The sequence below is a fragment of the Pelophylax lessonae genome (assembly GCF_965119305.1).
Source record: "Pelophylax lessonae genome assembly, chromosome: 4".
Lineage (NCBI taxonomy): Eukaryota > Metazoa > Chordata > Amphibia > Anura > Ranidae > Pelophylax > Pelophylax lessonae.
In genome coordinates this window covers 225,750,459-225,894,637 of record NC_138771.1, presented here as the reverse complement: position 1 = coordinate 225,894,637, position 144,179 = coordinate 225,750,459, and positions in this window count along the sequence as shown.

The following is a 144,179-nucleotide window of genomic DNA, read 5'->3' as shown; positions in this document are numbered from 1 at the left end:
AGAGGAGCTCAGTCAAGGGTGCCTTTTTTCAATCAAAAATGTTTGCTTGAAAAGGACACAGGTAGCCTGTATAAGATTCTGATAGTGGTGGTGAGAGGAGTACTGTACTATCGGGACAAAAAGAGGAATGCAGAATCTTGGAAATGGTAACTATTACATCCTAACCTTTATTTCAGACAAAAGCAAGTAAATATCACCACTGAAAAAATGGGCTTTAAAAGGAAATCAGCGGTGGTAGTCTTTATGGTTTTCTAAGAACAGGTTTCCTTTAAAGAAAAGCCTGAATTTTTATCATTGTTATTTCCTGTATGATTCATAATGCTGATGGTGCTCTTTAATTATTATGATGCTGAGGTTGGAAGTCCATGATGCTTTCATGTGGAACTGCAGTTCATAAGAAAATCAATAAAATAAATATTTATTTTTTCAGTTCTTCACTATATCATCACTCTCAGCTCCCTTGCCTGGTTCGAGATACTAATAGTGAAAATTTTACTGCGCTGTGGCGCTGAAACAACCTAAAAAAAGTATAAAATGATTCTTTATTTTTGTTTGATTCTTCATTATTAGCCTCCCTGGCTGGTCAGATGCTGATAGTGCTGATGTTGCTAGCTGACCCAAAGCTGTTAGCAAAAACCCCTTCCTGTAGGACATTATCTATATCTAGACACATATACATGTGTGTTCAGGTCAAACATAATGTAGCTATATAGGATAGGAACTTAGTGGGTAGCACTTTTTCCTCTGCCATTCCACACAAAAAGATTTTTAAGGATTCATGCATTTTTATTGCACTTCTTAGGACCCCCTTCCCTAGCACTTAGAATATACTTTATGGCTGTGTGCTATAATTATGTGAAATGCAGATTCCTAGACATCTTCATTAGGCAGTTTGCCACTCACTGCAGAAGTTCCAAATCTTTCCATTCCTTCATCTTGTCCTCAGTGTATGTGCAGCCAAATGCCCCAAATGTGTGTTATCATCTATAGCTGAAATGTTGTTAAATTATTAAAAAATTGTAGAAGGGGGTGGAGTCCAGAGCAGGATGTGTACACCAAAAGAAAGTTCCCCAAACTGCAGTGAAAACCTTTACGAACGGTTTAGACCTAAACCTTTAACCAAAAAAGGTTTAGAATAATTGTACTTATGGAAATGAATGTATTGCTGTCAATATTAATTACAACTAATTACTATGAATTGAAATTAGTAAAAGTTGTAATAATAGTGATACTTAGACATGTATTAAAGAGGAACTAGCAGGCCTCTCTGATTCCTACTGTATTAACCACTTAAGCCCCGGAAGATTTTACCCCCTTCCTGACCAGGGGGTATTTCGCGATTCAGCACTGCGTGACTTTAACGGACAATTGCGCGGTCGTGCGATGCTGTACCTTAACGAATTTGACGTCCTTTTTTTCCCACAAACAGAGCTTTCTTTTGGTGGTATTTGATCACCTGTGCGATTTTTTGATCACGCGCTATAAACAAAAAAAGAGCGTCAATTTTGCAAAAATAAGAATATTTTTCACGTTTTTTTATATGAAATTCCCCCCCAAAAAAAAGTAAAAATCAAAATTTTTTAAAATTTTCGGCCAATTTGTTTTATGCTACATATGTTTGGTAAAGAAAATCGCAAAAAGCGTATTTTGATTGGTTTGCGCAAAAGTTATCGCGTTTACTAACAAAGGGAAAGATTTTTGTCATTTTTGTTGTTTTTTTTTAACGAGTAATGGCGGCGATCTGCGATTTTTTTTGCGGTACTGCGACATTGCGGCGGACAGATCGGACCCATGACTGACATTTTTGACACTTTTGGGGTTACCAGTGACATTTCTACAGTAATCAGTGCTATATATATGCACTGTTACTGTAAAAATACACTGGCAGTGAAGGGGTTAACTTTATTTGAGAGGGAGGGGCTGTGTGTGTCCCTAGGGGCGTGATTCTAACTGTGATTGGCTGTGGCTTGAGGTGTAGTTACACTGATCAACGGTTCTACATAGTAGAACCGTATGATAAGTGTTTCTACACAGGGAGAACTGACAGGCAGCTTGTTTACACGAGCTGCCTGCTTTTCTCCCTCTCCCCCGCCGATCGCCGAGTGACCAGCGGACATCGGGTCCGCCGGTCACACGCGCGGGGGGGTCCGCGCCCGTGCGGGAGCGCGCCGGCGGCGGCGCGCGCTCGCTCCCCAGACCCTCCCAGGCTAGTGACGTACCGATACGTCACTCTGCCTGTGAGGGGCTGACCGCCGCAGTATATAGTCGTGCGGCGGTCGGCAAGTGGTTAAAGTGTATTGTAGTTGTACTGCCTACCCTCAGGTTGTAAAGCGCTGCGCAAACTGTTGGCACTAATAAATCCTGTATAATTATAATAATAATAATAACTAGATTGCATCTGAGCACCACAAACCAAAAACTCTATTTAATTCCTTAAAGCAAACTCACCCCTCCATCCATGTCTATTTTGCTTACCAATCACTTTGAAAAACACTCCCCAGCATTTCTGGTCATATCCATCTTGAGTAAGGGCAGATGATTCGTGTAGCATTTACGTCCTGGAATCCATCTGTTCTAGCCTTAGAAAAGCACCTCTAAGTGCAATATTTAATAAAACATGGGACCAGGAACAGACCAGTGAACACTAACATGGAGGAGAATTAATATAGGCTCATATGTCAAGTTTAGCTCTTGGTGAACATAGTCCTCAGCACCCCACATCTGGGTGTGTGGAGACCGCGGTGTAACAGGGAAATGCCAGCAATGATCCCTGTTGTTGGGTGTGCCTTGATGGACAGCAGCGTGGAGTGTAGCGCCGAAGATGGCGTGTGACTTCACCGGGAAGAAGGAAAACACATTACACGCCATCTTCGGCACTGCAGTGTTTCCCTTCCTCCTGGTGACATTATAACATTATTATTATTATTATTAGTCTTTATGGACTTTGTATGAACTATTTGGTTTGGCCCTTTATAGCAATGCTTTAAATGGTTGTTTAGCCCTGTGTGTTAGCAATTTTATGCATTTCTGCCTTAGTTTAGGCATGCAGGCAGGAGGGTGTGCTTAGCTGAGAAAGCTCCTCCTCCCCTCCTGAAGACTCCTGTATGACATTGTTTGCCTAGGCATGGGAATCAGGAAGCAAATGAAGAAATGTAAAAAAGATTAAAACAAGGAAATATGATGAACTTTCCGATCATTTTACTAATGCTAGCAGCATAAGGATTAAAATGAGTCAAAGAGCAGTATCTGCACTGATGGTTTACATTTCGGTCGGTCCCTTCTTTATGACATTGTGGCTCCAATCTATATGAAAGCTGTGGCATATGTAGATTTGGCATGTACTATAACATATTATATAACATATACAAGGAACAGCAGGGAATTTCGATAGATTTCTTCTACCATACACTATGTCTGTGGCTGCATTTGGATGACATTTATCGATCGCACAAGGCAATAGGGTCTGATGTTTGTTCCATGTCAGGCAACTCTGCATGGCTGGCTATTCCATGGTCATATTGTCATGTATTGTGGTAATCATATTTTATTGATTTATTTGCATAAGCATTGGTTCTATATATATTTATATTTTTTATGCTTTTATTGTCATTAGTAATATGCTTCTTTACATTTATATTGTTCTTGACCCACCCACAAAGGGTGGAGCTTTGGGACTTGATCATGTGACCTTTTGGAATATACAAAAACCCTACCACTAATTCCCCCAACTAGCTCTGATGAAGTTGGAAAAAAGTCCAATTGAAATGGTGGATTAATCCACATTGGGGGCTTTTCTGACCATAAAGTTTGGGGCCCTTCAAATGATGACCTGTGGAGCATTTGGTAAGATTTTATTAAGGGTGTAATCCTGTTTTAAAATACTCCAATGATGCTTAATAATGTGTTTAATCTGCCAGTGTTGAGCCGAGAAGTTTTTTATAAAGAGAAAAGGTGTCTGTGAGGGCCTCTCTCTATCCTAATTTTTAAGAACAAAGAGGGCCCGTCTATGTCCATGTGGTTAATCCACCATTTAAATTGAAGTTTTTTTTCAACATTGGAGGTTTTCACCCATGTTATAGGTGTGTGATCTATGGGGTGAGTGGCCATACATGCAGGAGATTGAATAACTTTACTTCACAGAGCACTGGTAGAAAATATGATGTAGAAACATGCATTTCATGTAATTCCACATTTGTTGTTTACCTTCTCCAATCTACATGCCGAAACCAATATGTAGGTAGATCTACAAGGCGTTTGAGAGAACACATATATAACATCAAGCAGGGATTTAAAAATCTTAGTCTCTTAGCTAATTTTAGGGAATTCTATGGGAAAGATCCTAGAGGGCTTAGCTTCATCGATACTGATGAACCTAAACCACATTGGAGAGGATGCGACAGAACTCTAGAGATTTCAAAACTAGAAATGGGATTAATTTACAAGCTCAAGACCTATGTCCCTTTTGGGCTCAATAATGATTGGGTCATTAATTGTTTCATTGACACAAAGTAGGTTTTTGTGGCATTTTAGACATTCTAGTACACCCTTTTTTGATACTTACCTAGAATAACTCATGACTCCACCATTTTGCGATAGAAGACTTCCATTAATACTATCTTTTCCCCTTTTGTATTATGAACAAATGTCTTACACATATGAATATGATATAATCGTTAGTAGGGGGGAGATGGGGTTATGGTGTGGGGTTATTTTTCAGGGGTTGGGCTTGGCCCCTTAGTTCCAGTGAAGGGAACTCTTAAGGCATCAGCATACCAAGACATTTTGGACAATTTCATGCTTCCAACTTTGTAGGAACAGTTTGGGAATGGCCCTTACTGTTTTAACATGACTGTGCACCAGTGCACAAAGCGAGGTCCATAAAGACATGGATGAGAAAGTTTGGGTCCTGACCTCAACCCAATAGAACACCTTTGGGATGAATTAGAGCGCAGTCTGCGAGCCAGGCCTTCTCTCCATCATCAGTGCCTGACCCCACAAATGCGCTTCTGGAAGAATGGTCAAACATTCCCATAGCCACACTCCTAAACCTTGTGTACAGCCTTCCCAGATGAGTTAAAGCTGTTAAAGCTGCAAAGGAAGGGCCAACTCAATATTGAACCCTACGGACCAAGACTGGAATGCCATTAAAGTTCATGTGGGGGGACGTCTAGGAGAATAGCTCTCCCTCAGCCTGTTGCTACATCCATCTACATCAAACTATTCTGCACTGCTGCATGGGCAGATCCAGGTCCACCTGATCCACTAAAGCTCGGGGATTCTCTCAGTCGCCTCCCGGACCTTCAGCTTCCCTCCACACCTTTTTTACAGTGGCAGACATGCTGCCATGTGGTGCAGACAAAATGGCACCAGAGGCCTCCTCGTCCCGCTCATACGCTTCACTGCAGCTCTCTCCAGCAGCCCCACTGAGTGATCAGGCTCCTTCTGGCTCTCTAACACCGCCTATGCATGGCAGATGTCTCCAGCTTGCATCGGGGAGTGTCTCTCCTCTGACAACTCCATCAGCAGACCTACTGCATGGAGTGCAGGCCTCACATCTTCCGGCTCCCGACCCCTACACAGAATCCTCCGATGCCTTCCCAGGGCTGCTGAGACCCGCATCTGCTCCATCGATTCCCTCCCTGATGGCGAACAGATGCAGCCTAAGGTACGGCAAAGGGAGATCTGGGGGATCATGCCACCCCTCGAACTGCCAACTCAGCACCTGTCTCCCCCCAAGTCGCAAAGTTTACCACGGTCTAGTGATCCAAGCTACTCCAGGCCTACCATGGGGGCCCCCTCTCCTGACACACCAGCTCCATCCCATAGAGGAGGATTTGGTCCCCCTGCCTCTTAACCCTTTAATGCCACAGCATGGTATGAACCCTGGGACCAACACCTGGTGCCTACACCCCAAGCCCAGACTGGTGCCAGGTTGTTGCCTCACAGGCTGCCTTTTCCTCACCACCAGCCCATGCAAATAGTGGCAACTGGTTCTCCCCCTCAGATGCCCCCCACCTGGCATTCCTGTTGGCAGTTCACAATACTCAACTTCAGGGAGCCGATCATCGCCTCTTGCCACGGGACATGCAACGCCATCTCGAAGACCTCAATAACACAGGTCGCAGGAACAACATATGAGTGAGAGGCCTGCCTGAGCCTGACGGCTCTGAGGACCTCTAATCTACCTTACAGATCCTATTCAACAACTTGCTGGGCGAACCCTCCACTAAACACATCAAGATGGACTGCGTTCACCATGCTCTCAGGCCTTAAGGCTCTCAACCACGAGATATTATCTGCAGAATTCACTCGTTCCTGTTGAAAGAGGACATTATGCGAAAAGCTCACCCCACCTGCAAGGTGATCTTTGAGGGTGCCCAGGTTCAACTATACCCTGACCTCTCCTGGATCACCCTTCAAAAACGTAGGCTCCTCCAACCTCTTCTGCGTACCCTACAAGAGACAGACACTACCTATTGTTGGGGATTCCCCTTCAGCCTTACTGACAAATGACAGGGCAAATCGGAAGTTTTGTGTTATCCAGAAGATCTACCTGCATTCTGCAATACGCTGGAGCTACTTGTCCTCCAACTCCCTGAATGGGTCCTGGTGTCATCCACACCTGCTCCACCCACGGTCTGTCAGAAGGTTTCCCCAGCTAAACGCTTGAGGGACCAGGACACACCCTGCATGTCTACAAGATTAAAACCCGGTTGAACTGTATCCTGCATAGATCTCATCTCTATCTTCTTTATTTTTTTTCCTGGATCTATCTACATGAAAGGGCTAACCTCGGGTGAGATATGAAAGTGGTTGGCTTTCTCTCATTACCCCCATCAAGCTAATTGGCTAATGTTCCTCTCTATTTCCCTCCTTATTGACTCCCCTCCCAAACTGCTTTATGTCCCCTTGATCCTTTTTTCAATCAGGCGGACATATAGGAACTTGCATAGTTTTTGGTTTTGACGGCCTGTTTTATCCTGTTAGTATTGTATGTTGTATTGAATTATTTTTGATACATTGTTTCCTTGTCTCCATTCTAACCTTTTCTTTTCTTCTCCCACCTCTGTCCATTGCGAGGCTGCCACCTCCCATCACGTTCCCTCCACGGAGATTGTGTCCTTCTAGCTTTCAAGCTGTACCTATCCTACCACTGGATCAGATAAGTGCTGTTTTCTCTGCTTTCATACAGCGCTATGGTTAAGGTCTTATCTATGAATGTTCATGGTCTAAACTCTAACAGAAAGAGGTATCTGGCACTCGGGGAGTTTCGCCAGTCTGGGGCTGATGTCATTATGATCCAAGAGACCCACTTAGACAAGAAGGGTTCCCTCACGTTCACATCCAAACATTATCCCCAGGCTTATCAGGCCTTCAATCCTCGTAAAAGGGCTGGAGTAGCTATACTTTTCAAACGTGGCTCCCCATTCACCTACTCCGAATCTTATATCGACCCACAGGGCCATTTTTATCATCCTCCGTGGCACCTGGCAGACACAAGCAATTACCTTCTGCACTCTATATGCCCCGAATGCTTGACAAATTAATTTTCTGACTAGAGTTTTTACTCAGCTCTTTCGTTCAGATCATGAATACCTTCTTATTGGAGGTGATTTTAATCTATCTCTTTCTGCTGCTCTCTATTGCCATGTGGTGGAACCCTGGAGCTCACAGTCCCGAACTCTCAGGGACTCGCAGCTTTTTTGCCAGCTCACTAGGAGATACGTAGTGACAGTGTTGCAGCGCTGCTAGGAAAATCTGTGCAAAAAGTGCAAAAAAATAGACGTGCAAAATGTGCGACAAAGTGCAAATATCAGAAGTATAAAATGACAATCATGCTAAAATTCATAATGATGACGCCGTGATTGGACGGCGAAACGCGTCTAGCGATTGGCTGAGCAGGACCTGACGTCATTTCCGGCCGGTGAGGCGCACGCTGCGGGAGCAGCGATCCACCGAGCCGTGGTCACATATCGCTCGTATTTGTTCGATGTTTGAAACCGGAAGTATATAGCAAAGGAACCAAGCACAAAGAATTTATCCAGCATATTTGGTGTATTCAAGCTGCCCAGAAAAGCCTTCATCAGATGCATAACCGCTGACGATCGAGCTATCTGTGGTGAGTAGATTACCACAGGGGGGTGCAAACCTGAATTAACCCAGCGAAACATCAGTGTTTTACATCTTGCAAAACATATATGGACTTTTTATCACTTTGATTAATATCACTGAATATTTATTGATTTTTACTCTGAGCACAGCTATTACAAGTAGTTTTTAGCACTGGATTTATGGTTTTAAACATTATGAATTTTAGCATGATTGTCATTTTATACTTCTGATATTTGCACTTTGTCGCACATTTTGCACATATCTATTTTTTTTGCACTTTTTGCACAGATTTCCCTAGCAGCGCTGCAACACTGTCACTACATATTCATTTAAAGGCACATGCACTTTAATTTGCAGCTAGCAGCTAGCACATTAACACTTTGGAGTGTAAAATTTTGTTTATATTAATTCATTTATTTATCACGCCATAAGCGCGAGGTCTTCCCACCAGTTCACTAGGAGATACGCTTCTTTTGACACCTGGCAGGTTTCTCACCCAGGGGATTGATAGTACACATTTCACTTTGCCCCCATCTCACACATTCTCGCATAGATTACTTTTTCGTTAACAACCCAACCCAACAGATCCAGTCATTGGGTCTGCGGGTATACTCCCGATCTCCTTGTCTGATCATGCTCCCATTTTGATCACCCTTTCCCTTGGCACTCCAAATCACAAACCTTGTCATTGGCAATTGAACAGCTTTCTGCTCCAACACCCTTTGTCCAAGTCCAAACTGGAATCCACTTTGAAACTCTAATTCACTGAAAACACCACCCTTGATGTAGCTCTGTCAAGCATCTGGGAAGCCCATAAGGTGGTCATTCGGGGGCGGTGTATCGCTATTTCCTCGGCCATGAAAAAAGATGCTCTGGCCACTAAATTACAAACTGAAAAACAGCTAAGGGCCCATGAACATTAGTTGCATTCCACCCCCTCCCTATCCTTGCTCAAAAAAATCATTCAATTACGTGTGATTCTCAAGGATCTCGCTCTCAGCCAAGTAGAGAGGGCTTTGACTCGTTTGAAGCAGCTGTACTATGATTAAGGTAATAAAGCCCATTCCTCACTAGCTAGAAAGTTGCACGACCGCACCCACTTGACAGCCACACACCAGATTAAAAACAGATCAGGCTGTTTACTCTTGTTCACTCATTTGCAGACTTTTACACAAACCTTTACAACGACCCCAATATACCCCATAATTCCCCCTCCCATGATCTAATGGACCGCATGTATCAATGCCTTGCACAAGGTGGTGTCTCCTTACTTCAGCCATCGGACTTATTACCCCCAATGCACCTATTATAACCGAGGAACTTCACTTTGACTATGAAATCCTTACCTGCCCATAGGTCCCCCAGGCCCTAGCGGCCTTCCATATGAATACTTTAAGGCCTTTCTCCCTGTGCTGCTCCCCCATATGAGCTCCCTTTATAATGCTTTCCTTCAGACTACCCCTATCCTGACAGACATGTAGAGGTCCTTTGTCACATTGACTCCAAAGACAGATAAGGACCCATCTATATGCACCAGTTATAGGCCCATAGCCCTATTGAATTCGGACCTGAAAATCCTTACTAAACTTCTCTACGTCAGACTGAATGCTGTTCTCCCATCTCTAATCCACAAAGATCAAGTAGGCTTTGTCCTGCTACTTCCCGCTATGTCAGGCTGGGGACAACACCAGGAAGGTCATTGACCTTATCGATGTGGCAAACCGGGAGGGCTCAGCATCTCTGATACTTAGCTTGGACGCGGAAAAGACCTTAGATTGCATAGGCTGACCCTTCCTTTTTGCCACGTTATGCCATATCGGATTCAAGGGAGCATTTGTGCGAGTACTTGAACATCTGTACTGCAATCCTACTTCTCAGATGAAAACCCCTTATGCTCTTTCTTCTTCATTCCAAGTAACTAACGGCACCCGGCAAGGCTGTTCGCTCTCGCCTTTATTATTTGCACTATGTGTTGAGCCTTTATCGGCGCCTACCTGCAATACCCATAACATTTGGAGCATATCGGTTAGGGGGAGAGAATTTAAACTTTCCCTGTTCACAGACAATATTATTCTCACCCTGACCCACCCTAGAACCTTCCTACCTAACCTCTCTTGGGCTGTAAAACAAATGCAACCAAATTGGAGGCCCTCCCTGTTAATAACTCAAAAGACGAAATCAAGCATCTATCATCTTGCTTTCCTTACTCCTGGAAAACCACTGCCCTAAAATATTTGGGAGTTCATATTATGCCAACCTCTGCTATAAAAAGAAACCCCCCCCCCCCCGTTTTAACAGATTAGGTCAACCCTACAACAGTGGAAGAAATATCACATCTTCCTACTGGGCCGCATTGCCTCGATAAAGATATCCATTCTCCCCAAGCTGCTGTATTTGTTCCAAACGCTACCTGTTCCCTCTGCACACCTTAAAAAGCTGCAAGTTGACCTCCTGCAATTTGTTTGTTTAGCGTGCCTAGCTCGGTGCTTATGGCTTCATGGTCAGATGGGGGTTTAGAAATCCCCAATCTTATTAAATATTGCCAAGCAACCCAACTGCGCGCAGTGGCCTCATGGTTGAAAAACTCTGGCTAGCACCCGTACACTCTAACAATCTTTTGTGGATTGTGAACGTGGGGGTAGACCCAAATTGGATGTCCCAACTTAGGTTGACCTGGCATATATTGGCTCGCCAATACCACCCAGGGTCTGAAGCTTCGCTTTTGACCTCCTTCCTCTATAACCCCAGGATGCCGGATAGATAGCCCCACTTTTCCGATGTCCCATCTTTGGGCGTTAAGGAATCTATTTCATTTTGCCCATCTAGGGGACCATAGATCTCATAAAATGCTATCATTTAAAGAACTTCAGGATAAATTTGACCTACCTCGCCAGGTGTTTTATAGGTATCTGCAGATTGGCCACTACGCACAAACTATTACCCCCAGCACTACAATTCTCCCCTTTCCCCTTTTGGAGGGCACCGCGAGAAGAGGCCTGATCTCCGATATCTCCCGGATATTAAATCCCTACTCCATCCAAACCCAGGGCAAACACTCCTATATGCTCAGATGGGAGAGGGTACTAGGTGAGGAAATTCCCCTCGAGACGTAGCAGAGGATCTGGTCTTGGGCAGCTAAGAGCGCCCTATGTACTCTTTATAAGGAAAATACCTATACAATTCTCTACTTCTGGTACCTGACGCCGGATGTACTCCACGCTATCTATCCCACTGGTTCCGACCGCTGTTGGCGTTGCTACAGGGATAGAGGTACTCTCTTTCACATATTTTGGACATGTCCTTTGCTTACCCCTTTTTGGCGATCATTACAAAAGCTACTGAGTGACCTGTTTGGGTTACCTATCCCATGCTCACCAAAATTCTTCCTCTGGGCCTCTCCTTTTAAAAACTCCCCAAACCCTATAAGAAGCTGTTGCACCATATTCTCACGGCAGCACGCTGCCTTGTTTCAGTGCATTGGAAAAAACGCTCTCCTCCTTCTCCTGATGCTCTGTATGTCAGGATTAAGGATTTGGAACTGATGGAGAAACTGACAACCAGAATACAGGACAAATTATAATTCCACAACTGTGTATGGGAACTGTGGCACCTTCGGGAGGACTCGCCCTGAAACCCCCCCCCACATCCTCATGGGAGGAATATAGTGATGACACCCATTTCCCTTCCCCTCTTTCCCCTTTCTTTTTTTTCCACCTAACCCTTTCTTTTTTTCTGTTCCTTTTTGAATCTTGATGTGATTGCTTGTTTACATACTCAAGATGAGATGGCTCCTTCAACTGTCTTCACCGCTCTTTTGGGCGCTATGTACTGTATCTAATTTGAGTATTGTACCCATATCTTTAAATTTCTTTCTACTTATTTAAAAAAAATTATTATTTGAAAAAAAAGTTAATTTGCGTGTAAAGGCAGACGTCCCAATACTTTTGGTAATATAGTGTACATTAATGGTTTATTTAACAGACCAATAGAAAGCAAATATGAGAAGTTCATTATTAGGGTTAGCATACACTTTAAATCTCTAAATGGGCATATTTGCATCAGTAAGTAGACCTTTCTAATATTGCTATTTTCTTGCTTTCTCTAGTGAGCAGGTTCTAAGTTTGGTAAAGAGCGAAAAATTCTAATTTTGACACGTTTTACAGACTACAGCTCCCGTTCTCTGCTGATTGCAAAGCTTGAGCTGTGACTCAGCAGGGAAGGTTTCAGACCACTGCAGGGGAGCTCCTGCTCTCACGCAGACAAGCAGCTTAATCTGCAGACTACTGCCTGGGGAAAATGAAAAAAAAAAAAAAAAAAAAACTATTGGTTTTAAAATGCACCCACACTATTAAAAATATGGTTACTCACACTGATACCTTGGTTTTACATGTGTAAACTCCACAGTTGTCATCCTTATCCTAGCAAGTTAGCAAGACTTTTCAGATATCACTAGCTGCATGCTTGTTCCAAGTAAATTAATTCAAGTGGTTGTAAACCCTTACATATACCCACTAAAGTGACTTGCCTCAGGAGTTACACAGAAATTAAACAAGTCCTCCTATTTAAATTGTACCTGTTTATCTGCAGCCCTTTCTCTTCTATAGCCTTCTAAAGCACACAATTTACACAGCATTTATTAGCTGCAGAAGGCAGTGGGTAGGGATCTGATAACACACACTATGCAGTAAAAAACAGGGAGCTCATGTATTATGAGACCCGAGTAAAGGAAATTAATACACCCACCTCTATATAATCTCACAGGAAATCATGAACAGCTAAGGATTGTTTGGTGTCCAAATAGACTGTGAAAAGTGACTCATGCAGATAACAGAGAAATGAGAGAGGAGACATAAATCACACTATTTTCTTTGGATCGAGGCAAAAACACACTATAGAAGGATATGCTTTTGTTCATTTTTCATTTCAGGGGTTTACAACCACCGTAAAGTAGTGCAGCTAGGATCACAATCATTGCCCCGTCTTTATTATGAAGAGCAATAAATGGGCACTAATATTTGTATTATTCCCAGTTAACTTTAGTATGAATATATCATTGTAATAAACAATGTACAAAAAGTGTTATAAATGTTAAATATAAAAAGTTAAAGTTTGGTATTTAGTACTAGTCACATTCAACAGGACTTATTCTGTAATGTTGAAGACATTGTGTAGCTTGTCTAAGCCACTTGTTCAGTTCTAATGAGTATCAGCAAGATACCCAGCATTTATATCCAAACAGATAGCATCAACACCTTGATCCAATCACCATGGAAAGATTGCAGATTTTATTGTCTAAGTAGTATTTTCGAATTTTCCTGACACTCATTAGAACTGAACAAGTGGCTAGAACAAGCTATGAAATGTCTTCAACATTATAGAACAAGTCCAGTTGAATGCAACTAACTACTACTAGATATACCATGACCTGGATAAATGAGAACCCTCACAGACACAAAAGTTTGATATTTTCTGTTTTCTGTAACATTAAATTGTAATCTTTTTGTCAATTAATTTAAGATGATCGAACACTGCTTAAAAACAGCCTGCATGTCTCAGAAAAAACAGACCTGAAACTATTTGTGCACTGCTTTACAAAACATAGACTTCCTGGATTAGGCTATACTGCCAACATGACAAAAATTGGTTGGAATGAGTGAAATGGGGAAATACATATTTTATGTTGTACAGGTTAGTAGGCATAGAGAAAGAATATCCTATAAAATATCAATGAGACGCTCAAGACAAGAAACTCAGCTTATGTCAAATGAGATACAGCTGTGGCTATTTTTATCAATAAGCTCAAATATGAATTAAAACTTCATATTAACCACTTGCCGACCGCCGCAAGTACATATACTGCGGCGGTCAGCCCCTCACAGGCAAAGTGACGTATGGGTACGTCACTAGCCTGTGAAGCTCTGGGGAGCGACCCGAGCACTTGCGATCGTCCGTTAGAGCGGGAGAAAGGCAGGCGGCCGATGTAAACAAGCCGCCTGTCATTCTCCCCTGTGTAAGAATGGTGATCAAACGGTTCTACTATGTAGGACCGTTGATCACTGTTCCTACACTTCAAGCCACAGCCAATAACAATAAGAATCACGCCCCTAGGGACACACACCACCCCTCCCTCTCGAATAAAGTTAACCCCTTCACTACCAGTGTCATTTTACAGTAACAGTGCATATGTATAGCACTGATTACTGTAGTAATGTCACTGGTAACCCCAAAAGTGTCAAAAATGTCAGTCAAGGGTCCGATCTGTCCGCCGCAATGTCGCAGTCCCGCAAAAAAAATCACAGATCGCCGCCATTACGCGTTAAAAAAAAAACAACAAAAATGACAAAAATCTTTCCCTTAGTTAGTAAACTTTTGCGCAAACCAATCAAAATATGCTTTTTGCAATTTTTTTTTACCAAAAATATATAGTATAAAACAAATTGGCCTAAAATGTTAAAAAATTTTGATTTTTACATTTTTTGGGGGAATTTTAAAAAAAAAAGTGAAAAATATTGTTATTTTTGCAAAATTGACGCTCTTTTTTGTTTATAGCGCATGATCAAAAAATCGCACAGGTGATCAAATACCACCAAAAGAAAGCTCTGTTTGTGGGGAAAAAAAAGGACGTCAAATTAATTTAGGTACAGCATCGCACAACCGCGCAATTGTCCGTTAAAATCACGCAGTGCCGAATCGCAAAATACCCCCTGGTCAGGAAGGGGGTAAAATCTTCCGGGGCTTAAGTGGTTAAGGATTTATTTAAGTTTAATATCGCCTGGAGAAACAAAACAATTTTACTTAGTTTTGTTTAAATGGATCTCATTCAGTAGTTTATGGCTGTTACAGCCATAGTGTACTAATCGATGTACAGTAAGAATTATATGGTACTAAAAAATTATGTTACTTTGCTATAACAGAGGAATGTAAGAAAATAATAGAGAGGGAATGCATAGGGATGAGTAAATTGCAGAGTATATTGGTGATCTACCATTCCACCAGCAAATCTCTGCCATGTGTTTGCCAAAATCTGTGCGCTGAAGGCCAATAAGGAAGCATTTTTTCAAACATTTCTCTCTGGTGCTGTTCGCTGTTGCAATCAAGTCCTCCATCTCAATGATTTTCATAATTCTTGACAGACAAACAGTGATTGAAGGTACTTGCTGTTGTTTCCAGAAAACTGGGATGCAACCTTTTGCTGCACTCATCAACAATGGTACAATGGTGCGTCTATAGGTTTTACCAGGGATGGTGTGGTGATGAATCAGAAAGAAGGCCCGATCCCAAGGGATCTCATAGTCTGTAAATTTCCGGGTTATGCCCAGAAATAAGTGTTTAATTGGAGTTTGAACCTCATGGTTTTATGGTATGTCTTTTGGCTTAATGTCTTTTTTAATTTCAATAAATTTTTATTCGAAAATATCAAGTACAAACAGTAACTGGAATGGTACAGAAATGAAAACTGTAACACAACATGCGGTAGTAGAAACATGAAGTACAGCAATATGGGGAGGATGTGCAGCAAGCAACACGTATATATATAAACACCAGGAATAAGTCAGTGTAAGTGGGACCAAAACTTGACCCAGAAAAGCCTAAAAAGTGGGATACCAGCTAGCGGATAACAGGGGCGACCCCCCAATGGCAGAGCTCCACCCCCGAGACACCCCAAAAGGGAACATACTGTGCCCCGAGGTGGGAGCACCCAGCCAATATTATTGAAACGAGTGGAATCCCAATCACCAGGACTCCAAAGGAGAACCAGGTATAGGTAAGCAAATCCCAGTCCCTAGCTCAAACAGAGATGGACCTGTATTCCCGATCATAGAGAAGAACAGAAAAATAAGAAATTATCGTTATCAAAGACCCATTCCAAACATTTGGCAGGGGCTCTGGGCTTAAACCAAGAGACCCCACCAAGCGGGGTTAGTAACCAAACACTCTGAGTACAACATAAACCAAATGTGAGCAATCAAGAGGAAGAAAAGAAAAAAGAAAAGGAAAAAGAAGAAGGCAGAATAGATAGGATAGGAAACTGACAGGCATCAAGAGAAGAGAGGAAAGAAAGAGAGGAAGAGCAAGAGGGAGTAGAAGGTTCCAGCGGCCCGACGCCGGTCAAATAGTAACGTTAACATAAGCTGCCCAGGGTTCCCAGATCTGCTCGAATTTTGCTCTGGAGTCGTCAAGAATGCTATACATCTTCTCCTGTGCCATCATCCACAAAATCTTACGCTTAGCCAGCTGCAACGGAACCGAAGGCATTTTCCACTGCCTGGCTATCGCCATTTTTGCACCGAGGAAGATGTAGAAAATGAGGGCCTGGGTGTGTTTGGGAATTGTAGGAATGCGCTGACCCAAAAGAGCATGCGAAGGGGACGGATGTACCGCAAGACCAGTGATTCGCCTGATCATACCATAAATGCGTCCCCAGAACGTCCGCAGCCTTGGGTATTCCCAGAAGATATGGAGGACCGTTCCCGTCAGGGTACAATCACGAAAGCAAGTGGGTGGCATGGAGGGGTAGATGGCAGCCAGCCTAGCCGGCACCATGTACCATCTCATAATTACTTTTAGGTTAGCCTCCATGAGCCCAACATTGTGAATACCCCGAAAAGAACGTCCTACACATGTGTGCCAATTAGGGAGGTCCCATTCTATATTGAGGTCCTGTTCCCATTTAAGCATGTAGGCCGGTTTAGTTTGAGCGTCAGTCAGTGAAGCATAAATTAGGGAAATACCCCCCTTAACATCAGTAATTTGGGCACACCATTGTTCATAAGGCGACACCCGCAGGGGCTCAGGAGAACGGAGCCTGAGGAAGTGAATATAGTGCGAAATTTGAGTAAGACGGAACTTCTCCGCAGATGGCATCTTCAGCTTAGAAGTACAATGTGAGAATGTTATGGGACCCAAGCTATCAACAAAGTGTCCGATCCTATACATGCCCTTGTCAGTCCACCACTTAAAAGCCCCTATGTTTTCCCCTGGAGGGAAGGCTTGATTGTGAAATAGATGAGTGAGCGGAGCCCAATGTGAGGTCACTTTGTGCGTCTTGTGAATGCGATCACAAATGGAGAATGAATGTGAAAGGGTTGGAGACAATATTGGAGGACGGGTAGGGGCAGGACTCCAAACCAAATAATCAATAGTGTGTCTGGGGACAGCCTGACGTTCCATATGGCACCAGTCGGGTTTCCCCCCCCTGGAATATATAACAGAAAACTGTGTCAGCTGTGCTGCTAGATAGTAGTTCCAGAGGTCAGGTACACCCAAGCCCTCCTGTTTCCGGGAGCGTAGAAGCGTATGTTTATTGATTCTATGTCCCTTCTGTCCCCAGATAAATTTAAAGATGTGGCCTTGTAAACTCTGAACATGGGATTTACGCACAAGGATCGGGAGAGACCGAAATAAATAGAGAATCCGGGGCAAAAGAGTCATTTTAACTGCGTTGACTTTCCCCATCCAGGAGATGTGATAGCGCGACCAATCAGAAAGTTCCCGCTTCAGTCGTCGGAACATGGGCGGGTAATTGGATGGGTAGAGTTTATCTATAGAGGGGGTTAACGACACCCCTAGGTAGGGGATGGAATCCGAGTGGCAAGAGAAAGAGAAATGGTCCTTCAACCGATCCACAAGAGAAGAGGGGAGGTTGACATTAAGGGCCAGAGATTTGGACATATTGACTCGTAATCCAGACGCTGCCTCGAAGGCGTTAAGGAGGGAGACGATATTGGGGAGAGAGATCAAAGGGGAGGTGACAAAAAGCATAATGTCGTCCGCGAACAGCGCACATTTGTGGGTCGTGGGTCCACACTGTATACCATGAATATCAGGATGGAGGCGGATGGCTGTTGCTAAAAATTCGAGAGCCACCGCAAAAAGGAGCGGAGAGAGGGGGCATCCCTGTCTCGTGCCTCTCCGGATGAGTATGTGCGCCGAGTAGTAACCCTGCATCCGGACCTGAGCTACCGGATGCAAGTAAAGGGCCCAAAGAGTGGTGTGGAAAGAGGGGCCAAAGCCCCAACATTCCAGAGTGCGGAAGAGGAACGGCCAAGAGAGGGAATCAAAGGCCTTTTGGAGATCAAGGGACAGGAGGAAACCATGTTGGGGAGGGCCACCGTCCCACCGTCCCACCCAGAATTCAACAAAGAGATGACGTCAATCACCCTCCTTACCTGGTCGGCTTAATGTCTTTTTTAGAGGACTACAATGTCCTGATTTGTTACAGCACATGCCGTTTCCAATCCAAAGAATAATATTTTAATTATTAGTGTTCCTTTAACTGAGGATCTGTGGATCCGGAAGTTTTATTGAATATTTCTGTTTTTTGGACATGTATATATGCTCCATTTCACTGCCCAGTCAACTGCCCAGATAGAGAAATCAACATATTTCTCATATAATAAAACCTGTTGAAGGTGCCACTCCAACAAAAAATATTCACATACTGCCGCCCCTTTAAATGTGAAACACATTAAACTCAGTGAAAAAATAATAATAAAGTAAGGCGCTGTAGGAGTGATAGGTAAATAAAACTGCGCTACCCCTGTGAGAAAAAATATTGTATAGTGCTAATATGGCAATATGTATCTTTAAAACAAATTATAAGTGTCATCCATAATTAAATTGATTTAAAAGTGCAATAAGTGAGTGAAACAGTAAGATATTACCATACATATAGTATAAAAGTGCAACGTGCTATTATTAATTGCTCAATAAATAATACAATTATAAAAATAGAAAAATAGATGAATAAAAAAACAGTCCAATATACTATAAATGGTGTTTTTCAATCGTGGTAAAAACGTGAAAAAACCTTGATGTAAAGTAAATATTAAAGTGCAAGGAAGGACAGTGATGTACTACAAATCAATCATGCATACAAAACATAAAGTCCGTATTGCAATGGTGCTAGTACAAGATAGTGCAAATGTGCAGTGAATAGAAGTCTTTTCATGTGACTCAAAGTGATTCAAAGTGCCGGTGCATGCATATGTGCAGCAATGGTGTGACCCTCCGCTTCGGTGTTAGATGGTAAGAATTCCCACTTACCAGATGTGGTGGATTCCAGGTGGCATACGCCAGCGGGAATCGCTAAAAGCTTAATCCCAGTGATTCCGGGTTCCTGCTGAGGAGTGGGGGTCCGCGGCTCTTTCGCCTGTGTACTCAGGATATAAAAGGAAGAAGACTCCTCATAGGGTAGACGGTAAAAAAATCCTCTTTGTTTTAAAAAACATCACGCCAAACACGTAGGAAAAAAAATATATAACATAGGTACGCTGGATAAGGTAAAAAAGCTGGTGCACCTTTAGCAGACTTGTAAGTCTCGTGGCTGTCTTCCAAGTCCGCTCGTTTGAACATGCTCCATACCCGGAAGTGGGGAAACGGCGTGCGGTTCACAGTAAGGGCCCAGATCGAGGCAGCATGCGTGTCAACTTGACGCGTTTCGTCATAGAAATGACTTCTTCAGAAGTTGTGCGTACGCTGCGTCGGTCACATTATGTAGAAGAGTGAAGGGCTAAGTCCTCCCTCCTAAAGGTCCGCCCCCATTTAACACATATCATTGCCGGATACACCTTACAGTGTCCTCTATCCATGGAAGGCCAATATATTTGCCGACATCTACCCAAACGATTATAGTTAAAAAATATTTTTATATTATATACATATAAAAAATATTATCTTATTCATTATATCTACAATTTTTTGAAAAAAAGTCAGCCCAAAAAAACTGGTAAGTATCTCGTGTTAGAATGTATTGTGAAATACATCTATCCCTGTGCATGTACAGGCTCTTTATGCCCAGAAGATGGCGATATTAATATTATTATATGATATTCGCAGAGAGAACCAGCAAAATTTATTAAAAATTGCTAGTATCTTATAAAATACAATAGGACCAAAATAAATTGACTATATGGTAAAGGTTAAAATACAATAAATAATTTTATCTCACTAAAGGGCTGTACAATAGTGTGAAGCAAAGGACAGGGGTATTTAGGGCTGTGCAATAGTATTGAGCAAAAACAGGGGGATTTTAATACTACTTGTTATCGCATAGATATGTATTGTATTTTATTGGGGAATATAGTAAAATTGCAAATATTAATATATTGTGTAATTAATATTAACCACTTTGCCACCGGAGGATTTTGCTGTCTTACGTCTGGGCCACTTTTTGCGATTCGGCACTGTGCAACTTTAACTGACAATTAATAGAAGTATGATAGGGTAATTGGCGCTACCAATAGTTTTAAAGAATGTGTATATATATATATATACAGGGGAATGGTATATCTAACAAATGCAAAGACCATGTATAAAAATGTGATAACGATGGTGTAAATAAAGGTCCTTATATATACCCAATGGTTTCAATGTAATATCACAGTATGTATTCTAATCAACAAAGGATATATTTATATCATTAATAAATAATTAATCATAAACCAGTAAAATGAAACAACATAAATAAATAAAATGTGTGCAGTGCCAACAAGCAATAAATATATTTCAACCGGTGGAAAATAAGTGAATCTAAAAGTAAATAAATAATTGTCGTGACTGGTGTAAAAAATAATTTAAACACTAGGTGGCAGTATTGATAAAAAATGTAAAGTGTGGATATCCAAGTAAAAAACAGTTGTAAAGTGATAAAATGTGCCAAGTGGTATGTTAATATCAGAAGAAAACAGTCAATACAAAAAAAGTGAGATAATGGATATCCAGGTGAAAAATCAATATATAAAATAAATGCTGAAAATTAAATATCGTGCCAAGTGAAAGTAAAATAGTTTGAAATCTATAAAAACACTTATAGAAATTCCAAGAATAAATATACACAGATAATTAAATAGTCCATAATAAAAGTGAAAGAAGTCCACAAATATTGATCAATATAATGATCTTCCAAAGTGGTGCAATGATAATGTGCTATAAAGTGCCAAAGAAGGTTTTCATGGATGGAGGGGGTGCTTCCCAGTGATGGATCAGGTTGTGGGTGTCGGGTGAGGAAATTTCCGTGCTCCCCTTCCTATATAGCCCGCACTCACCAGAGAGCAGCACCCCTACAGGGGTAACCAGCGTTGGATTAATGGGGTGTTCCCCGAAAAACTGCGGTGAGCCTCTCCACTCCTTCTGGGATCAAATGCACTTCCTCCTTCCAGTAATAAGGTAATTAGGCAAGCGATGTAGTATGGGATCTTGGGCAGCACTCCAGAGTGTTATCAATGATGTCCGAGATTATATGGATAGAAAACACTAATATAGTGATGTACTGCAAAATGTGTCTGTTTATTAAACATATAACATGAAGTACTCACATTTAAAATAACGATACAGTGTCCGTAAGCAGGTAGGGACCGCGAACCCCTCGTATAGCGGTACTTCCGGACGCCGTGCGTATCAGCAACCGGATATGCGTTTCAAAGGGCGGAACTGACGTGCCTACGCTCTACGCGTTTCGTCATCAAGCTGACGTCATCAGGAGCAGCGTGAGGCTACGTGAGTCCCGCTTGTATAAATCCTAGTAGGTTGCCCGGCAACCGGAACGAGCGCCCAATCGGAGAATTCATACTAGCGCGTCATCAGTTGTTGGGCAGTATTTAATAGTCTAAATTTAAATGAAGTGTGGAACTCCCCGAAGGATTTGTGATGACCAATGAATTTTATTCGGGAGCCAGAGTCAGCAGTTGCTAGGGTAATGTGTTTAAAATGGATTAGTTTATACTATAACCACGGATGATAAAACTAAATTTAAATTAGTAACAAAGGGATATAAAAGAGCGCCCAAGCTAATTTGTCTATATTTTGAAGATTCTGCAATCCCAAATGTAAGAACATAAATTAAATTTGCGACAAATATGATTAAATAATTAAATATAATCATGTGTAAAAATATTTAAATTAGCATCATAGACTATATTCCTCAAGAGTAGATTAAATAAAAATGTGTTTGGATAAAAATTACTATAACATGGTATAAAAACATGTACACTCTCAATATAAATAAAAAATATTTTAAAAATTATTATTAGAAAACCTGTTAAGAGTATAAGAGGATTCTGGCAAAACAGCCCGGAACAGATTATTAGTTATAAAATAATTCCAGTAAGGTCTACATCATATTTATGGAACTGATATGTAGATGAAGTTATTGTAAAAAATTATATATATATTATTTGAAATAAAAAATGTCTAATAAATAATGTATATATAGAAATGTGAGGATTTATATGTATAGATAATGTTATATCTTATTCATTACTTTGTACTTTATGGGAAAAGGAAAGGCATTCATTTCCTGTGGACAGGCAACCCACTGGGTGGTATATACATATACAGGGTATATATTATTTAGCAAACCTCTAATAAAAAACATATATCAATAAGCATCCTATATGTGATCATATATATAACCTTGTAGATCCATATGGTATACTATAAGGACCAAAACATAAATTATCACCAAATAAATTGGAAGTGTGTATCAAAATCAAAGTAATCATTCCTAGTATATATAGGTATCTGCATCGAGTGACCAGCCATAGTATGTCTATAAACAAAAAGAAGGTCATGTAATTAAATGATAGTCATAATAAGTATTCTAGTCAGAGGAGAATGTATGGGTAACTTTCCATATTTGAATGTAGAAGAAACTGTACAGAGAAATAACTTGGCTTATTCGGAGATGATATATTGCATCCATGGGAACTTGGTGTCAAATTTGTTGATAAAAAGAAAAGAGAAGGCGCCTGGCCCTTTAAATAAAAGATTGTTGAACCTGCTGCCCTTTTAATTGTAATAAAACAATAAATAGGTATATATCATAGGTAAAAAGGCGCTGGTAATCTTAATATATCACGTGTTATAAAAATTAATAGGTGATTTAAAGTGTAATATATGTGATTAAAAATTGCTACAAATATATATATGATCTACTATTGGTGCAATTAGCAAAGAAAAGTGCATACCAGTGCAATTTCAATTCAGAAGTGTTTGTGCTTCTCAAAGTAAATTAATCCACAAAGGTGTGGATCAGTGAACCAATAAATAGATATATAAAGAATTCCATACAAAAATCACATAAGAATATATAAAAATATAAATATATAAATGTGCTCCAAGTAGTGTTTAAAAGTCCAGGCAATAGCATGCAATCAAAATTGTGCTTGGTGGATTCTTATTAATCCCTTCACAGTGCTCCAGGTGCTGGGATGTGACAACCGTCAATTAAGAAGTGCTTGTGCTTCTCAAAGTAAATTAATCCACAAAGGTGTGGATCAGTGAACCAATAAATAAATATATAAAGAATTCCATACAAAAATCACATAAGGATATATAAAAAAATCACATAAGAATATATAAAAAAGTATAAATATATAAATGTGCTCCAAGTAGTGTTTAAAAGTCCAAGCAATAGCATGCAATCAAAATTGTGCTTGGTGAATTCTTATTAATCCATTCACAGTGCTCCAGGTGCTGGGATGTGACAACCGTGGCCTCTTACCAGCTAGCAGCAGGTCACAAGGACCCCCAACGCCTGTGATCCCTTTATTGGGTGGATCAGACCTCTCCTCGATTGCTTGGATCTCTGGCTCCTATATTACTCGAGTTGGACCATGTAGTCCCCCCATACACATAAAGATATAGAAGAACAAATAGCCTCCAATAGTGAAATACTGTTTTATTCTCCAAAAAACATACACTATAAGGTGACAATTAGCCTCTTACTATTTGTTGTGCCCTCCTGGCACTGGGCAATTCGGCAGTACAAAATCGTTTTTTTGGGTCTTAGGAAGATATTCTCCGGGGATCTGCAGCACCCTGTATCTCCTTTCCCCCTTTCTTTGTATTGCAGCAGTGGATGTGTATCCCAGCCTCTGTTCCGAATGCCTCTGTGTGTTACTTCCGGGTTAGCATTGACCACAATGCATTTCGCTTAACGAGCGTCCTCAGGCAGTCTATGCTGGCCCTGTCAGTCACATCTTAAGTATCGCTATCTCTATTATGATTGGCCGGTGTTTAATTTTGCTTTTGTAGCGCCATTCATTTATTTTTATTGACATTAAGTGCCGATCTGTATATTTAACAAGATGGTATCGATTTATTACGTGACCCTTTTATTTTATGTGTATTTGACATTTGCTGCAAATCACCCGGGTATATTCCTATTCCCCGCATTATACAAACAGCAATTCACATCCAATAATTCTTAAAAACACATAATGTATTTCCCACAATTATAAAACTATTTATATCTAGTATTAAATCTTTATTAATAAAACATTATAAATTAAAATTGAAATTAGACATTATAAAATAAAAAAATATATATCTTTAATTGACGCCATCTAGTGGTCATCTAATTTTTCCTACATTCTTTTTAGTGTAATTCGGGACTATAACTCCATCTAGTGGCCATATATAGGAACAATTATTTTTTATTTTATCATTCTTATGGACATAGATATTAATTTATAGGGACATATGCGTATTAAAAGGTACAGTGTACATTATAAATTTTTTTAAAATAATATTATCTATATAAAAATCCATAATTTGTATTAAAAAATATATATATAAAATGGATATATAAAATATAAATATGAGATATATTATCTAAAGGCAAGGGATATATTCAATTAAATTCCTAAAAATTATTTAAAAAGCAATTAAGGTCTATGTCTGCATTTAACCCCATGGGTTTTAATGTTTTTAGTCTATGGATCCATGCGGTTTCGTTCTGCGATATCATTTTTCGCATATCTGAGCCTCTCCAATGACTGAATATTTTGTCAATTCCACAGAACCAAAGGAGGGAGGGATCTTGGTTGTGGAAAATTCTGAAGTGATTGGACAGGCTGTGCTTTTTGAAGCCTTTCTTTATGTTATCGACATGTTCTCCTATCCTAATTGCTAAAGTGCGGGTCGTGCGTCCGATGTATTTTAATCCGCAAGGGCAAGTACACATGTATGTAACAAATCTAGTATCGCAGGTGATGAATTTTTTAATCTCAAATTCCCGATTATCCGCGGAGAAGAACTTGTGTTCAATCCTTTTCTTAAATCTGCTTGTCCTGCATGCTTTACATCTTCTGCACCTATAGAAGCCATTTTTTGCAAAAAACATTTGTGGTTTTTTTGGTGGGTCTGGAACATTTTTTGATAGGATATTCCGTAGTCCCGGGGCTCTTTTATAAATAAATTTTGGATTCTTTGGGAGGAGTGTTTTTAAAGTGTCATCCCTTAATAGGATGTGCCAATTTTTCTTTATGCATTTTTCAACCTCTTTGTATTGGGTGTTGAATCCCGTAATAAAAGCTAGTTCAAAGTTTGGGTTTTCTTTCTTCTTTTTCTTCTTATTCTTTAGGAGGTCTTCTCTCTTCAATTCGGATATTTTCTTTTGTGTGATTCTCAGGTCTTTCTCTTTGTATCCCTTTTCTCTGAATCTTTCTATTAATTTATCTGTCTGTGTATTGTAGTCTTTTAAATCTGTACAATTCCTTCTAATTCGGGTGAATTGCCCTTTTGGTATCGCTTGTATCCAAGCCGGGTGATGGCAACTCCTCTTAGAGATGTAGCCATTAGTATCCACCTTTTTAAAGAAGGTTCTGGTGTTTAAAGTGCCGTTGTGCTTAAAGATCTCCAAGTCGAGAAATTGCACTGTATTTTTGTCCATATTACCTGTAAATTTGATCTGATATTTGTTTTTATTCATTTTCTTTTCAGAGAAAAGGGATACAAAGAGAAAGACCTGAGAATCACACAAAAGAAAATATCCGAATTGAAGAGAGAAGACCTCCTAAAGAATAAGAAGAAAAAGAAGAAAGAAAACCCAAACTTTGAACTAGCTTTTATTACGGGATTCAACACCCAATACAAAGAGGTTGAAAAATGCATAAAGAAAAATTGGCACATCCTATTAAGGGATGACACTTTAAAAACACTCCTCCCAAAGAATCCAAAATTTATTTATAAAAGAGCCCCGGGACTACGGAATATCCTATCAAAAAATGTTCCAGACCCACCAAAAAAACCACAAATGTTTTTTGCAAAAAATGGCTTCTATAGGTGCAGAAGATGTAAAGCATGCAGGACAAGCAGATTTAAGAAAAGGATTGAACACAAGTTCTTCTCCGCGGATAATCGGGAATTTGAGATTAAAAAATTCATCACCTGCGATACTAGATTTGTTACATACATGTGTACTTGCCCTTGCGGATTAAAATACATCGGACGCACGACCCGCACTTTAGCAATTAGGATAGGAGAACATGTCGATAACATAAAGAAAGGCTTCAAAAAGCACAGCCTGTCCAATCACTTCAGAATTTTCCACAACCAAGATCCCTCCCTCCTTTGGTTCTGTGGAATTGACAAAATATTCAGTCATTGGAGAGGCTCAGATATGCGAAAAATGATATCGCAGAACGAAACCGCATGGATCCATAGACTAAAAACATTAAAACCCATGGGGTTAAATGCAGACATAGACCTTAATTGCTTTTTAAATAATTTTTAGGAATTTAATTGAATATATCCCTTGCCTTTAGATAATATATCTCATATTTATATTTTATATATCCATTTTATATATATATTTTTTAATACAAATTATGGATTTTTATATAGATAATATTATTTTAAAAAAATTTATAATGTACACTGTACCTTTTAATACGCATATGTCCCTATAAATTAATATCTATGTCCATAAGAATGATAAAATAAAAAATAATTGTTCCTATATATGGCCACTAGATGGAGTTATAGTCCCGAATTACACTAAAAAGAATGTAGGAAAAATTAGATGACCACTAGATGGCGTCAATTAAAGATATATATTTTTTTATTTTATAATGTCTAATTTCAATTTTAATTTATAATGTTTTATTAATAAAGATTTAATACTAGATATAAATAGTTTTATAATTGTGGGAAATACATTATGTGTTTTTAAGAATTATTGGATGTGAATTGCTGTTTGTATAATGCGGGGAATAGGAATATACCCGGGCGATTTGCAGCAAATGTCAAATACACATAAAATAAAAGGGTCACGTAATAAATCGATACCATCTTGTTAAATATACAGATCGGCACTTAATGTCAATAAAAATAAATGAATGGCGCTACAAAAGCAAAATTAAACACCGGCCAATCATAATAGAGATAGCGATACTTAAGATGTGACTGACAGGGCCAGCATAGACTGCCTGAGGACGCTCGTTAAGCGAAATGCATTGTGGTCAATGCTAACCCGGAAGTAACACACAGAGGCATTCGGAACAGAGGCTGGGATACACATCCACCGCTGCAATACAAAGAAAGGGGGAAAGGAGATACAGGGTGCTGCAGATCCCCGGAGAATATCTTCCTAAGACCCAAAAAAACGATTTTGTACTGCCGAATTGCCCAGTGCCAGGAGGGCACAACAAATAGTAAGAGGCTAATTGTCACCTTATAGTGTATGTTTTTTGGAGAATAAAACAGTATTTCACTATTGGAGGCTATTTGTTCTTCTATATCTTTATGTGTATGGGGGGACTACATGGTCCAACTCGAGTAATATAGGAGCCAGAGATCCAAGCAATCGAGGAGAGGTCTGATCCACCCAATAAAGGGATCACAGGCGTTGGGGGTCCTTGTGACCTGCTGCTAGCTGGTAAGAGGCCACGGTTGTCACATCCCAGCACCTGGAGCACTGTGAATGGATTAATAAGAATTCACCAAGCACAATTTTGATTGCATGCTATTGCTTGGACTTTTAAACACTACTTGGAGCACATTTATATATTTATACTTTTTTATATATTCTTATGTGATTTTTTTATATATCCTTATGTGATTTTTGTATGGAATTCTTTATATATTTATTTATTGGTTCACTGATCCACACCTTTGTGGATTAATTTACTTTGAGAAGCACAAGCACTTCTTAATTGACGGTTGTCACATCCCAGCACCTGGAGCACTGTGAAGGGATTAATAAGAATCCACCAAGCACAATTTTGATTGCATGCTATTGCCTGGACTTTTAAACACTACTTGGAGCACATTTATATATTTATATTTTTATATATTCTTATGTGATTTTTGTATGGAATTCTTTATATATCTATTTATTGGTTCACTGATCCACACCTTTGTGGATTAATTTACTTTGAGAAGCACAAACACTTCTGAATTGAAATTGCACTGGTATGCACTTTTCTTTGCTAATTGCACCAATAGTAGATCATATATATATTTGTAGCAATTTTTAATCACATATATTACACTTTAAATCACCTATTAATTTTTATAACACGTGATATATTAAGATTACCAGCGCCTTTTTACCTATGATATATATCAAATTTGTTGATAATTGTCAGTAATGTCAAGTTATTTATTTAAAAGGTTAAAAAATAATTAAAAATCAGATATAAAACAATTCAAATCTATGTCAAGATTGAGTCCTCCAGGTTGTAAGGATTCTAACAGATATATCCACTTAGTTTCGTTTTGTGAGACTTTTCTGGTTTTTTTTTCACCTCTCCAGTGTTCCTTAACACTGTCTATTCCATAAAATATTAACCCTTTGGGGTTCCGATTATGTACATCTCTAAAATGTCTGGATAGACTGTGTTTATGAAATCCTCTCTTAATGTTTCCAATGTGTTCCCTGATACGTACCATTAAAGGTCTGGTAGTTCTGCCTATGTACTGTAGTTTGCAAGGACATTCCACAATGTATGTCACGTGGGTACTGTGGCAGGTGATCAGGTTTTTTATTTTAAAAATATTTTTGTTCACATTGGATTTAAATTGTGTTGTTTTCTTTTTCTGTGCTGGGTTGTTCCTGCAGGCTAGGCAATTACGACATCGGATGAAGCCTTTCATATCTGGAAAAAGTTTCACTTCTTTTGGAGGATTTACTACATTGTGAACAAGTCTGTTCCTCAGTGTAGGTGCCTTCCGATAAATAAATCTTGGCCTACTTGGTAAAATTTTAGAAAAGGTCTTATCTGATTTTAAAATAGGCCAGTACTTTTTAAAAAATTTTTCTACTGACTTGTATTGTTTGTTGAATCCCGTTATAAAAGCATATTCAAAATTATTATCATTGTTTCGAGTCTTCGTTTTTAGTAGTTCCTCTCTTGGTATATTTTTGATACTGTCTTTTGTTTTCTCTAAAATCGCCTTATCATATCCTTTCTCCTCGAATCGTTGAGTTAGTTTTGCAGCTTGTATTTCAAAATCTTCAATATTGGTACAGTTTCTTCTGACCCTCATATATTGTCCTTTAGGTATGTTTTGCTTCCATTTTGGATGGTGGCAGCTAGACGTCGGGATATACCCGTTTTTGTCTGTAGGCTTAAAAAAGGTTTTGGTCTCTATTCTATCAATATTCTTAAAAATCTGTAGGTCCAAGAAGTCAATTTGTTGTTTATCATAATTGGCTGTAAATTTTATACCATAAGGGTTATTATTGAGTTGCTGAATAAAATTAATTAAAGTGTCTTGTGCTCCTTCCCATACTAAAAATATATCGTCAATGTAACGACGGTAAAACTGTAGTTGTGGTATACTTTTCTCGTAGATCATTTTCTCCTCAAGCATGTTCATAAAGATGTTGGCTACACTGGGGGCATAACGTGCCCCCATGGCCACGCCTTTTGTTTGTAGGTAAAATACTTTGTTATACCAGAAATAGTTCTTTTCCATTGCGAGTTGCAACCCTTCTACAATATAGTTAATCTGTGCTTGTTTTAGGTCAGTTTCCTCCGATAAAGCCTTTCTGACGCTTTCTATCCCATCCTTCTGTTCAATGCTGGTGTAGAGTGAGTTTGCGTCAATTGTTACCAGGAACTGTGCTTCCTTAGTTGTAAATTGTTGTAGTTCTTTGATCAGTTGGGTGCTGTCCTTTAAATATGATGTTCCATTGCTGACTAGCGGCTGAAGGAAAGTGTCCAAATATTCACCAAGTCTGGAGAAGAGTGATTCAATCCCGCTAACTATTGGTCTCCCTGGCGGTTTATCCAGCCTTTTGTGAAGCTTTGGGAGATAGTAGATGACTGGTGTTTTTGCTGCTTTTGGAAGTAGGTACCTGGCTTCCTTTTCTGTTAGTATTCCCAATTTAGTTCCTTTCTTGATGTAAGCCTCTAATTTTTTCTTGTATTCCTTCTTTGGATTTTTGGATAATTGTTTGTATGTACCAGGGATACTCAGGAGATTTTTCATTTCATGTTCATAATCTTGTTTGTTGATAATCACAAGACCACCTCCTTTATCGGCTGGGCGTATTATCACATCTTTCTTTTTTTCAATTTCTGCTATGGTGTCCCAAATTTTATTCTCCTTGTTGTTGTATGTCTTAAGGTTCTTAATGTCGTATTCTACCATTTTCTTGAATGCCTGCATGCATTCATTGTTTGGCACTTTGGGATTAAAAATCGAACGATTCCTTAATTTAGTATGTTTAAAAGGGTTGCTAATATCCGTAGTCCTCTGGGTTCCGTTAATTTTAAAAAATTTCTTTATATTCAATTTTCCTAAAAACCTCTGTACGTCTATGTATGCTTCAAATTTGTCTAGATTCTTATTGGGGGCGTATTTCAATCCTAAGTCTAAAATTTCGAATTCCTCCGTGGTTTCGCTAAGATTAAAAATTCCTTCCCCTAATATTCTCTTCTTCGTTTTCTTTCTCCCCCCATGTTTCCCTCTGGTCCGTTTCCTCCGTCCCAACGGTTGTTCCAGGTATTCGGCCTCCCAGTATTCTGTTGAAAGAAGTTGGGGTTCCTCCTTCCCCTCTGGTACGATGTTCCTTGGTGGTACGTATTCCCTGTTGGTCTGTTGTGATCTGTGGGTCTTGGGGGTCCTCTCCAATTTTGTCCTTGTGACTGGTTGTACCATCCTCCTTGTCTGGGGGGTCTCCCCCTGTTGCCCCCTTGAAAAAAATTCCCTTGGTCGTAAGGTCCTTCATTTCTCCTGAGACCTCGAGACGGATAGGGTCCCCTTTCCATAAATGGGGAGAACCTATTTGAAGTGGGAATCTGATATCTGGGAGATTCGTAATTCTGGGGGTGTTGGTATCTTGGAGATTCATACCTCTGTGAATGTTGGTATCTTGGTGATTCATATCTCTGAGTGAATGGTCTCCTTGGTTGATTTCCACGGGGTGTCCTGGGAGGTTCATAGTTATCTCTGGCTCTCGGTGTTTCTTCTTCACGACCCTCTACATTTCTCATTGGTCTAAAGGAGAATTCTCTCGGGGTTCTGGGAGTAGGTGCTTCCGATTCTTCTTCCTCCTCATCCTCGTCCGGTGTGGTCTCCCTAGATCCGGTTAATGGTGTAGTGTTTTCTGTTATTTCCATATTTTCATCTGTTATGGAGGTTTGCCACTTATAGACTTTATTGTTCTTATAGTCTAGAATATCCCTATTGAATTTTTTCTGTTTCTTTGCTTGCAGATCTTTATCATATTTGGCTATAATTGTAGATAATTCTTTTTCTTTTTCCTTATATTCATTTTGAGTAGAAAATGGTGGGAGGAGGGTTTACTCTATGAACCTCCCAGGACACCCCGTGGAAATCAACCAAGGAGACCATTCACTCAGAGATATGAATCACCAAGATACCAACATTCACAGAGGTATGAATCTCCAAGATACCAACACCCCCAGAATTACGAATCTCCCAGATATCAGATTCCCACTTCAAATAGGTTCTCCCCATTTATGGAAAGGGGACCCTATCCGTCTCGAGGTCTCAGGAGAAATGAAGGACCTTACGACCAAGGGAATTTTTTTCAAGGGGGCAACAGGGGGAGACCCCCCAGACAAGGAGGATGGTACAACCAGTCACGAGGACAAAATTGGAGAGGACCCCCAAGACCCACAGATCACAACAGACCAACAGGGAATACGTACCACCAAGGAACATCGTACCAGAGGGGGTGGAGGAACCCCAACTTCTTTCAACAGAATACTGGGAGGCCGAATACCTGGAACAACCGTTGGGACGGAGGAAACGGACCAGAGGGAAACGTGGGGGGAGAAAGAAAACGAAGAAGAGAATATTAGGGGAAGGAATTTTTAATCTTAGCGAAACTGTTTTTACCACGGAGGAATTAGAAATTTTAGACTTAGGATTGAAATACGCCCCCAATAAGAATCTAGACAAATTTGAAGCATACATAGACGTACAGAGGTTTTTAAGAGAATTGAATATAAAGAAATTTTTTAAAATTAACGGAACCCAGAGGACTACGGATATTAGCAACCCTTTTAAACATACTAAATTAAGGAATCGTTCGATTTTTAATCCCAAAGTGCCAAACAATGAATGCATGCAGGCATTCAAGAAAATGGTAGAATACGACATTAAGAACCTTAAGACATACAACAACAAGGAGAATAAAATTTGGGACACCATAGCAGAAATTGAAAAAAAGAAAGATGTGATAATACGCCCAGCCGATAAAGGAGGTGGTCTTGTGATTATCAACAAACAAGATTATGAACATGAAATGAAAAATCTCCTGAGTATCTCAGGTACATACAAACAATTATCCAAAAATCCAAAGAAGGAATACAAGAAAAAATTAGAGGCTTACATCAAGAAAGGAACTAAATTGGGAATACTAACAGAAAAGGAAGCCAGGTACCTACTTCCAAAAGCAGCAAAAACACCAGTCATCTACTATCTCCCAAAGCTTCACAAAAGGCTGGATAAACCGCCAGGGAGACCAATAGTTAGCGGGATTGAATCACTCTTCTCCAGACTTGGTGAATATTTGGACACTTTCCTTCAGCCGCTAGTCAGCAATGGAACATCATATTTAAAGGACAGCACCCAACTGATCAAAGAACTACAACAATTTACAACTAAGGAAGCACAGTTCCTGGTAACAATTGACGCAAACTCACTCTACACCAGCATTGAACAGAAGGATGGGATAGAAAGCGTCAGAAAGGCTTTATCGGAGGAAACTGACCTAAAACAAGCACAGATTAACTATATTGTAGAAGGGTTGCAACTCGCAATGCAAAAGAACTATTTCTGGTATAACAAAGTATTTTACCTACAAACAAAAGGCGTGGCCATGGGGGCACGTTATGCCCCCAGTGTAGCCAACATCTTTATGAACATGCTTGAGGAGAAAATGATCTACGAGAAAAGTATACCACAACTACAGTTTTACCGTCGTTACATTGACGATATATTTTTAGTATGGGAAGGAGCACAAGACACTTTAATTAATTTTATTCAGCAACTCAATAATAACCCTTATGGTATAAAATTTACAGCCAATTATGATAAACAACAAATTGACTTCTTGGACCTACAGATTTTTAAGAATATTGATAGAATAGAGACCAAAACCTTTTTTAAGCCTACAGACAAGAACGGGTATATCCCGACGTCTAGCTGCCACCATCCAAAATGGAAGCAAAACATACCTAAAGGACAATATATGAGGGTCAGAAGAAACTGTACCAATATTGAAGATTTTGAAATACAAGCTGCAAAACTAACTCAACGATTCAAGGAGAAAGGATATGATAAGGCGATTTTAGAGAAAACAAAAGACAGTATCAAAAATATACCAAGAGAGGAACTACTAAAAACGAAGACTCGAAACAATGATAATAATTTTGAATATGCTTTTATAACGGGATTCAACAAACAATACAAGTCAGTAGAAAATTTTTTCACAATTTGTTCACAATGTAGTAAATCCTCCAAAAGAAGTGAAACTTTTTCCAGATATGAAAGGCTTCATCCGATGTCGTAATTGCCTAGCCTGCAGGAACAACCCAGCACAGAAAAAGAAAACAACACAATTTAAATCCAATGTGAACAAAAATATTTTTAAAATAAAAAACCTGATCACCTGCCACAGTACCCACGTGACATACATTGTGGAATGTCCTTGCAAACTACAGTACATAGGCAGAACTACCAGACCTTTAATGGTACGTATCAGGGAACACATTGGAAACATTAAGAGAGGATTTCATAAACACAGTCTATCCAGACATTTTAGAGATGTACATAATCGGAACCCCAAAGGGTTAATATTTTATGGAATAGACAGTGTTAAGGAACACTGGAGAGGTGAAAATAAAACCAGAAAAGTCTCACAAAACGAAACTAAGTGGATATATCTGTTAGAATCCTTACAACCTGGAGGACTCAATCTTGACATAGATTTGAATTGTTTTATATCTGATTTTTAATTATTTTTTAACCTTTTAAATAAATAACTTGACATTACTGACAATTATCAACAAATTTGACACCAAGTTCCCATGGATGCAATATATCATCTCCGAATAAGCCAAGTTATTTCTCTGTACAGTTTCTTCTACATTCAAATATGGAAAGTTACCCATACATTCTCCTCTGACTAGAATACTTATTATGACTATCATTTAATTACATGACCTTCTTTTTGTTTATAGACATACTATGGCTGGTCACTCGATGCAGATACCTATATATACTAGGAATGATTACTTTGATTTTGATACACGCTTCCAATTTATTTGGTGATAATTTATGTTTTGGTCCTTATAGTATACCATATGGATCTACAAGGTTATATATATGATCACATATAGGATGCTTATTGATATATGTTTTTTATTAGAGGTTTGCTAAATAATATATACCCTGTATATGTATATACCACCCAGTGGGTTGCCTGTCCACAGGAAATGAATGCCTTTCCTTTTCCCATAAAGTACAAAGTAATGAATAAGATATAACATTATCTATACATATAAATCCTCACATTTCTATATATACATTATTTATTAGACATTTTTTATTTCAAATAATATATATATAATTTTTTACAATAACTTCATCTACATATCAGTTCCATAAATATGATGTAGACCTTACTGGAATTATTTTATAACTAATAATCTGTTCCGGGCTGTTTTGCCAGAATCCTCTTATACTCTTAACAGGTTTTCTAATAATAATTTTAAAAATATTTTTTATTTATATTGAGAGTGTACATGTTTTTATACCATGTTATAGTAATTTTTATCCAAACACATTTTTATTTAATCTACTCTTGAGGAATATAGTCTATGATGCTAATTTAAATATTTTTACACATGATTATATTTAATTATTTAATCATATTTGTCGCAAATTTAATTATGTTCTTACATTTGGGATTGCAGAATCTTCAAAATATAGACAAATTAGCTTGGGCGCTCTTTTATATCCCTTTGTTACTAATTTAAATTTAGTTTTATCATCCGTGGTTATAGTATAAACTAATCCATTTTAAACACATTACCCTAGCAACTGCTGACTCTGGCTCCCGAATAAAATTCATTGGTCATCACAAATCCTTCGGGGAGTTCCACACTTCTTTTAAATTTAGACTATTAAATACTGCCCAACAACTGATGACGCGCTAGTATGAATTCTCCGATTGGGCGCTCATTCCGGTTGCCGGGCAACCTACTAGGATTTATACAAGCGGGACTCACGTAGCCTCACGCTGCTCCTGATGACGTCAGCTTGATGACGAAACGCGTAGAGCGTAGGCACGTCAGTTCCGCCCTTTGAAACGCATATCCGGTTGCTGATACGCACGGCGTCCGGAAGTACCGCTATACGAGGGGTTCGCGGTCCCTACCTGCTTACGGACACTGTATCGTTATTTTAAATGTGAGTACTTCATGTTATATGTTTAATAAACAGACACATTTTGCAGTACATCACTATATTAGTGTTTTCTATCCATATAATCTCGGACATCATTGATAACACTCTGGAGTGCTGCCCAAGATCCCATACTACATCGCTTGCCTAATTACCTTATTACTGGAAGGAGGAAGTACATTTGATCCCAGAAGGAGTGGAGAGGCTCACCGCAGTTTTTCGGGGAACACCCCATTAATCCAACGCTGGTTACCCCTGTAGGGGTGCCGCTCTCTGGTGAGTGCGGGCTATATAGGAAGGGGAGCACGGAAATTCCCTCACCCGACACCCACAACCTGATCCATCACTGGGAAGCACCCCCTCCATCCATGAAAACCTTCTTTGGCACTTTATAGCACATTATCATTGCACCACTTTGGAAGATCATTATATTGATCAATATTTGTGGACTTCTTTCACTTTTATTATGGACTATTTAATTATCTGTGTATATTTATTCTTGGAATTTCTATAAGTGTTTTTATAGATTTCAAACTATTTTACTTTCACTTGGCACGATATTTAATTTTCAGCATTTATTTTATATATTGATTTTTCACCTGGATATCCATTATCTCACTTTTTTAGTATTGACTGTTTTCTTCTGATATTAACATACCACTAGGCACATTTTATCACTTTACAACTGTTTTTTACTTGGATATCCACACTTTACATTTTTATCAATACTGCCACCTAGTGTTTAAATTATTTTTTACACCAGTCACGACAATTATTTATTTACTTTTAGATTCACTTATTTTCCACCGGTTGAAATATATTTATTGCTTGTTGGCACTGCACACATTTTATTTATTTATGTTGTTTCATTTTACTGGTTTATGATTAATTATTTATTAATGATATAAATATATCCTTTGTTGATTAGAATACATACTGTGATATTACATTGAAACCATTGGGTATATATAAGGACCTTTATTTACACCATCGTTATCACATTTTTATACATCGTCTTTGCATTTGTTAGATATACCATTCCCCTGTATATATATATATATATATATATATATACACATTCTTTAAAACTATTGGCAGCGCCAATTACCCTATCATACTTCTATCATTTTTGATATAGTTTTGTACTATATTTTTGGGGTAGGCTGCAGCCAATCCAATAATCAGATCCATTTGCGCGGAATTTTTTTCTTTCTTTAACTGACAATTGCACGCTCATGCAATGCCGTACCCAAACGAAATTTATGTCCTTTTTTTTCCCACAAATAGAGCTTTCTTTTGGTGGTATTTGATCACCTGTGCGATTTTTACTTTTTGCACTATAAACAAAAAAAGAGCAACAATTTTGAAAAAATAACAATATTTTTCACATTTTTTTATATGAAATTCCCCCCCCCCAAAAAAATGTAAAAATCAAAATTTTTTATCATTTTAGGCCAATTTGTTTTCTGCTACATATTTTTGGTAAAAAAAATTGCAATAAGCGTATTTTGATTGGTTTGTGCAAAAGTTATTGCGTTTACTAACTAAGGGAAAGATTTCTGTGGTTTTTGGTGTTTTTTTTTTTAACGAGTAATGGCGCCAATCTGCGATTTTTTTTGTGGGACTGCGACATTGCGGCGGACAGATTGGACCCTTGACTGACATTTTTGACACTTTTGGGGGTACCAGTGAAATTACTGCAGTAATCAGTGCTATAAATATGCACTGTTACTGTAAAAATGACACTGGCAAGGAAGGGGTTAATTTTATTGGAGAGGGAGGGGTTAATGTATGCCTGGTGCTTACTGACATGTGTGGGGGGAGGTGACTGAGTGACACAGGGACAGATCGCAGGTTCAGCTATGCCGAACCCTGCAATCTGACACTGACTGTTACTTAGGAGATCCGCCCGCTTTGTTTACACAAGCGGGCGGATCTCCAGACTCGATTCCCCGACGATCTGCGATCGCTGCTTCTCCTCCCCTGGCCCGACTCCCGCTGTGACTGAGAAGGGGGAGTGTCTGGCGACGTAGGTCTACATCGTCAGACCTACAAGAGCCACTTTGCCATAGTAGAGCTCTAGTGAGCAGCGGCAAAGTGGTTAATATAAAAAAAAAATAAAAAAATTGGTAAAAAAATATATGGTAAAAAATGGTAAAAAGTTTATATACGAGGATGCGGCCGTCGTAGGATGTATCCGTTCACATAAAAATATATTTAATAACAATAGCCAGATGTACATATTAAAAAGAATATTAGGTTATTTTAAAAATTTGTTATGAAGCAATTAAGATCTAAGTCTATATTCATACCCTGTGGCTGTAATTCATAATCCAATAAGTTTCGTTCTTAGATACAGCTATACGCATGTCTTTGCTACGCCAATGGGCATCTATCTTGTCTATGCCGCTAAATGTTAGTAATGTGGGGTCTCTATTATGATGTAATCTGAAGTGCAATGAGACACTATGCTTTTTAAAGCCTTTCTTTATATTATTTAGATGTTCACCTATTCTTACCGTCAATTTACGCGTAGTGTGGCCTACATACTGTAGGCCGCATGGGCAGGATAGCAGGTAAGTGATATGTGTGCTAGAGCACGTGATCAACTTTTTTATACTGTATTCTTTCAAAGTAGTATTGGATTTGAATTTTTGTAATTTTCTGGTCCTATTTTTTACTGTGCGGCAAGATTTGCATTTGCTGCAGGAATAGAAACCATAACGATCCAAGAAAGAAGGGAACATTGTTTTTGGGGGATCTGGGATATTGTGTACCAATCTATCCCTAAGATTGGGGACTCTACGGTAGACAAATTTTGGTTTTAGGGGTAATATTTTACTTAACGTCATATCCCTTAGGAGGATGGGCCAATGTAGCCTAACAATCTGTTCCAGTTCTTTATAATTTCTATGATATTGTGTAAGGAAAGCAACGTCAGAATAGGCATTGTTTTTGTCTTTGTCTTTCAACAAAGTGGTCCTATCTATGGTGCCAATTTGATTGTTGAGGTTTAGTAATTGGTTATAGTCATATCCTTTATCTTTAAATATATTTATTAGTAAATCTGCTTGTTGTTTATAATCGTTATCATCTCTGCAATTCCGCCGCATCCTCATCAGCTGTCCCTTGGGGATCCCATTGATCCACCTAGGGTGGTGACAGCTGTGGGTGGGAATATACCCATTGCGGTCGGTATCTTTAAAATACGTTTTTGTATAAAATCTATGTTGTTTATAATAAATAGTTAAGTCTAAAAAAATTACCTCCTGTTGTCATATGTGTCATATGTGCCTGTAAACTTTATCTTATAATTATTGATGTTTATATCTTGTAAGAATTTTTTCAAGTTATCTTCAGTTCCCTTCCATAATAGAAATATGTCATCAATATATCTTTTGTAGGTTATTAGGTCCTCTGTATACTTCTCAAATATTTCCTCTTCCTCCCATTTACTAAGTAAAATGTTTGCTACGCTAGGGGCGTACTTTGCCCCCATGGCTAAGAAACAAAAAAGATATCTGGGATGGCATCAAAAAATTGGAACAGAGGAAAAATATAGTTATCCGCCCAGCGGATAAAGGGGGTGGGATAGTTATTTTAAGTAAAGAAATGTATATGAAGGAACTCAATCGATTTGTCTACATATGAGAAATTGAAGAGTAACCCTACTAGTAAATATAGAAGCCAATGCAAAAAGCTATTAAAAAAAAGCCCACAAAAGAGGGATATTAAATAAAAAGGAATATAGGTATCTCCTACCCGATAATTCCAGACTCCCGATTATATACCTACTAGTATATTCCTACTAGCAATTTTTAATAAATGTTGCTGGTTCTCTCTGCGAATATCATATAATAATATTAATATCGCCATCTTCTGGGCAAAAAGAGGCTGTACATGCACAGGGATAGATGTATTTCACAATACATTCTAACACAAGATACTTACCAGTTTTTTTTGGGCTGACTTTTTTAAAAAAATTGTAGATATAATGAATAAGATAATATTTTTATATGTATATAATATAAAAATATTTTTTAACTATAATCGTTTGGGTAGATGTCGGCAAATATATTGGCCTTCCATGTATAGAGGACACCGTAAGGTGTATCCGGCAATAATATGTGTTAAATGGGGGCGGACCTCAGGAGGGAGGACTTAGCCCTTCACTCTTCTACATAATGTGACCGACGCAGCGTACGCACAACTTCCGAAGACGTCATTTCTATGACGAAACGCGTCAAGTTGACACGCACTCTGCCTCGATCTGGGCCCTTACTGTGAATCGCACGCCGTTTCCCCACTTCCGGGTACAGAGCATGTTCAAACAAGCGGACTTGGAAGACAGCCGCGAGGCTTACAAGTCTGCTAAAGGTGCATCAGCTTTTTTACCTTATCCAGCGTACCTATGTTATATATTTTTTTTCCTACGTGTTTGGCGTGATGTTTTTTAAAATAAAGAGGATTTTTTTACCATTTACCCTATGAGGAGTCTTCTTCCTTTTATATCCTGAGTACACAGGCGAAAGAGCCGCGGACCCCCACTCCTCAGCAGGAACCCGGAATCACTGGGATTAAGCTTTTAGCGATTCCCGCTGGCGTACGCCACCTGGAATCCACCACATCTGGTAAGTGGGAATTCTTACCATCTAACACCGAAGCGGAGTGTCACACCATTGCTGCACATATGCATGCACCAGCACTTTGAAGAGTCGCATGAAAAGACTTCTATTCACTGCACATTTGCACTATCTTGTACTTGCACCATTGCAATATGGACTTTATGTTTTTTATGCATGATTGATTTGTAGGACATCACTTTCCTTCCTTGCACTTTAATATTTACTTTACATCAAGGTTTTTTCACGTTTTTACCACGATTGAAAAACACCATTTATAGTATATTGGACTGTTTTTTTATTCATCTATTTTTCTATTTTTATAATTGTATAATTTATTGAGCAATCAATAATAGCACGTTGCACTTTTATACTATATGTATGGTAATTTCTTACTGTTGACTCACTTATTGCACTTTTAAATCAATTTAATTATGGATGACACTTATAATTTGTTTTAAAGATACATATTGCCATATTAGCACAATACAATCATTTTTCTCACAGGGGTAGCGCAGTTTTATTTACCTACATTCTTATACAATATTCATTGTTTTGAACTAGCAGCTCCTATCTTAGGATATTTAGCATATTTGATTGATATCCACCTTTGGATATACCAGTGGCGCGAGTGATACACTAACACGCTGTAGGAGTGATGATGTATGATGAAATGTGATAAATTTACATATATGTAAAAAATGAATAATAATAAAACGCTATAGTGATAAAAACTGTGAGTCCAAGTAAGATACAATGTAATGATCAAATCTGCCACAAGTATATATTGGTGATAAAGTCCATAACACAATAGTAGTATATGGTGCTCTTCACTCAGTGACCATAACCAATTTTTATCACTGTTTTTATCACCATAGAGTTGTATTATAATTCATTTTTTACTTATATGGACATTTATCACATTTCATCATACATCATCACTCCTTCAGCGCCTTACTTCATTATTATTTTTCCACTCAACTTATTTCTCATGTTCAGCCCATGGAGATAAATGAGTCTGGCTAGTATAAAATGAGTTTTCTGCAATATAGAATATATACATTATGCCTAGCACACTATGCTTATGTCATATATATAGTATAGTATATTATATTTACTAGTTTTATTTATGTATTTATTTTTTACATTGCTCAGTTGCTTCCTGGTGTCTGGCTTAGGCCAACATGACATCATACATCCCATAAGTCTGCTGAGAGATGCTAATATGTAATCTATTTACAGATTCAAATGTGACATAAATCTAGATTGCCAAGACTGAAAGATCTATGACATAGGAGGAAAAAACAAACAAAACCAAGAAAAAAACAACAAAGAAAAAAATAATGAGCGCTGCCATTGTTTGTTTTCCTAAGTTGCCTGAATATGTGTTAAATAGCTACAAATGTGTAGAATTGATACCGAGGCATACAAGTGATAGCTAACTAACCTTTACTAATGCTATTACCAGAGGGTGGCTCAGCCAGTGCTCCTGGATGTCAAACTGGCACACCTCTGTGGACATGCGTTACATTGGCGAGTCAAAATAAGGCACCAAAACACCAGGTGCATAATGTTCCTGTGCAGAGGTGTCAGATGGTGTTCCCTTCTGTTAATACATTTAGCTCAAGGTACATTTTCCATGTTTCTTCATTTACATTCATTTTATTTAGACTTTTCCATATGTTTAACTTGCCATTTTTTACAGGTATGAACTTGTGCCGAAAAACTGTTGTACCTGCATGTTAAATCAATTTTAAACCATGTTGAGCCACACCTTTACTAATGTAGGTGCATTTCTCTCATGCACACTCTGCTCCGGGTTCTTAAGTTGAATGCCACTGCACCAAATGCCTCTGGAGTTTTTGAGCAACTTTTCTTAAATTTGTTGAATGTGGGGAAGCATGAATTTGCACATATGAGTCAAGCAGAGTTTCACCACTTTGCAATAGCTTTAGTAAATCACCCCCTTTGTGTCAACTGACAGATTTGCATTTATACTTCAGCCCTCTTTTCTTTTACATTTTTTTTATCTGCATCTGGGTTTTTTTTTTTTTTTAAGTTTAAAGCTCATGTTGGTTTGTATTTTATTTATTTATTTTTATTTCCCTCTGCTTTGATGATTAAATAGTGCACATAGGCTAACATAAAATGGACCTAAAGAAATAACCTAAAAGAGCAGCATGCTACAGTTTTCTTTGATATTTCAATTCACTTTAGGCCAGCTCCAAATGTATAACTCATCTGGGACTGCAAAGAGAATCACATTAATTTGCTAATTCTGCCCTTTCTCTCTCTCCTTAATTTTTACCACTTTTTTGTTGCTTGAATATAACCTTTATCTTTCTATGGATTGTTATATAATACTTTAGCTTCTAAATAAATGTATGTGTATAATTCATATTGGATTCCCATGGCTGAGTCTACTGGGGTCCTGCGGCAAATGTACTATATGTCTTATAGAGTAAAATAATAGATACTGCACAAGGTGCACAAGGTTGTAGTAACTCATCTGGGACAAATTCTAGGAATGTGCAAGAATGTTAATTGTAGCCTAAAGCTGGATACACACTATACAACTTTATTTAGATTTTTTCCTTTAGATTTACCAAAACCATATAATATGAGGTCAGGCCTGAACACTTTCAATTTGTATGCAATCAGACAGGCCCTTGCACTACATAGTTGAAGGTAAATCTAAAGGAAATCTAACAACAAAAGTTGTATAGTGTGTATCCAGCTTAACCCTCCTCTTATGTTAGCTTTCTGTTACTATCCATGATGTTAACGGGTCGGTTTTGACCCGTGTCTTAAATCAGCCATAAAATACTATCTGAACAATTATTTATCATCCAATTTGTTTCTTACCTCTTGGTTACCTTGTTAGGCTTCTTTATCCTTGAAAAGATTGGTTTTAATATTTTTGGTGTGACCCCTTAGACCTTTCTTTTGATGGCATACCTCTCATTTTCAAATTTAAAAAATGGTAAAATAAAGTCAGCAACTCTGAAATGTATTTGTCCTATGTTTCTTCACTTTATTTAGAGAAGCAGACAAGCAGGCAAAGAGATAGGCCCCTCCCTAACTACAGCTCACAGGGTTGAGAGGTGATTGGCTGTCAGTGTTACTAAGCAGAGAGAGTGTTTATGATTTCAGTTTTGGCACTTATTAGTGTCCTAAAATCCTATATTATAACTGGGTCAGAATTGACCCTAACACCATAAACATCTTAATTTTCACCACAGTATTTTATAATTTAGTGAAAATGATTCTTTTTCTATTACATTGTTTAAATAGAGGTTCCTGACAAAGTAAAAAAATCTTGATGCAATAAACAAATTTATGTGATACTTATAGACATTCAAACCTGAAAACTGGTCGGTTCTGACCCTAACATAAGAGGAGGGTTAAGAGAAGGGTTTGATTTTTGAAAAAAGTATTTGATGACTCTTACCCATGCTTTGTTTTTAGAAACCTTTTCTTGAAAATAAAATTAAACAATGAAATGGAGTGTTCCAATCTTTGTGATGTAGGTAGAGAAAATTAAGGAAAATATGATTACATGTTAAAGTGGTTGTACCGGCTACACATTTTTTCCTTAAAGTAGAACTAAGAGTAAGGAGAGGTTGTAACGTCTGTCAGATTTTTTTATGCCATCTTTGGCCCATTTTGGAGATTTACCTTTACTTCCTGTCCCATAGACAAAACAGGAAGTGACGGGAAATCCCTGCGAATTAAGGGAATTCCTTGGGGACCCCCAGGTTACCAGAACTAGTGTCCCCATTGGAAGATGTCCCCTCTATTACTTTTCTGGGAACAACCCAAAATTTGGGATTACCTTTACTTTCACTTTTAATGATAATGGTAAACAAGACACATAGGGTGAATCTCCCTAACTGGCACATACAGCAATATAAAATGATAGGTGTTCTAATCCATTTCACTCCATCCAAAACTAAGAAAACTGTTTAGCTTTAGTTATACTTTAATGCATTTTCGTATTAAGGTAAAAATGTCCCATCATTTGTATGCCCCCCATTCCCAGCTAGTGAGCTGGTGTGCCAACATAGGAAGTAGTTTCTTATGGTGGCACATAGAGAAGAGGAGGAACCAAAAAGTAGAGGTTCGGAGAATCCCTGAGCAATACCATTGCACAGAGTAGGTAAGTATAAACCTGTTTTTTATTTTAATTTAATCATTTTAAACAATGAGGCCATTTTTTTTGCAAGTTAAACAACATAACATGAACATTTAGAATATTAGGCGTATTCATATAGCAAACATACTATAGCAAAAAATAAGGAACATTTCATTTTATAAGTTCTAGTTATAAAAGATGTATGCATCTATTAGGATAATAATTTCAAACATTTATCAGCCTTAAGCAGTAAATGAGTAGCTTATGTAGAGAGTGGCGTTTTTTGACAATTGTAGTCGTAAACATACACAGATGTCAGCAGCTGCAGCTACTTGCTGAAGACATTTTTAGAACACTAAGAGCCATATGTTTTTATAGGCTATGAAAGAACATCTGCTTAGACAGGTTTCAACTGAAACTGAATGAACTTTGTTACAATAGTGGAGTCAAAGTATTTGAAAGGCACTAAAGAAATGCACACCATACTACAGCAAAAATAAAAACATTTCTGTAGCTTTTCTTAGTGCTTTTATTGCACGGTCAGGTGATGGCACAACCTTTCTTCCTATCACTCTTGCTGACTGCAGGGGGGGAGGGTGGCAAATGATGTCACACAAAATGCGCAACTTGCATACAAGCTACAACAAAATTGCCTAGATTCCTACCTAATTACCTGCTTACTCCACTGTTCTATACTGTATTTATCAAAAAGATACCCATCCAGGAGGTCTTACAGCTTATTCACCAACCCCCCCCCAGTGTATTGAATTCAAGGGAAGAATGCTGCACCTCAGTGCATGTGATTTCTTAAGCACATGATTGAGTATTTACCCCTAATACTGCCTCCCAGTGACCTTTTAGGTGGGCTTTAATGTATAGGAGGCTTCTGAATAATGCACCTGTTGGGATTGGCTCTCACAGTGATCACATATATGGAAGCATGTTCCACTGGCCCATATTTAGAATCCATAACCGAGAACTGGTGGATGTGGTGTACTTGGATTTCGCTAAGGCGTTTGATACAGTTCCCCACAAGCGCTTAATTTATAAAATAAGGTCTGCAAGTATCGACAGCAGGGTTTGCTCTTGGATACGGAACTGGCTAAAAGGCCGTGTCCAAAGGGTGGTAATAAACAGCGCATACTCAGACTGGTCTGAGGTAGCAAGCGGGGTGCCCCAGGGCTCAGTCCAGGGACCAACCTTGTTCAATTTATTCATAAACAGCATTGAGGACGGGATCAGTAGTTCGTTATCAGTTTTTGCAGATGACACAAAATTGGCCAGGGCAATAACTGCACAGCATGAAGCAGATATCCTACAGAATGACCTGGACAAAATTACGGAGTGGGCAACGACATGGCAAATGAGGTTTAACGTGGAGAAGTGTAAGGTTTTGCACTTGGGGACTAAAAACATAAAAACACAATACACATTAGGAGGGGAACCCTTGGGGGAATCAAAAATGGAGAAGGATCTGGGAGTCTTGATTGATGATAGATTAGGCAACAGCATGCAATGTCAAGCGGCAGCTGCCAAAGCCAACAGAATATTAGCATGCATAAAGAAAGGGATGTATTCCAGAGATAAGACTATAATCCTTCCACTTTATAAAACTCTGGTCCGACCGCATCTGGAGTACTCTGTCCAGTTCTGGTTGCCAGTCCTCAGGAGGGATGTGTTGGAGCTGGAGAGAGTCCAGAGAAGGGCAACTAAACTGATTAGGGGGTTTGAGGACCTTAACTATGAAGAGCGGCTGCAATCGCTCAATTTATTTATTTACATTTATTTCGATCTCCCTGGAGAAGAGACGTCTGAGGGGGGACATGATAGCAATTTATAAATATCTTAATGGGGATCTCAGCTTAGAAAAAAAGCTGTTCATTCGAAGGAATTGCATGAGGACTCGAGGACATACAATGCGATTAGAGGAGAAGCGTTTTAACCTCAGGCAACGAGGAGGATTCTTTACTGTTAGGGCTACAAGATTGTGGAATTGTCTACCACAAGAGGTGGTTTCTGCGGGTAGTATGGTGGCTTTCAAAAGACTCTTAGATTTACATCTCAAGGATCAGAACATTCAGGGGTATGCGAGATGATTACAGCCACACACACCTACACAGGTTGAACTGGATGGACTATTGTCTTTATTCAACCTCACCTACTATGTAACTGTTGGTGACAGCTCAGTCAGTGTGCCGGAAGTGTGCTCAGAGCACACAACCTGTGGCTGCCATGAACACATATGTGTGGTGGCTAAGCTTTAAAGGTCAAATTCTTTGCCACCTCATATACTGTATGCATTACAAAGTCAACAAGAGATTAAAATGAATAAAAAAAGCCATTGTGTAATTTTCGTAAGCACTCAATTAAAGGGCAGCAGTATCTTCAAAAAAAAAAAAACAAAAAAACAGAAGAATCAGGGATCCCTGAGCCTCTTTCTGAACTTTAAATGAGGGTCCATTCACACCAGCCGCTGTATTGCAATGCACTGGCTGGGGTGCAGTGTGGTCTGGTTAGACCAGCTCAGTGTTGATGCGCTGATATTGGCATATTGCACTGTATATTTGTGTTTTAAATTCATTTTATTGAAATGTTAAACAGTGAGTTCTATAGCCAGCATGCGGTGACCCGCGCTGAAGTGGAAAAAGTATTGCATGCAGTACTTTTTTAGCACATGCTGCTTGAGCACCACCACAATGCAGTGGTGTGAACAGGCCACAACAGAGACAAGGCATTTTGCCTTGTCTTGCAGTGGGGATACAGTGGGACTGTGCTGGAATAGCCACACTGTACATATATCAAAGCCTGTAGACTATGTAACTTTCCTACAGACTAAATGATATACACTGATTATTTATTTCCAACATTTTATACAGTGGGTACAGTGTTGCAAGACTAATTGTCATTCAAAGCATGACAGTGCTGAAAATGTAAAAATGGCCTGGGCAGGAAGGGAGTGAAAGTGCCTCGTATTGAACTGGTTAAATTGACTCTGTCACTGCACTAAAGTAAATCACCCTGTTACCAATTAGGTTTTTAAGGCCTCATGCACACAGGACTTTTTTTAACTCTCCTTTAAGCCTTCCTCCTGGTGGCAGCATTTTCGCCTGACCCTTTTAGTGTTTAGGCGCGTTTACAGGTGTCAAGTGTTTGGATGTTAATTCATTTTATTGGCTAGAATAATTAATTTATTCTGGCCATTGAAATGAATTAAAGCTCAAGCACTAGCCGAGCCTAAAGTTAACATGTGTTTAGATGCATTTACATGCATTTACAAGCGACAAGCGTTTATTCTGCCCAAACTCTGCTGCTCCTGGACACACAGTCAGTATTTTTTTTTCCTGTCTGCAAACTCTCCTACCACTAATCACTGCTAAAAGCCTATGGGGTTGATTTACTAAAACTGGAGAGAGCTAAATCTGCTGCAGATGTGCATGGTAGCCAATCAGCTTCTACCTTTAGCTTGTTCAGTTAAGCTTTGACCAAAAAAACCTGGAAGCTGATTGGTTTCTATGCAGAGCTGCACCAGATTTTGCACTCTTCAGTATTAGTAAATTAACCCCTATGTGTGCATGGATACATAGGCTAACATGAAGGGGAAAAAAGTCAACAGCAGCTGTAAAAACGTCCAGTGTACATGAGGCCTTATTGTTGCTTTATTTTGTTTACATACCCCCAAATGATTTTCAAAGACATCTAAAAGGAGTTCCATGATTTTGCCACAATAAATACCACTGCTATAACAGAAAATCGCAGCTCTTTTCCGCCCAAAAAGGAGCGAGAGCTTCTTTTGAGCGACAGTGTCTCGCGTTGCGATTTGCTATGATTACAGGGGGATTTATTGTGGCAAAATCATGGCGATTCAAATCACCCAGTTGTAAAGAGAGCCTAAGGGTCTAACTTTTTAACTCCAAATAGCAAGGATTGAAGTTCAATTCTATTCTTGTGTTCATTCTGTTGGTGAATCATGTCTGTTCATTTAGGTACTGTTGAGCTCTATATACAGGGAATGTATATAGAATGGCGAATTCCCTATGTATAGGGAATGGCGAAATAACAAAACAATATATCTACAGAGCAATGTGTACAATAGTGCAAAAAGTGAACAGCTTTTCCTCACAATATAAATTGGTTCTAAAGGCAGAATGTTTTTTATTCTAATGCATTCTATGCATTAAGATATAAAACCTTCTGTGTGCAGCAGCCCCCCCTCAACCCCCCTAATATTTATCTCAGCCCCCTCTTGATCCAGCGATGATGCGAGAGAGTCTCGGCTGTCCGGGACTCTCCCTTCTCATTGACTGAGACAGCAGCAGGGTGCAATTGGCTCCCCCTGCTGTCAATCAAAGTCAGTGAGCCAATAAGGAGAGAGAGGGGGCGGGCCGAGCCACAGCTCCATGTCTGAATGGACACACAGAGCAGCGGTAAGGCTTAGGTGCCCCCATAGCAAGCTGCTTGCTGTGGGGGCATGCCGGCAGGGGACCACAGCACAGAGCAGGTACGTATAACATGTTTGTTTTTTTTTAAATGAAAAAAAAAAAAAAAAACAAGACTTTAGTATCAAACAACATTACTTTAATTTAAAAATATTAGTTTACCTACTGGTAACAATGAACAGTTTTAAAAACAATTTCAATATTTTAAAAAGTTAGAACACTAAGAGCTAGAACATAATTATCCATTATGTGTTCTCTATTTCTTTGTGCATTTAGCATTCACTTATTGTAGAGTAGAAATTACTTATTTGCCGAGTCCCCTGATATATTTGCTTTGAAAGGAAACATGTAAATAAAATACAATACTTGATTAATACATAACTCTGCAAAACCCAATTGATATTGTTTCTTAGATTATTCTGTTGTAAATAAAATGAATATATGAGTATGTAAATGAAAAAACTGACTATCATTGCATGTAGCACTATCTGAACAGCTACTGTATACAGGCTGCCTGTGAGTGTCTTGAATTTCTATCTTGAGAACGCATGTCTATTCGTAGGTAATATTATTACTGTTTCTTCCTTATCTTTCTATTCTCAGCTGTACTTTCCAAGTTAACATCATCTGGCCTTTGGATTTTATTTTAAACCTGTAAGATAGCTGAAGAATAGTAAAAAATGCAGAAATCACTGTCCTTTCCGCTAACATGTGATTTATAGCCTGTGCCTATTTTCTCTTGAAGCAAATGGTACAGAGCACTTATTGAACAAGAAAATATAAACTATTGAGGAAATTACATTTTTTTTGCTGGTTCATGTGCTTGTTGAAAAAAATAGAATTTTTGTTGATATTTTGTTTTGTAAATGTTGTGGGTTTTAGGTGTTTAAAAAGGATGCACACGTTCAATGAAAATAGCTATTTATATTAAATGGTATTAGTCAATAATAATTAATCCCTTTCTACCCACCCACCGTAGTTTTACTGCAGCAGCTGCAGGCCAGGTGACGTACCTGTATGTCGCCCGGAACATGTGCACTGGAGTGCCCCTAAATTGCGGCTCCCGGTATGCCATCACATGATCCCAATGTAAACGCAACTGTTATGAATAGTTTTTTTTTTTCAATAATTTTTATTATCTGTTTAGGAAACAAGTAAAAAAAGAGGGAGACATTTGGTAGTGCAGCGAACAATCCTCGCGTTATGAATGGGTTTTATTCATAACGGTTGTGCTTAGTATTGTGATGCTGCGATTGGCCCACAGTTATCACATAGTACCTGGGCAAATCACAGCACCCTGTGCCAAATGATTAGCTGTAGCCAATCACAGATCACTAGTAATTACAACTGTTATGAATGTAACATAACATTGCTATTGCAGTGATAATCACTGTAATAGCAATCACAGTGTGAAGAAAAAAAAATCCCTGATCGCCCTACCCCCCAAAAAATAGTACAGTGTGACTATGATGACATTGAACTACTCTGATGAAAGTATGTAAAAAAATGCTAAAAAAGTTATAAAATGTTTAAAAAATTAAATAAAAAATAAATATTTTTTATTTATTATTTTTTTTTTAAACATACTGTCACCAGTTAGTATTACTGATCACCACCACACCAGTCATATGATGACACTGTACTGCACTGGTGACAGCATATATAAAAAAAATAAATTGTGAAAATGTTTTTAATTTCTTCATTTTCCAAAAAATTGTGACACCCACCATGCCTCCTACTAAATACTTCTGACTATCTACTTTCCAAAAAGAGGTTATTTGGATTTGGGGTGGTAATTTTACCGTCCTGGCATTTTAACCGCTTGCCGACCGTCGCACGACGATTTACGTCGGCAGTCAGCCCCTCACAGGCAAAGCGACGTAGGGATACGTCGCCAGCCTGTGAGGCTCTAGGGAGCGAGCGTGCCCCGCCGGATGCGTGCTCCCGCGGGCCGCCGGAGGCGTGCTCCCGCTCCCGCGCAGTCACAGACCCCCCCGCGCGTGTGCCCGGCGGACCCGATGTCCGCCGGGCACTCGCGATCTTCCGTTGCACCGGAAGAAAGGCAGGCGGCTAATGTAAACAAAGCCGCCTGTCATTCTTCCCTGTGTAAGAATGGAAATCACACGGTTCTACTATGTAGGACCGTTGATCTCTGTTCTTACACTAGTAGCCACAGCCAATCACAGTTAGAAACATGTCCCTAGGGACACACTTAACCCCTCCCTCTCCAATAAAGTTAACTCCTTCACTGCCAGTGTCATTTTTGCAGTAACAGTGCATATGTATAGCACTGATTACTGTAGTAATGTCACTGGTAACCCCAAAAGTGTCAAAAATGTCAGTCAAGGGTCCGATCTGTCCGCCGCAATGTCGAGTCCCGCAAAAAAAATCGCAGATCGCCGCCATTACGCGTTAAAAAAAAAAACAACAAAAATGACAAAAATCTTTCCCTTTGTTAGTAAACGCAATAACTTTTGCGCAAACCAATCAAAATACGCTTTTTGCGATTTTTTTTTACCAAACATATGGTAAAAAAAAAAAATTGGCCTAAAATGTTAAAAAAAATTTTTTGGGGGAATTTCATATAAATAAATGTGAAAAATATTGTTATTTTTGCAAAATTGACGCATTTTTTTGTTTATAGCGCATGATCAAAAAATCGCACAGGTGATCAAATGCCACCAAAAGAAAGCTCTGTTTGTGGGAAAAAAAAGAATTATTTTAGGTACAGCGTCGCACGACTGCGCAATTGTCCATTAAAGTCACGCAGTGCCGAATCGCAAAATAGGCCCTGGTCAGGAAGGGGGGTAAAATTTTCTGAGGCTTAAGTGGTTAAGGACCTTGTGAAATAAACTTTCAGTACATCAGAATTGATCACTTTTAAATACAGTATAAACAATATACCATAGTTTGTAGACGCTATAATCTTAACACAAACCAATCAATATATATTTATTGGGATTTTTTTTTTACCAAAGACATGAAGCAGAATACATTTTGGCCTAAGTTTATAAGAAAATTAGATTTTTTGATCAATGGTGATCAAATACTACCAAAGGAAAGCTCTATTTGTGTAAATATAAATTTTATTTGTGTACAGTGCTGCATGACCAGTTAAAGTAGCACAGTGCTGAATACCAAAAATTGGTCTGGTCATGAAGGGGGTAAACCTTCTGAAGGTCATATTAAATCTTAAAAAAAAGTGTTTGCCAATGTTGGTACAGTTTATACCTACCTGTATTTTTTCTGGATTTAAATGCATCTTTTGGAGTAAAAAGTACTACTTGATACCAACAACAAATGTTCCTAAAATTTATGATTGAACAAAGAAAACATTTTATTTATTATATTACATCTGTCAGCAAGTTTACATTGTAGGTTTTTTTTAGATGTGTGCAAATTTGCTCATATACCAGACTCAAAGATATGTAAACCCTAACTGAATGACACCTAGTTTGGTAAAACAATGTCTATAATAAACAATTGCCAAACAATTGTTTTCACATTTTTCATTGCAGTAGTCTTTATTAAGATTTTATAACACAAAAACAGAAATATAACAAATCAAAATTTAAACAGTTATGAAGACAATGCTGAAACAATAGTACATGGCATGAATAAGCATAGTTATCATGTAAATACATCTAGCACAGAGGTAAAGGTGCTAGACTCATGTTGTAGCTGTTGTGGCTAATTGGGATGATTCATACTTCCCTTACTTTTCTATACAGTACATATTTTTCTACTTATTTTACTATGGTCACTGTAATGTGGTCTGTAAGGGGAATCATTTCTCTTTTTCACAGTGACATAGGATGCATCCACTCCTGAAGAAGTGGAATCTAGTCCATGAAACGCGTAGAGCTCATGTTTGATGCATCTTTTAATTCAACATATATATTTTGGCCTTATACATGCTATTTCATAGCTATTGTTCCATCCCAGTACATGTCCTATCAGCCCTGTATGATTTGTCATTCATTATCTTTTTATTATACCATTGACCCAATTGTCACATGTATGTATAATGCCATCTTTTGTATCATGTTGTGGACCCGCCTGTATATATTTATATACAGTGATTCTATCATTTTACATGCCAATCGCCCTGACTCACTTCACATAAAGTCCCCAAATTCCCCTCCTTCCCTTTTTTCTTTATTCCCCTTTGTCAGGGATGCCTGGCAATTGGCTGTTTTGTACAATATTAATACTATGTTGTGGATTTTCCCATATATTACTTTACTTACCATATGTTACATCATATACCGATTGCCCTATGTACCCCTTATTTATTTACTCCCTCCCCCCTTTTTTCTCCTTGTGTTTTCAGTGTATTTATGTATATATCACCAATATTAATGTTGACTGTGATTGTGAAAATAAAGTAAATATTCACCACCAGGGCCATGGTCCTCTTCCATTCAAACAGACTGCTTACCAGAGGGGATTGACACACTTCACAGTAAGTTCAAGACACGCCTTACCCTTTAAATAGGGCCACTGCTCCCTGTTGCACCAGATATGGCTTTCTTCTCCACTGGTCATTTAGTCCTCCACCATCAGATATTACACACTTCTCCGCACCATATACCACTAAAGGCTCCTCCAATACTATCGAAAGAAAATAAGAGGAAATCGTGCTATGAGAGTAAAAGTAAGGAAAGGAGGCACAAACACCTAGTGCATTACCCGTGGTACTGTATAAAATTTTAATAAAAATGCCAAATGCATACTTACAAACATGAAGAAATAAAATCGTGTTACAAATTCCCGTCAAACGTGTGCTGGAACATGTCCTTTAAGATGCGACCGCTAACGCGTTTCAGGAGTCAAGCCCCCTTCTTCAGAGCTGAAAGGACATGTGTGATGGGAATTTGTAACACGATTTTATTTCTTCATGTTTGTGAGTATGCATTTGGCATTTTTATTAAAATTTTATACAGGAATTTGTAACGCCATTTTATTTCTTCATGTTTGTGAGTATGCATTTGGCATTTTTATTAACATTTTATACAGGAATTTGTAACGCCATTTTATTTCTTCATGTTTGTGAGTATGCATTTGGCATTTTTATTAAAATTTTATACAGGAATTTGTAACGCCATTTTATTTCTTCATGTTTGTGAGTATGCATTTGGCATTTTTATTAAAATTTTATGCAGTACCACGGGTAATGCACTAGGTGTTTGCGCCTCCTTTCCTTTCTTTTATGTACCCGATTTGGAGTTCCCTGCCTGAGGAGAGCAGCATGCCAGTCTTCCCCTTCGAAGTGAGCGCTTGGCTGAATTATTTGTTATGAGAGTAAAAGTACAGCTCACTTGACATAAATTGTGCAAAATTAAAATATTTAAATCATGGTGCAGTGCTACAAAAAATAAATAAAAATACAGGGGTACATACACATATTGAATAATCAATCAAGGTGATATTAATTGATATGTGAATAAAAAAAATTAAGTGAGCTGAAGTCAACTAATTTGAGTTTGTACCTCATAATCCTCCAGTTTTGCACAGTTCCTTCTAATTCTTAATAGCTGACCCCTTGGGATATTGGCCAACCATGGATTATGATGACAGCTCTTTCTAGGGATGTAACCAATCTTTATTTTTTTCAGTTTATGTTTCCTTTAAAAAAATGATCCACTAATTTGTTTTTCCAATACCAGCAAATATACTTAGTCCAACAGTTTTAATCCAGAGAAAATGCTCAGGAAGCCCTAAAATTCATCCAGCTGGGTGACTCAAACCCCCGCCTCTCTTAAGGGGGATTTGTGACATTGTTTTTGGAGCTATTTAATGTACTAATGAGCACCATAGTATATACAGTATGTTTAATCTTATATCTAGCAATGTTTTCAAAAAGCAGTACAAATCATGTGGAAATATCTTGCACATTGGAGAAACTATAAGAAAATAAAAGTAGGACATCTTGGCCCAGAGTAGATTATATTATCCTGAAACCTGAGTATCAAGAACATATGAAGTATACATTCTGTAAAGTTCTCGGTACTTCTGTAAAGAGCCAAATATCAATGTATGAATATAACCTTTAGTATCTAGCAACAAAAATGTATCAAGAGCCAAATATCCCACATCAATTTTAGGAGGTTTAAACATTGGATAATAACCAATAAGTACACCAGTGCTATCTTCAGTACAGATAGTGGCATATAAATCATTTGCTTATACCAGGGGGTATAAAGTAAAATCAAGAGTTAAGATGGACAAGAAGGAAAGAATAGAGAGATAAGAAAGGGTAAAAAATAGAAAAAAAAATTGAGTAAATAACTCAATAATGGGAGAGGCATGGTCCCCAGCATCCCCACTGAGGGTGTCAAGGTGTTACCTTGCTTTCCTGTTAGCAGCTATCTTAGACATGTGCAGACTGCTGTCTCTTATAAATTCTGTTTGCATCATCACTTGCCTGCTGTCTGGGCGTTGCTCAGTGATGACGTTGCACACCTGACTGTATATATCACTTGATAGCTTGCAGTCCTTTCCTTTGTATTTGTGCTCCAAGGTGCATCACTGCTAGCAGTCTTCTGTTCTCTGTGTTCCTCTGTGCATGATCTGGCTTGGCTGACAACTTTCCTGGCTCTCGACCCCCCCATCGGCAGACGACCCTGCATCTGCAGACGATCCGGCATTGGATGACTACCCGCTTCTGGACTTGACTTAGGCTATTCCTGATTTTGCTCCTCACTCTTGCTGTGCATTTATTGTTGTTGCCCTAATAAACTGCTTTATTTTACTTGCATCTTCGTGTGGTCTAGTAGTTTCCTGACTCCCTGACAGAGGGTGGATTATATTATATATATATATATATATATATATATATATATATATATATATATAGATATAGATATATATAGATATATATATATATAGATATACACACAGGTACATCTCAAAAAATTAGAATATCATCATAAAGTTAATTTATTTCAGCAATTCAATTCAAAAAGTGAAACTTATATATTATATAGATTCATTGCACACGGAGTGATACATTTCCAGCATGTCTTTTTTTATTATTTTGGTGATTATGGCTTAAAGTTAGTGAAAACCAAAGATTCAGTATCTCAGAATATTTAGAATATTGGGAATAAATACAATATTATAGACTCATGATGTCACATTTTAATCAGCTATTTAAAGGGGTTGTAAATTCAGAAGGTTTTTTTTATGTTAATGTATTCTCTGCATTAAGGCAAAAAGCTTTCTGTGTGCAGCAGCTCTCCTCAGCCCCCCTAATACTTACCTGAGCCCCCCCTTTATCCAGTGATGCCCATGAGTGCCTCAGCCATCCAGGACTCTCTCTCCTGATTGGCTGAGATGCAGCAGTGGCACCATTGGCTCCCCCTGCTGTTAATCAAACTCAGTTAGCCAATAAGGAGAGAGAGGGGGCGGGGCCAACGGCAGCTCCATGTCTGAATAGATACATGGAGCTGCAGCTCAGCTCAGGTGCCTCCATAGCAAGCTGCTTGCTGTGGGGGCACTCAACAGGAGGGAGGGGCCAGGAGCTCAAGCCATGGACCCGAGAAGAGGAAGACTTCCTTGATTGGTAAGGCATTTACGGGACAAAGGGTACCTATTTTACTCCCCTTAATCAAACTGTATTGATTGGTGGTTATTAGTTATGTCATCACTGTCTACTGTCCATCGAAGTGTTTGAGATAAGAACAGGAAGAATAGTGCTGTTAACAGGTTTTATGAGTCACACATCTGCTGTAATAGTAGTTTAGAGGCAAGGGGGTATAGGCACATGTAGAGAAGAGAAAAAGACTGGACAGTCATTATGGGCATTACATTTTGCATTTCAATTGGAAATCAAGGTCCCAGAGTCTGGAGGAAGAGTGGAGAGGCACAGAATCCAAGTTGCATAAGGTCCAGTGTGAAGTTTCCACAGTCAGTAATGATTTGGGGAGCCATGTCATCTGCTGGTGTTGGTCCACTGTTTTTTATCAAGTCCAAAGTTAGCACAGCCCTCTGTCAGGAAATTCTAGAGCACCTTATGCTTCCCTCTGCTGACTAGCTTTATGGAGATGTGATATCATTTTCCAGCAGGACTTGGCACTTGCCCACACTGCCAAAAGTACCAATACCTGGTTTAATGATCATGGTATCACTGTGCTTGATTGACCAGCAAATTCACCTGACCTAAACCCAATTGAGATTCTGTGGGGTATTTTTAGGAGAAAGATGAGAGACACCAGACCCAACAATGCAGATGAGCTGAAGGCTGCTATCAAAGCAATATGGGCTTCCATAACCCCTCAGCAGTGCCACAGGCTGATCACCTCCATTCCCCGCTGCATTGATGCAGTAATTCATGCAAAAAGAGCCCTGACCAAGTACTGAGTGCCTACTATTCTGTACATGCACATACTTTTCAGTAAGCCAACATTTCTGTATTAAAAATCTTTTTTTTTTTTTTTTATTGATCATATGTAATATTAAAATTTTTTGAAATACTGAATTTTGGGTTTTCACTAGCTGTAAGGCATAATCATCAAAATTAAAAGAAAGAAATGCTTGAAATATATCGCTCTGTGTGTAATGAATCTTTATAATATATGAGTTTCACTTTTTGAGTTGAATTGCTGAAACAAATTAACTTTTTGATGACATTCTAATTTTTTTAAATGCTCCTGTATATATGTATATATATATATATATATATATATTTACTGACCTACCTAATACTCCTGAAGTAGTTGTATGTTATCTCAACAAAATGCCACTGCTATACTTTAAACCAGGATTGTCTATATGCACTTGTTAACTTTTTGTATCATACACATATACTGCATGTTATATTAGTAACATGGTGATGTAGAGATTTTAGCCAGGGTTATATTGTTTTAAATGTGTACATGTATTATGACATACAGGAGCCAGGGACACTGGGCTATATGGCATGTGCTTTTAAGTGATTTTAAACAAATGAAGTGTTTATAAAACTTTTAAACTCATATTAGGCATTGAGATTCCTAAAGTACCTTAAAATTCCTCAACAGGTTGATAATGCAAGAGTGCAGGAACAGAGTGTAGTCCCCCTAGAACTGGAAGTGCCTAAAATCTGTTGTTTTATCAGGTATTATTTTAATAAAAGCCATAGATTTGAAAATGTTAAAAATTGCATTAACATTTTAAAGCTTCAATTAAATTTTGTTGATTTTGCATAAATACACCGAAATATAAGAGTTAGAAAATTTAAACATGCTGGTTTATTTAGGGAATTGTTTTTGACACGGCTCATCCCCTCATTAAAAGTAACAGATGTGTACTTGCAAGAAACATCCACATAGAAATGGTAGCAAATGCAGTGTCAAAGGAACTGATTTTAAAACGAAAAACATGCAAGGTACGTGTGTACAGTTCATGGTTAATGACAATCCAAGTAAATTATTAGGATCTGCTTGTTGCCATTTGATTCAATTTCTATGCACCCGCATCTGAATAATTTTAACATTTCTGAGATTCATTGTTTTAGTTGCTGATGCCAAAATGATTTGCTCGAATGACTAAATGCCTCATTGCCGGCATGCTAATTATAACAGCAGTTCTGTTATTAATTACTAAGACCAAAAGTGCCACACTTCCACATTTCTGTTAAACTTCAAAGCTTATAGTGGAAATACATAGAAAAGATACAACATAAACATTTTTTCTTATTCTAGCATTTTTTGATTACCCTAGGCCACCATATTGTGGAGAGTCATCTGGGTGCTGTTATGCATAGATGTATAGTAACTAAGTAGAACTACTTCACTACTTACTTAAGTACCGAAAGGCGGTATCTGTACTTTCCTAGAGTAGAATTTTTTTCTCCTACTTCCACTTTTACTTCACTACTTCTTTTCAATGATTTCAATACTTCTACTCCAATATTTTTTTTTTGTGCTGCATAGTTACTTGTTACAATTATAAAAATTACCACTGCCAGAACAGTACATGGCAGGTTTCATGAAGCTCAAAACATGTGTATTATCAGCGAATACGAAAATAAAAGCTACTGTATGTATAAATAAAAGCTGCATTTGAAATAATAAAAAACAATATGATGTTCAAACTTTTGACTTCTTTCTTTAATAACTACATAACACAGTACTTGTACTTTTACTTTCAATACTTGAGTAGCAATTTTTTTTCAAAACTACTGGTACTTTTACTTTCAATACTTGAGTAGCAATTTTTTTTAAAAAACTACTTGCAATACTTAAGTACAAAAAATGTTGAATACTTTAGTACTTCTACTCAAGTCACTTTTTGATCAAGCACTTCCACTTCTACTCAAGTCACTTATGGGTTTCGAGTACTTTATACAACTCTGCTGTTATGTGGGTGCTTTATAAACAGCTTACCCCTAGTTTGTGATTCTGCAACTCTGCCATAAAAGTTTGCAGGGATTATGTAATGATATTGTAATTGGGGATGTCTAATAATAAAAAGAAATGTTACTTTTTTAACAATGGGATTAATCGTTTTTTACCATGGATACATCAGTGGATGTTCGCTGTTAGAGATCTCTTTCCACTCATCATTTACTGTAGCTACTATGGGTTGAGCTCTCTGGTTTTCATTTCTGCAGTACATTCTACAATCATTTTTTTGAAGGGTTCGCTAGAAGACCGTTTTCTACAGGAATGTCAGCTCACAATACATGCTTGAGGTGACTCTAGCTGTATTAATACTTACATATTAGCAGTAGGAGTTCTGCTTTGACCTTAGAAGAAGATGATGGTACACCCGGAAAGTTTACTTGGGTACACCCGGAAAGTTTGTCCTGAAAATTTGAATGTTAGTACAAATAAATAAAGTATCATGAACAGTACTGAACTGTTTTAACTCAAATAACAGAATGGCTGTTGTAGCAGCTAAGGTTGTAGAGTATGCTGGAGTCAATGGACAACAATAAAGTCTAGGCAGGGCATCATATCCATGATATTTTTCCTGTGCTCAAAATAAATGGTTTGGGTTGAATTCACATTTATTATGCCTTTCTGTCCTAAGTGATTCTAATTGATTTCCATGTTTCAGAATTCTCTGTATACCTTTTAATTGACAGTGCATGTAATGATTGTTTTCTAAATAATCTTATTATTCAGAACACCATGTCGCTGACTGTTGCGGCAAAATAGAATGCCAGAAAGCTTTGGATATCTGTCATAAACACATTTCACAAAACAAACAAGCGAGCGGGAAGAAGACTGGAGAGTATCCATGACTTTATGAGATGCAGCTGTACAAAATTGTATTGCATTGTATAATTATAAGAAAAATAATCTACATTTTAATCAGTGTTGGACAAATTTACCCAAGTTCATTGCTTTATTTTTTATTCGGATGATGTCAAGTCCCTGTCAATCCATTATGCTGCTGTTGTAACTCTGACCAGAAATGTCTGGCTTGTATTCAGGCAATACAGTGCCACATTTCTAACTCTATTCTTTGTAATTTCAGGCAAACTTAATTACTTCTTAAGCAAACATGAGGTGAAGGTATGAAAGCAGTTGGAAAGGTCAGAGATTCATTAGAACTGTGAAAGGCATAAACGCATTTATGTTTGGTAAACAAATAGCTCCAGTAGTATTAATAATTCTAACTAGTAAAAAGTGAGAAGATACAAAATCAAAGAACCTTTATTTAGCTGAAATTCAACTTAAAAATGATCCCACTGTTTATTGACCTAATGGTAATCTTTAAAAGCAGTCTAAACCCTATAGATGACATTTAATTTTTCTAATTCATTGTTTATCATAAACAACTGACATTTTTTTTTTTTTTAAATAAATTATGTCGTTTTTTTCATTTTCTCATATTTTTGCATCTCATTGCTAATCCTCTCCACCGGCCTCTTTCAGCCACTTCCTGCACTTACTTCAGTATTGGTTTTATGTCATTGCTTTAGATCAGCTTCCTAATACAGGCGGTCCCCTAGTTACAAACATCCGACTTACAAACGACTCCTACTTACAAACGGAGGGAGACAACAGGAAGTGAGGAGAAATCTCCCTGTAGAAAGGGAAATTCACTCCTGTAAGAGTTCTCATGGGAAAAAGGTGTCTCCACTGAAGCTTTATCACTAATCCTTGTCTCCACAACAACCCAAAATTTTCAAAATCCAATTGTCATAGGGACAGAAAGTGAGGTGAAATCTTCTGAACAGGGGTACAGACAGCAAAACAAATGGCACAGGGGTGTTAACCCTTCCCCATGCTATCCATAATACTTGAAAATTATTTTTTTGGCTGGAGCTAAACTTAAAAAACATACATGTTCCGACTTACAAACAAATTCGACTTAAGAACAAACCTACAGTCCCTATCTTGTTTGTAACCCGGGGACCGCCTGTAGTGACAAAAGTGGACCATGTCTACGTAATGTATGTCAGCATGGCCAGGTTTAGGGGCACATGTGGCAATGGGACAACACAAGAACTTAGTTGGCATAGCATAACATGAAACGCCTGTCAGGGTAACCAGGCAATTATTTTAATGTACCTACTTATTTAAAACAATCGAAAACATGTTTTGAAATTACACTAGATTTATGTATAACCAAAAGTTTATTTCTGTTTGTTTTGGACTTTAGTAAATTGACCTCATGGGTATGAGAGGATAATTTCCTGTTGCATCTCCAGCTCAGGTATTGAAGGGAAATCTCCTCAACAGCACACAAACAGTTAAGGTGCCAAGGAACAGCTTTTTAAACTCTTTGCTACTATAGGGTTGATTTACTAAAAGCAAATAGGCTGTTCACTTTGAAAGGAAATTTTCTCCTAGCTTAGTGAATGTGGTGAGAATTCACTATGACAAGAATATACAATCACATGCAAGAAAAATAAAAAACAGCAGTTTGGTTTGCACATGTTTGGATGATAGAAGTCATCAGAATTTAATTTAATTTGCTAAGCTATAGGGAAAATTCCCTTGAAAGGATATAATTTCCTTGCACAGTTCCTTGAACTGCCTATTTGCCTTAGGTAACTTAAAGCGGAGTTCCGGCCTCGGGGGTGAATTTTAGATAAAAATACCCCCGGGACAGTCAGGGCTAGTACATTCCACAATGGCTAGCCTGTGAACTGTCCCGGGTCGCACTTACTTTTTAGCAGAAATACTTACCTTTAACATTTCTTCTCCAGCGCTGCTATTTCAGGTGTGGGCAGCTGAAGCCAGCGCATCCTCTTCTGCATCCTCTTTGGTGACGTCGGAGTCCCAGAATGCCCTGCACCGGCCCCGCCCGTCACTTCCGGTGCAGCCTCGGCATCCCTGCACAGCTCCTGGGCATGCCCAGAAGCTGTTTAGCAGGGAATGCCGCGCCTGCACCGGAAGTGACGAGCAGGGCCGGTGCAGGGGCATTGACTCCTGGGAGCAATGACGTTCAGCTCCCAGGAGTCATCGCAAGCCGGAAGTGACGGCACGGGCCGCAGTCGCAGAGGGAGGAAGTGGAAGGAAGGTGAGTATATTTTCTTCAATATCAAGGTAAGTGAAAAAAAAAAATCGGGAGCATTCATTTCTTTTTCAGGTGACCCTCAGCAGGCGGATGGCCCAAAATCGATTTTTTCGATTTTGAGGCCGGAACTCCGTTTTAACCATATTGACAGGATACCAGCAAGAGGTTACACAGGAGCCTGCAAAGTATTTATCCACTGATTGTGTGTTTAATGTCAAGCTCCTGCAGACACTTCCTACAGCTCTCTGCCCATACCTCTATACGGGCTTTCAGTTATGGAGCTGCAGAAAGTGTCAATAATCTGAAAGTATGCATGAATGATGTGTGAATAAATGATGCTGCTGTGTGGGTGGATGAGGTCTTTTAACTAATAATGCTGACAAAAAATCATAAATGCTTGCAGCTAATTATTGACACCCTGTGTCATGATTTACCACTTATGCTTTTTTTCATCTCCTCTTTCACCTCCCTCGAAAAGCGCATTGTAGAGGTTTTTCTAGTTAAATCTGCCAAATGCACCCAATCAGCTCAATTTCCCTGTCTTTATCCTGCATAGTTGCATTCCTGAATCTCTAACACAGCAGACCCTATACTTGTCTTGTCTGGGAGAACGCTTCATTAGCTACTTTGTCTCCTTGTAAATGGACTTTCTAATCTCCACTATAAAACCTGGATGTAAAGGCTCTGGGGAAATGGCAAAATGATGCATGCCTGAATAATCATTAATAACCACTAGTGACACAAATTTCAACACTTGAAGTCAGATGCTCACACTGCCCACAAATACACTTTTTCACTATTCCACAGAGTACTGAAAGCCTGTAAATGTATCCTACCAAAATCCACAGAAATGCCTGGCCCAGTTTCTGCCACCACTGACTACACGAACATGACAGCTCAAACTCTTTACTGGTTAAAGTGCCTGAGCCAGCACTGAAAATAATACACTTGATATCATTTAACCATACAGGGAAGAAGTAGACGAGCTTAGGGAGCTGTACTCACTATACTTCTAAAATATACCCTCTTGATTATCTTTATGGTCTTTATATCTTCCATTAGGCTGGATACCTCTTTCTGAGATGCTTCCTCCTTGGGATCAGAATTAGTCAATGTTTAGGATCCACTTTAGTCTTAGATACCACATCATGGTTTTTTGCCTTTTTTAACCTTTGGCACTGGCTAAAGATATCAAAAGGCAAAACTCATTTTTAAGTTTTTGACTGAGTGTAGAGAAACTGGAAATACCACATCATGGTTTTTATTGCTGTTCCCAGTTCAGGATTTTCACCCTCTCTTTTTGTTATGTTTACCATTATCTTTGATAGCGAAAGTAAAAGAAAATCCCAAAATGTGGGTTGTCCACAGAACAGTAATAGAAGAGAAATCTCTAACTGGGGACATTAGTTCTGGTGACACAGATGACAACCAGGGATTCCCTCACTTTGATGGGATTCCTCTCACTTCCTCTTTGGCTAAGTGACAGGCATTAAAGGGAATCTCCCCAATGGGACACTGATGTAAAAAAGGACCTGCCAGGGGATATAACCCTCCCTCACTCAAGTCAAAATGAAAAAATGTTTTTTCCTTCAGTTCTGCTTCAAGAGTTTAGGTGGTCTAACCTCTTAGCACCCATGTGTGGGGGAAGGGAGTGGGGAATGCCGCTCAGGTGTGCGTCCAAACAGGTGCTGGCTGGATCCGCCGTCCAGGAAGATGCAAGTAGAAATGCGAAGCCGCACTCAGATGATTGAAATCAAATGAAAAATGTCTTTATTCTTCAAAAGTATCCAGGACAAACAGACAGTGTGAGGAACAGAATATGTCCAAGGTAGACGCGTTTCACGGCTCGAATGGCCGCTTACTCATTACCACGGTGTGGGATAGCGGAAATTGGTCAATATTTAAAGGTAGTCACCAGGAAATTGATTGTTGTAGCTCTGCACAACTGCATATTATCAAATAATCAAGCATATTGAACATCCAATTTCTCTGCGATCCAACACCGAGGACATGTCAAAAGACACACATGAAACAACTTCACAAAATATGTGTAAAACAAAATTAAGAACGATACATTCAAGTGAACATACAAATGAATGTAATAGTAAAAGCAACAAAGTTAAGCGTAAAATGTCAGATACACATATGCCAATTTTATATGAGAGATTGCATATGTAGTCTAAATATAAAAAGAACCACATATAAATAGAACCACATAAGATCTCAAAATGTTCATGTATACATGTGTCCTATATTAATATATGATCTCTCATTGGTGCAAGATATAAGCTATACAAAAAATGCAAAAATATGAAAAGACTTTGTTATGCATATATGTCCATAAATATGTGATATGTTGTCATTTATGTGTATATAAATGTGTAACATATATATACTGAATAAAGTGAAAAATATGTGTGTGCGGATATTAATCGAAAAAAGGAAAATAAAACATGTATATATGAGTAAAAAGTGAAAAAAAGGAAAAAAGAGTGATGCACAGAAACTGTGTCGATGATAAAAGTGAAATGATGTGTAATAAATAAATGAATGAATAGTAAAATTATATAAGTGTGTGATCAGTGTATATATAAGTGTATAATGATGTAAATGAATGGGCACATAAATGTATCACATGAACATCACCATATATATATACAGATCCAAATGTCTGTAAGTATCATCATAAACTAAATGGAAATACAGCAAAACATAAATATCAACCATTAAACATCATTAGGACATATTGATGCACCTTGAAACATATATCGGCATATGTGTAGACAAAATACGTAATGTGTGCATATACGTTAGGAGAAGGTCCCAAAAATGTAGAATAAGAAAAAAAAAGAAAAAATCTCTATATATGACCAAAATTATTAGCCTGGAAATTAGTGTAAGTTTTTCGTGCCCATATTGTAAATATGGTTATTAAAAACTACCAATAATCCATATAGAGCCGAAAAACATTTCCTGGCCAAAATGAGGTCAATTAGAAAAGTGATAATCAAATGAAGTAAATAAATCAAAAGAAAAAGAAAAATTACTCCATATTATCATATTATCAGGTATTATCAAATATATAGATTATCAAATATATTATCAACTGGGACGAACTCCAAAAACGTAAAAGCAACGGGTACCCTTATTTTACAAGTCGGAACATCAATAATGAATATATATATATATATATATCGTGAAAATCTATCATATGTAAACATATAGACATTAATCAATCCAAGAACAAAAACAAAATCCGCAAGAATATACAGAACCCCAAGTAAATAGAATATACAAAGATGGTATAATATGTGTAATGGCCAGAAGATGAATGAAAAATCAATAAAAATTGTTGTAAAAATTATTATTGTAAACAATTGTTGTAAAAGAACCCCCAAAGAAATTGGCATATCCTGTAAGGTGTCACAGGGGATATTGGCTGATCGGGAGAGGTGTCATTCATAAAAATGGGTGACATCCCACTCCCAATTCAAGCCATGAGGCATCCGGGTGTGGAGCCTAAAAATCCACTGAACCTCTCTTTTACACAGTAAACGGAATACATCTCCACCTCTGATGGGTCTGGTAATATGGTTGATGACTTGGACCTGAACCAGGGACATGTCACCACCATGTTTATTATTGAAATGTTTCGCTATGTTTGTTGATTTGAAGGTCCGTATATCACTGAGATGCTCCCGAAATCGATCTTTTAGCTTGCGAGTAGTTCTACCTACATATTGAATAGAACATGCCTTGCATGTAATTAGATAAATCAAATATTGGGTGTTGCAGTTAAAAAAATCTCTGATATTATACACTTTATTGTCATAAGAAGAAATGATCTTATCTTTAGGAATTATATGGGGACAGGTGACACAATCAGTCGCACCACACCTAAAATTTCCCTTACAAAATAGCCATGTTTTTGAAGTATTGGATTTCTTCGAGGTGTATAGACTTGGTGATAAAGTATTACCTAAAGTGGCTGCTCTCTTAGCCACTATGTTAACCCCATTTTCAAGAATATCAGCACAGATATCGTCAGTGTATAAAGTGGGTAAATGTCTGTGAATGATATTTTTGACTTTACTAAATTCAAGACTATAGGGTAAGGACAATGTAATCAGAGAGTTGTTTTTGTCAAGATTCTTGGACCTAGTTTTTTTGTTTAACTGAAACTTATTGTAATTGTACTTGTTACGTGTTTTGGTCCGGCGGAGAACATCGGGTTCAATGTCCTGAGAACTGCCAGGTACCACACATTTAGCAATTTGTGAACGATCTTCGCCGGATGTTGGTAGAAAGAGCTCAGAACGGCTCTTATTCAGAGCAATAAAATAGGCCCTATCAAGCATCCATTTGGGATATCCTCGTTCCAAAAAACGTTGATGAAGCAAGGATGCCTGTGTCTTGAACTCTGACAGGTCACTACAGATTCTTCGCACTCTAAGAAATTGGCCAACCGGAATTCCCTTTATTGTGTGTATTGGGTGGCTGGACCGAGCATGCAACAAACTGTTGCCTGATAAAGGCTTTCTGTATAAATTGGACGTCACTTTATTGTCCGCATGACCCAAAGCCACGTCCAAAAATTCTATGTTATCCATATTTTTTATACCTGTAAATTTCAGGTTGTATGAATTACAATTTAGATATGATAAAGAACTGTCCAAATCAACATCTTTATGACAGATAAAGATCAGATCGTCTATGTAGCGATAGTACAGAGCGATCTGATCTCTAAATGGATTCTTACCTCCAAAGATGTGGGGTCTCTCCCACCAACCCATATAAAGGTTGGCGAGAGAGGGGGAAAACTTAGCCCCCATCGCTGCCCCACATCTTTGGAGGTAGAAATACCACATCACGAGCCGTGAAACGCGTCTACCTTGGACATATTCTGTTCCTCACACTGTCTGTTTGTCCTGGATACTTTTGAAGAATAAAGACATTTTTCATTTGATTTCAATCATCTGAGTGCGGCTTCGCATTTCTACTTGCATCTTCCTGGACGGCGGATCCAGCCAGCACCTGTTTGGACGCACACCTGAGCGGCATTCCCCACTCCCTTCCCCCACACATGGATGATCTCCGCGATTCAGAGCCTGCCCGGTGAGTCCATTTTCACTTCAGTTTGGTTATTTCTTCATACCTACGGATTGCATACGTGGACTATATACAGACAGTGTGTATTCCATACACGGAACAGATATGGAGGTACCCTCAATCAGTCGGACGCTTAGATTATTAAGCATAAATCCGCTTAGACAGGATGCCCAGGCAACATTGAAAAAGGCAAAAGATGATTCATTATCGTTGATAAAAATTACTTTTCGTAAACTGGAAAAACTTTTGACTAAAGAAATCAAAGCCTATTGGGAGAAGACCACGTTAAATGAGTATATTGATGTCGCTAGAATCCCAAGAGGCCTGCGAATTAAAAAATTCCCCACGTTTGATTTGTATAATGAAGAGCTAAAGCTAAAATGGACTGATACACTCTCCAAATGTTCCTTTGACCTTATGAGACTGATTGTGGAATCAAAAAGTTTGGAATTGGATAAATTACAAAAGGATATTTCCTCATTACAAATGGAACTTTCATCATTTAAGGATTCTTCTCTGTTTGTGGATCTTGATCAGAACCTCAATGAAAAGATTGATAAATTAGAAATGGACATCATTAAAGGAAAACAAGATAAGTTACTCAGAGATGAGATCGACTATGATACAAAAAACGTTTACACCTGGAAGAAAACCAACCCATGGCACCGTCAATACTCTACCAAAAAAAGGGTCAGTTTTTCTGATCCCGACATGGGAGGCACAGACACATCGATGGCCCCCACATCGGATACATCAATGGAATCAAGATCTGGAAATACATCCAATGTATCGACGGCTTCAAAAAACGGTTCAACCAAACGCAACAGACATTTTACAAAGAAAAAAGGCAAAGGCACACAAGGAGGGGAGGAAGAAGACACCATCGGTCATGCAAATGGCAAATACCGCCTCAGACCTCATCGCAAATAGAAACGGGACTTCTCAGTGGTGATAGAGTAAATGCAAGTAATAATGTTATTAATTTATCTAAAAGAACTCTCACTTCTGATGATATTAGTTTATTGTCTAAGGGTTTGAATTTTTGTCCACATGTTCGTTTTGATCCTTTTCAAACTGTTTTACAAGTTAATAAGTTTGTTCGAAATTTAACCCTTAAAAGGCATTTTTTTCAGGATGCTACCGACACGGGAGGTGATACAGATTTAATTTCATTTTCCCATGCAGATGGGCCCCCACTCACCTTTCGAGAGAGATGTGCTGTGGTTGAATTAGAGGATTTAGCCTTTGAAAATGTTAGCCTGTCACCAGAACATAGAGACACAAAGACTAAGAATGTTTCTTTGACCACTTTTTCTGACTTCTATCCCATTCAATCGCGCTCACAAAATATGGATCTTTTCCAGAAGCTAGTGGAGAGAGACATATTTAGTCTGGCCACCAATACACCATCCCTTATACCCAGGTCTGTAGATAATTTAACAATACAAGAAAGAGTTTCTCTTGAATCTTTAAGAAAAGATGATTCCATCATAATTAAAAATGCGGACAAAGGGGGTGCAATAGTGGTTCTTGATAACGAAGTCTACAAAAATGAAGCCCTCAGACAACTTACAGATATAGATACGTATCTACCTTTAAAAAGCGATCCTACTAACAACTATAAAATTGAGCTTCAAGCACTAGTCAAAAAAGGTTTATCCCTTGGGGCTTTCTCGTCGAAAGTAGCAGAAAAACTTGTCCCGGACCACCCAACCATCCCTATATTTCATCATCTCCCCAAGGTCCACAAGGGTGTGAACCCGGTCTTGGGGAGACCTATTGTTTCAGGAATAGGTTCTCTTTGTGAGAAACTTGGGGAATGGCTTGATGGCCAATTGCAGTATTTAGTGGTAGATCTTCCTAGTCATTTAAGAGATACCAAGCATCTTTTGAATATTATGGATACGTTCACATGGTCACAGGAATATTCCTGGATCACGTGCGACGTATCCAGTTTATACTCTTCCATTCCCCATAGTTTGGCTATCACTGCTATAGAGATGTTCCTCAAACAATATGCTCATATTCATGCTGATTTGCAGAATTATATTCTTGAGGTGTTGCAGTTTCTTTTATCGCACAATTTTTTCTTTTTTGATGGCACTTTCTACCTCCAAAGATGTGGGGCAGCGATGGGGGCTAAGTTTTCCCCCTCTCTCGCCAACCTTTATATGGGTTGGTGGGAGAGACCCCACATCTTTGGAGGTAAGAATCCATTTAGAGATCAGATCGCTCTGTACTATCGCTACATAGACGATCTGATCTTTATCTGTCATAAAGATGTTGATTTGGACAGTTTTTTATCATATCTAAATTGTAATTCATACAACCTGAAATTTACAGGTATAAAAAATATGGATAACATAGAATTTTTGGACGTGGCTTTGGGTCATGCGGACAATAAAGTGACGTCCAATTTATACAGAAAGCCTTTATCAGGCAACAGTTTGTTGCATGCTCGGTCCAGCCACCCAATACACACAATAAAGGGAATTCCGGTTGGCCAATTTCTTAGAGTGCGAAGAATCTGTAGTGACCTGTCAGAGTTCAAGACACAGGCATCCTTGCTTCATCAACGTTTTTTGGAACGAGGATATCCCAAATGGATGCTTGATAGGGCCTATTTTATTGCTCTGAATAAGAGCCGTTCTGAGCTCTTTCTACCAACATCCGGCGAAGATCGTTCACAAATTGCTAAATGTGTGGTACCTGGCAGTTCTCAGGACATTGAACCCGATGTTCTCCGCCGGACCAAAACACGTAACAAGTACAATTACAATAAGTTTCAGTTAAACAAAAAAACTAGGTCCAAGAATCTTGACAAAAACAACTCTCTGATTACATTGTCCTTACCCTATAGTCTTGAATTTAGTAAAGTCAAAAATATCATTCACAGACATTTACCCACTTTATACACTGACGATATCTGTGCTGATATTCTTGAAAATGGGGTTAACATAGTGGCTAAGAGAGCAGCCACTTTAGGTAATACTTTATCACCAAGTCTATACACCTCGAAGAAATCCAATACTTCAAAAACATGGCTATTTTGTAAGGGAAATTTTAGGTGTGGTGCGACTGATTGTGTCACCTGTCCCCATATAATTCCTAAAGATAAGATCATTTCTTCTTATGACAATAAAGTGTATAATATCAGAGATTTTTTTAACTGCAACACCCAATATTTGATTTATCTAATTACATGCAAGGCATGTTCTATTCAATATGTAGGTAGAACTACTCGCAAGCTAAAAGATCGATTTCGGGAGCATCTCAGTGATATACGGACCTTCAAATCAACAAACATAGCGAAACATTTCAATAATAAACATGGTGGTGACATGTCCCTGGTTCAGGTCCAAGTCATCGACCATATTACCAGACCCATCAGAGGTGGAGATGTATTCCGTTTACTGTGTAAAAGAGAGGTTCAGTGGATTTTTAGGCTCCACACCCGGATGCCTCATGGCTTGAATTGGGAGTGGGATGTCACCCATTTTTATGAATGACACCTCTCCCGATCAGCCAATATCCCCTGTGACACCTTACAGGATATGCCAATTTCTTTGGGGGTTCTTTTACAACAATTGTTTACAATAATAATTTTTACAACAATTTTTATTGATTTTTCATTCATCTTCTGGCCATTACACATATTATACCATCTTTGTATATTCTATTTACTTGGGGTTCTGTATATTCTTGCGGATTTTGTTTTTGTTCTTGGATTGATTAATGTCTATATGTTTACATATGATAGATTTTCACGATATATATATATATATATATTCATTATTGATGTTCCGACTTGTAAAATAAGGGTACCCGTTGCTTTTACGTTTTTGGAGTTCGTCCCAGTTGATAATATATTTCATAATCTATATATTTGATAATACCTGATAATATGATAATATGGAGTAATTTTTCTTTTTCTTTTGATTTATTTACTTCATTTGATTATCACTTTTCTAATTGACCTCATTTTGGCCAGGAAATGTTTTTCGGCTCTATATGGATTATTGGTAGTTTTTAATAACCATATTTACAATATGGGCACGAAAAACTTACACTAATTTCCAGGCTAATAATTTTGGTCATATATAGAGATTTTTTCTTTTTTTTTCTTATTCTACATTTTTGGGACCTTCTCCTAACGTATATGCACACATTACGTATTTTGTCTACACATATGCCGATATATGTTTCAAGGTGCATCAATATGTCCTAATGATGTTTAATGGTTGATATTTATGTTTTGCTGTATTTCCATTTAGTTTATGATGATACTTACAGACATTTGGATCTGTATATATATATGGTGATGTTCATGTGATACATTTATGTGCCCATTCATTTACATCATTATACACTTATATATACACTGATCACACACTTATATAATTTTACTATTCATTCATTTATTTATTACACATCATTTCACTTTTATCATCGACACAGTTTCTGTGCATCACTCTTTTTTCCTTTTTTTCACTTTTTACTCATATATACATGTTTTATTTTCCTTTTTTCGATTAATATCCGCACACACATATTTTTCACTTTATTCAGTATATATATGTTACACATTTATATACACATAAATGACAACATATCACATATTTATGGACATATATGAATAACAAAGTCTTTTCATATTTTTGCATTTTTTGTATAGCTTATATCTTGCACCAATGAGAGATCATATATTAATATAGGACACATGTATACATGAACATTTTGAGATCTTATGTGGTTCTATTTATATGTGGTTCTTTTTATATTTAGACTACATATGCAATCTCTCATATAAAATTGGCATATGTGTATCTGACATTTTACGCTTAACTTTGTTGCTTTTACTATTACATTCATTTGTATGTTCACTTGAATGTATCGTTCTTAATTTTGTTTTACACATATTTTGTGAAGTTGTTTCATGTGTGTCTTTTGACATGTCCTCGGTGTTGGATCGCAGAGAAATTGGATGTTCAATATGCTTGATTATTTGATAATATGCAGTTGTGCAGAGCTACAACAATCAATTTCCTGGTGACTACCTTTAAATATTGACCAATTTCCGCTATCCCACACCGTGGTAATGAGTAAGCGGCCATTCGAGCCGTGAAACGCGTCTACCTTGGACATATTCTGTTCCTCACACTGTCTGTTTGTCCTGGATACTTTTGAAGAATAAAGACATTTTTCATTTGATTTCAATCATCTGAGTGCGGCTTCGCATTTCTACTAACCTCTTAGCACACCTAGGATCAAGAGGAGTAGTAGTCTTACCACTATTACCCAGATGCTGACTGCCCCACATACATTTACTGCGGCAGGGTGGCCGCTCTACGTGAAATCACACGCCCGCGAACTGCTCCCACTGTGATTGGACACAGCAGGAGCCAATCAGCAGGTCCAGTGGAGGCAATTTCTGCTGGGACCCACCGATCTTTGGGGACACAGACAGAATGTAAACAAGGGAGATCACCGTTCTGTGAAAAGAGAAGTATTTGATCCTGTGTTTCTGCTAAGCATGAACATGAATCTCTGCCTTCCCACAGTACAAGCACCCCCCACACAGTTGGTGTGCACTCCCTAGGAACATAGTTAACCCTTTGATCACCCCTGATGTTAACCCCCTCCCTGCCAGTGTCATTAGTACAGTGAGAGTGCGTATGTTTGGCACTGATCACTATTAGTGTCACTGGTCATCAAAAAAGTGTCAAAAGTGTCCGTTATGTGTCCGATTTGTCGGCCGCTATGTCGCAGTCCTGCTATAAGTCACTGATCACCGTCATTACTAGTAAAAAAAAAAAAATATATATATATATATATATATATATATATATATATATATATAAATTCCATATATATATCCCATAGCTTGTAAACGCTATAACTTTTGCGCAAACCCATTAATATACGCTTACTCTGAGTTCCAGTGCCACTCGACTGTTTCTGCTAGTGATAATCTGCTTCCTGGTAGGACAATGATTGGAAGATCTCCCCATCACAAATGATCCTATCTTTAGGTCTCCAACCTAAAGACAGACACCACATTGAGATCATTCTCAGGGCCCCCTGCAAATGAACTCTGCCACAACATTCATCTGTAGGTATCTTTATTAATAACAATATATATCCAGGTATATGTGAGCAAATACACAAGGACTCCTATATGGCCCTTTTTTGATACCTGTTTGTACATTGTATGTGCATACTGGTGTGCATCTATATATACTATGCAGCTGCAGTAGTTCCACTGCTTCCATTTACTTTGATTAGATTACTGGTTAATTTCCCAGGAAGGAAATTCCCTCTGTTCACAGAGGCCCTGTCCTGGGTGAAGACACTATCTACTTTATTATCAAACCCCCTCTTCCACTTAGCGATGGTCCTGGTTCTCTTATTCACCTACAGATTTAGCGCACTATCCTGTTTGGGGAGGGTAATTTCTCCTTACCCTCCCCCCCCACCACCACCAACACCAAAAGAGGGCTACATGTGTACATTTTTTTTTTCTCTGAATTACAACTTTTTTGGCAGCTGAGTCCTAGCTCTTGCTATTTGAATCCTCTGTTAAAGATTTTCATGCCACTACATCTTTGGGTCCTGCACTTCCCCCTTCCCCTTGATTAAGAAAGCTCATGCACATTATCTCCCCTAAATCCAATGGCAAGATACATTTCCCATGAGTCATTGCACATAATATGCTAATGCCTGATTAGTATATCAAAGAGTATCTGTCATTTAAAGCCAAGTGGGCAGGGAGGAGGGTTTTAAAATAGTTTCATTCATGCCTTGCCTCTCTGTGCTACCCGTGTGTGTCAGTACAAGAGAGCGGTAGGCTGCAACAGTTTAACCTTGGGGGAAAGTGTGCAAGTTGCAGTGGCTTGTAGGAATCTAGGTGGTAAAAGGAGCCATGATAGATAGGCAAATTTGGCAGTGGAAGAAAAAATAAAATACTGGAAGGAGGTGAGTGGACACATAATTAATATCCATGGTATTAAAAATCTAAGTGAATCTTTATATTATCAACTGTTTTCTTCTCACCTTCAGCTGTTTTTCAAAGTAAGGAAACTCTATTTTTAGACAATTGTCACTGAAACAAGTGTTGCCCTTGCAAGATTTCCCCTCTTTTCTTGTTCTAGCGTTCACTCAAAATGTTGTATTTACCCTATTTTTGGTCTTTGCGACAATAGTCACCAGGACAAGCAAAGAGAAAGAGCCTCCCCAGAGAGCAATACAAGTACAGTGAACTTATTGTCACGTTCAAGAAACCAGTTTGAGATGACTTGAGCTTTGTGACATGGTGCATTATCCTGCTGGAAGTAGCCAACAGAAGATGGGTTCACTATAGTCATAAAGGGATGGACATGTTCAACAACAATACTCAGGTAGGCGGTGGTGTTTAAACAATGCTCAGTTGGTACTAAGAGGCCCAAAATGTGCCAAGAAAATATCCCCCACACCATTACACCACCACCACCAGCCTAACCCGTTGATACAAGGCAGGATGGATCCATGCTTTTATGTTGTTTACACCAAATTCTGACCCTACCATCTGAATGTCATAGCTGAAATTAAGACTCATCAGACCAGGCAACGTTTTTTCCAATGTTCTATTGTCCAATTTTGGTGAGCCTGTGTGAATTGCAGCCTCAGTTTCCTGTTATTAGCTGACAGGAGTGGCACCTGGTGTGATCTTCTGCTGCTGCAGCCCATCTCCTTCAAGGTATATTGTGTTGTGCATTTAGAGATGGTATTCTGCATACCTTGGTTGTAACAAGTGGTTATTTGAGTTACTGTTGCCTTTCTATCATTTGAATAAGTCTGCCCATTCTCTTCTGATCTCTGACATTAAGAAGGCATTTTCATCCACACAACTGCCACTCACTGGATATTTTCTCTCTTTCAGACAATTCTCTGTAAACCCTAGAGATGGTTGTGTGTGAAAATCCCAGTAGATCAGCAGTTTTTGAAATACTCAGACCAACTTGTCTGGCCCCAACAACCATGCCACGTTCAGAGTTATCTAAATCCCATTTCTTCTGCATTCTCTTGCTCAGTTCGAAACAAGTCATCTTCACCAAGTCTAGATGCTTAAATGCATTGAGTTGCTGCCATGTGATTGGCTGATTAGCAGTTTGTGTTACCAAGCCATTGGACAGGTGTACCTAATAAAGTGACCGGTGAGTGTATATTACCTGTATTGATAATTTTTTTGTTTTTCTTATAACGGCTTGCATGCAAAGATCTATCAATACAACTTTTAGACTCCTTTGAAGGAGTTTACTTTATTCACTTTACTTCTAATTTGTCTGTACTACTCAGCATACCAGAGAGCTGAGCTGGTGGACAACATTTATTGCAATGGTTGTTTATCCCAAATTTAATTTGGGTTTCTTCCCTTGGGCCTAATTAACATTAAAATCAGTAGGCAGTAGTACATATAATAATATACTTTAACACATCTCCTCTGAGCGTTGCTACAGATACTAATATTTATTGAATCCCACTTCACGCTTTCAAATGCTGCCTTCAGCTCCATGACAACAGAGTGAAAGTTTTACTCAGCTGTAATCCCTGTTGAGTGGAATAATGAATAAATTATTGCTCTAAGCAGAAATGAAAATAGAGATCTAAATATAACCATCATCTTTGCTTTGTTGATAGTATTCATATTCAAATCTTCAGTAACCCCAACTCGTGTACCAATGGAGCCGATACATCAAATTCCGATTTCAATAAAGATGAAAGGCAGCGTTTTATAATGCCATATAACTGACAACCTAGAAAATGAACCATTGAATTTTTTTGCTTTTTATTTAATACATGTTCCCTAAAATTGTTTTCGCTACATTGTACACTACATGACCTGGAAAACCTCTTATACGCGTAATTTAATGTTTTGCACGGTGCTTGAAATGCACGAGTGTATAAAATGCATTTCAGTATAGAACTCTGGGAAACAAAAGAGGTTTTTTAGAAAATGTATATTATTAAGGATCCACATGAGTATTCTTGAAGTTTCACTTGCAGCCTTGGGAAATGTATTGTCAGAAAAATGGCTTAACTAGATGACAGGCAATCATTCTTTGAAAAATGTAGACTAATTAGACAGTCATTCTTTGTCATACTTAGCCGCTGTTTTTACCAAGAATAATTCTTATACTAGCATATTGTCATTTTATGGTCTGTCTACAGATATGATCTCTGAAAATAATACAAAAGTTCCTGAGCACTGCTAAAATAAATGGCAGCAAGACTATATCAGTAGCAAAATCTCTGCAAAAATGTTGTAAAACATTGAGAAGAGGGGATTTATCAAAAAAAAAAAAAAATTGTGATAGTTTATGGTTTATAAGCTTATCATAGTATTGTTTTTTGTGCTGATAGATCATGAATCAGCATATAAAGAATTTACCATTTTATGTAATCACCCTTTGACATGATTTCAATTATTTAATGCAATGTCATGGCCTTAATCAACGAAGTGTACAAGAAACAAAGAAATAAATTGTAAGTGCATGATTTAAGTGGTTCTAAAGGCAAAAAGTTTTCTAACTTATTTTTTTTTTCAGTTTGGATGGAGCAAGGGAGAGTTATAACCCTTGTCACATTTTTTTTTTCGTGCTCTGTGTCCCATTGTGGAGATTTCCCTTCACTTCCTGTCCCTTAGCCTAACAGGAAGTGAGAGGAAATCCCTGCAACTTAAGGGAAATCCTTGGAAACTCCCAGGTCACCAGAACTAGTGTCCCCATTGGAAGATTTCCCCTCTTTTACTTTTCTGGGGACAACCCAAAATTTGGGATTTTCTTTTACTTTCACTTTCAATGATAATGGTAAATAGGACAAATAAAGAGGGTGAATCTCCTTAACAGGGGCACAAACAGCAATAAAAACTGGCAAGTGTTCTAATCTCTCTCCACTCTATTCAAAACTAAAAAAAATAAAGTTTTGCTTTTAGTTGTGCTTTAACCACTTTACCACCAGAGGATTTTGCTGTCTTACGTCCAGGCCACTTTTTGCGATTCGGCGCTGTGCGACTTTAACTGACAATTGCGCGGTCGTACGATGCTGTACCCAAACGAAATTAACGTCTTTTTTTTCTTACAAACAGAGCTTTCTTTTGGTGGTATTTGATCACCTGTGCGCTTTTTACTTTTTGCGCTATAAACAAAAAAAGAGCGTTTATTTTGAAAAAATAACAATATTTTTAACATTTTTTTATATGAAATTCCCCCCCAAAAAAATTTAAAAATCAAATTTTTTTAAAATTTTTGGCCAATTTGTTTTCTGCTACCTATGTTTGGTAAAAAAAAATCACGATAAATGTATTTTGATTGGTTTGCGCAAAAGTTATTGCGTTTACTAACTACGGGAAAGATTTCTGTCATTTTTGGTGGTTTTTTTTTAACGAGTAATGGCGGCGATCTGCGATTTATTTTGCGGGACTGCGACATTGCGGCGGACAGATCGGACCCTTGACTGACATTTTTGACACTTTTGGGGGTACCAGTGACATTACTGCAGTAAATAGTGCTATACATATGCACTGTTACTGTAAAAATGACACTGGCAGTGAAGGGGTTAATTTTATTGGAGAGGGAGGGGTTAATGTATGCCTGGTGCTTACTGACATGTGGGGGGGGAGGTGACTGAGTGACAGAAGGACAGATCGGATGTTCAGCTATGCTGAACACTCCGATCTGTCAGTCCCTGTCACTTAGGAGATCCGCCCGCTCTGTTTAAACAGGCGGACGGATCTCCTCACTCGATTCCCCGACGATCGGGGAAGAGCGGCGGCGATCGCCGCTGCTCCTCCCCTGGCCCGACTCCCGCTGTGACTGAAAACAGCGGGAGCGCGCCTCCGGCGGCGCGCGGGCGCTGCCTACAGGGGGAGGAGTCCAGCGACGTAGTCTACGTCGCTGGACGGGAACGAGCCACTGTGCCGCAGTAGCAACACAGTGGCTGGGGCTAAAGTGGTTAATGCCTTTTTTATCATTAAAGTAAAAAAAAAAAAAACATTTCAATAGCAGCAGCCACAGCACCCTCCCCCCAAAACACTTACCTAAGTCCATTCTCGATCCAGTATTGTCCCGTCTGCAGCATTTCCTCCCCTCTCTTCTTGATCTCACAAGGTTTGCTGATAGCTGCTGGAGTCATTGGCTGCTGTTAATCACATCCTTTGAGAAGGGACTGGGGGGCAGGGGCCCAGCTGGGCTGTATGTATTAATGGACAGATATAGCCTGGCTGGGGAGTGAGTCACCCCTATAGCACACAGCTTGCTTGGGCAGATGCACAAGAGGAGGAGTGGAGTGCATCAGTGAGGGACCCCAGAAGCGAAAATTCAGAGCTGCTCTGTGCAAAACCATTGCACAGAGCAGGACAATATAACATGTTTTTCATTTTAGGGAAAAATTAGATTTAGAACCGCTTTAAACATGTACTGATCTGACTTCCTTAGAGTGCATTCTGATTGGTAAATAGGGGTAATAAAAATTCCTGGAAACTTGTACCTTGCATATTAAAGAAAATGAACTACCCAAAAGGTGCCATCATCCAAAATTGAAGAGAAAAAAGAAATTGTGGAGAACCGTGGATTGGAAACCCAAAACACAGCTTGTTCTTCACAAAAACATATGACTGGACTTTCTAAGGCACACTGTAGGATGAATCATAGCGACTCACAAATTTAAAAAAACATAATTTATTGAAACAACCAAAATTAAAAAATGAGGGCAAAAAGACAAATGCAATACATGATGTATCCAAATATTGTGAATTTATAATAACCTACACATTTCTCCCATTTATCCTGTGAGATTATATGGGCTAGAAATAGTCTTAGGTTATTCGATTTTAAGACCCTTGTGTTTTGTCACATGTTGTATATGTTCTAATGAGGACAATTTGTCTTTTTGCCCTCATTTTTTAATTTTGGTTGTTTCAATAAATGATGTTTTTTTAAATTTGTGAGTCGCTATGATTCATCCTACGGTGTGCCTTAGAAAGTCCAGTCATATGTTTTTGTGAAGAACAAGCTGTGTTTTGGGTTTCCAATCCACGGTTCTCCACAATTTATTTTTTCTTTTGTACCTTGCATACTGTATTAACTAAAAGCTATAATGTCTGATCTTCTGCACCTCTTCATTACTTGTACAGTATCAGAACAGGTGATTTTAAAGATTATTATTACAGTGACCCAGGTCTCATTTCTGTCTTTTATAAAACAGGAAAAAATCCATGCTAGGTCAAGCAAAAAGAACAAAAAAGGTAAGCAGCTACTTAACCAACAATGATACCAGCTGTAAAGGATCAATAAAAATAAGAAGCAGTGATAAATCCTAATAGTGCAATCATGAATATTCATATGGTAAATAATGTGGCATGAAAACAACTAAACATGGAGTGAATAAATTATGAGCAAACATATCATTGAAAAAAATCTATAATATGAAAGTGATATGATGAAATAGATGCAAAATCCAGTGTTAAGGGAACATAAAAAGTCCTTTCTATGAAAAAGTCCTTTTCATTATTAAACAAGAGTGTTTATAAAGTGCAAAAAGTGTATAAGTAAAGTTGATTGATGAAATCCACCACCAAGCACCAACCCTTACCTTCTTTTTACCAGATAGCTAGACCATAAAATATAATGCTCTTAAAAGCACAAAATAACCTGGCATCTGAGATAAGCGTTGGTTGATCAGCAGCAGCTCCAAATGGATCGGGAATAAAAAAAAAATGAACAAGCACAATGAAGCCTGCTAACATTTAAGTCCTTGTATTTAAAGCATATAAGAAGTATCTTCGATTAGTTGTAAACAGGCACAAACAAGTAAAAAACAGCAGACTTGTAAGCTTTTGAGAAAGGAACACCATGAGTGACAGCTAAGCAAGCGTGATGTCCTCAGTAACATCCAATTCCGAGCATTTCGTCATCGGTGACGTCTTCCCAGGGGCTGGCTGAACCTGTCATTGACATCATTCTTTGGTAATGCGTTAAGAATTAATAATTTTTGTTACTTTGTAAAGAACGCAATGATATTTTTATTTAACAAATTGATTAACAGGTGGGTGGAGAAAGGAGATGATAGGACTAGTCTGTACTTGCAGTAGAATTGGATGGTTTGTTGTGAACATAAATTTAATCAAATCAGGTGATCTACATGATGTGGATAGGTTTCTTCAGAGAACTAATAAATGGTTCAAAAACCACTTATAAGTTTACTTCTAACAGCAAAGTGCACAATAGGCAATGCCATCATAGGAAGTGGGCATCCTTACCTAATGTGAACAAAGAAAACTGTGCTTAAGACACAAACATATAATAATAAAAAGCCTTCACCCTCCGGACTGTACATGTTCTATGTCCCCGATCTTATTCTAGGGGCCTCCTTAAGCAATGTACTTACCAGAATCCCACGCTCTTGGCCCGGCAGGGTGAACTGGAATAGTACAATGTAAAAGTGATATTCTGTTATGTGTTTTCTTTTCTTTGGGTTTTTTTATGAAAGATATTCACTTACTGTATGCAACGTCCTTACTTCTCTGTATGCTTTTTGGAGTGGCTTGTTGCCAACTGTATGACAGATGTACATTTACTGTTTTTTTACATTTCTGTATTGCAATTGTATTTTTTTTTTTCAATAAAAACTGTTTAAAAAAAAAAAATAATAAATAAAAAGCAGCTGGTACAATACCCTAATACATGATATGGATGAGATAAAAAACAGCAGTGAAGCGCTATACAAATCACATAATACTTCTTACAGGTGATTACAGTGTGCATAATATAAAAAACATAACCATAAATTAAATAACAATTAAACGCATATAATTGTATAGAAATCATGAGCCAAAAAAAGTCCCAATGAAAAGCCCAGAAATTATTTCAGCAGTCTTCTCAATGTGTGGCAGAAGAAAAAATAGAATGTGCATTCTAATAGCCTCAAAGCCTTTCAACAATAGGACCACCATGTAAACCACCACTGTGTATAAAAGGTAGGGCCTTACCAGACTCAAATGACCTTCACTAAGGAGAGGTCAAGCAGCAATTGTGTATATTTTTAACAGAACCTCCAAACTCCTTCAGGGGTCTAGTCTGACAATTACACCTCAATGTATGCCACAGATCAATATGCGATAAAGCTCCATGCACAAAGGATGTCAAGAAAAAAGGAAGAAATACCCTCCATAGTAAAAATCTGTGGGGTTAATCAATATTTAATAGGGGGTAAATATACTTACACAGGTAGATGTTGTACAAAGCATTCATATCACATGGATGGTCTATTCGTCCAAAACCAAGGTGGCTGCAGCTAGTATTTAAAGTGCAACAATAAATAATCTCTAGACACATGTCCAGTGCCCTTAAGGAGAAATTCCAATCTATTGGTAACACTGCATCCAGAGTCTTAACTCCATAACAAGCATTCTGGTCATGCTGTATATATATATATATATATATATATATATATATATATATATATATATATAAATAAAGCGCCATCATGTGGAAAAATAGTGCACTTCAACCATGAAAAAGTACAGAAAAATTAATATAATAAATACAGATATAAAAATCACTTATGCAATCATCACTATGTTTTACAAAAACCAACAAACTATAATTTATTTAATAAAATATAAATGAAAAACTTTATAATTTCATAGAGTTATATATACTGTATATTGCAACACAAATATCCCAAACCTACAGGAACATGTGATATTAATTATTTTCAAAAACTAATATAATAGTAAAATCATGTAAACATATGTTCACTTACTCGCAAATTCTACATATTAAAAAAACTTACATTGTTTTACCAAAAAAATTAAAAATAAAAATCCAGAAAAAAGATTGCAAATCATTGTACCTTTTTCAAAAAATAAAGGCACAAGTATTTATATAAATGGAGACAAATCTAAGTATAAACGGAGACTAGTGGTGGTGTGATTCCCGTGCCCCTGATGATGTTGCGTATGACAAAATGCATTTGGTAGAGTCGGAACACACGTCACTGCGCATGCGCGAACTAGCCATGGCCATCTTGGTTTTGGGAGAATAGACCATCCATGTGATATGAATCATTTGTACAACATCTACCTGTGTACGTGTATTTACCGCTATTAAATATTGCTTAACCCCACTGATTTACACTATGGAGAGTGTTTCTTCCTTGTCATGACATTATCCGGCATGGAGCTTACTGCATATTGATCTGGGGCATAAATTGAGGTGTAGTTGTCTGGCAAGACCCCTAAAGGAGGTTGGAGGTTCTGTGGAATATAAAAACAAATGCTACTTGACCGCTCCTCAGTAAGGGTCATTTGAGTCTGGTAAGCCCCCACCTTTTATACACCGTGGTGGTCCCATCGCTGGAAGGCTTTGAGGCTATTGGGATGCACATTCTATTTTTTTTTCTGCTACACATTGAGAAGACTGCTCATTTATGGACTTTTAATTGGGACTTTTTTTGGCTCATGATTTCTATTCACCTATATGTGTTTATTTTGTTGTTTGATTGATTGTTATGTTTTTTTTTTTTTTATATTATGCACATTGTAATCCCCTGTAAGTAGTATTATGTGATTTTTATAGCGCTGAACTGCTGTTTTTTATCCTTACCCAATAACCTTTTGAAATGTTATGCAATTCCTATTGGAATTCCCCAGGTCACCAGGGAATTAAACCTTTGATCTTTTTGAGTGTGGCCTTTATCTTAGAAAGTGGAGAGGCTTGCAGTGAACTTTTCATTTGATGAAATGATACAGCAAGTGTTTTTTTTCCTCTATTACTAACTTCAGGCATAAGGCACATGGCACATAGCCTAGTTCCCTAGTTATGTCTGACTCCAACACTTTTGGACTGCTGGCCAACAATAAGCATGCAGTTAGCAAAGTGAAATAATGTCAGATCTCCGGGATCAACATACTTTTTTTAGGTCTGCGACTGAGAAAGTACCAAATTATTTGATGAGCATGAAGAATGTTGTTTATCCTTTAAAACTCATTGGGTTAAAAGAGCTTGGTAAAAGGATAATCTGAAATTTTTAGTTGAAGAAGACCCACAGCATTACCAACTTCTGTGTTTTTTAAGCACAGGTGTCAAGGTTCCCACTCTTGAAATTTCCAAGCTTTGCAGCACATATGGATTGGTATCCACATGGTAGGAATCCTGTACTCTCACAGTCTTGTTGGAGGATACCAACTGAAAGCATGGTGTATAAGGATGAGCTCAGGTGTGTTTGGATCCTAGTCTGAACCCACCTCAGCTATTCTGCCAGAAAAAGTAATTGCGTATAAGTGGCCAAGGCACCCCTTCCCCACATGTATACAATGGATGCGTATGCATGCGGTTGTAGGGTAGGAAATGCCTCAGCTACTTATGACTGGTGCCACGCAGTGACAGCCTTCTGGTGGATAGCTCAGGTGAATTTGGACCAAGATCCAAACATGGCTGAGCTCAGGACTCCTGGTGTATTAGGCTGGTATGTCTGTGGTAAATGTGTAAATGTGGCCTATACCTGATTTTATAAAGAGTGCATTAAAGTAGGTGCTAAAGAACCTTATTAAGATTAAAATTGTTTGCAAGCATGATTCATATATACATTTATAATAACATTAAATTGAGTACTAAACTGATAAGTATTTTCTGACCCATCTTGGCTTAGGTGTAAGTCTAACAACTGTATCTAAACTTCACACTTGTCTGAATAAGTGAGCATGCACATAACTTTAAAATTACCAGCAAAAGGCATATGATCAATATTTTCAAATAAGCCTACAAAGTAGGAACGACCCCTGAAAGCCCGATTTTAATGTTCAGGTAGCATGTGACAGTAGATTTCAGGTTATTTATGACGTCTATACTAAAACAAGAATTTTTTGACCTTTGAAGGAATGTACAAATAAATTAAAGGGCATTAGTATTGCCTGAAGTTATTTTTTAATTTTGGACTACTGATAATAGATGTGATGGCAGAGTGAACCTGCTCTAAACTAAAGCCCATTTCTGCTACTAAAAGAGTTATACAAGTCAGAGATTTTAGCTAGATTTATTGAACAACAATCACTTCATCATTATTATAAGTTCACTTTACAGCCAATTAAGAAGTCAGTGGGAGATACAATAGATAATTAGACTTTAAAATAAGTTAATTGAAATGCAAAGCACTATCGTAAAATAGAGGTTGTTGGAAGTGAGCTTGCTTTTTTCTGGAATTGTGACCTATTTCCTGTATTAACAGAAACCCTATCATCAATACAGATAAAAACTAATCATAATTCAACTACATGTCACTCAACAATCTTTTATCACTTTTAAAGTATTCACTTGTTCCATTTTATTTAACACAATGCACTTAATGCTAGCTGCTCTCTGCACCCCTACTGAGAAGTTTTATTGGCTTTCTCATATATATCAATCTATGTGTTATCAATTTGAGTGAAACTGTTTTGTAACACACAACACTTAATCCATTGAAGCTGTTGATATATAACATCTAGTGATTAAGGATATTATTGAAAATTCCAAATCTAACACTCTAACTCTGAAAAAAGAAAAAACTTTCTTTCAATTTACAACATCTCTTCTTTTACTGTTGCTGTGTGAAATAACATTTAAGTAGTATTTCTGTACAGTGCATGTTCTACCAGCTTTGAAATAAGTTTTGCTAAATCTGAGTTAAGTCAAATAAATGTTTTTTTTAAGCACTGATGCTTGCACAGATGGATTTTAGCAGGGGAACAGAAAGATTTAGTATACTCACAAAGGAGAAATGCCATGCTAGACACTACCCAGTGTGTTTCAGTTCCTGCCCAAAGCCATTGTGTAATCTGATTTCATTAACTGGATAATATACCCAAACACATCAGATACCTTGGGCACTTTTGATTTTCATCATGTTTAGAAGATGAGCACCAGGAATAGCATGTCAATGTCCTATTGTTTTCTATGGGAGACGAGACAGGTGGCATATTGTATGCTCCATCTCATGGGGTTGAGGATAAAAACAATAAGATCAAAGAAGCCAGCAGTCAGCATTTAGTGCTGTGGAAACATAAAATAATCCAAGAACATGTCAGATGATAAAATATAAAGGTATGAGAAAAGAAGATTATTATTCACTATATTTGACAGAGATATAGATTTATGTTTTAGTAAAGTTTATAAAAATAATTCCAGGGGCTAGTTAGAAGACACAATGTATGCTTGCCTAGTTTAAACAGAATAGAGGATAAGCTTGTGCTGGTAGTTGAATGGGAAGTAAAATCTAGATGGTTTTAGCCAAAATATTCATTATATAAATTTGATTGAAATTGCATCAGCCTATTTAAAATTAATGTATAAGCTTCTTTAAAATATAATTGCAAGGCAATATTACAGAAGTACGGAAATGAAATTAGAAAAGCAACATATATTACTACTAATAATAATAATAACACTATTACTATATAATTTCTAACTTAATTGCTTTATTTTTTTTTAAGCAAGTCACTTGGGATATAGGACATATAAAGATTGTTGCTCAGTAGGGAATTACTAATGAGTAATTTGCTAAGAAGAACATACATGTTCAGCCTTATTCAGTAGAGTTTTTGTTCTTAAGTATCAAGTATCCCATAGTACACTATCAGAAATCATTGTACTGAAGTCAGGCCACTACCAGATGGTTGCTATGGCCTACTGTACTTATGTAGGCTTATATCCAATTATTTTATTTAGCCTAACTTACTTTCTTTCCATTAGTGTATATTATATACTCCCAGTGGTAAAAAAAGGTTAGATAGGTGACATACAGTCAGTAGATCTCAGCGTCGGAAATGTAGACATACTGTATGTCACACATTGTAACCATTATAACACCACATTCCACCTAATGTTGGATTTTCAATAGAAAACTATATAAATGTTTCATTTTTATTTATTACCAATTGATCTTTATGATCTTATTATATTTTACTGGATTTTAACTTAAAACACTAAAACACATTTTATTCAAAATAAATGCAACAAACTTTAATAAGCCCATTAAAAATATGTAAATAACTAGTATTAGTAATATTTTGCATGAGTAAGAAGGTTTTTGGAAGTTTAACTGATACTCTTTTTTTAAGCACAATATAATTTTTCAATTGTCTCTTTGTTAATTATCCCCACTTGAATCACTAAATCACCTGTATTCAAATGCAATGTGCAAGGGCTTACTTGATTTATATGTAGATATAGCCTAATTATTAAAGTGAGCAATTAATAGCTAGAGTCTTTTAGAATGCATTATAGCAAGCAACACACCTTGAGCTTGTGTTTCAGCAACAACAAACACAAGCTAGAACAATAAATCCATCACGATGTTTGCTGTAAGCTTCCATTATTATGCAGAAGCACATATCCCATGGCTATTGTTAATGGATATAGTTGTCAAAGCATGACATAAAATGACTGGCTACTTTTGAAGTGTAAAGCAATTATTTTACTGAGTGAAGCATTTTGATATATGCCTGTTCACTTTGAAGCATCTCATTACAGAGATATCAGTTGTGATCCACCTGAATTATTGCCTAACTCTGAATGTCTCAAGCTTTGTATACGCTACATAAATTTGGAACGGGGCAACTCCTCCCACTCAACATCCTTCGGTTAAAAAATCAAACGATCCGGGCAGAACATTTTTGGCCTAACAGAGGCTGCTTCTAATCCGATGCTGTTGCTCTTTGGGTATTCAGACAGGTGTTGGCCGCGGCTGTCAGAATACAATAGTAGGGGGATATTTCTTTATCTGCACTGTATAGTGTGAATGGAGGAAAATCTGTTGGATTATTTTTGTACAGCTCACTGATAGGATGAAAATAGTCTATGTTTGAATACCAATCTTTAGAGCCAAGTACATTGACTGGTAAACATACATAAAAAATTATCTTATATAAACAATGGCTTGTTGTTGTTCAGTCATTTAGTCGTGTCCGACTCTTCGTAACCTCATGAACCATAGCACGCCAGGCTTTTTGTCCTCCACTACCTCCCGGAGCTTATCAACTTCATGTTCATTGTTTCGATGATGCTATTTATCCATTTTGTTTTCTGTCATCCTCTGCTCCTTTTTCATTCTATGTTTCCTAGCATTAGGGTCTTTTCCAATGAGTTCTCTCTTCGCATTAGGTAGCCAAAATATTCAAGTTTCAGCTTCAGGATCTTTCCGTCCAGTGAATATTCAGGGTTGATTTCCTGCAGGATTGACTGGTTTGATCTTCTTGCTATCCAAGGGACTTTCTCCAACACTATAGTTCAAAAGCAGCAATTCTTCGACGTTCAGCCTTCCTTATGGTCCAACTTTCACAGCCATAGGATACTACTGGAAACAATGACTACCAGTAAACAAAATTATATATAAAAAAAAAAAGACTTTCCTTTTTTGTATATGTGATCATGTGAAAGCATTTTTGTTTCAGCATTTCTTAGGCATGCAAAAGATTGTAGTATATATTTTTCTGCCTGTAGTCTTTTGACACCTAGCAGTGCAGAAAGAACCCAAATTGTGATCACTTCTTCAATTGATTGGGTTACTTATGACCACCTTAACTTAGACTTTTACAATGACTGTGTTTTAATTATTTGTCGCTTCTTAAGCATTTGCATTCAACTTTTATCTGCTTCTGGACTAAAGACATATCAGTGAGTCCTGCAGAACTTCCATTAACGGGTGTTTAAACCCAAACAAGGAACTTCTATTATTTGCTTTAGACATGTTAAATATACCATGAAAGCATTTTTTGAAATCTGTTTGATAAGTGCAAAAAATACCAGTATAACTTATCAGCTTATAACTTCCTGTTCCTTCTGTTCTTTCTGCATGTGTTGCAGTGCTATCAATTATATTGTTCTGAGGGCTACCAGAACCCCCTAGTTACGGGCAAAAGGAGAAATGGAGTTCCCAGTAGTCCTGTCTTTTTTTTTTTTTTGTTATATTTAATCTTTATATATTTATGCTATAAAGTCAGATTCCTCTCACTTGTATATCAATTATTATAGTGTAAACATTTAAAAACGTGCTTGGTGCATATAATGTATAATGTAAACATCAAACCAAACCAATTAAATATGTATCATCACATAACAGGAAACATAAACCTCCCAATGCATAAAACATATATTAATAATGGGTCAGAAGTCACCCATATTACATTTAAAAAGATAGGTTGTAAACAAATGAAAAATTGCCTAGTGCATACTGTGCAAAATAGGAGATGATAAAGTGCAAAATCACCAAGGAGCTGGATATATATGTTCTATCTAATGTGGGGGTCACTATACCTTTCAATGAGTACTGTCCACCTCCACAACTTGAAGAAAGCTCATACAATAACAGATTATATAGGATAATTCCACCAGAGAAAATTTAAAACTTATAATAAGTGCAATAATAAAGTCCACTTGGTGAAGAAAAGTGTCCAAAGAATGAAAATAATGATCTCCTAGTGTGTGTCCACCATATTTCAAGTGAAAGAGCAGGTAAATATCCACCAATGTAGCTGCCACCACAATAGACTCAGGAGCGCTTACCAGTACATGTGGACTCTTTATGCCTTTGGCACAGAGTCATACAGGCAGTAGGTTAAAAGTCTCGTAGGAAACGACCATCACCGATAACCTTTTCTTCTGGTAAACCACATTCACTCAGATATGCATCCTTTCCCCAGGATCAAGGTACTCAGAAAACAAAAGTGAGCCTCCACATGGTGTAAAAGCGCATGGATGAGTATATGTATTAAAAGTAGAAACTTACAATGTAGAAGATGAAAAACGGCAATGCATAGTGATCACAATCAGTTAGTACAAGCGCAATAGGGTGGTAGGTTCACTGTAACCTTTAATCCGATGTACGTTTCGTCTCCAAAGACTTCTTCTGGGGTATGAGTAACTCTCTACCTATGCTACCTATGCGTATATATATATATATATATATATATATATATATATATATATATATTGTATTTAATAGTATTTAATCACACTTAATTGGTTATTACCTTAAGGGAACATCAATCCACGTGGTAATCTCAGCTTGTGTTCCACACCTCACTTTGGGATTCAATGTGTATCAATATGAGTTTCTTCAGACTGAGGCTTGTCTAATCTAAAATAAAAGTTGCTCCAGATCTATATATAGAACATGGGTATATCTATTATAACTATTTGGTAGACAAGTAGATAACTGAGAAGAGAAATCTAGAAATAGATAATTATGTGTATAAATAATTGATCATTGCGTATATCTAGCCAAGCCTCGTTTCAAGATGCGGGGCGGAAGTCCTTCCTAAAAGCATGACCAGCCCAGATCATCTTGCCAATCTAACCAAGCCTCATTTTCATAATGAGGCGGTGGAGGTCTTTCACATTTGTTGAATGGCATGGCAGATGACCGAGTCTGATCTTCACCAAACATATATTCACTTGTCAACACTGCCTGACGAACTCAAGCCTCATTTTCAAACAGAGACATGATCGACAAACAGAAACTCATAAAAATACAACACATGCACATGTGTCCCCCTGTCTCCAAACGTAAAAAACGTAAGAAAATCTAAAAAAGCATTGATCTGTAAAAACCTTTATAAAATATTACCGCACAATTTTATTATATATGAATTGATCTTCCCAAAAGGTTAACACGCAGCACAAAATCATAAGATAAAATATCTTAACATCCATAAAACAAATACAGAAATATGAATATAAACCTGATCTAGTAAAATGATACATTTGTAATAAAACCTTCTTTAAGACCTATTTATAAAGGAATAAATATCCAATTCTATATTCATCCCATGGGCTAATAAGATTTCAGTTTTTGTCCTCAGTCTGAAGACGAGGCTTGACCATCCATTCAAACTCATATTGATACACATTGACTTCCAAAGTGAGGTGTAGAACACAAGCTAAGATTACCACGCGGATTGATATTCCCTTAAGGTAATAACCAATTAAGTGTGATTAAATACTATTTAAGACATAATATATAAGCGCATAGGTAGAGAGTTACTCATATCCCAGAAGAAGTCTTTGGAGACTAAATGTATGTTGGGTTAAGGGTTAAAGTGAACCTACCACTCCATTGCGCTTGTACTAACTGATATTGATCACTATGCATTGCCGTTTTTCATCTTCTGCATTGTAAGTTTTCTACTTTTAATAAATATACTCATCCATGCGTTATTACACCATGTGGAGGCTCTCTTTTTTTTCTGAGTACCTTGATCCTGGGGAAAGGATGCATATCTGAGTGAATGTGGTTCAACAGAAGAAAAGGTTATCGGTGATGGTCGTTTCCTATGAGAAATTTAACCTACTTCCTGTATGACTCCACATGTTCTGGTAAGTGCTCTATTATGATGGCAGCTACCCTGGTGGAGATTTACCTGCTCTTTCACTTGAAATATGGTGGACGCACACTAGGGGATCATTATTTTCACCCTTTGGACACTTTTCTTCACCAAGTGGACTTTATTATTGCACTTATTGTAAGTTTTCAATTTGCTCTGGTGGAATTATCCTATATACTCTGTTATTCTATGAGCTGTCTTCAAGTTGTACTCATTGAAAGGTATAGTGACCCCCACATTAGATAGAACATATATATATCCAGCTCCCTGGTGATCTCTTATTTTGCACAGTATGCACTAGGCACTTTATCATTTGTTTACAAACCTATCTTTTTTTAAATGTAATATGGGTGACTTCTGATTCATTATATATACGGTGCAAGCCAACAGTTCCATTGCAAATTGTGCAAGCTCTGGCCAGAGGTCAAGCCTGCCCACCCAGTAGTCCAGGGGTTCATTACTCCTCAGAGCATCCACATCGGCCGTTAACCTGATGTAGTTGGACACCTGTCGATCTGGGCGTTCCCTGATGCTGGATCCGGAGTACAGCTGTCGATGGATCGGCTGAAAGAAGGATCTCATATCCGATGGGACCAACACATCTTCAAACCGCCCTCTTCTTGCAGGCGCTGTTGGATTGCTACCCGCAACTATTTCTCTGTGAGTGGAAATTCCTCTGCCAGTGCACGCAAAAGCAGAATGCAGCATTTCTCGCAGCAAGGCCTGGAAGTGCTGCATTCAGACCGCCCTCTGTGATGGTGGTAACATTTCCGACATTTTTTGTTTGTACCGGGGGTCTAAGTACGTTACCCCCCAGTACTGGTCCTTGCCCTTTATGCTTTTTATACGGGGGTCCCCCTTAAAACACTGGAGCATGAACGCCCCCATTCGCACTAAACTGGACGCGGTGTAGTGGCCTGGCTCTAGCTCATCATCCAGGATAATCTCCTCCTCGTTCTCCTCCCCCCATCAACGGACAACACCAGGGATCCCAGACAGGTTTAAAGCATGCTCTTCTTGCTCCTCCTCATCCGCCCAGGCACCGTCCTCCTCTGACTCCTCTTTAGACTCCTGTTGTTGACTTGTCTCAGGTGGAGTAGCACCCCCTGGGAATTCATCCAACATTGCGACTTCCTGATCTTCCTGCTCCTGCTCCTCGACGGCTTGATCAATGACACGACGCAATGCATGCTCCAGAAAGAAGGCGTAAGGTACGATGTCACTGATGGCGCCCTGGCCGTGACTGACCAGTTTGGTGATCTCATCAAATGGCCGCAGAAGTCTGCATGCATCGCACATGAGCAGCCACTGGCGAGGTGAAAAAAACCCAAGCTCCCCAGAACCTGTCCTGCTACAGAGTTCATACAGGTATTCGTTAACCGCACGTTTCTGTTGGATCACCCTATCAAGCATATGCAACGTTGGGTTCCATCGCGTCCGGCAGTCACAAATAAGACACCTGACGGGCAAGTTGTGTCATTGCTGAATGTCAGCAAGGCGAGCCATGGCTGTATAAGATCTTCTGAAATGGCCTGAAATTTTCCTGGCCTGCTGCAAGATATCCTGGACTCCAGGGTATTTGGCAACAAATCGCTGCACGACCAAGTTCAGGACGTGTGCCATGCATGGCACATGTGTAATTTTGCCCTGTTTCAGCGCGCTCAGCAGATTGGCACCGTTGTCGCACACCACTTTACCAACTGTCAATTTGTGTGGTGTCAGCCACTGATCTGCCTGTGAACGCAAAGCTGAAAGGAGTGCAGGACCAGTGTGGCTCTTGGCTTCAAGGCACAACAGACACAGCACAGCATGGCAACGTCTTACCTGGCATGTGGAATAGGTTCTGGGGATCTTGGGCGGCGCAGCGGAAGAAACGGTAGCAGCGGAAAAGGAGGAGTCAGCCGAGGAGGAGAGGGAGGATGGAGTAGGAGGAGGAGGAGAAGAGGCAGGCCTGCATGCAATCCGCGGCGGTAAAACCAAATCTACACGGGTGCCACGATTTACATGCTTGACGGCCGTCAGAAGGTTCACCCAGTGGGCAGTAAAAGTTATATACCTTCCCTGCCCGTGTTTGCTAGACCATGTGTCTGTTGTCAAATATATCTTGGCACTGACACTGTGCGCCAGAGATACATTCACTTGCCGCTGAACATGGCCATACAGCTATGGAATGCCCTTCTGCGAGAAATATTTCCTGCCTGGGACCTTCCATTGTGGGATTCCAATGGCCACAAATTTACGAAAGGCCTCTGAGTCCACCAGTTGATATGGCTGTAGTTGGCGGGCTATCAGTTCTGACAAGCCAGCAGTCAAACGTTGGGCAAGAGGGTTATCCGGCGTCATAATTTTTTTACGCTCCAACATTTGGGCCACGGAAGCCTGCCTTTTTCCAGAACAACGTGAGGAGGGCATGATGGAAGATGGAGTGGAGGACAATTGTGAGGTGAGAGGAGAAGGAGAAGAAGAAGAAGAAGGAGAAGAGGCTGGACGGTGAAAGCCTGGAGTGTGGCTTTGTGGGTTCTGACGGCGTTGCTCCCACTGGGCTCGGTGATGGGAGTTCAGGTGCCTTCTTAAGGCGGTCGTCCCTAGGTGAGTGTTGAGCTTACTGCGACTTATGCGTTGACTGCAAAGGCTGCAGATGGCAACACTGTTGTCAGCAGCGGACACATTAAAAAAAGCCCACACTGCGGAGCCATGTGCCGGCGTCCTGGGAGCGCCAGATGTGACTGTACATGGTTGATGGCTCACTCCTGATACATTTGCAGTCTGCTTTGTCCCTCCTGTGCAATGCACGTTCTGCCTGCTTCTCCTCCCTATCTGCTGGTCCGTCTCTCCCTCTGAACTCCCCTCCTCTTCCTCTCTTGTGGCCACCCATGTGACATCCATAGACACGTCATCATCCACGTCGCCTTCCCCACCACTAAAATTCAAGATCTCGGAGTAGGCAGCAACAGCGGGGACCAACCTTTTTGGGCTGATCTGGGTACTGTCGTCAGACTGCTGAGTGGCGGCTGTTTCTACCTCCTCTTCCTGATCCGATGCCAACAATGGCTGTGCATCGCATATGTCTTGTGATGGATCAGAAAATAATTCCAGTGACTCAAGCGGAGGGTATATGGTGGTGGTGGTGTTGGTGGTGGTGTCTTTGGGGGTGCACACAGCAGAGAGTGAAGAGGGTGCAGATAGAGAGGATCAGGAGGGTGCAGAAGAGGAAGGCTGAGTGAGCCACTCAACCAAGTCTGGTGCATCCTTTGACATAATCAAACGCACCTTCTGAAACTTCACACTTTGGCTCCGGCCTACTGTTCCTGCCCTACCCCTACCACCCCTGTGTAAGGGCCTGCCTCTTCCTCTGCCCATTTTTTAAATTACCCTGTGACAAAAGTGTCTAGAGAAGCACAGTATATGTGGAACAAGGTATATAACACACCTCTTCAATCTGTGGTATTGGGGGGCCACTGGTTTATCACACCAGTTCTACAAAAAAATTGGCCAGTAACTGTTGTCACTGTGTGTAGCACAGTTAACGCAGCAAAATAGGCCAAATTTTTGCAGGACTAAAATACACTGTTATAAAAGTATACTGTTAAATAACACCCCACTTCAATCTGTGGTATTGGGGGGCCACTGGTCTATCACACCAGTTGTACAAAAAATTGGGCAGTGAGTTTGGCACTGTGTGTAGCAGAGTTAATGCAGCAAAAGAGGCAATATTTTTTGCAGGACACAAATACACTTATACAAGTATACTCAGATAACACTCCACTTCAATATGTGGTATTGGGGGGCCACTGATCTATCACACCAGTTGTACAAAAAATTGGGCAGTGAGTTTGGCACTGTGTGTAGCAGAGTTAATGCAGCAAAAGAGGCAATATTTTTGCAGGACACAAATACACTTATAAAAGTATACTCAGATAACACCCCACTTCAATATGTGGTATTGGGGGGCCACTGGTCTATCACACCAGTTGTACAAAAAATTGGCCAGTAAGTTTGGCACTGTGTGTAGCAGAGTTAACGTAGCAAAAGAGGCAATATTGTTGCAGGACACAAATACACTTATAAAAGTATACTTAGATAACACCCCACTTCAATATGTATTATTGGGGGGCCACTGGATTATCACACCAGTTGTACAAAAAAATCGGCCAGTGAGTTTGGCACTGTGTGTAGCAGAGTTAACGCAGCAAAAGAGGCAATATTGTTGCAGGACACAAATACACTTATAAAAGTATACTCAGATAACACCCCACTTCAATATGTGGTATTGGGGGGCCACTGGTCTATCACACCAGTTCTACAAAAAATTGGTCAGTAACTGTTGTCACTGTGTGTAGCAGAGTTAACGCAGCAAAAGAGGCCACATTTTTGCAGGACTAAAATACAGTTATAAAAGTATACTGTTAAATAGCACCCCACTTCAATATGTGGTATTGGGGGGCCACTGGTCTATCACACCAGTTGTACAAAAAATTGGGCAGTGAGTTTGGCACTGTGTGTAGCAGAGTTAATGCAGCAAAAGAGGCAATATTTTTGCAGGACACAAATACACTTATAAAAGTATACTCAGATAACACCCCACTTCAATATGTGGTATTGGGGGGCCACTGGTCTATCACACCAGTTGTACAAAAAATTGGGCAGTGAGTTTGGCACTGTGTGTAGCAGAGTTAATGCAGCAAAAGAGGCAATATTTTTGCAGGACACAAATACACTTATAAAAGTATATTTAGATAACACCCCACTTCAATATGTGGTATTGGGGGGCCACTGGTCTATCACACCAGTTGTACAAAAAATTGGCCAGTAATTTTGGCACTGTGTGTAGCAGAGTTAACGCAGCAAAAGAGGCAATATTGTTGCAGGACACAAATACACTTATAAAAGTATACTTAGATAACACCCCACTTCAATATGTGGTATTGGGGGGCCACTGGTCTATCACACCAGTTCTACAAAAAATTGGCCAGTAACTGTTGTCACTGTGTGTAACACAGTTAACGCAGCAAAAGAGGCCACATTTTTGCAGGACTAAAATACAGTTATAAAAGTATACTGTTAAATAACACCCCACTTCAATATGTGGTATTGGGGGGCCACTGGTCTATCACACCAGTTGTACAAAAAATTGGCCAGTAAGTTTGGCACTGTGTGTAGCAGAGTTAACGCAGCAAAAGAGGCAATATTTTTGCAGGACACAAATACACTTATAAAAGTATACTCAGATAACACCCCACTTCAATATGTGGTATTGGGGGGTCACTGGTCTATCACACCAGTTATAATACTTTTTTAAAAGTGCTTTTGTCACTGTTTGTAGTATTGCTGCAGAAACGCTCAACACACCAGTCACAATACTGCACAAATCCACTATAATATGCTTTCTATATTAGAAAGTATATTATAAGTGTATTACACCCCCATATAGTGCACTGCACACCAAAGAATAGTACACCTGTACCAAATACCAGTCCCTAAAAGGACTTTTGTGAAACTTAACATAGCGATTTGTGTCACTGACGATCTGTTCCTGCTGCACACAGCAAACCTCTCCCTACACTGACAAAAGAGACAGTACACCTATACAAAATTCCAGCCCTTAAAAGCACTTTTGTGGACCTTAACAGAGCGATTTGTGTCACTGACGATCTGTCCCTGGTGCACACTGCAAACCTCTCCCTACACTGACAAAAGAGACAGTACACCTATACCAAATACCACATACAAGTAGAATGTGAAATTGCCGCCAGGTCAGGTCTATTTATAAGGTAGGGGGTATGTCCATGTGCTGAAATGTTTCAATTGGCTGTCCCGTTCCTCCTGATGGCTGTGTCATGGGTCAAAGTTCTCCCCAATGTAAACTAATATGGCCACCGCGAACAACGCCATATGTTTGCAAAATCGGCGGGCTGCGAACAAGCAAAGTTCGTCTCGAACCGACCGCCGGGCGAACCGCAAGACCATCCCTATTCCTTAGTAAGGCCAGTAATCCATCCTAAATCTATTGTCTTTTTTTTTGTTGTCCTGATAATGTAGGGTGAGTGTCATCCTAAGATTTGATGAATGCTATAAAGAAATAAAAGGCTTGCAAAATAGGAAAATGAATGCAGCCACCAAATGTAAGGACTGGTAAGCTTAAATATACAGTAATTACATTTTTGTTTTGGTGTTTAGATACTTTTCAATTTTTGGGGATGTACTCAGTGAGGTTGATTTACTAAAGGCAAATAGGCCTTTTTTTTTTACTTTGCAAGGGAATTTTACTTTAGCACAATGAACGAGGTGCAGCTCTACTGACTTCCATTATCTAATCATGCACAAGCAAAAATACTTTTTTTTTTTAAATTTCTTTGCAAGTGATTGGGTTTTCTTTTCACATTCACTAAGCTAACTAAAAATACCATTGCAAAAAGAACAACCTACTTGCCTTTAGTAAATCAGCCCTAGTATATTTTACAATGTCCTTAACTCCTGTTTTTCACACTCCTGAACACGTCCCTGGTGGGAACCGCTGTCAATTTGACAGCCAAAGTTCACATTCGTGTACAAGCATTGCTAACAACAACTCAATGTAACAACTTGCCACAGTATAGTAATGAGAATATACATGGTTTGTCACAATGCAGGTGATTGCAGCCATTATGAGAACATGACAGGCATGCCTTTTCATCTTCTGGTTATTTTAGCTGACTAACCCTAAATAAAAGGTCTTTTAAAATATAATCCTTTCCTAATTAACCTCTGATTATACCCTGGTTAGTTTCAATCAGCCTTAACCGCCTTCCATCTGGCCATTGTAGATAAATGAGCAGACAGTGGCTTCCTGGATGCAGGAGGAAGTATATATATGGCCTCACGCATCCACTGCTCGCGCGGGCCTTTTAGGATGGTCAGCTGCACAGGTTGTGATTTCTGTTATATAAGTAGGTGGAATTGAAAAGAAGAAAAACAGGCAGAGATCAAAAGTCAGTTAAAGCAGAACTAAACCCGTTTAATTTACATATTTTCCAAAACAGTTCAATTCAAGGCATGCCGTGAATGATAACTGCCACAAGTTCTTGTGCTCTCATCCAAACTGTTACACCATCAAATTTCTGGTGCCATAACTAATCCTATGTGCAGCACCATGGCAACTGTATATCAAACAATGGCTATGATGGCAGCTTCCTTGGCTGTAAAGGATAGGAGGGGTTTAGTTCTACTTTAAGATAATTAAGCAAGCTTTTCATCTGACCCCAGGCTTCAGGCAGGGTTGAGGATTTTAGTTTCAGGAAAACTTTATTTTATTAGAGTAGAAAGTTAAGTGAACTTATCTAACTTTGCTTCACATTAAAATATGAATGCATTCAGGGAAATTAAAAAATATGAATTTACTTTGACTGAATGAACTTAGCTTTTCTGGGGCTAAGGGAACATTTCTCTCACTATCCGGCAGTTTTTTAAGTGATACGTTTATCTTTGGCGAAAAAATAAATAAATGCACATATTTTTGCAGAAAAAAATTGCATTTATTATTTTTTCCCCAGGAGCCTGCAAAGCGTTGCACTCACGATCAGTGAATTGCAGGTGAAATGCCAGGTAATGCACACTATTCCCTCAGCTTTCTTTCTTATATCTCTGTACAGGGTTTCTGTTAGAAAACTGGAGGGCGTGTCAATGAACTACGAGGGTGCTTATCAGTGCCATCACAGTCCATTAGGAACTACAAGTTATCTGCTGTGGTGGAAGATGGGACTTGTTGCTCATTTATTCACAGATTTTTGAGAATGAATGCCATGGCTGCCATCTGCACAGCCGCACAGATTTTGCAATGTGATAACGGGGGCGAGGGAGGTGATCCGGGCATGCGGGGGGAGGTGCAGGAGCATGTTACATGTTACACTGTTAGCCTTTATGATGATCTCAACTGTAAACAAGTGCTTCTTTAACTGACACTACATGAACACTAAAGCTCTGAGTGGGAGCTGATATACTCATGGTTAATATGTTAGTGCCATATAAACTGTAAATGGATAATGATAATGATTATGATAATAATAATTACATAGTTACATAGTTTATGAGGTTGAAAAAAGACATCAGTCTATCCAGTTCAACCTATGATGTGTGTGTGTGTTTGCTGTTAATCATACATTGTATACCCCTTCATGTTGTGGTCTTTAAGGTGCCCATCTAATAGTTTTTTGAAACTATTGATGCTCCCTGCTGATACCACTGCTTTTGGAAGAGAATTCCACATCCTTACTGCTCTGACAGTAAAGAACCTTTTACGTATTTTAAGGTTAAACCGTTTTTCCTCTAGTTTTAGTGAGTGGCCACGTGTCTTATTGTATTCCCTTTCTCTGAAAAGTGTGTTCCTTATGCTAGGGTCACCAGTACAGTATTTGTACATTGTTATCAAATCCCCCCTCAATCTTCTCTTCTCCAGAGAGAATAAGTTCAATGCTGGTAGTCTTTCCTCATAGCTGATGTCCTGCATCCCCCTAATTATTTTTGTTACCCTTCTCTGGACTCTCTCCAGTTCCAGCACATCCTTTCTGAAGACCGGTGCCCCGAACTGGACGGAATACTCCAGATGTGGCTGGATCAGAGTCTTGTAGAGTGGGAGAATAATCTCTTTATTTCTGGAGTGAATCCCCTTTTTTATACATGCCAGTATTTTGTTGGCTTTGCTTGCAGCGGCTTGGCATTGCATGCCACTGCCAAGCCTGTTGTCCACTAGTACCCCCAGGTCCTCTTCCATCTTAGATTCACCTAGAGGTTCCCCCCCTAGTGAGTAGCTTGCTATAGTTGAATAATAATAATCATAGTAATCCTTAAATCATGTAAATGGATTTTTAATTGCAACGATGAGTTTTAAGCACGTGTTGTAGACTTATGCATACAGATCTAATGTGACTGTAAAATATTGGATAACTTTTGTTTTTGTTTTTTTAAGGTTTAGCGGATTTTATTGTGCTAGTTGAAAGCGTTGCAAGTATTAACCATTTATTAATTTAAAAAATAATTTTTTGTATTTTTTTTTAGCATGCTTCATTTTATAAAATGTGGTTTGCTGCAGTGTTGTTTTGTTTAGGACACAATTAATCATTTCAAGTTCATCATTGTTACCTGCACTTTTCTCAGACAAGTGATTTGTAATCCTCAGCAGAAATACTCATTTGAGACACTGTTTCATCAGTCTACATCTCTTCATCCTAGATCTTTTCCTAGACCCTCTTGTGTAAACCACACAAGAATATAATTAAGCCTTAGTCAATTTTAGCTACAGTATCAAATAATTACAGCAGCAAGAGGTACTGTTTGGGTATATTTAATTTGCAAAGAGCATGCTGTTAGTTGCCAGAGGTGTTCTGCTGATCCAACTTGTTTTGTAAATTGAAAAGACTTTCTAAAGTGAGTGCCTTTTGCTTACTTATTTTATTAATTGCTGTCAGATTTAATAATATTTGTGAATTTGTGAATTCTGTTTAAACAAATAATTAATGGTAGATGTTAACTAGGGGATACTTTTACATATTCAAAAATTGGAAGAAATACCCTGTGATAGCGGCAGGTAGAGATAAAATGTTAGTGCTGTAGTGTGTAATGTCATTATTATTAAGCATCTTCCTGGTAATCTTATTTGTGTTCAGTCAAGCTATATAGTATAAAACTAAATGTACATACAATATCTCACAAAGCATTTTAGGAAAAACCTCAAGCACTAACCAGAGTTTTTGCAGTTATTTTCTATAGCTTTACTATTTGACACTACCCAAGCCAAGTCAGTTAAAAATTAATCTATTGGTCCTACTTTTTTTTCAGTCTATTCCATTTTGCTTTCCATGTTAAAATGTTACATGTTAAAATGTTTTATATGTTAAAATTTAAAACTGACAGCTTTATTGCTGGCCCTGATGAGAATCGTTGTGCCCACATTTGGATCATTTCATGTCTTTTTTTTTCAGGACCTGTAAACCAGGGTCGTTCAAACAGATATTTTTTGGCTCAGTCATTTTTATAAATGTTATAAAATACTGTTCAAAAACATGTTGGACATTGCTATATCACTTTTAATAAAGCATATAAATATGTGACCAAGTGTTCCTTAAATGCAAGTGCAAGTTCATCCTCAAGTGCAAAATATACTTAAAAAATAACGTATGCAATAAATAAGTACTGTATCATATAAATATAAAAAATTGTGCCATATAAAGTCAATACAAATAATTTCCCCAGTAGCATGCAGTGCTTCACAGCAGTTCAAAGTAAAACTCCCAGTGTTGCTTCCTTATTCATACTGTGCTTTTTAAATCCGTGCCACCAGTGATGAGCCCCATAGGATAGACATTCACTAGATTTTTTGACCCTTTCAATAAATGGGTCATATACATGTATTATCTCTCCAAATAGTCAGGGAGCACTACCACTATTCACTTTCTCCAATAATGAGCCACCTTAATTCAATAACTAGGTATCAGAAGCACCATTCATTATTTTCCTGTTGTACAGAAACCAGAGAATGCAGAAGGATCCCATAGAATAAAACCTTTATTAAAAATATTAATCAAATGTATAAAATCACACTTACAATAAAATGTGCCTGATCTTGGCACTGAGGAAAAGACAGTGTTTGTTTGTGTTTCGCATCCACTCTGCCAGCTCTCCCAGCCTGGTGTAAGTGAGTACTGTATGCGGGATGGCGTTCGGCATACCTCGACCCACCCAATGCGTTTTATTAATAAGACGTCTTCCAGCAGTCGCTACAGTAAGAGCAGCCTCCCCGCATTCTCAATTATACTGCCATTTCCTCTACAGTAATCAAGTAAGTTTGCTCCTCAAAGTCTTGCTCCAGATCACGATTTCTTTTTATTCTGATCACTTGTCCTTTTGAAATACAAGCCATCCATTTTGGATGGTAGCAGCTAGCAGGTGGAATAAAACTGTTCCCATCCATTTCTGTAAAGAATATTTTTGTACAGATTTTTTCTTCATGCCTAAATATTACCAAATCTAAAAAGTTAAAGTGTTAGTAAAGCCCCCATTGTTTACTTGTGCCTACAGGTAAGCCTAAAATAAGGCTTGCCTATAGGTACAGTAAATATCTCCTAAATGTGTACCGTTTAGGAGATATTTACTACAGTAGCATGCAGCGGCTGTGACTCCTGCACACACATGTGGGAGTGATGTCACCGCGGCTGGTCAAACAGCTGAAGCCCACGAGCCTGGAAGGAAGACCGAGTGAAGATGGAAGCCCTGTCAGCAGTGACAGTGCACCGCTGGAGGGCTTTATTCTAAGGTAGGTCTTTCATAATGTGCTAGTATGCAATGCATACTACCACATTACACTACTACCGTGTTTCTCCAAAAATAAGACCGGGTCTTATATTAAATTTGGCTACAAAAAACGCACTAGGGCTTATTTTCAGGGGATGTCTTATTTATTTACGGTACATACAATAATTTACATTTATTCAAAAACAGTTATGTCATCGTGACGATCCTAAAGTGGTTGAAACCCTAACAAAAAAAAAACCCTGATCCTTTAGGGCATGACAACAAAGTGCATGTAATGTGTCATTTACCCCTCTCTTTGTTCTAAAAAACCTGGAATAAAACAAAAAAATGTTTTTTAAAAAGTTCCTGTGTCCCCTGTTTTCTCTCCCAGCTCAGGAGTCAGCATTAGGACATTCTGTAATCCCAAAAATAAGCCTTGGTCAAAATCAGTTTTGTAAAAAGATTATAGAATGTGCAGTGTGTCTCCTCTTGTATTTGTATAGTGGAAAATACCCTATTTACAGCACCGTTGGGTTCTTACATCACCCACCGGAGCTCTTCTTCCCAGCTTTGAGCACTGCAGAGTAAGGGGCCGCTGACATCAACCGGGAGGAGAGCAGAAGATCTACGGCGGGTCATGTGAGCACCCAGCGGCACTGTAAATAAGGTATATTCCACAATAAAGTTACAAAAGGAGACACCCTGCACATTATATAATCTTTTAACAAAACGGATTGCATGTTTTTACAACGACTTTAACTAGGGCGTATTTTCGGGGTAAGGCTTATATTGCAGCCATCCCCAAAATTAAAGCTAGGTCTTATTTTCGGGGTGGGCTTATTTTCAGGGAAACAGAGTATCCTGCAAGGGACCGTTGTTTAAAAACACTTTTTTTTTGCGGTTTACTATAGCTTTAACTCTCATACCTATTCTGATTAATATGTTCCAAACATTTTTCCAAATAAATCCTGTCCGAGTCAATGATATTATTGTCTATATAATGTTTATATAACTTCAGCTCTGGCCTTGGTGCTCCATAAATTTCCTCCACTTAATTATGAACAAATAGGCCAATTAGGTGCATATTTGTCCACCATAGCGATGTGTTTTGTCTGCGAAAAAATATTATTTTTTTCGTGATCCTAAGGTCCTCTGAGAATTATTTACATTTATTTGCATTTTAAGGGACAAAAAGTGTACACATTTAAAAAAAATTAAAATTTTCAAGTTTGATCGGTAATATTTTGAACACAAGTACCATTAATGTGGGGACAACATATACATTTTTTTTTCTTCTGCCTATTTACTGAAACATTAAAATGACATTTTTGGTACAAAGCATGTTAAAGTTATTTACAAAAGAAATACAGTTTGATTTTTGCATTTTCCATATATATTCAATTTTTCCTCCTATTGCATCAGTAATTTAAAGTTCTTACTGATTTAAAAGAATCAGATATACTCTAAACCTTGTTTTTTTTCCCAGTAAACCCTAAAGGTAACAATGTATATATATGCTTTTGTATATATATGCTTTATTTTTTTTTTCAATAAATAATTTCAAATAGAAACATGGACTAGGAGATAAAACTGTTAAATAGTGCTTATACATGGTGCTCTACTGAAATTAATGGGTTAAGTAGTAAAATAAAGGTTGAAAAGGCATGTCCTAGTTAATTAGGAGTTAACTTTGCTGTCTGTCAGAAAACTAGGGGGTGTGTGTTACTTTTGTTATTGTTTACAAATGTTACACTGAATTATCATTGTGATTGGCTGTCACAGTGATTATTCAATGAGGGGGGCTTCTGACTGGCTCCCAATGGTAGGATTGAGAGCTCATCTTTCTACAGACACCAGGTCTCATGGGGCTGTGCACAGGAGGGAACAGGGAAGAGGAGAAACTGCAGGCAGGTTCCTGGATATACAGGAGATGCCTTGTGTACAGAGGAGGGGATTTTATGGATGTGTCTAACATGCAAAAGGTAGGCAACTAGTTAAACTCAATGTTAGTACATTAAAATAGATGCATTATTTGAAGATATTTATACATTTTTGTTAGGTGGTTTGTTTATAATAATGTATATTAAATAAATTTTCAATTAAAAGGATTTATACTCTTGTACGCACAATACGTTGTAACACTCTGAAGGAAGGTTTTCACTAATAATGCTGCCTTTGGAGACTTGGATTACTTTAGAGGGTTATTGGCAGTATAATCATGGAGAGATCCTACACCACTCCTGATGATGTCCCCTGTTTGATGGGTCTAGATACATCTGACTTCATCCTGTACCCGTTCGGACCAAGCTGGGAGAGCCAGTGGAGCCAGTACAGAACACAAACGAACGCTGTCTTTTCCTCAGTTCCAGGATCAGGCATATTTTATTGTATGAGAAAAAAATACAGTCAGCGCAATCAAACAAACACAATGAATTAAATACATTTGCAGGCTGAACACTGACCCAGGTACATTACTAAAGCCTAGACAGAAACAAGCAAATATAAAATAGTGCAGTGCAAACTAATAAAGGATAAGAATAAAATTAATAAGAGTTAAAAAAAAAATAAAAACAATCTTCAATAGTCTTAATAAGCCCGGAAATCCCTCATAGAAAGTCCATCAAATGGTAGTAAAGTCCAAAGAGTGCCAGAAATCATCAAATATAGGTGACACTTCATTCACCAGAAAACATTAAAATGCGCTCACCTCATTACCAGCGGGTCAAACAGGCTGTAATGGCATTGGTGGAGCATAGATGGTCTCCTAGGTAATCCACTTGACACCAACAATGGAGAGTAGCCTCTGTTGAATATGATCGAAGGCCTCCATTTCTCCAGTGGGATTAACCCACAGCCAGGTAAGCACATGTATGAGAGTGAGGAAAAAGTGTATACCGTTTTTAAAATGAATCAGTTTATTAAATAGGTATTACACTTACAGACAAATCTTCATAAAAAGCAGAGTATCCAAGATATACAGTACAGCCAATGCCATTCGGCTCAGCGAGACAGCAGCGGGCGACGGAAGCCACATCTACTAACGTATGAGGTGAGTGCATTTTAGTGCTTTCTGGTGAAGGGAGTGTCACCTATATTGGATGCTTTCCGGCACCCTTTGGACTTTACTACCATTTGGTATTTTATTGTATGTGGGATTTTTCACATTTGATGAACATTTTTATTAAAAGGTTTCATGCTATGGGATCTTTCTGTCTCCTCTGGTTTCTTTACAATGGGAAAATAATGAATGGGGTTCCTGATACCTGATTATTAAATTAAGATGGCTCATAGTTGGATAAAGTGAATGGCGTGGTGCTCTCTGACTATTTGGAGAGATCATAAGTGTATATGACCCATTTATTGAAAGGGTCAGAAAATCGAATGAGTGTCTGTCCCGTGGGGTGCATCACTGGTAGCACAGTTTAATGTGAACCGCTGTGAAACACTGCACATCACTGTGGAAAATATGTTTATGGGCTTTATAGAACACTTTTTTATATTTTGAGAGTCACAAGCTGTACTGTTTTTAACTTGTATTTAATGTGCACTTGGTCACACATTTATAAATTATGTTATTGTGCTATATATTTTACTATTATTGACATTACTTTTAAAGCTGCTTTTAGTGCTTTTCCAGTTATATCTGGTTGTGCTTAAGTCTTCTGGTAGACCTATTTAGGTCTTCTGTGATTTTACAATGGTGTTAAGATGTAGTATACCACTTAGAAACTATTATGTACATCTATCATGGACAATACACAGGAAAGTCAGTGCTGTGGCCATGAAGGTGAGGAGTCTTGGAGAAGCAGGGTACCCATTGGCACCAGCAGACAAGTCCAGCATGCCTCTATTTGCAGTGCAGGTAAAAGCCCTAGAAGGGGTAAGGTGCAGAATCTAAGGATCCTCCATGTCTTCACCAGAGCTCCTGAAGGCTAAGGTGTATTTTGCTGCAGATGACTCCCAGATTGTAGCCCTCTGACTTTTCTGAGCTAATTGAGAGCAGGTATGCAGGAAAGAGTCCCTGGCAATGCAGAGATACTGGAATCACAGGTCAGTAGGTAACACAGTCCAGGCTGATGTGTGTGCATGGAGAAACACAGAGGCAATGGGGGTACATAGGAGTACAAGGAGACATATGGGGACATTGGAGACAGGTTACCGATTGGAGTACAAGGGGTCACTAGTGCAAGGTATACGCAGGAGTGCATGTAGCCACACTGAAACCAGATTTACAAAGGGTACACCGGGTCACACTGGAGCAGATTGCAAGCTGAAGGGAATAGGGACACGCAGGAGCTAAATACAGGCTGGAGGGACACATAGAACACTGGGGATTACTGGAGGCATACAGGAGCTGGGAAGAGACAGAATGACACTGGTAAAAATGAAGGTACAAGGATTGCTGGATGTGTGTGAACACATTGCTTTACCATAAAAAAAACTGCATACTAGCCTTTTATGAAGGCACCCTTGTGATTGGTTGCAGCACTGGCAGACACACTAAAGCCAGTGGTCATACACAGATTGAAAATCCCAGTGCTGGAACATGAAGCGTTGCCTCCTTCCTCACTACTGCTGTTTTACTAGGCCTACTAAAATGGAACAGGCCAAACATGTTTCAGATACTCTTCCACATCATTCTAGAGACCTGGAAACCAATAGTGACAAGATCAGAAGACTAAGCTTCTGTGGACCCTGAGATGTCAGGAAAACGTAGAATTGTGGGCCCAGTGAAGTAATTTTATGCATACATCTGTAAATACAAACGTCTTGTCCAGAGGGGTAGAAGATTCTTGGACTCAAGTGTAAGCAGGACTTAAATATGAGTGATAAACTCTGGCTCAGCAGATGTTTCAGAATCCTGCAGGTCAAAGAAATAGAGAATCCAGTGGAGAATTGGCTATATTTGGTTTGAATGTGATAATTAAAACAAACCGTGAAAAGAATTGTGACCAACAGGCTTGTTGAAGGTTAAAGTGACAAGCTGTCTGGAGGTACTGCAAATTTTTACGATCCTTGTAGATGGTAATCTGGTGAGGCGAGATTTCTAAAAGGTTTCACCATTTATTCAAGGCCAGCTTGCTGGGCTTCTCAATCTCTGATGGAAATATTTTTCTCTGCAGGGGAAAATATCTTAGACATTGAGAAAAAGGCAGAGAGGCATCTAGCTGTACTGGGAGACTGGAAGAGAACAATTCCAACTCCTACAGAGGATGCATCCAGTTGAATGAATAAGGTTTAGTTAAATCTATCCTCAATAGAGCAGGGCTAAAGAGAAGGGCTCCACTGCTTTAAGTTTCTAATTCTTGGAGTCGACATTCTTTCAAGTTGGAGATGTAATCAGAGTGACCAGTACAGAGTAGTGACTAATACATTGGCACTAATTGTTAAACCCAGGAAGTGCTAAGTGACCTCAAGACCACTTAGCAAAAGTCAGTTAGTGATGGCTTCTCCCTTCTCTGGGTCCATGGAAAGTCTGTCCTTGGATACAATGTATGAAATGGTTCTTAGGGAAGATAAAAAAGGCACTTTTTCCCACAGTAGGTCATGAAAGATTTCATTCACAAAGTGTTAGAAAAGAGCAAGGGCATTGCAGAGGCCACAGAGCAACAGTAGACATTCATATTGGCTATACCTGGTGTTAAAAACCATGCAGATCTAGCTTTGTAAAGCTCTGAGCTCCCTGGAGTCGGGCAAACAGTTCTGTACTGAGGAACAAAAAAAGTAGTTTTTTCACATTGATTGTATTAAGGCCATGATATTCTATACAGGGTTGAAGTGAATCATCCATTTTCGCTACAAAGAAGACGAACCCCTTGGAAAACTCCAACCTGGGATCAAATCAAAGACACAATTAGAGATTTGTGCTGGAATCTGGTCTGCCTTGTGTTTAGAAAAAAAACATTTAAGTAGTCCTAATACATTAGCAGGTACTAGCCTAGAAGCTAAGCATATAAGTTTCACTGGATTCACTTTAACTAGGCACATGGCAGGATGGACCCTACACCAATAGCTGAGAGGATGTGCAAACATTGCACAATATTTGCGGGGACACAAGAAATAGACTCATGATGAAGTGATCCCACCAACATTTTAATATATTCAAGAATGAATAGGTTCAGAAGTCACAATGGTTTCACCTATGGCTGAAACTCATAGGAGAAAGAGGTTCTGTCATCCAGGCAAGATTCTTTGCTAAGGAGGCTGAGACAAAATTGCTAGCTGCACCAGAGTTTATGAAAGCCTCTATTGTAGTAATGGAAGTTTGAAAGTGAACTAAAATGGAAGGTCACTGAAAGGAGGAATGGGTCTGACAGTCTTGTGTGCACTTCTTAACACAAACAAGTTCCTTGGCCTCTGTGCCTAATGTTTCAATAAATATCCTTTTTGGTCACAGTAGATACAGAGGCCCTGGAACAGGCACCTGCTTCTTTCCTTAATGGGAAGACATGAGTAGCACAACTGCTTAGGCTCTTTAGAGATAGAGAAGCAGGTGTCTTAGGCAGTTCTAGGGTATGTTGGAAGTTTAGGGCCAGGTGAGGTGTGAAGATTTTGCAATGGCTAGACCTTTGTTAGTTTACTCTTGGAAATAAACATCAATGTGAATAGCCAGACACCAGATCATCCAGTTTGGAAAGAATTTCTGGAACCGCATCTTGATGCATTCTATTAGGTCTTGTCAAAAGGTAAGCCACGATGGCTTCATTGTTCCTGGCATATCCGCAGCTAGGGTACCTTAAGGGATTTGAAGAACAGCACTCGCTGCAGAGGAGGTTGGAGTAGGCTCATTAAAGACTTGCTTAAAAGCACTAGGAACTTGTCAGGCTAGGAGCAGATAGCAGGAAACAGTTCAGATGTTTTAATTATGCAGAGTTAAATAAACAAGAGCACATACCATGAGCATGTCTATGCAATGCAGGTCAGCTTGAACTTGTATTTCACCGCTGCAGATGAAGGTAGCGGTTGGCTGGTGCTTGTGGTTCACCGCTGCAAATGTAACAGGAGGTTGGCTGGTGCTTGTGGTTCACCGCTGTAGATGAAGGTAGAGGTTGGCTGGTGCTTGTGGTTCACCTCTGCAGATGTAACAGGAGGTTCAGAGCAGCTAAGTAGTAATGCTGAGTCTGGCACTACAGTAGAATCAGGCAAAGCGTAGTCTAGACAAGCTGAGTCATACACAGGTAGATCAGAGTCCAAACTATACAGAATCAGAAGCGAGCAAAGCAGAGTCAAAACTACTTGGGTCATACACGATATATACAGAAAAGATATCAACTGGGTCGAGCAGGAGCACACAAGGTAATAACACTATCATAAGCACTGGTGGTATGCTGATACAGGTAATTTAAAGGTGAGCTAACCAATCACCGTTGTTTCCCAGGCAAAGGCTGTGTCAGGTGAGTTTTTTCTGGGTCTTAAAGGGATCCTAGTACTGACAGAATGTTGCTACAATATTGGTAACAGGAACCAATTTCTCCCAAAGTGGCTAGACAATTCCCAGAGAGCAGGGATACAACATAGGCCACCTTGGTCATGGGTTGTTTGGGTAATGCTGTGGCTGCAGTTTAAAGTCGATATTATACTGGTTAATAAATCAATTGCAAGCCCTAGGGTCTCCTAAGAAATGGGAAGGTGGTAGCAGGTAAACAGGAGATGCCACTGAAGACACTGCTGGGCAGGATGTGTTGGTGGCAGAGGCAGAACTAGCTGTTCTGGTACTCTAGCAAGGGAGGCTTGGATTAGGTCTAAGTAATTGGTGATGAACACTATCTGGAGTTTTATGGCCTCATAGGCAGAAAGTCTTTGATAGTAATGCTTAATAGAGATGCTGTGGAGCATGAGACATGGTGGTTTAAGCAAATTGTTACAGACAGGGAACGTTCCCACCAGGAGGCAGGCTGGTTGTCCTGGAATTTGTTTTAGCAGCTAGTGTTAGGCAGTGGTGGCCACACAGGAGACTGTGAGGAGTCTTGGAGAAGCAGAATACCTATTGGCACTACGTAGGCAAGCCCAGCACACATACAATAAAGGTGAGAGCTCATGAAGTTGGAAAAGGATTTTGCTGCAGTGGACTTCCAGATTGTGTTCCTTTGATTCACCTAACCAGGGAGCTACTGGGAACTGAAAGCAGATATGTAAGAAAGAGTCTCTCACACAGAAAAGTTGCTGGGAGCTAACATAACATGGTCCAAGGTGATAACATGGTCCAAGGTGGTAGGAGTGTGCAGAGACACACAGAGGCACTGGGAGTGGGCAGGAAACACACTGGGCGTCACTGGAGGCATGCTACAGGCTAAACTATGTGGGGTCCCTGGTGCAGGGTACAGGCTGGAGTGCACAGAGTCTTGCTGAAGTTAGGTTTAGACTTGAATGCTTGAAGTTACACTTGGGCAGGCTGCAGACTGGAGAGTACAGGAACACATAAGCGCTAAATACAGGCTGGAGGAATGCAGAAAACACTGGGTTTACAGAGGGCACACATGAGATGGAAAGAGGCAGAACCACACTGGAAACACTGGAGGAATAGAAATCACACTAGCAGGCACTGGGAGAAACTTGAGAGGTGACTAGGAACACAGGGGGTCCAACTGCTGCTATGAGGATGCACTGCAAAGTGCAAACACTGAGAAACCTGCAAAGTAGAAGCTGATTGGATACCATGCACAGCTGCACTAGATATGACACTCTCCAGTTTTAGTAAATCAACCCCATTTCATTCTTGTTTAGCATGTGATGTCAGCCCTGCCCTCTTCTTTTCTGATGGATTAAAAATAACTAATCTCTTCTCATCCCCCCCCCCCCCTCTAAACTTTAGGTGCACAGGCAGAGAGCACAGGAAAGTATCAACAGCCATTATCTGCTCTTATTGGACACATATATAAAAACAACTATTTCAACAGTATATATAGCAGACCAAATAATAGCAAATAGGAGGAGTTCATTGTTAGGGTTTACATACAACCCTGGTGTCTGTGTTTTGCTGTAATTTTGTCGATTATAAGTAACAAATTAAGGTCAAAGAGAAGGAAGGGTAACAGGAAGAAGAAAAAAAAGAACAGAAGGGAAGAAGAAGGGGGAACAGGGAGAAGAAAAGTGAGAATAGTCAGGGTTTGAGAAAAGGAGGTAAAAGAAGGGTATATGGGGGGGATGCTGGAGAGAGTGATTTTGGTGGCAATCTGTACAATCTATTAGCGCCATTCTGATCACTTTGAATTGCTTAGATTGTAGTAGTGTTTGTTAAAGGTTGTGTGCCATATAATGTGTAATTAAGTGCGATACGGGAATCCTGCGCATCCACTGCGGGTTCCCACATCGCACCCGACTCACAGGCAGTTCACATTGCCACATGCGAACTGCTGGGAGTGTTAATACAAAATTAACGACATCCCCAGATTAGTTCGCATATCGCAGTGTGAGCTGTCAGTTCGGAAAGGAATCAGATCGCATAGGTGTGAAGACCCATGCAATCTGATTCTAGTACGGACCAAAAAAAGTCCTGCGTGACTTTGGCCTGAGTGCAATGCAAATTCAGCCATGCAATCTGCATGGCTAAATTCGCATCGGACAGACATCTCATGTGATTTGCACAGCAGTGCGGTGCGAATCACATGCAATGTCTGACATTGCATATGTGTGAACAGATTCTTTTGAATTTACCAATTCGGAGGCATGCTGAGAATGCACACTGAACTGTGAATGTTGGTAAGTTGGCTGTGTTGGCTGTTTTTTTTGTAGAAGGGACCTAGGGGTTGATTTACCAAAGGCAAAAAAAGCAGTTTGCTTTGCATGAGAATCTGCTCTAAGCTTGGTAAAAGAGGTAAAGCTCTGCTAACTTCAATCAGCCAATTATGTGCAAGCAAAAATGTTGTTTTTCTTTTTCATTTTTCTTGCACGTGATTGGGTATTCTGTGCAAAGTAATTATCAACACAATAAAATAGAACTAAAGGCAAAACCTTTTTCCATTTTGGATAAGGAAAGGGGGAGTTAAAACCCCTTAGATGTACATGGACTCTTTTTTATCAATTAAATCATTTTATACATAAATCTTATAATTTTAAATAGGTTTTTTTGGGTACTTTAATCTGTGGAAATCTAGAAGGGCTTCATGTCATATTCCTTTTCTACTTTAAAACCTGGAATAGCACAAAAAGGGTACGACTTTAAAGGTGGTTGATCTCTAGTTTTGTATGCAATAACCTAACAATCTCCTGGACCAAATTGAGATAGTGCTATATTTTTTTTTACCAATATATACAGTATTTGTTGGATTGTGTTTTATTCCTATGCCTATGTCCCCCGTCTTCAGCTCTCCCTCTGTCTTATCTTACTTAATATGCTAGTTTTATTACCATGCCAGTTCAATTTATGTTTGTTTGGTTTTCTCCTTTTTTTTTTTTTTTCCTTTGGCTTAGAGATTTTGTGTTTTTTTACCATTCTGCTAACATTTTGTGAATCAGTACTGCTTGGATCTTGATGAAGGGGACATACCTCGAAAGCTTGTCCTAAAAAATTGTATGTTAGTGCAAATAAAAAAAGTATCACGGACAGTACTCAATTGTCTATTCCTATGTCTAAAAATGTATTTGGGGATTATGATCAATGATTGCAACAATCAAATGTATCAGGCTATCATAGGCGTGCACACAGGGTGGGCCATATGTGCCTGGGCACACCCTAACCAGACCATGTGCATTAGCATTATCCAAGGGTGGCACCAGGTGGGTGGTTGGGGGAGTCAGTGGCCAGTGTAAATGCCTCTATTACAGTGCCTTGAAAAAGTATTCACACCCCTTGACATTTTCCACATTTTGTTACGTTACAACCAAAAACGTAAATGTATTTTATTGTGTTTTATGTGATAGAGTAAGATAGACTAACGTAAAATGGTAAATAATTGTGAAGTTAAAGGAAAATGAGAAATGGTTTTCAAATTTTTTACAAATAAATATCTGAAAAATGTGGCATGTATTTGTATTCAGCCCCCTTTACTTTGATACCCCTAACTAAAATCTAGTGCCAATTGACTTCAGAAGTCACCTAATTGGTAAATAGAGTCCGCCTGTGTGTAATTTAATCTCAGCATAAATACAGCTGTACTGTGAAGCCTTAAGAGGTTTGTTAGAGAACCTTAGTGAACAAACAGCATCATGAAGGCCAAGGCACACACCAGACAGGTCAGGGATAACGTTGTGGAGAAGTTTATAGCAGGGTTAGGTTAAAAAATATCCCAAGCTTTGAACATCTCACAGAGCGCTGTTCAATCCATCATCCGAAAATGGAAAGAGTATGGCACAACTGCAAACCCACGAAGACATGTCCGTCCACCTAAACTGACAGGCCAGGCAAGGGGAGCATTAATCAGAGAAGCAGCCAATAGGCCTATGGTAACTCCAGAGGAGCTGCAGAAATCTACAGCTCAAGTGGGAGAATCTGTCCACAGGAAAACTATTAGTTGTGCACTGCACAAAGCTGACCTTTATGGAACAGTGGCAAGAAGAAAGCCATTGTTGAAAGAAAGCCATAAGAAGTCCAATTTTCAGTTTGTGAGATGCCATGTGGGGACAGAGCAAACATGTGGAAGAAGGTGATCCGGTCACATGAGCCCAAAATTAAACTTTTTGGCCTAAAAGCAAAACACTATGTGCGGCGGAAAACTAACCCTGCACATCATTCTGAACACATCATCCCTACCGTGAAACACGACGGTGGCCGCATCATGTTATGGGGGATTCAGTAGGGACAGGAAAGCTGGTCAGAGTTGTTGGAAATATGGATGGAGCCAAATACAGGGCAATCTTAGAAAAAAACCTTGGCAAAAGACTTGCTACTGGGGAAGAGGTTCACCCTCCAGCAGGATAACAAACCTAAAACATACAGCCAGAGCTACAATGGAATAGTTTAGATCAAAGCATATGCATGTGTTAGAATGGGCTAGTCAAAGTCCAGACCTAAATCCAATTGAAAATCTGTGGCAAAACTTGAAAATTGCTGTTCACAGACGCTCTCCATCCACTCTGACAGAGCTTGAGCTATTTATAAGGAAGAATGGGCAAAAACTTCACTTCCTAGATGTGTAAAGCTGGTAGAGACATATCAAAAAAGATTTGCAGCTGTAATTGCAGAGAAAAGTGGTTCTACAAAGTATTGACTCAGAGGGGCTGAATACAAATTCATGTCACACTTTTAAGATATTTATTTGTAAAAGAAATTGAAAACCATTTATCACTTTCCTTCCACTTCATAATTATGTGCCACTTTGTGCTGGTCTATCACATAAAATCCCAATAAAATACATTTACATTTTTGGTTGAAACATGACAAAATGTGGAAAATTTCAAGGGGTATGAATACTTTTCCAAGGCACTGTATATTAAAGGCAAGGTTCAACTTTAGGAACACATTACACCCATATTTAGGGTGTAACATAATATGCTCCCAATCCACTGTCTCCCACCACCAGAGACTCCTAGCTGTGACAGCAGGTGGCGTACATGTGTGTTTGAGCTTTGGGGTGCACACCCTAATGCAATAGGCTGTGCAAACCTATGCAGACTATGTATACATTTTTAAATTATAGGACAGACTTATCCTAGTTTTATATGCTTATGGAATAAAGCTGTTAATTTTATAATATATGTTTATTTGTGTTCTGTTGAGAGACCAACCATCTTAAAAGCCTATTTGTGCTCTTCTGGGTTATACCCGGTAATGAATATTTCTAGTATCTAAGGATGTGGTGGGATACCAAAAAGTGGTATATGTATTTTACCTTAACCTGGAAATCAAACATTATTCATTTTATTAGAGGCTTGCTTAAAACATTTTTTTTCCTTTTCACTTCTTACTGCTCAAGTAGTCTTTCAAAATTGACTCTTGCTACTTCTCTGCTTTATTCAAAGTACTCAGACAAATTACTTTCAAGGGGAAATAGACTTTAAATCTTATGAGGTAAAGGGAAGTTATGTTTCACACATCCAGATATGCAAAAGAATCCATATTTGTTTAAATTCCCCTGCATACAGTGGCAAGAAAAAAGTATGTGAATTCTTTGAAATGAGCAGTTTTTCTCCAGTAATTTGCCATAAAATGCAATCAGGCAAACACAAAGTGCTTAAGCTGTGTTTTGTTACCTTTTTGGGGTTTGTGTTCGATATGTGCAAAGAGAGATCATATAAATATTTAAAAGTATAACATTTATTAAAGATAATGAAAGATACAGGTAAAGAAAATATAACAAGAATACTTAACCAAAGATGCAGTTTTGCCACAGAGTCCCCAAGAAAGGTGTGGCCAGGTAATCAGACCAGACGCTTGCATGATGTATGATACAGCTCTGGAGACTAACTTTATGCTGTTTGGGCAGTGGTATTTAGACTTGTGTATAAGAGATTGACAACCCCCAAGTGAACTTCCTTTGCAATATGACCCTTCAAAGACTTGTTCAGTTAACAATAACATTCCTTTGGTATAAGGTAAAGCTATGCTTATGTCCTTATATGGCCTCCTTAACCAGGATTTTAGAGGCTTTATTAGATATTTGTGAGGCCACCTTAATAAGGAATATGAAATATGCAATTTTCCTATTCCCAATTTCCCTATCACTATACCACCTGGCTATATCATACAGAAATGCCTCCCACCGGGAGACACGAGTGACCAGTCAACATGTCCGCCGGCTGGCCAGAGTCCCAAATGAAGCTGGCTTTGGCTTTGATCAGGTTTTGACATCATTTCCGGTTACTTTAACCTTAAAGGCACCAGATTTTTAAAAAAATGACAGTATTCAAAACAGCCAAAGTTGGCATTTTTAATGCATTTAAGTGCAAAGCACCCCATCCCTCTGTCGCACAGAAGCAAACGCATATGTAAGTAGCGCCTGCAAATGTAAACAGTGTTCAAACCACACATTGTGAGATTGTGATTGCCACGATCGTTAGCGTGAGAGCAATAATTCTAGCACTAGAACTCCTCTATAATTCTAAACAGGTAAAAAATAATTTTCTAGCAAAAAATACTGATGTTAACTTGCAAACAAGTGTCAGAAAAAGGCTTAGGCATGAAGGGGTTAAATTGAAAATGGGGGATCTAAAGTGTGTCCAATCGAAAGCGTAGATACCTACTTTCCTTTCCCTGTCTGAGTTACCTGCACATTCATTTGGTTATGTTAGGGATGAAAAATATAAAAATATCCAAAGTTCAAAAAATATAAAAAAACTATATGTTGGATTAACAGAAGAACACCAAACTTTTCCTTTCAAAAGCACAGAAGCGGGTATGAACATCAAACTTTCCTGTCCAAGAGTTTAAAAGTGTAGAAGTTTGTCAAAGTCCTCCATATCTGGTGATGTACAGCAGAGTTTTATATATCTGGTTACCAGATCGCAGCTGCAGCACAGCAATTGCAACGCTGTAAAACTGAAAGAACTGTAAAATACAAAGTGCATATCATCCTCCAGACCATTGCAGCTTGCAAGTTATAGATGTGTAGGTACAAAACCACAATAGTAGATAGAACTTTTGCTTATTTATACAGACAGTTCAGGTACTTGACCAGGATAGCGGATGGAACAGTTAAGGTAACTGACCACCAGAACGGGTGGAACTTGCATCAACAGTTCAGCTGTTGATCAATGGCCCAGTCTTTATAGACGGTTGCTGCTGTCAAAAGCGTTTGCCTCCTTTCTTCAATATGTTTTTGGCTGATGTCAAGGCAGGTGTGTTACCAAGACTGTCAGTCAAACATTCCATAACTAACAACAATGCCCATATAGCCCATTATAGATATCTGAACAGTTAAATCCACAATTCCTAGTGACCTGACCTAACACTAAAAGGAAAAACTCAGCTTTTTTCGTTCATTAAGGGGGAAATATTGTTACAGGAACACCACCCACTACTCTACAGACTAAACTAAACAATGTCCAAACAGTCCAAACTTCAAACTACTTAATGTGTGCATTTTCTCTGTGTACTCTGGTCTCCTCCCACACTCTAAAGACATTCTGGCAGGATAACTGGCTCTTGTCTATACTGTATGGTATAGACCATACAGTTAGATCCATATATATTTATACAGTGTACATACAGTTAGGTCCATATATATGTGGACACAGGCACAATTTTAGTTTTTTTTCATGCATTTAGCAAAACATATTCAAGCTATAGTTATATAATGGATATTTGCTGAAAGTGCACACTCTCAGGTTTAATTTGAGGGTATGTACATCCAAATCAGAGAAAGGGTTTAGGAATACAGCTATTCCCCTTTTTCAAGGGACCAAAAGTAATTGGACAATTGAATCAAAAGCTTTTTCATGGCCAGGTATGGGCTACTCATTCATTATTTCTTTATCAGTTACGCAGGTAAAAGGCCTGGAGTTGATTCTAGGTGCTGTATTTGCATTTGGAATCTATTGCTTTAAACCCATATCATGCCTTCAAAAGGAACTGTCCATGCAAGTGAAACAGGCAATTGTAAGGCTTCAAAATGAAATAAATTAATCAGAGAGATAGCAGCAACATTAGGGCATTTGCCAAATCAACAGGTTGGTACATTCTGAGGAAAGAAGAACACACTGGTGAGCTCAGAAATATAAAAAGGCCTTGACTTCGATGGAAGACAACAGTAGTGGATGACCGCAGGATCTTTCTATGGTAAAGAAAAAAACATTCACAACATCCAGACAAGTTAAGGACACTCTCCAGGAGGTGGGAATATCATTGTCAAAGTCTACATGCAAGAGAAGACTTCACAAGATAAAATACAGAGGGTTCTCCACAAGGTGCAAACTATTCATAAGCCTAAAAGAAAAAAAAGCCAGGTAGATTTTGCCAAAAAAACATCTAAAAAAAGCCAGACCAGTTCTGCAAAAGCATTCTTTGGACGGATGGAACTAAGATTATTCTGTACCAGAATGACAGGAAGAAAAATGTGTGGAGAAGGCTTGTAACAGCTCGTGATCCAAAGTACACAATGTCATCTGTAAAACATGGGAGAGGCAGTGTAATGGCATGGGCATGCATGGCTTCCAGTGGCACTGGGTTATTGGTGTTTATTGATGATGTGACAGAAGACAGAAGCAGCCGGATGAATTCTGCAGTGTTTAGAGATACTGTCAACCCAGATTCAGCCAAATGTAGCAAAGTTGATTGGGCAATGCTTCACAGTACAGACAATGTTCCGAAACACACTGCAAAAGCAACCCAGGAGTTTTTGAAGGAAAAGAACTGGATTATTCTGAAATGGCCAGGTCAGTCATCTGATCTCAACCTAACTGAGCATGCATTTTACTTGCTAAAGCAAAAATAAAGGCAGAAAGACCCACAAACAAAGAACAACTGAAAACAGCTGCAGTTAGAGCCTGACAAAGCATCGGAAAGGAGGAAACCCAGTTTTTGGTAATGTCTATGGGTTCCAGACTTCAGGCAGCCATTGCCAGTAAAGGATTCTCAACAAAATATTAAAAATGAACATTTTATTTATGATTATATTCATTTGTCCAATTACATTTGAGCTCCTGAAAATGGGGGGACTTGGAGAAAAAATGGTTGCAGTTCCTAAACTTTGATATTTATGTTGAACCCCTTGAATTAAAGCTGAAATTCTGCACTTCAAATTAATTTGGATTGTTTCATTTTAATTTTATTCTGGTGGCATACAGAGGCATACGTATGAAAACTGTGCCTGTGTCCAAACATATATGGACCTAACTGTATTACCCATACATATATGTTTTACCTTACTCTACATGCCAGTCCCAAATCCAAGCATTCGGGGAGCATTGAGAAAAATCAAACCTGGCAACATATCTCATTTCATAATGAATTATGAAGAAAATTTTAGGAAAGACTCAATTAAGTGTGCCAAATGTGGTGGCCAAATGATCGCTGAGTGCCAGATATAATAATGTATATATCAATATTTACAGCACCTTATTTTGAAGGACTTGCTTTAACATTTGCAACCACTGCAATAATCATGATTATCCTTGATTGAAACCAACAATTTTGAGTGGACATAAAATTACCTTTTCCATAATGAATGATATGATTAGCTTGATTTCAAATTGTCATTCATGTAGAAAGATCTACTTTAAAGCAGATACAAGTTGTATGTATAACCCAAGGTTAAACCTTTAATTTTTGGTGTAACCCTTTTTCCCTCTCTACTGTAGATTCAGTTTTTCACACTCCAAGAATCATCAAGCCTCAACACACACACAGGAAGGGACAATACAGAAATATATATAACCACATTTTTAGTGTAAATGTTTGGGTATTCTTACACCCTCTAAATCATTAAAAATTTGTAAACCATTCCAAATTTAATACAATATTACTATTAATCAAACACTAGTTTTGTCTACTGCTTTAAATTTAAACTTAATCAGAGAAAAAAAAACTTGAATACCTATCACGCAGCATCAAAATTATTAGCTGCTCTGTTTACAAACGGTTCTAACAAAAGCTGTCACTGCATTCACATAAACAAACAAAATATTAACAATAGTCCATTAAAGTCATGATCTTCTTATTTAGTGCTGTTCAATCAATCATATATTGATGCAGTTTAGAACAATCTAGGAACTAAACAAAAAAAAGGTCTTAGTGAGGCATCGATTTTCCTTCTTTGAAATAAACAAATAGTTAGCACAAAACACATATAACCAACAGTTTCCACAAACTACAAAATGTATGCCCATTTTGTTTCATGAGCGCACTCTTTTCTACCCATATTAAATGAGCTCATATTAATGAAATAATTATCAACACATACATTTTCAATAAACGATGTCCATATAAAATCGTTGGTAATTCAACATGGTTAAAATTACATTCACGATAACATTTATAGTGTGTTCATCACATTGTGCACAAAAATTATACATCACTAAATCCATTTTGATTGACGATATCAGCCTCTTATTCAATCCCAATGATACAGATCTTGGAAACTTCTAGGAACAGATCTGGTTCCTTCTGTTATTAACAAAAAAATGTATAAAGCAATCATTAGTGTTGTATTCTAAAGTATTACACTTCAATAAAATCACCAACAAGGACAATCATATTATCCCCAGTGATCATTCATTGTTGTCCTATCTTAAGCTGTTACTCTTTGCTTGGTCATACATTTAACATGGTATACAGAACTTGTCTTTACCAGTCATCTTGTTCAACTAACTTCCATGAAGGAAACACACACAGTCTTTATCAGTGGGTGGAGCCTCCTCCCTTTCCACGCCTAATTATAATAATCATGGCTACCTTTTAGGAATTTAAAGGGTGTCGGCCTCAATCAGCCATTTCTTTCTTTTGTTACAAATCAATCCTAGAGTTACATAATAAAAACAAATGATTTCAACTAGGATAATATTTCTGCAAAATTATTTAAACTTTTCCTTTCCCTTACAAAATGTTTCAAATCACCTAAAATTTAAACGTCACATTTACCATTATATTACTAATTTATTAGATGTTCAGAACTGTTTGGCTTTACCTAGGCACGATCATTTGGGGGGGGGGGGGTGGGGTAGGAGGGAGGAACGTTTGCAAACTCACACAAAGGAGACACAGGCAGTGTCAGACACACAGGCATGTGAAGGGAGGGATCAAGGAGGCTTTCATAAACATCATGTGTCCATTGTCCATAGAGGAAGAAGGGAGGGGGGTCACATACACACAGACATCCTGCTGCCATCTCTTCCACAAATTGTTTTTTTTTCCGTTAAACATACAAAGACTCACTTTTCTCATATGCGATTTTCTCAGTTTTAGTGCCTACAGTATAAATAACCCTTCTGTATTTCTTACTTTTCTCGTGTACAGTACAACTTTACAGAACTTTTTCTTTAGTTTCATTACTTAAAGTGTTACTAAACCCACAACAATAAAATCTGTCTGTAGATGCAGAATAGCATGCTTGTTATACTCACTGTGTAACTTAAGTGATTAATCTTCTACATTGTATAAAAAGGCTGTGTGATCCTGTATGCACAGATCCTCCCTCTCCTGCACGTTCACTCCCGGGCAAGTCTAAAAAAGCCACAGTAAGTGTAGTTCAGCTGCACATGCTCAGTTTGGTCTCTATTACTGGATATAATGCTTCCTGGATTTAGCTGAGGTATTCAGGTCACATGGAATTAACATCACACATTTGGGTGTGTATACAGATCCTAAATGAAAGTCTAGTCCCTCCCTCCTCCTCTATGTCCAATAACTAAAAAAGAACAAAGTGGGTGGCATGTCACATCTTGATTGGTGGATGATCCACCTCCCATAAAAGCATGGGAACACAGGCTATAGTGGATTTCAAGAGGCAGTGAAATCTCCTCCTACATGAACACTCTGGACTGGCAGATCCTGCAGAGTATCAAGTGATTGTAGTATACAGATCAGCTAACAAGGTATATAGCTGCAGTATTTTAGTGTAAAAATAGTATTTATAAGCTGCGGGTAGTGCGGGGGGGGGGGGCTGATGAACATTTTTTATATTACTGGGTTTAGTAACACTTTACCTCTTCCAATGTTAAACTCACGTAGACCCTCAAACACAAGTAGCAAACTTATTTTACAAATCAGCCATACTTAGCGTTACCCTTCTGTCTTAATTCAGGTAACATTGTCACATTTACTACAGACAGCACAACATGCATTCAACATAGCTTCATACAAGTGCCATGTTCTCAACATTACCTAGCTATGAACAATTTGGATATACACATAGCTTAGTCAGTTCATTGCTTTTGAAATTCAAAAAAGTCTCATTGCTGTGAATCTTCTACAGTAAAGAGACCAGGGCTTTTTACTATTACAAATTGAGGCTTCCTGAAGATACCACAGTTTCATTTGTATGTTTCATTTGTATATCAGTCTCTTGCATAATTTATCAAACAAAAACAAAACCGCAAACGGATGGCTGCACCCATTTACCTAAAGGTATCTCAAATAAGCCAGATAAGTATCTGATACATTTCCTACACTTTCTGAATATGCTATGGCTTTCAATATAAGAACACAACATTAAACCCAGCACAAACAGTCTAGCACAATTCTGCATCAATTTTGTATTTAATCACCCCACTTCTGGTACAAGTGTTTTGTCACGTTTTTGGGTTTGTGTTCGACATGTGCAAAAAGAGATTACACAAATACTTAAAAAAAGAGCATCAATTTTGCAAAAATAACAATATTTTTCACATTTTTTTATATGAAATTCCCCCCCAAAAAACTGCGACATTGCGGCGGACAGATCGGACCCTTGAATGACATTTTTGACACTTTTGGGGTTACCAGTGACATTTCTACAGTAATCAGTGCTATACATATGCACTGTTACTGTAAAATTACACTGGCAGTGAAGGGGTTAACTTTTTTTGAGAGGGAGGGGTTATGTGTGTCCCTAGGGGTGTGATTCTAACTGTGATTGGCTGTGGCTTGAGGTGTAGGAACAGTGATCAATGGTCCTACATAGTAGAACTGTATGATCACTATTCCTACACAGGAGAGAATGACAGGCGGCTTGTTTACATCAGCCGCCTGCCTTTCTCCCTCTGCACCGACGATCACCGAGTGACCGGCGGACATTGGGTCCACCGGTCACACGCGCGGGGGGGTTCGGGACCGCACGGGAGCGCTCCTCCGGGGGCGCGCACTCGCTCCCTAGACTCTCACAGGCTAGCAACGTAGTACTACATCGCTCTGCCTGTGAGGGGCTGACTGCCGACATAAATAGTCGTGCGGCAGTCGGCAAGTAGTTAAAGATAATGACAGATAAAGATAACGAAAACATGACAAGGATACTAAACTAAAGATGCTGCTTCGCCAGGGGGCATGGCTAGGCTGGGCATGGCCAGGCTGGGCATGTGAGTGGAATAGCCTCACAAAGCTCCCGACTAATATCCTGCTACCGATCCTGACTCCGGCTCCTGATCTGGCCGATATAGATATCATTCTCTTTAGCGCAGCCAGAGGAATCCATCGACACCACTCCCAACCATATCCAAGCTATGATGACTCAAGAAGGCAAGGGAGAAGGGACAGCCCTGGAGATTGAAGATGCACTCCCCAAAGGAACACCACGAGGCTCTGAGAAGCACAAAGACACAGGCAACAAAGCAGGTAAGGGTCATAAAAAAGATGCCCCCCAGAGACATGCTCTACTATACACAAAAAATGGGTGGTGCAGGGGCAAGGCTCATCTGCAGCCCAGGAGGAAGAAGCTGACCCATCCCTGTATATAGAGACAGAGCATGGAACTGAGCTTGACACCATGTCTTTCCCTGACAGTGATCAGCAGACAGGCACTGCAGATATAATAGAGGGAGAAGTACAACCTACCCTAAGTCAAATCTTACAAGCTGTACAGCATTGCACTCAGTTAACTCAGTGAAGGAGTGCTTAGAGGGGACTGACAAGACCTCCAGAAGATAAGAGAAAGAACAATTGCTGCTGAAGGCCGCATCAGTGATCTTGAGGACAAAATACCTCCACTGATTGCTGAAACCCGCATGGCCACTGCCACAAATGACAAAACGAATGATATTGAAAACCATCTTAGACTAATCAATGTTTGCATAGTGGGGCTGCCAGAAAAAGTGGAGGTTCATCACCCCACAGAATTTGTCGAGAAATGGCTACTGGATCTATTCGGGAAATAAGCCCTTACCCCACCATTTGCTGTTGAAAGGGCACATCGTGTTCCTGCTAGGGCTCTCCTAGGCAGCGCACCTAGGCCAGTCCTGGCTCGGATACTACACTACCATGAGAGAGAGAAAATCTTAAGGCTAATAAGGGAGAAATCCACCATATACTACAATGGCACCAGAGTCTCATTTTATCCCGATTTCTCAGCTGAGGTGCAAAAGAAGAAATGCCTTATTTTGCTACATGCAATGCTCTATCCTACATGGCTGCAGATTTCAGCCAAAGGTCAGGTGCACTTTTTCAACTCAGCCGGGAAAGCTGCAGACTGGATGGATGTCAATGAGCCCTCTCTTTGTACCAGGCACAGAGACAACGCTGAAACCTGAGACCGTTTCCTTTGATTCAGTGAAGGGCGCTGCACTTTTTTACCGGAGTCATTAAATTGTTTATATGTTTACCAATAGGCTCAAATGGAGGCAGCCCCTCGTAAGGGATCGTGAAAAGCTCTCTGCGAGATGCCTCACCACCAAATGCGAACACACCTGATAGTTGTTATCTGTTGGAAAGCTTTGCCTGAAAGGCACCATTACAAGTTATGATTTTGTTTATTGGATACCCATGGCCGGAAAGAACAGTCTCTCTTTTCCTGAATTGATCTTTGGTATTTTTCATGAGACATTTTGTTTTCTGCACTTCCGGAGCTATCTTGTTAATTTACAATACTTACTAGGCCTAAGCAGGTTCTTTAGTAGTATGAGATGCAGATGCATCTCACTTGCCACATTGCATAAGATCTTAGCATTAGTTACATGACGGACATACCTCTGGTTACCTGGAATGTTAGGGTACTACACGATCCTTTAAAAGGGTGATAGGGAGTACGGTCCTCCATAAGTACCATCCTTCATTAATAGGCCTCCAAGAGACCCATCTTATACCAGAGACTCAGACTCTTAGCTGTGTAAAGTACTCCTGGGCACAAAATATATATCATGCCATGCATACTTCATACTCTAGAGGGATTTGTGTCCTCGTACACAAATCTCTGGATTTTCATGAACTACCTGCAATATCTGATTTGGAGGGGGCGATATGTATTTTTATATTGTAAATTGTTCTCTTTAATATGTATCTGTGGTATACATACCTCCACCCTTTTCCATTTCAGTGCTGTGGAACCTGCTGGTCTTTACTTTAGATAAGCCTGATATTCCAATCTTTGTCCTAGGTGATTTTAATAATGTTCTAAATCCTGCCCGAGACAGACATCCCCCCCAAAATTTTGGTTCCTCGCAAAGAGGCAGCCCACTGCTACGATTTATGGAAGAAGTAAAATGGGTGGATGTATGGAGAGAAAAGTACGCTGTGATTATCCAATTCTCCTGTTATTCAAAGACATATGGGTCACTGTCCCGTGTACATCATTGTCTCGGGTCAGCTCAATCGATTGGGCTGGTTTTGAAAACACTGTATGCTCCTAGAGGGGTGTCTGACCACTCGCTTTTCAAATGCTGGATTACAGCTAGACCTATCCTGACCCTTCCTAGAGCTCCGTGGCATCTAAAAGCTTTTTGGCTAAAACTGATACCCGAGAGCACTGGGTGTGGACAAAACATGGTTAGTTCTTTAAGGATAACGCGTTCTATGCTGATAACCTGCTGAAGTGGGACACTTTTAAATGCTATATACGTGGAGTCTTCTCCACAGTTAATAGTATAAAGACAGAATACAAAAAGCATGAAAGACTTCTCACTCAGCATGTCCAGGAAAGGGAGAGGGTGTATACTTCACAACCCATAGACGAGGCCCAGTTAGCTTGGCTCGCTGCACAGGATGCCCTTACACAACTGATTAACTTCAAAGCCGAAAAAAATATTTATTTTTTTTCCAAAGTAACCTTATACGAAGAAGGGAAACAGACTGATCGCCTGCTTGCAAAAATAGTTAATGTAAGCCCAGCGGCTCCTGTTATTGGTGCACTAAAGCTTCCTACAGGGGGGCTATGCCAGTTTCCCCGGAAAAGGTTAATGCAGAACTAGTAAAATTATACTCAGATCTCTATGCCTCTAAGGTCTCTTATACCCCAGAGACCCTATCAACTTATTTACAGTCTATCAATATACCCACCCTGTCAGACAATCATGGAGCAAGTCTGGATGCTCCTCTTACATTAGAGGAGATCCAGGAGGCAATCAGCTCTTTTCCCAACCACAAAACACCTCGAGATGATGGGCTGCCAATGGAGGTATTCCAACAACACACTTATATACTTTTACCTAAGCTATTGAAAGTATTCAATGAGGCCCATGAGCATGGACGGTTACTGTCTTCCATGAACAGTATTATTTTGTTTTTGAAGCCTGATAAGCCAGCTTTGAAACCTAATTCTATAGACCTATTTCCTTGTTACAAGCTGACATATAAATTTTGGCTAAAGTACTGGCTCAGAGCCTTAACAAAGTAATTGCTGATATCATTCATGCAGACCAAGCTGGCTTCATGACTAACAAATCCACTTCTTTCAGCCTCAGACGACTTTATATAAATATGCAAACACCAGCTGATAATGGAGGGACGAGAGCGCTTTTGACGCTGGACGCAAACAAAGCCTTTCATAGCGTGGAGTGGTGCTATTTGTGGGCGGTGCAGGAAAGATTTGGTTTCGGAGAACAATTTATTGCATGGGTTTGTTTATAGTATTATAATCTCCAGGCTGCTATCCTAGGGGGTTACAGGACCTCACAGGTATTTTCACTGGGTAGGGGTACTAGGCAGGAGTGCCCTCTCTCCCCCTCCTACTTGCTGTTGCAATAGGACCCCTGACAGCTAAAATTAGAACCAGCTCTCTGATGGAGGGCTTTAAATGTAGTGCACTCCATGAAAATATCATGTTGTATGCAGATGACATGCTGCTATTGTTTGGAAACACAGGCTCCTTTTTGCAAGCTGTAATGAACATAGTCACTGAATTTGGCATTTATTCAGGCTTGACTATTAACTGAACCACGTCAGCCCTGTTGCTGCTGGATGGAGCTCTTGACCCCCAGTTATCTTCTTTTTGCACAATGCCTAGAGTGGGCCAGTTCAGATATTTGGGAATCATAGTCTCGGCTGAGATTGTGGACTATTGCCATTTGAACATATTTCCCCTGCTGTTACGGTTTAGGGATAAGGTAAAGTCGTGGTCTAAACCAATGCTTTCAGTGGCGGGTAGAACTAATTTAGCAAACATTATCTTAATGCTCCAGCTGCTCTATTTCCTCCAAAATACACCTGTGGTTATACCCCTTAAAATATTTTGAGTGGTAAATTCTATATTCCGCTCACTACTATGGAAATCGGATCCTGCTAGAGTCAGGCTGGAGCAACTCCAGAGGTCTAAGGATAATGGGGGCCTAGCTTTCCCAAACCCCTGGCTTTACTATCTGGCAGCCCAGCTGTAGCAGCTTCTAAACAGCATGAATGATGTATCGGCCGAGGGGGAAACACACACTGATTCCACATTAGCTGTGCTATTACATTGTGTAGAAGCTCAGACTCTCCCGGTGGCCCTTGAGGCCCGCCCAGCTCTTCTTAAAGTCCAACAAAAGGTACCCCATGTATAGGCTACTACATAAGATTTGGTTCAAAGCAAAACAACTACAAAGAATGTCAGGATTTACTAGTTACAGCCCCATCTGGAATAACAATACTTACCCGGAACTGGCAAAGCTGCAGTGTGCAGCCTGGTAGCTAACATATGGTGTTACTCACCACATTTTAAGCAATGGCAGGTTGTTCTCATTTGCCCAGATGCAAGCCAGATATGGATTGTCAAACAAAATGTACTTCCCCTGCCTTCAATTGCAGCACGCAATTAAAGCGCAAGCATCCTTAGAGCAGGCGGTGTTATCTCCCACTCCTCTTTTCAATATGATGCAGCAATCCACATCCACTAAAGGGTTCATCTCCAGGTGCTATGAGGTGCTGCTGCCAGAGTGCCTGGAGAATTTTCCCAAAGTGGGTGTTTCACCATAGAGTCCCCCATAAAGGTGTGGCCAGGTAATCAAACCAGACTCTTGCAGTTTGGGCAGTGATTTTTAGACTTGTGTATAAGGGATCAACAACCCCTGTCAGGAAGGGCTTGCCAGAAGACAAGATGGTTCCTTCAGGCAAATTTCTGTTTCCCGAACTGCTCTTAGAAGAGGTGCGGTAGTGCGTGCTAATGTGCGCGCACATCTGTGCATGCGCATGCACACAAATAGGCTCCATAATGTGAATAGATACGGGCATGTGCACATATTAATGTATGTAGCGCATCCCGTGACAGATGAGGGCGGCAAATGGGCTATTTAAACTGGGTCACTACCAGACAATCTCTGTTCTTCGTCAATTACGGCTTTCACCTGTCATTCCTGCCTAATGCAATTGCAAAATGTTCTGTTCCAGCTGTTTTAGAAACAGTGACTTTCTTCAAATCCAAACACAAACTGTTACAGAAAGCAAAAGCCAAACTGCAGGAATACAATAAAAAACGTTTTTGACTGGAAGAGACGTGGGGAGTTAATCCCAGAACCTGGCGATCAGGTATCAGTCTTCTTCAGAATTTATTCTGTCTTCCATGTAACTTTACTGAAACCTGCAACTCTAGATCCTTTCCCTGAGAGGAATTTAGGTCCACCTGAGCCGATAATGGTTGATGGGGAAGGGGAGTATGACATTGAGGCAATTCTAGATTGCAGAAGAAGGAGAAACCAAACCCAGTACCTGATCAAATGGAAAGGACCTGAAGAAAATTATTGTGAACCTAAAAACAGTGTCCATGCTAAGAGACTCATCAGAAATATTGGCCCAGTTGGGCATCCGAAGGCTGCCCATTTAGAGGAGGCAATGTCAGGAAGGGCATGCCAGAAGACGAGATGATTCCTGCAGGCAAATTTCTGTTCCCCATACTTCTCTTAGCAGAGGTACGTTAGCGCAAATGCAAATAGATATGCGCATGCGCATAGTAATGTGACATCCCATGACAGATGAGGGTGCCAAACAGGCTATTTAAACTGGGATAGTACCCAGGATAAGTGCTGTCTTGTCCACAGCATTCCTTTAATTGTCTTGTTCCCTGTTTATCTGCATCTGCTTCCAGTTACCTACCTGGCTTGTTGTGACTACTCCTGCTCTCCATCTGCACGACCCTGGCTTGCACCTTGACCACTCTCCAGTCTCCACATCTGTACCTAATCTGATCACACTGTGTATGAACCTAATTGTCAGAGTTTTCTAGCTGCAAGCATCTGTCCATCTGCCATGGGACCTGCTCTTCCGCTTACTACGTCCAAGTACCAGCTTGTTCCAGTCCTCGGGACATCCACTGTCACCTGGCATACCACTCAACCAGAAGCCCAGCAGCTAACACGGCTACCGGCACTCATGCAACTCTGCACTCCTGTGCCACCTGTCTACTCTATCAGGGGCCCCGAGTCAGAGGTGTAAGAGAGGCCTTCCTCTGCAAACCAGGCTCTTCCTACCAGGTATTTGACAACCCCCAAGAAAACTCCCTTTGTAATATGACCCCCTCAGGGGGGGCTTTACCTGTATAAGGTAAAACTTTGCTTATGTCCTTATATGGGCTCCATAACCAGGATATTAGAGGCTTTATTAGATGTTTTTGAGGCCAACCTTAATAAGGAATATGAAATATGCAATTTCCCTATCAAGCTGATAACATACAAACAATTCAAATGTTTCTTGTCTTTAATAAACACACCCATTAATCATTCACAGTACTGGAAGAAAAAGTAAATGAACCCTTGTTGTTAATAGCTGATTGAACCTCCTTTGGTAGCAATGACTTCAAGCAAGCGATTTTGATAGCTTTGGCTCAGACCTATACAACGTTCAGGAGGATTTTTTGACCATTTCTCTCTACAACTGCTTCAACTCAAATTTGTAGGATGTCTGGTGTAAATGGCTCTCTTGAGGTCATTCCACAGCATCTTTATGGGGTTAAGGTCTGGACTCTGACTGGGCCACTTGAAAAGGCACATTTTTTTTTTCCAAAACCAGTCTGTGGTGGATTTACGTTGATGCTTAGGATCATGGTACTTCTACTAAGCTCATAATGATATTTTCATTATGTTTATTTGGTATACATTTTTGTCTTTTTATTTAAACAGTTGTAAACTTCACAGCATACTTGCACATTATAGGAGACTTATCTTCTAATGTGCCCTCCTCCAGTGATGTAAGGTCATCAGGTCTTCTCCTGGTCTTTTCATATCCAGCATCTTCTTTTGTTAGCCATTACCACCGATGATGTTACTCCCACACATGTGCACAGGAGTAATGTCTTGGCACGAGGCTTGCATATTGCACTGTGCATTTGCAGCAGTCTGTGTATAAAAAAAAAAAAGAGACATATACATTACCTGCTAGTAATTTTTAAAATATAAGGTTCGCTCCTTTCAAGTATATACTTTAAAAAAAAAAAAATTGTACCTCTTAAAAAATATCTTGTACAGTAGTCACTCATGACATTTAAGGTTTTGGGACTCAATTGGCAACAGTGAAAATACTGTCCAGCAGGAATGCATGATGTTATGTACTACCGCATCAAACTAACACCAGGTTCATTTCTCATGTTTACAGGTAGCATTAGGGCAAGCACTTTGGCACTTTTTATAGCTTTGTCTTCACATTTTTTGTGTTCTGATATCCCGTCGTGTTTATTTTCTACTGCCTATAGATGTCATCATTTTTCACAGCTTCCTGGTGATTTGTTGAAGTGGAAAAGTACATTTCAGTGGAATTGATATAATGTACAGTACAGTAGATTAGATACTTTGGTAGAAAGTGAACAATAAAGTAACCTACAGACAAATGCTTAACCACTTTACCACCGGAGGATTTTGCTGTCTTACGTCCAGACCACTTTTTGCGATTCGGCACTGTGCGACTTTAACTGACAATTGCGCGGTTGTGCGACGCCATACCCAAACAAAATTTACATCCTTTTTTTCCCACAAAGAGAGCTTTCTTTTGGTGGTATTTGATCACCTTTGCGATTTTTACTTTTTGCGGTATAAAAAAAAAGAGCGTAAATTTTGAAAAAATAACAATATTTTTCACATTTTTTTATATGAAATTCCCCCCCAAAAAATGTAAAAATCAAATTTTTTTAAAATTTTTGGCCAATTTGTTTTCTGCTACCTATGTTTGGTAAAAAAAAATCACAATAAGCGTATTTTGATTGGTTTGCGCAAAAGTTATTGCGTTTACTAACTATGGGAAAGATTTCTGTCATTTTTGGTGTTTTTTTTTAACGAGTAATGGCGGCGATCTGCGATTTATTTTGTGGGACTGGGACATTGCGGCGGACAGATCGGACCCTTGACTGACATTTTTGACACTTTTGGGGGTACCAGTGACATTACTACAGTAATCAGTGCTATAAATATGTGCACTGTTACTGTAAAAATGACACTGGCAGGGAAGGGGTTAATTTTATTGGAGAGGGAGGGGTTAATGTATGCCTGGTGCTTACTGACGTGTATGGGGGAGGTGACTGAGTGACACAGGGACAGATCGCAGGTTCAGCTATGCTGAACCCTGTAATCTGACCCTGTCTGTCACTTAGGAGATCCGCCAGCTTTGTTTACACAAGCGGGCGGATCTCCAGACTCGATTCCCCGACAATCGGGGAAGAGCAGCGGCGATCGCCGCCGCTCCTCCCCTGGCCCGACTCCCACTGTGGCTGAATACAGCGGGAGCGCACCGCCCACAAGGGGAGGAGTCCAGCGACATAGGTCTACGTCGCTGGACGGGAACGAGCCACTTTGCCACAGAACGGTCAACGTGACAGGTCGGCAAGTGGTTAAACCAAACACTACAAGTAGAAACTGAATTTCAAACAAATAAAATTCTTCTATCCTATAATTATAAGCAATAACCATACATATACAGATTAGTATAGTAGTAAAATAATAGGAATTAAAAAAAAGGGCAACCTACAGGTATAAGTTAAAGTGTATTGTAATGTAGAAAATCAGTTGATAAAACTGTAGAAGAATAATGACTACAATAACCTTACATACATGCACATTTCTAGAATTTTTTTAAATGTGATAATTTTTTTTAGAACACAGCTCAGTTTATTAAAAAATATTAGTGTACATCACCAGTCTAGGCAAATATAGGGCAATAGGTTACATAGCTAAGTAACATCCAATTGGGAAATTCCTGTTACATATTATAACATTTGCATATCTATTTTTACAATAATGCAATTTTCCTTTCAATTATGTGGGTTTAAACATAAACTCTCAATTTGTTTTACAATTAAAAAGATATGATAAACATTCAAGGTGTCCAGTGTTCTTTATTAGAACTCTTAAGCCCCGTACACACGTACCGATCGTCGGCCGACAGAACGTCCTACAAATGTTCGCGGCTGGTGTGTTTGTTGTTTGTCTGTTGAAAAGTGCTCAAAACTTGCCCAGGACATTTGTCTGCCGACAGAAAATGACGTCACTACGTTCCACGCACGTTCGCCGCTACAAAAGAGGAAGTGAGTGTTTGGCCGTGACCCTTCTGGGCATCTCGCGCTGATTTCGGTAGCATTTGTTTGGTTGACGACATTTCACTATTTTCCGAGACATCGTTCGAGAATTTATTATGGCGACCGTGAATTCGTCCGTTGCTGTCATTAGTGTTGGAGTTTTGGCTCTGAGACGACGTACGAGCAATAGGAAGAAGAAGCGGACCTCCTGGACGAAAAATTGGTTGCTTAACCGTGATCAATTTTCTCATATGTCCTTGCTGAGGGAGCTCCAGGAAAATAATCCTGATGACTTCAGGAATTATTTGAGGATGACGGATCCCATCTTTTACCGTCTTCTTGCCCTGGTGTCCCCCTATATTCTGAAGCAGGATACTTGTATGCGGCTTGCAATTACTCCTGAGCAAAGGTTAATTGCGACGTTGAGGTATCTTGCAACAGGGAGAAGCCTGCAGGATCTGAAGTTCACCACAGGCATCTCCCCCCAAGCTCTTGGTATCATCATCCCTGAGACCTGCTCTGCCATCATCAAGGTCTTGCAGAAGGACTATATCAAGGTATGTTTGATTTTTTACATTACATTACATGTATTACTAGTTTCACCCGAATTATGATGTTTTTGGATGTACAGCAATTGACACAGGCCATTATTTGTAAACTACCCTCTGTCCGCATGCACATAGTAGTAAAGATGTAGATTATCTTTAACCATTTGTAAAATTACCCACTAACCACCCCACCATTCTCTCCTATGTGTCCCTAAACGCATTGCCTGTTAACAGTATGTCGAATTTATCTAATTTTATTGCTTTCCCTCAAACAATTATTCCTTGGCCAATGTTTTATTACCTAGTTTATGATTTATCTAAAATACATTAGTCCATCCATTCCCACCTATGATTCTGTATGTTTATGTAATGATGTTAAAACCTTCACTGACCACAAGCCCTTATTGATGTATAAATGCCCAGTTTTACTTACCCATCCCCCACCCACATGCTAAATCTCAAAGTCAGCATATACCAAAGCTCAAGTTCAGAGGTCTTCAAACTATGGCCCACCAGTTGTTCACGAACTTCAATTTCCATCATGCCTAGTCATGTCTGTGAATGTCAGAGAATTACAAGGCCTCATGGGATGTGTAGTTCTGCAACAGCTGGATGGCCGTAGTTTGTAAATCTCAGCTCTAGCTGGTGAGTATAATGGGCCATACACACTAGAAGATTGTCAGAACAATTTATCCTTCCGATTTACCAAAACCAAATAATATGAGGTCCAACAAACACTTTCAAATCCTATGCAATCTGGTAGGCCCTTGCACTACATAGAAAAGGTAAATCTGCACGAAAAAGTCTTCAGAGAATCTTCTAGTGTGTATGGCCCTTTACAATATAAGAACAATAGGAGGTTGAAAATAAATGTATGTAGATGTTACATCCCCATATCCAAACCTTTGCCTTCCTGTTGTATATATTTTTTAGCAAGTTGCATAAGCATTTAACAGACAACTGTGTGTGTAATTAATAATGTGATGTGCTCAAGCACTAATTTTATTTTTTTTATTTTTTCCCCACAGTTTCCTTCAAACGCAGAGCAATGGCTGGAGATTTCTGATCAATTTCTGGAGAAGTGGAATTTTCCCAATTGTGGGGGTGCTATTGATGGGAAGCACGTCCGCATTGTCCCCCCTCCGAATTCCGGCACATTTTTTTATAATTATAAAGGTTTTTTTAGTATAGTCATGCTAGCCATAGTTAATGCAAACTATGAGTTTATTTTTTTGGATATTGGCAAAAATGGCCGCAATTCGGATGGGGGAGTTATTGATCAGACGGAGTTCGCTCGTCGTCTAAAGAACGGCACTCTGAACCTGCCATCCAGGGAGCAAACTGTTGAGGGTATGAGCTTTGTGTTTATCGCAGATGAGGCTTTTGCGCTTGGGGAGCATCTCATGAAGCCCTACCCTCAGAGGAACCTCACCCCAGACCAAAGGATTTACAACTACCGGTTGTCCAGAGCTCGCAGAGTTGTGGAGAATGCCTTCGGGATAATGGCCAACCGGTTCCGGATATTCCTGACGTCCATAAACCTGGCACTGTACAAAGTGGATAATGTGGTCTTGTGTTGCTGCATTTTGCACAACTTCCTACGCAGGAATGCACAAAATTATGTATTGCAGCAACTGGATACTGACCCTGCTATGCCAGGTACAAGTGGAGAGGCCCAACCTTCTAACCAAGTGGAGTCCATGCCGTCAATGGAAGTTGGACGGTCAGCATTGGCATCACACAGGGCCCGTCAGATCCGCCAGGAATATCTGGACTATTTCGTGGGGAGAGGAGCTGTGTCCTGGCAGCAATCACTGTCACACACCCATTAATCTTGTTAAAGATTGGACACACAAGATAAATGTCAGAGATATATTATTTTTCAACACATTAAACAAAAATTGCAATGATTCTGTATTGTGGATTATAATCATTTGGGCACATATGCCAAACACAATTATTTGGGTTAATCATGTGTTATATATGTGTGACTTTGGAAGGGTTAATACATTCATCAGTGTGTTTCTTGACTGTAGTCTCTCACCAGCTGATCCAAAGTGATGATGGCCATGTGTTATTTTTTAGCCAGTGGTGTAAATACAAGGGCCTTCTGCACCCCACAAAATGTACACAAACCCTGTCACATTGAGAACTAGGTCACACCCAAGGTTCATCTAATGTCACCTTACATTGGTGTTCATTGTCCAGAAGTTGCCCATACTATATATTTCATATAATACATTAGGGTATTAACAAAGTACCTACACCTGTTATGTTGTGTTCATTTATGACATCCTTCTCACTGCCCACCAATGTTAGGATATGTCAGTGTTATGTGAAACTTGATCATTGTTCATCTCAAAGTGTTATATATATAGGTAATGGAAAGTGAACTAGAGCAACGAACAAGCAATACACTATAGATTACACTGATCTCCCTACACTGATTGCTACTGGCAATATCAATGCCATATTGAATCCTAGGACTGCTAGTACCTTGAGTGTTGAGTCACACTTATGCGATGCGGGAAGTCTGCGACTTTGCAGCCTTCCAGCATTGCATAAGGGTGACCCGCCACTTACTTTTTGCACAGGATTGTATTCCACAAGTGTTAAGCACTGTGCGATCCAATCCAGATACATCAGAAATAAAGGGTCATGTGCGACTTGTATGCGTGTTCAGTGCGAATGTAGCCATACAAAGTGTATGTCTCAATTCACACTGCACATCTGATGGCATGTAATATCGTAGCGCACTGCTCCTTTATTACATGCGATCAGATGTTCATGCGAAAATCAGCTATACAGTTTGTATGGCTCAATTCGCACTGCACTCGCACAAAAGTCGCACATGATGCATTTATTCAGCCGCATCAGGATAGGATCGCACAGTCGTTCAAACTTGTGTGATCCGATCCTGTGTGAAATGTCAGATCGCACTGTGATATGCGTTAAAACTGGGGGTATCTTTAACATTTCATTGACACCTCCAGCAACTCGCATATGGCAGTGTCCAAAATGCTTTCATTAACATGTAAATATGTGAATAGGACAGCCATCATACATTTAGTGCTTCTTTACACAGCTTTAGACCTCGACCCCCCAATGAAAGTCTAATAAAGAATTGAACACACATTGTTGAATGTAAAAATGTTTTAGTATCAAACATTCACAGGGTTAGGGTTAGGGTTAGGGTTAGGGTTAGGGTTAGGGTGTTGTAAAGTGCTTTTCCCAAACTTGGGTACACTCTTTAACATCTGAGTGTAATTAAAATGCCATAAAACATTATAAAAAATTTGTAACATCAGGAACATCCCAATACAAACATTAAAAACGTAGTAAAATTGTGGCTTAAAATTTGCCAATCATGTCCACAAAATTGCGCATTTTGATTTGTAATGCCGTTGCAGTCTCCTTTATTTGTTCCAGGTCTGCGCAGCATTGGAGAGCCTCACGGGTCAATTTGGCTAATGTGCAACTATGTAAAACATGGTCTGTAAAAAAAAAAAAAAAATGAGTCAATGTGAATCACCTACATGAGGTCATAATAATAGAGAAACATTTGGTGTCCAGGTAATCTTAAATTCCTCTCGAGTTAATACCTACCCTGTTCTTATGCTCTTTTGCCCTAGGCTCTTCTTCTTCCTCCTGTCCTCCTCCGATGCTGTTGCTGATGATTCTGCCGGTCTCCTGAGCTTACTATAGATTTATTAGGGGTGTGAACGCATGATGACGTCATTGTGAGGGCATGGTCGTAATGTATATATATTAAGATGCAGAGACCAGAGACGGGCAGAATGCACGGCAACAGCATCGAAGGAGGACAGGAGGAAGAAGAAGAGCCTAGGGCAAAAGAGCAGACAACATAAGAGCAGAAGATTGGACAGCAGAAGAGTGGAGAGGAGAAGATCCAAAGAGCAGAGTGGAGAAGACCGGATGAAGATATTTAAGAACATTTCATAAACGTCTCCTGTCGTTATTCACATACACTTCCATTTATGTGGTTAATGTGTAGGGGTACTATGTACCCCATACCCATTCACATAGGGATTGGGGTCTGGGATCTGGGGGCCACCCTTTGTTAAAGGTTGCTTCCAAAGTCCTAGGAACCCCCTGGCCGCATGACCCCCCAAAACCACCAGACAGGGTTGTGGGGATGAGGCCCTTGTCCTCCTCTACATGAGAGCAAGGTGCTTTTGTGTGTGCGGTGCAGAGGCCCCCTGGCCCAAAGCAACAAAACCCCCCCATGTTGAGGGCATGTGTCCTGCTGTGGTCCAGGGGGTGTTTGGTCCGCTTGCTCGTTCTCTTTCCTGGCCTGACAAGCTGCATGCTTGGATAAGGGTCTGGTAGGGGTTTTGGGGGTAACCCATGCTGTCTTTTTGTTGTGGGCATACCCTCAAACTCAATACCACACACAAAAGGCCTGGTTGTAAACTTGGGGTGGACACCCACGGTGGGTTATTCAATTTGTCTGTGTACTTCCCCCTCAAAAATCTTCACAGCGCAAGTGGCCCCGCAAGTCAGAGCATCCTGATCCGACTTACGGTGCCACTTCCATTCAAATAAAGAGGCTCCCATAGGGAACTAGTGTTGACAATTGGAGGCTAAAAAAACACTGATAAAAATCATTATGAAAAAACCTACGTGGGCACACAATTGGCTCTCTGACACTTGGTCCTGGATCCTCCACATTTTCGGAAGTGGCTTCCACGCTGCTTGCCAAGTTGCCAGGAGATCTGGGTTCTGACCTGGCTGGGGATGCCACATCCTCGCATGACGCAACATCTGCAATGTAAATTTGTAAGGGAATACAAGAATATAAGGTTAAACAATCATTGCAAATACACATATTTCTATGATCCCACTACACAAAAATCTGTGACTACCAACCTTCATGTTGCTCTGGTGTCTCATCACTTGTTGGCTCCACCAGAATAAGTTCAGGAATAATGTCTTCATCTACATAATACAAAACATTGGCCGTATCATAAAAGTCACAAGAGGTACATTTGTTAGGACATGGTGCCCTGCTTGATAGCTCTTTTAGTAACAAATATGAAGACATGTACATGGTTATCTACGAAAAATATGGTACATTAATGTTTGACAGTGCATAGGAACCAATTACCTTTAGTGGAATCTGTGCCACCATCTGGGCCCATGTCCTCCTCTTCTTCCACAACTGCCGATGGAGCTGCCAAACCTCTCCTCCTCCTTTCCCATTGTTTGGCACGGAGTTTACGTTTTTCTCCTATTTAAAGGTTTGAATAATAATCTGTGATTAATAGGAATGTTTGCTGAGAAGATTCGTGCAGGAAAGAACGTTCGTTGCAACACAATACATATATTTTTAACTATGGCTTCCTGACTTTTAATGTCATATACTAAAACATCATCAATAGATCGATCTAATCACGACATGACAACTAAAATGAGTAATCTAACTTTTTACATAGACATTATAATCTAGACATGTTAATACAACATACACAAAATTATAAAAAACATATTGCATGATTAAAAAAAAAATTAATAAATAAAACTTACTTTTTTTCAAAATCCGATGGATTTGGCCCAGCTGATCCTGCTCACGGTGTTTCAGGTCAGACCACCGTTTCCTAATCTGATCTTTCGATCGCTCCACACCGAATTTTTTTACCAAACAGGCCACCACCTTATCCATGATGCCATCTTTCCTGGCATTGGGCCGATCGTAATTTGCCAACTTGCCATCATAATCCATTTTTTCTAAAATGGAGACCATCTCCACCATTTCTGGCTTTGACATGGGTGTAGCCCTTGATTTTCGGGTGGCCCAATCACTTCGGCCCACACTAATTGAGCTCCCAGATTGTTGAGACATTATTCTTGATTACAAGATTTTTCCACTGCTTCAGGTGTGAGTGTCGCATGTAGGCCTGATCTTCGGCACGTACACACCCCTGCACAAGCCCGCCACTGGAGGAGGAGTTGACGCCTGCGCTGTATTTAAAGGACGCCAGATCGTTCGGCCGACGATTCGCTAGCGGACATATCGAGAGTTGGAGCACGATCGAGCGGCGAATCACGACTTTTCCCCACAAACAAAGGTACGACTCTTTTAATAGAAAGTGTGTGTTTTGGGCCCTATACAGCTTTTATTAGGAATATCTTTATTATGTGCCAAAATACATGCTATTTTAATATGTTTTGTGTTGTTTTGTGTCTTGCAGGCATATACTGTCCTGCAATATGGTGGACAATTACACCAGCCACAACTTTCTAATAAGTTTTATTGATGAGTTCAGGCAACTGCCGTGTTTGTGGCAAGTGAAGTCCGCAGATTATAAAAATAGAAAACTCAGAAAACAGGCCATGGAACATTTGGTGGCCTTCTACAAGCCCGTCTGTCCTGGGGCAAATTTTAATTATATACGCAAAAAAATAAACAGCATTCGCACTGCCTACAGGCGGGAGTTAAAAAAAATAGAGGAGTCCACCCAGTCTGGAGCAGGTGCACGGAATGTATATGTACCACGGCTGTGGTACTATGATAACATGCGATTCCTGGCAGACACCATGGAATCCAGGCCGTCAATTTCAACACTGCCTTCTACTTCGGCAGAGGGCTCAGTGTCGGTTGATCCAAGCCAGGATGAGGATTTCCTGGAGGAGAGTTTTACTCAGGTATGGCATTTCACAATATAATGTCTGCTAAAATTTAATCATGTAACAAAATTATAAGCTAAACCATAATTGACCCTTTATGTAAACGGGCATAGCAAGGGGTTGGCATGACAGGCAACCGCCAGGGGCGCAGGCCAAGGGGGGTGGGTCACAAAAACATTGGCATTGTTTTATTGTTTATTTTAACAATCCACTCAGCCTGCACACCCCAGAACCCCCAGTTTGCAGGCGGATTCATGCAGGTGTAAAACATTGAGAGCTGCTTCATGCAGGTGTAAAACATTGAGAGCAGCTGAGCCAAAAGACCAGGAGACTGAGACTGCCTCTCACTGCATCCCCAGCACACCTCTGGTCTTACAAACACTGCTGCATCCCCAGCACACCTCTGGTCTTACAAACACTGCTGCATCCCCAGCACACCTCTGGTCCTAACAAACACTGCTGTAGCCTCAGCATTCCTCTGGCTCAACCTTTTTTAATACAAAACTAACAGCTCCTGCAAATGATACATCCATCCTTGCTTCCATGTCTCTGGTCTCTCACTCTGGGTCAGCAAGGCAGGTGGCTTCCTTATTCCTGTTTCCCTGCACTGCTTCACCCTCAATGCCCTACATCAAGCCCTCTGCAAGTTCAGGCCCCTCTCTCTCTCTGCAACCCCCTCCTCTCTCTCTCACACCCCCTCTTTCTCTCCCTCTCTCTATCTCTCAACCCTCTCTTTCTTTTTCACACCTGAGACAATGATTGCCCACTAGAGAGCTCTACACTGGGCAAACAAGGGGCAAATTAGAAACTTTTAATGCCCTTTAATTTTTTTTTTGGGGGGTGGGTTACAGTTTTACATTGATCTTGGGGGGGGGGGGGTTGTTGCCAAATACAGCTCCTCAACAAGGGCACTGGAGACCCTAGATACGCCACTGTATGTAAAGTCTGCTATTTGTTCACAATAATATAACAAACATGCATTTTTATATACACTATAACATTCTAATCAATTGTTCATTTCATCAACAGGGAAGTGTCACTGAGGAGGAGCCAGGTTGCAGCCAGGAGCCTGGGGAGCCTGCGGAGCCTGAGGAGCCTGTGGAACTATTTCCACCACCACCTCCTCCTGCCAAACGGAGGCAAAAGAGGAAGCACGTGGATGACATAACCAATGAATTTATCCAGGAGGCCACCATAGCCCTACGTCGGAAACCGGAGGCCAATGAGTCCTTCGGCAACATGGCGGCAAAAATTTTGGATAAGGTGGACCTCAGGCAGTGTCAGTATGCCAGAAAAATTATCCTCGATGTGCTGCAAAAGGCTGAAAACGGGATCCTTAATGAGCACAGCCATGCATGCCAGGAGCACCCGTGCCCTCCACCTCCACCTCCACCTCCACCTCCACAACACCCACCACCTCGCCAAATGCCACATGGCCAGTGGCAATATGGCCAGCATGATCCAAACCTGCCCTCATGGCAACCTGATTTCAGTTACCAGCAACTTTAATTTTTGTAACCCCCTATTATTTATTTTACCCCTGTTTGCCAGTTTCTAGTTTAATTTTGTCCAAATGGAACTTTTTTATGTTTAGTTTATTATACGGAAAGTATTGATGTTTTCTTTGGTTTTTTTTGCTGAGATACAAAAAATAAAGAAAATGAAAATAAAAAATGGCCTATCTGAATTTGTTAACATGTTTAATATTGTGCATAACCTGAAAAATATGTTTTAGACATTAATTCAGACAAGAATAAAGGGTCATATCAATAGTTAGATCTTTGGTGTGAAAATACAAAAATAATGGTGAAGAGTTCAAATTATTTAATTATAAAATTTGATAGAACAGATAGAATAGACAAACATTATCTTCATCATAACAGAACACATGCCTTTTTATTAGAAAAGTATGGCATTATGAGCAGCATCTTCCTTCTTCTCACATTTATCAAGATGAGCATGTGCTCCGCATTTCACCTATTTCTTGGACTTCCGCGAGCCGAAAGTTCTTTCTGAATAAAATGTTGAGTTTACTAGAGAAAATTCTTCCGGGAACTCATTTGGTTTGATCATGCGTGTTGGGATTTGTAGCTGTGTGTCGGCCGAATTGTGTACTGACAGGCGAACAATCGTCCGTTCTGGTGTCGGCATACAAAAATTTTCATGTTTGCAAGAAAGACTTTTGTCCGCGGATTGTGCGCAGACATCTGTCGGAGGCACCATACTAACACGCGTACAATCGGCAGATCTTTCGTCCGCCGACGTTTGTATGCCGACGATCGGTACGTGTGTACGGGCCTTTAGAATGACTGCTGATAAGTGTAAAGAGGTAGAGAAAAATTGAGGGACCAAGCAATTAAACAGAAAGCTAGGGGAGCACAAATGGGAAAGGGCAAGGGTGGATGAAAGAAGAATAAGAAAAGGGAAAGATAAATGGGGAAGGGGAAGAGGAACGGGTGCATCAGGAGTGTAGCTACAATAAATATTTTGTAAACTCAGGGTGTGAGCTTCAAAAGTGGATTGTCAGATTTTTGGAACAGGAGGAGCACGGCTTTAGCCAGTAGGTGTTTGGTAACGCCAACATCCTACAGTCTAACAGAATCTGAGTTAGTAGAGGTTAGCATATCCTTGTATGTAGACAAGTTTAAAAAACAGGTATGTCACAATTGTCAAAATTTTCCTCCTAATTATAGAGGGAGTGCCAGGAAGGCTCCGTCAGAAGACAGAATAATGCCTGCAGACAAATATCTGTTCCCTGAACCTTACAAAAAAGAGGCTCGTTAACACACGCAGGTGAACCAATATGCACCGGAATGCAAACGAGCATGTGTGCACAAATGTGCGCAGCGCATGCCATGATAGACGAGGGCGCCATATGGGCTATTTAGGCTATTTAGGCTGGATCAGCACTCAGGATCAGTGCTGTCTCATCTACAGCATTTTGTAATTGTCCTGTTCCCTGCTACCTGCATCTGCGCTTGAAATAATGACCTGGCTTGCTCCTAAATATTCCTGCTCTCCACCTGCATCAACTCCGGCTTGTTCTTTGACCATTCTCCTGTCTCCAGATATGTACCTGATGTGATCACTGTGTGTATGACCGGCTTGTCTGATTCTGCTTATGTCCCACTCCATTTGGAGCTACAGTTGCAAGCACCGGTCCATCTGCTGCTGGGACCTGCTCTTCGGATAACTACGTCCAAATACCAGCCTGTTCTTGCCCTCGGGACAACTGCTGCCATCTGGCATCCTACTTAACCAGCAGCCCAGCAACTAGCATGTCTACCGACACTCGTGTAACTCTGCACTCCTGCTCCACCTACAGTATCTAACAAAAGTTAGTACACCCCTCACATTTTTGTTAATATTTTACCTTATCTTTTCATGTGACAACACTGAAGAAATTACACTTTGCTATGATGTAAAGTAGTGAGTGTACAGCTTGTATAACAGTGTAAATTTGCTGTCCCCAACAAAATTACTCAACACACAGTAATTCATGTCTAAACCGCTGGCAACAAAAGTGAGTACATCCCCAAGTGACAATGTCCAAATTGGGCCCAATTAGCCATTTTCCCTCCCTGGTGTCATGTGACTTGTTAGTGTTACAAGGTCTCAGATGTGAATGGGGAGCAGGTGTGGTAAATTTGGTGTTATCGCTTTCATTTTCTTACACTGGTCGCAGGAAGTTCAACATGGCACCTCATGGCAAAGAACTCTCTGAGGAACTGAAAACAATAATTGTTGCTCTACATAAAGATGCCCTAGGCTATAAGAATATTGCCAAGACCCTGAAACTGAGCTGCAGCATGGTGGCCAAGACCATACAGTGGTTTAACAGGACATATTCCACTCAGAACAGGCCTCGCCATGGTTGACCAAAGAAGTTGAGTGCACTTGCTCAGCATCATATCCAAAGGTTGTCTTTGGGAAATAGACATGTGCTGCCAGCATTGCTGCAGAGATTAAAGGAGTGGTGGGGTCAGCCTGTCATTGCTCAGACCATACGCCGCACACTGCATCAAATTGGTCTGCATGGCTGTCATGCCAGAAGGAAGCCTCTTCTAAAGATGATGCACAAGAAAGCCTGCAAACAGTTTGCTGAAGACAAGCAGGCTAAGGACATTGATTACTGGAACCATGTCATGTGGTCCGACTAGACCAAGATAAACTTATTTGGTTTAAATGGCCTCAAGCGAGTGTGGCAGCAACCAGATGAGAAGTACAAAGACAAGTGTGTCTTACCTAAAGTCAAGGATGGTGGTGGGAGTGTCATGGTCTAGGGCTGCATGAGTGCTGCCAGCACTGGGGAGCTACAGTTCATTGAGGGAACCATGAATGTCAACATGCACTGTGACATATTGAAGCAGAGCATGATCCCCTCCATTTGGAGACTGAGCCCCAGGGCAGTATTCCAACAAGATAATGACCCCAAACACACCTCTAAGACAAACACTGCCTTGCTAAAGAAGCTGTGGGTAAAGGTGATGGACTGGCCAAGCATGTCTCCAGACCTAAACCCTATTGAGCATCTATGGGGCATCCTCAAATGGAGGGTGGAGGAGCACAAGGTCTCTAACATCCACCAGCTCTGTGATGTCAT